Here is a 120,917-nt window from a genome sequence, read left to right on the forward strand (position 1 = left end):
TAGACCTAGCCTGACTGACACACAGGGCTGTCTGTGCTGTACCGGGTGCCCCCTCACTGCCAGTAACTGGAGGCACTTAACACAGTTGTAAAAGCTGGAGTAAGCGCATCCCCACCTTTGTTCTTCTTTCTCAGAGGCTGATCCTGAGGGGAAAAAACAAACATTTGTAGCCTTGATCAAACATGGGGGAGGGTCCGGTCTGCACCAGCCTTTCCACCAGCATTGAATTACTTTGTGCACCAGCAGGAGAGTGAATTTGTGTGGGGGGGTGGAGGGTGAGAAAACCTGGATTTGTGCTGGAAATGGCCCACCTGTTGATCACTTTAGATAAGCTATTACCAGCAGGACAGTGGGGTGGGAGGAGGTATTGTTTCATATTCTCTGTGTGTATATAAAGTCTGCTGCAGTTTCCACGGTATACATCTGATGAAGTGAGCTGTAGCTCACGAAAGCTCATGCTCAAATAAATTGGTTAGTCTCTAAGGTGCCACAAGTACTCCTTTTCTTTTTGCGAATACAGACTAACACGGCTGTTCCTCTGAAACCTGTCTTTGTGTTAATTGGGTCTCTCTTAACTCAAGGTACGAAGGAAGTATAGTGACGATAAGTCCATGCCCAATTGTTTCCCCGCACACAGCACGACGAGGAAGGTAGTGCTGCCTAGGGGATAGAGCACCCAAGTATGACAAAAAGTGCTGGGGATTATTATTACTACATCGTTATTACATGCAATAAAGGCCTTGTCTACGCTTAAAAGTTTTGCCGCATCAGCTGTGCTGGTAGAATTAAAGCAGCAGCCCTGCCTTGTGTAGACTCTAGGACATCTGTCTAAGTGCCTATGCTGCTGGAGTGTGATCCGATTTGGGGACGGGAGGTAAGCCAGGCTGCTCTCAAGTGCCCTATAATGGTATTACTGTGTCCACACTGAGGCTTTTATCAGTATAGCTACAGTGGTACAATAGCAGAGCCCATCCCAATGTAACGTAGAACAGGCTTAAGCCTTTTGTATAAGCCTGCGTCCACACTAGGAAAAAGGATACTCCCTTTCCCACGTGTTAACACGCTAAACCCTAGCGAAGACAAGGCTGCTTGTAGTTTTCACCTGTGTTAGCAGATCCTGGTAAACAACCGGGGAGCGTAGGGTTTATTCTCGACCGGTTAATGCGTGGCAGAATGCCAGCCACCCGGGCGTTGCTAGGATTTTGGGGAGAATGAGGAAATATCTGTATTATTTGCTATGAACACGGTGTACAGCTCTGTGTGTGGTAGGGTGGGGTAGGACAGATTACTTGCTATGGCCTTAGATCAAAAGCAGCTGTTAGGGGAGCCAAGCAGGAAAGATTAAACAATAGCCCCAAGACGGGACCATCCCTATGGACGCTGGAACACAATAGCCAGGATTAGAGCCATGAAGAGGTGACTCCAGCTGATGTGGCTGCACCTCCAGAAGTCCCAGCGACACACCCAGGGGAGCGTGGCACCATTGAGAACGCAGTAACCTAGGCAGGGCTTTGCCGTGTGGCTGTTCCCGCCCAGGCTAGGCCAAGCCAGGTACCAATCGCTGGCGATAACCCCGCAGTGAAGACGTACCGTTGTCGATGTCAGCAGCATTCTTGGTGCTGTGCAATACACCCAACTAAAGACACTTCCGTCACCAGAGCCAGAGAACGGAGGGTGCAATGGGGAAGCAGGAGGGAGGAAAACAGGACGCTGGGAGGATTTTATTTTAATATATTAAGCCGCAACAGCGTGTTTTTTAGGCCAGAGCTGAAGCGGGAGATGGTGGTGGCTGGTAAACAGGGGTCGGATGGCGCTCAGCATGGAAAAGATGTTCTCTCCTTGTCAGGCGCTTTCTGGTACTGCTCCATGGTCTCCCAGGGGAGCAGTGGACTTGTTTTGACCAAACTGGGGAAAGGAAGTTGGAAAGCAGGGATTGGGTTTGCCTTTAAACCTCTGGGGCTTGAGGCAAGGGGCTGCTGGGAACAGCGGATCCCTTTCTGGAGCAGGCCAGCAGATGGGAAGCTGGATGGGTGTGACGATGATTGCGTCGGAAGCTGGAGGTTGGGAGTTAGAGGCTATTGGCTGTAGGTGGCGGGTTCAAAGCCGGTTCGGGTGCATATGGACTCTCATTAAACTCCCTTCTACCATGCTGCCTATTTAAAAAAACCCTCACCAGTGGCTAGGCAGCTGCCGTGCTGTGAGTGCGGCTTTCTATGCAGGCTAATATTGTCTCATTGTCTAATTTCCAAGAGGAGTGGGGCACCTCTGAACATGGGTCAGGCTTCCCCATCTGCTGGACTTTATTCACCTGCTGTCCTACACATCGAGTGTAAGCCTTTTGGTGCAGGGGCTGGCTCTGTTCTGGGCTTGTGCGGCACCTAGCAACGGGCCACTCTGGTCTACCACTGAGGGGAACCGCACATTTAGAGAGCAGTGCCTGGTGGGTTTTCAAAGGGTGCCTAACTCCCATGGAAAACAGCCCAAAGGCTTTGTACACAGATGACCTGTTTCACCGGGGCATCTTTCCTGTGTACCTGGCAGCAGCTTAAATGCTTGGGCCAATGTTCAGGGCATGTGAAGCCAAAGCTGAGGAGGTTCGTGCTTATCCTGGGAGTGTTTTGGATGAGGACAGAGGTTCGGTGCTTTGGGAAATCCCATTAGGTGCCTCTCTGCATCTTTAGGCACATAAATACCTTTGTAACCTGGCCTTGGGGCGCAGCTGTGATACAAATAATAGCAACTGAAGATTAGAAGCATAGCAATATCCGGCTGGAAGGGACCTCGGGAGGCCAGCTAGTCAAACTCCCTGCACTGAGCCAGGGCCAAGTAAACCTAGAGCATCCCTGATGGGCGTTTCTCCAACCTGTTCTTAAAAACCTCCAGTGACAGGGATCCACAACTTCCCTTGGATGCCTGTTCCAGAGCTGAACTACCCTGAGAGTTAGAAACGTTTTCATAATCTCAGTCTAACCTAAATTTCCCTGGCTGCAAAGTAAGCCCGTTGCTTCTTGTCCTACCTCCAGTGGACCTGGAGAACAACGGATGGTTCTCCTCTTCACATATTTGAAGACTGTTATCAGGTCCCCCCCATCTGTCTTCTTTTCTCGACACTAAACCTGCCCGTTTTTTTTTTTTATAACCTTCCCTCACAAGTCAGGGTTTCTAAACCTTTGATCATTTTTGTTTCTCTCTTCTGGACTCTCTCCAGTTTGCCCACATCCTTCCGAAAGGGTGGCACCCAGACCTGGACACAGGTCTCCTGTTGAGACCTCACCAGTGCTGAGTAGACTGGGGAAATGACCTCCCATGTCTTACGTGCGACACTCCTGTTGATACACCCCAGGATGATATTAGTCTTTTTTACACCTGCATCACACTGTTGACTCGTTGTCTACCCCGACTGCGGGCAGCTGTTCAGAGGTGAAATGAGCCTGTTCTCTTAAGCTGGAGCTCATCAGATGGGCGTCACCCTCCCAAAACTTCCCCCAGTGACCGATCCCTTTGTTGGTTGCTGCAGCAGAGATGCCTTGGACTGAATGAGTTAACCCCCCCGCCCACTCAGTGTGCCGCAGCAGGGGCTCGATTTGCGGAGCACGGGGTCAGCTTGCCCTGCTCCCGCTTGCAGATGAACAGGGTGAGCTCGAATGCTCTCACTCCAGCACTTCACTATGGGAAATCGGTGTTGCTCCGTTGAGATCAGCGGCGCTGTGCCGTCTACTTCCCTGGTGCATTTGCCATGGAGTTACCCGGCTAGTGCACAGTCTTAACGAGGCAAGCCCTCCTTGCTGAGAGGCCTGTGCTGAATGATCGCTGGAGCGTTCGGCCCACCAGGTGCTGCGGAGATTCCTTGAAGACATTCGTTTGGGTCTCAGTTCTCAAACTGAGCTCAGCGCCCTCCCCTCCCCCCGTCTTCCTTGTTGCGTGTGCTGTTTGGCTTGTGCGCCTTTCCTGTTACACGTAGAGCAAACACGTCCCTCGGAGAAGGGATTAAGGGCTGCGTTAACAACAAAACCAGCTGCTGCTGCTCAGAACAGTGCAGCTTAGAGAAGAACTTCTGGGGCTGGGAGTTTCCAAGGGATATTAGCACTCCAATTCCCGCTGATCTGGGCCCTTGTTTGCCCCGTGCACTGTCTGCGCAATAGAAGGGGAGTTCAGTGGGGCAGCATTTCCAGGGTTTATTTAACCAGACCTCCTCCGTTCCCTGCTGCCAGCCTGTTCCCAACACACACAGCGTCAGCGACGTTGGGAAGAATTTGACCTATATCAGTGAGGTGGTGACTTAAAAATGGCCCGAAGCCACAGTCTAGGCCAGGGGTCTCAAACTCAATTTCCCTTAGGGCCAGGGCCAGTCCTCAAATCCTCCCAGCGGGCCAGTAAGGTCACTGAAGATGGTGTTCAGACAAGAAAATGATTATATTGTATTTTTTTATTTTGAATTTCTTAGAACTAATAAAACTGTCATACAACTGGATACAATTCTTCCCCTGCCAGAGATGTTTTTAGTGTTTGCCAGACACCCGGCAACGCTTCCGTTCTGTCAGTTTGTTGATGTTTGGCCTCAGAGACGGAGCAGTTGAAACCTGCAAGATTGCAGCAAGGTGGGCATCAGATAGTTGTGTTCGGGATTTTGATGCTGCTGCCATGGCTGACTCTGCCTGGCGACTAGTGATGGTATCGCTGTCCCTCTCCCCCAGCCAATGGGAGCTGGGGGGGGGGGCGGTGCCTGCAGCAGACAGAGCCCCCAGGTGTCTGCCTACGTCTCTCCTCCACGGGCTGCAGTGGGGAGGTTCTCGGGCCGCAGATGGCCTGCGGGCTGGGACTTTGACACCCTGATTTAGGCGTTCCTCCTCCTAAAGGTCATGATTTTCTGAGCCCCTGCCCGCCACATGGTGCTGCAATCCTTGCTTCAGGACTGAAAGGGGACACAGGGATGGCTCATTTAGCCTCGTTCATTGACAAGGTTGAAGTCTCGGACGAAAGGCCGCTTGTCTGTCCTCATCTTAACCTCCCTCCTGTTTCAAAAGCATCTTTCCGCCCAGCTGGGGCCGGGGTCCTGCCTCCTGAATGGGAGGCATGAAACTGAGTCACCGCACAGCGGCACAGGAGGGTAGAGCCTAGCAGTAACTTTGCTCAGAAACTCATGCGGTCAAAGGAGTAAGTGTGTGCCGATCTGGCTCAGGCTAGGCCAGATGGGAGCCTACGCTGGTATGTCCAGCTACTGTGCCTGTGGTACCCGGCTGATCTTGGCCAGGGAGTTTAGGGGTCTCCTAATATATCAGGCTCTTCAGGCAATCTCCTCTCCCTGCCATAGGCCGAGATCCAGACTACCTGCCTGGGTGGGTGTTGAAAGGGCCACTGTTAGGGCAGTGAAGCCAGGTCAAAGCACATCGTTCCTATGAAGTTCAGCGGCTGCAAAGAGATGCCTATGACGTTCCCTGCTGCCATTAAAGACTCAGAGGATGTCACCTCCAGGTGAGCCCGTGAGCTGGTTGGCAGCCAGAAAGCAGATGCCAATCGCTTGGCAAAGAGAGCAGAGAAGCCAAGCCCAATCTTTCCTTCCCGCAATGGCATCACACCGGCGACTGACCTGGTTGTGTCCCCCGAGTGCTTGGTGTGTTGGGTTTCACCTGCTGTGTTCATCGGCAGGAACACATTAGCGTGTCCCAGTTGGCATTGTGTCCGAATATCGTCCCGAACAGACCCCCATTGTACGGAGCCGGTACGATGCTGCTTGACGCTGCTGCCTTCTCTCACAGTGGACAGAAGCGCCCACGCAATATCTGCGCTGAGCAGCTCCTCAGCTTGACTTCGGTGCCCACCAAGCCCCAGGGCCTGTGTGTATCTATGGAAATGACACAGACATCAGCCTACAGAGCACCTTAAAGCACAGAACGTGCCTCTTCCATCCCAGCTCTGCCAAGGACCTTGGCTGCTACCAGGAAAACTCCAGGGCCTGCTGGAAGAAGACTTTTTCCTCTGGTCTGCATTGGTAGGACGTAGCCTAAGAATGGCCCCACTGGATCAGACCAATGGTCCATCTAGCCCAGTACCCTGTCTTCCGACAGTGGCCAATGCCAGGTGCCCCAGAGGGAATGAACAGAACAGGAAATCATCAAGTGATCCATCCCCTGTCGCCCATTCCCAGCTTCTGGCAAACAGAGGCAAGGGACACCATCCCTACCCATCCTGGCTAATATCCATTGAAGGACCTCTCCTCCATGAATTTATCTAGTTCTTTTTTGAACCCTGTTATAGTCTTGGCCTTCACAACATCCTCTGGCAAGGAGTTCCACAGATTGACTGTATGTTGTGTGAAGAAATACTTCCTTTTGTTCATTTTAAACCTGCTGCCTATTAATTTCATTTGGTGACTCCCTTGTTCTTGTGTTCTGAGAAGGAGTAAATAACACTTCCTTATTTACTTTCTCCACACCAGTCATGATTTTATAGACCTCTATCATATCCCCCAGCTTTTCCAAGCTGAAAAGTCCCAGTCTTATTAATCTCTCCTCATATGAAAGCTGTTCCACACCCCTAATAATTTTTGTTGGCCTTTTCTGAACCTTTCTAGATCTTTTTTGTGATGGGATGACCACATCTGCACGCTGTATTCAAGATGTGGGCATACCATGGATTTATAGAGAGGCAATATGATATTTTCTGTCTTCTTATCTCTCCCTTTCTGAATTATGCCCAACATTCACCGTCTCAGTGATGTCTGATTTAGTTGGGGATTGGTCCTGCTTTGAGCAGGGAGTTGGACTATATGACCTCCTGAAGTCCCTTCCAAACTTGATATTCCATTCTATGATTCTGCAAAACATTGGGGGCTCGGAGGGGAGGGAAATGAGAGATGAACTATTTTGTTTCTATTTCTGTGGATGTTCTTATACCGCACTCATCACCGCAGTATCTGAGCGAGCAGCATGACTAATATCTGTCTCGTGTGGCTTGGTTGCTCATCCTGTCCCCCAGGGAAGATGTGTGTGCAGTGGAGTGTCTGGTTTTGGTAGCACACAGGTGGCTCTGTGGTAAAGAAGGCAGGTCAGAGAAATGTCCCTTGCCCTTGATGGGCCTTAGTTCCTGAGGGAGTCGTTCCACAATCTGGGATTGGCCCCCGGAGAAAGTTCTGCTCCTGCTCAGACGAGTACACCATCTGTACGGCACCCCGTGTGTCAGGGGAGCGAAGTTATCGCCCACAGTCTTCATCCTGCGGAGTCAGGCTCTTTCAGCCTCCCCGGGCCCAGGTCATGGAGCGCCTTGAAGAGGAGGAGCGAGACCTTGACTGGGATTTGCTAGTCAGTGGGGAGCCGGCGCCGCGAGCGGAGGATGGGTGTGATGAGCTTGCGACAGCCTGTGTTGCTGAGGAGATGCTCAATGCTCCGGGGTGCTGAAGTCTTCGTGCCTAGGTCTGCCCGATGCTGCAGCAGAGCTGAGGGGTGACCAAAGCAGGACTAAGTGAGGCCAGGTCATCATCCATCAGGGTGGGATGGTGTCTCCTAGTGGAGCAGAAATGGCAGAAAGTGTCACTTGCATGATCCAGCCTCATCCCCCTCCCATAATCACTCCCTTCCACCCCAGGCCAAAATTTTGACAAGGAGGCTTTCGGGGAGGCCTCCATTTCCGGGTCCAGATTCTCAGCGAGCATCTGCAAAGCAAGTTAGAGTCAGAGTCTAAAATCAGCAGGGACCCCCCACAACACTGCATCTGACCTGGGCATCACAGGCCACCAAACCCCACCCACGTCACCCTCGTATGGAGCCCAGCCACCTGGATTAGATGCAAGTCTCACAGCCCTTCAGAGACTAAGCTCATGTGGGCCACAGGAGGCAGAGCCTGAGGTCCCTGCCATGGCAGGGGGTGATGAGGTGAGATATGCCCTGTGACCCGTACCACATGCTGGCAGGGAAGGCGAACTTCCTCCCCCTGCACCCAGTCCTTGCCAGTCAGACCCCGGGGAAGATTCTGAAAGTGACAATCCATATGAGACGCTTAACGTGTTCATCTAAGGCCAGCCCGGATCATCATGATCAGCTGCTCTCACCTCCTGCCTGGCCTAGGCTCAAGATTCCTGCTCCAAATCTGGGACTTCTGGTTGAGCCAGAAGCTGATCTTTCAGAAGCCATCCCGTCTTGCTCTACTGGCTCCCAAAGATGGTGAATCCTCCCTGTCTATCAGTTAGTGCCCCTCCCTCTGTCAATGCTGGACTGCCTGAAAATCTCCTTTCTTTGTCACCCATTTGCAACACTGAGCCAACTTCAGGCACACTCTAAGCAGGTCTGTCTATGGTTTTTATACAGCCCCGATCACCCTCCTCTTGAAGCACCTCCCGGTCTTTAATGTAGTTATTTTCATAGCCTCCGCTGTAAAGCAGGGCAGTGCTCTTAGCCTCATGGGACACATGGGGAAACTGAGGCACGGTGCAACTCTGGGATTTGCCTTGTGTCATGCTGGGAGTCTGTGGCAGAGCGGGGAATTGAGCCCAGGTTTCCCACAAGGCAGATGAGCACCCTAAGCCCTGTTAGCCTTCCCATACCCAGCTAGCTCAGCCAAGAATCTCAGGGAAGGTGCTGCTGTGATCTACCAAGAGGCACAAAGGTTCTGTGCATGTCCCAAACGCAGCAGTGAAATCCAGCCACAAAAGCCTCTTTGTCCTGTGTTATTGGATGTGACCCAGTGCAACCTTGGGCAGCGCGAGGGGAACAAAGCCCTAAGAAGAAGTGGCATCAAATTAGTCAAAGTCTGTCAAGCGTTCGATAAGGGGAGGGAGGAAAGATGCAAACATAGGGTATCCGGGCGCTGCAGGGGCTAGTGAGATGGGCCTGGACCAGGAAAGGGCTAGCATGGGCACTGGAAGGGCAAACTGTCCCCACGCTGATCAGCGGGGACAGCTCTTAGGAGAGGTCAGTCTTCACGGCCCATTCGGCTGCCAACGGACAAAATTGCAACAGAGGTTTTCCAACGTGGCCGCCTGCCCATGGCGTGGGGGCTGAGACCCGGCAACTTCTTTCCCTGAGCAGCCACCGGCCAGCAGGGCCTTCCCATCGCTGCCAGCCGGGGCCGGATTCAAATCCAGCCGCCAACGGCTCGGCGCGGTGTCTCGTTACGAAGCCAACAAATTCTGCCAAGGAACCACACTGCCCTGCAGCGCCCTACTGTTTGGCCAGCACCGCCCTCAGCGAGGCAGGATGCAGCTCCCTTTGGTGTGAAACCGGAAGGAGCGGGGCCAGGGGATCAGCCTCAGGTAAACAGGGAACCTGCTCTTTGCTCCTTCCCCAGAGGATTATCCTATTAGTGCAACTAACCACTGCCAGCCGGGATTCAACCCTGAGCCTCCTCAGCCAAAATAAATTATGTAGAGATTACAGGGATTTAGGCCATTATGTTTGGGGGAAAGGGGGAGATATTCACCACTAACTTCAAAAGCTGGGACAAGTGATGTTAGCATGCGGCTAATGTCAGCATGCGGCTATAGTAGGCTCTTATCCTCTATGAGAGTGTGACGTAACTGAGCCGGTAGTGATCAATGGCTCCATGTCTAGTTGGCAGCCGGTATCAAGTGGAGTGCCCCAAGGGTCGGTCCTGGGGCCGGTTTTGTTCAATATCTTCATAAATGATCTGGAGGATGGTGTGGATTGCACTCTCAGCAAATTTGCGGATGATACTAAACTGGGAGGAGTGGTAGATACGCTGGAGGGGAGGGATAGGATACAGAAGGACCTAGACAAATTGGAGGATTGGGCCAAAAGAAATCTGATGAGGTTCAATAAGGATAAGTGCAGGGTCCTGCACTTAGGACGGAAGAACCCAATGCACAGCTACAGACTAGGGACCGAATGGCTAGGCAGCAGTTCTGCGGAAAAGGACCTAGGGGTGACAGTGGACGAGAAGCTGGATATGAGTCAGCAGTGTGCCCTTGTTGCCAAGAAGGCCAATGGCATTTTGGGATGTATAAGTAGGGGCATAGCGAGCAGATCGAGGGACGTGATCGTTCCCCTCTATTCGACATTGGTGAGGCCTCATCTGGAGTACTGTGTCCAGTTTTGGGCCCCACACTTCAAGAAGGATGTGGATAAATTGGAGAGAGTCCAGCGAAGGGCAACAAAAATGATTAGGGGTCTGGAACACATGAGTTATGAGGAGAGGCTGAGGGAGCTGGGATTGTTTAGCCTGCAGAAGAGAAGAATGAGGGGGGATTTGATAGCTGCTTTCAACTACCTGAAAGGGGGTTCCAAAGAGGATGGCTCTAGACTGTTCTCAATGGTAGCAGATGACAGAACGAGGAGTAATGGTCTCAAGCTGCAGTGGGGGAGGTTTAGATTGGATATTAGGAAAAACTTTTTCACTAAGAGGGTGGTGAAACACTGAAATGCGTTACCTAGGGAGGTGGTAGAATCTCCTTCCTTAGAGGTTTTTAAGGTCAGGCTTGACAAAGCCCTGGCTGGGATGATTTAACTGGGAATTGGTCCTGCTTCGAGCAGGGGGTTGGACTAGATGACCTTCTGGGGTCCCTTCCAACCCTTATATTCTATGATTCTATGAGCCGTGCGCTCCATTCATAAGGGCCGTGGAGCCCTGCGGGGAGGGTCAGGAACGCCGCCTTGTCCGATGGCCTCCACCTTGCAGGAGAAGCGGCATTTCAGGGCATCGGGATTGGAGTGGGGAGATTTGAACCCAGCGCCCTGGCAAGCGCAGCAAGCGACTCCAGCAGGGGGAAGAAAACACCCTTTGTACTGCTCCTCCCAGCCGTATTGCCTGAGGCACCCTTCCCTGGTAACACAGGAGAAACAAACTTGATAAAGTGCTCAGCCATGAACTGGAAACAAAGGCATCTTGCCTGCCGCAAGTGGTATCCGTGCTGAGCCAGGCTGCGGCCAAGGGGCTGCTTCCTTCCTTCCTCAATACATGCGTCATCATAAATATCCAGCGCTTACTCTTTATAAAGGAGCCCCCTGCTGGGGAGTGAATCTGCAAGCACTGGGCTCCTTGTCTTCCTTCCCAGCAGCTGGCTAACTAAGAGAGTGACGCTGGGAGCCAAGCACTATAAACCCAGTGGCAAAGGCTGGTGGTTCCCAGCTGCTCTGGCGAGCGTGAAGCTGAGCTCCCTGCTGAGGAGAGCAGGTAAGGACGGGGGATGTAGTTCTGGGCCAAGCTTTGATCCCACTTTGAAGAGGGAGCTGTTTACACCAGAGAACTTTTCCAGCTTGGCTTGTACAGGGGTGGGAGAGAAAACCGGCCAGGATGCAGTGAGGGGCTTTGATGGCAGGTAATTCAGGCCTGGGGTGGCAGGAGAGATGGGGATGGTGGGTGCAGTTTCTAAGCATTTTTTTTTTATATTAGTGACATGACTGATTGCCCTTTGGCGAGGGAGCGCTGGCCGCTCCCCCGGCCAAGGTGTCTGGGGGAGACACACGGCCTTTCAGAGCAGTGCCGCCCCAGGGCTCAGCAGTGCAGAGGACGGAGGGCTCTCCCTGTGGGTTTGGGTTGGGAAACGGAAATCGGGGCCTGCTGGCTTTGCAGATGTGTGTTTGGGGGGGGGGGGAGCAGGATGTGTGGTTTAAGAGCTTTTAAAAATCTCTCATTGCTATTGACAAAAACAGCTCTCTAGGGTGAGGAGAGGACAGGGGCCTCCAGGGCTGGCGATCCAGCCCCTTGCCACCCTCCAAGGCTTTAACGTGCTACTTCTGGTTCTCCCTAGGAAGCTTTTGACTCCAGGCCTGGGATCAGGTTTCCTCTGGAGGGGGCAGCTGCCCAGCGACCTGCACCCCGGTGGCTGACTCTCTGCCCCCGCTCCCTCAGCCCCTGACTCCACCGAATGTTTCTCTCCAGACAGAGGGCCACGAGCAAGAAGCCGGGTCCGCTGCCCACCTGTCCCAACGTCCTCACCCCCGACCGGATCCCCAAGTTTTTCATCCCCCCCAAACTCTCCACCTTGTATGGCAGAGCCCTGGGCGGGAGTCCCGGTTCCCAGCAGAGCCCCCAAGGGACCGGGAGCCCAGAGACACACATCGCTCTGATCAGAGCCGCCGATCAGCCCATCATCCACACACAGGGCCGGCACCAGGACTCTGTGGCCAGGGCAGAGGGTGAGGCTGGCCAGCAGCTCCCCCCTGCCTGCTCCACGCCCCACCTCCTCAGCCCGGGGGGCTTCCCCCTCCTGCCCGAGAGCCCCCACACGCGCCGAAGGGAGTCCATCTTTCACACCGTGTGTCCACCCCACCGCATCTCCCTCGACCTCTCCCCAGAGCCCGACGCCAGGCTCTCGCCCCCGGTGCTGCGGCCCTGGTGGCCCGTCTCCCAGCCTGGCGCCTTGGACAGCGACACGACCTCCTCTGCAGGTGCCTCACCCTTCGGCTCCCCGGTGCTGGGGCACTCGCTCGCCTGCCAGGCCCACTGGGGCCGGCCCCTCTGCAGCCGCACCCCGGATGCCCAGGCGATGAGCCGGGCCAGCTCGCTGTCTGCCGAGGAAGCCAGCTCTACGGACGACAGCCCCAGCTTCCCACGCCGACAGGCCGAGCCCAGCTGGGGGGCAGCGGCCAGGTTAGCCCCGCCACCCTTCTTCCCCTTGTACTTCATCTGCCGCCCCACACCAGTGGCCCAGGAGAACACGGTGGCGCTGAGCCGAGGTGGGCGCCTGCATCTCTCCTCCGAGTACGTCCCGGCCAGCAGGCGCCTGCGCGTCCGGCTGGTCAGCGCCGAAGGCCTCTACCCGCGGCCCTGCGACCCCCGGCACGTCGGCTGCTGCGTGATCCTGCGGCTGCGACCGGGCAAGGCGCAGAAGCAGCGCAGCGCCGTGGTCAAGAGGAGCCGAAGCCCCATCTTCAACGAGGACTTCTTCTTCGAGGGCCTGGCGCCCCATGAGCTGCCCAGCCGCCGCCTCAGGCTCAAGGCGCTCAACGTGGGCTGCGGCGTGAGGCGGGACGCCGTCCTGGGCGAGACCGAGGTCCCGCTGCCTGCCCTGCTGCCCCCCTAGGGCCCGGCGGGGCCACGCGGCCGCAGCCCAAGGCCTGGCACACTGGCCCTGGCTCCCAGCGGGGGCCTGGGAGGAGGGAGAATGAGAAAGCCAAGGTTCAGGGGGCTGGAGGAGCTATGGCTACGGCCCAGCTGCCCACCCGTCCCTCCCCTCTGCCCCAGCCCCGGCCCTGGATGGACAAGGGCTCGGTGCCCCTGTGCCCCTGGCCCACCAGGTGTGGGGGCGCTCGGCAGGGCTGCACGCTGGCCCGCAGGCTCCCTGTGCAGGGCGCACAGCGAACTGATTGTTTAGTTTTTGATAATGAAAAGGAGCCTGCACTGCATGGAATCCCAGCCGTGGCTGCATGTGGGGCGGGGAGGGGGGGCAGGCTGCAGCGGAGCGAGGGCCAGGGCTTCATGGAGAGAGTGTGTTGCAAGCCACCCCTTGCCCAGCCCCCCAGCCCCTCCCCTCCCCTCCTCTCCCTTTCAATTGCCTGCCTCCTTCCCATTCCCCTCCCATTGCCCACCCCCCGCCCCATCCCCTCCCCTGCTCTGACTCCAGCAGTTTCTCTCCACCTGGCAATGGGGGGAGGTGTCTCGCTCTGCCCGCAACATGCCCCACCTCTGGATCCGCTTCCTGCTGCAGGGAGGGGGTGGGGGGGGGATGGGGAGAAGAGACATGACAGCCGAGTTTGGAAATAGAAGAGAAAGCTGACAGCCAGCAGCCCCCTCCTGCCCCGGGGCTCTGAGCTGGGGGAGAGCACAGCCCCTCCTGGCCGGGGTCTGAACCTGGAGCCTCCAGTACTGCACGCAGGAGGCCCGACTGCCCGCACTGCAGGTGATTCTCTAGCAACAGCTCCCCATAGTAGGTTCTTACCCTCCTCTGTGGATCGGCCACTAGAGGGCGACCTGACTCACGCTGCAGGTGCCACAAGGGTAGAAAGCAACAGCCTCTTCCCCCTCCCCCCGCCCCCCTGGGGTGGCTGAGCGGGACAAGGGAAGAAAAGGGCCCTCAGGCTGCAGGGGGAGAGGCAGGCGCAGGACGATGTGACGTCCGTGACCCCCCCCCCCCACGGGATGTCAGTGTGCCCCACTCCCGCTCGTTGGGCCCAAAGGGAACGCTGTGCCTGCGGGGCACATGTGCACCCCAATGGGCCTGGCTGGCATGAAAGGGCCAGCCCCCGTCGCCCCCCCATGGGGCCTAAGCGAGGTAAATGGAAGGGCTCCAGCAGGCTTTGGCTCAGGCACCAAGGGGCCTGGGGCAGGCCAGGGACCCCCCGCCTCTCACTGGCTCAGGGCTCCCTGGGGTGCTGGCATGGGCACCACGCAGCATCATGAGTTGCCCCGCGTCCCCTGCGCTGAGCAGCCTTTTGCCAGCCCTTGGGGGCACGGACGGGAAACCCACGGGTGGCCATTCTGGGGGCGCCCCACAACAGTCCCTGCCCCGTGGCCAATTCCTCACAGGGGAGGGGGGATGGCCGCATGGGGTGGGCTCTGGGCCCTGAAGTCGGGGGGCAGACCCGCAGAGGGAGACAGAAGGGCTTACGGCTGCCCTGTTGCAATGCCCCCCAGAGGCGGGGCGGATGGTAACGGGACATTCCACGCCTCTGCCACCCCGGGGTGGGCACCGCGAGGGGCTTTGGGGCGTTGTTCTCAGGAGAGCGTGCGGCACCCGGCACTGCAGCAACCAGAACGCGCCTGGCACTGCATGAGCAGCTCTGCTGGCCAGCCTGCGCCTCTGCTCCTCGGGACGGGGGGGAAGAGCGAAAATTTCTGGAGAAGTCTCCCCCGGTGGTTGGAACAAGACCTTGGGGGAGCTCGCACAGAGCCCCAACTTGGGCCTGAGCATCTCATAACACCTTGATCCTGACAGCCCCCACCCCTACCCTGCAGTGCACTGGGGTGCGGAAGGGGGGATTGGCACAGGTCTGGGGGGCTGCCGTGCCAGCAGAGAGCAGGGGGCAGGCCCTGGCACATCCAGGCTGTGGAGGGTGGGGAGGATTTAGTTCATGGCAGGCACTGGGGCCTCATGGAGGGAGGGAGCCCAGCTAGCAGACCCCTCCGTGTCTCACCCCCACCGGCCTCGCTGCAGTGCCCCATGGCTCTTCCCCACTCTGGCCCAGCACCCCCGCCCCCAGTCCCTTGTGCTCCCCAGCCCCAATGGATTCCCCTCCCAGCCATTCAGCTCTGTTGATCTTTGCAACAGGCAGGGGAAGGTTTGTTTGCCAAGGCCCCGCTCTGCAAACAGCAGGATGGCACCGCTGCCTCCTCCCCCCACCCGCCACTGAGAGCCACTCCCTCCTTTATTCCCATCAGTGGGTCTGTGGGGGAGGGCGTGTGGGGCTCAGATTGGAGCTGGGCTGGAGGGGATGAGAACCAGGGCGTGGGGAGGCGTGGCCGGTTTTGTCCCATCCTTTCCGGCGCGAGATCCTTGTGCTGCCCCCAAGCAGGGTGCGACTGCGACATACGGGTAGATCTATGCGGCAAGCGAGGCCCCTAAATCCACCCCTGGAGGGGCAGGGCGTTGAATGGGCAAGATGCCAACTGGCTGGGAAGGATGGAGTGATTCAAAACCCCAGACTACAAGCAGCTGGCCCACGGGCCGGGCCTGGTGTGGCCTGGCCGCAGGATAGCTGCTGGCCTAGGGGGGGTCTGGTGTGCCAAGCCCCAGTGGAAAAACGGCAAAAACGGCCTTCAGTGGGATGCCCAGCAGAGGGCACTGCTGGGCAAAGGATCGGCCTGGCTGCAGCTCCGTTCGCCACAGTCTGCCTCGGCCCAGCGAAGGGGAATCAGGTGTGGGGGCTCTTCCTTAATCTGCGGGGGGCAGAGTGGGGCACTGGGAGTCAGGACTCCTGGGTTCCATTCCCAGCTCTGCCACCGGTTTTCTGTGTAGTACTGGGGAGGGCGGGAGAAAGACTCTCTGTGTCTCAGTTTCCCCTCGTAGGCGTTTAGGAGCCAGGACAGGTTTCTATTCCTTGTTCTGAGAGGGGAGAGGGGTCTAGTGGTTGGTGGAAGTGACATGGAATCAGGACTCCCATTCCCACTTAATCACTGTGACCTTGGACAAATTGCTTCCCTTCTCTGTGCCTCGGTTTCCCCATCTGTAGAAAGGCATCCTCGTATTGGGGTGATGAGGCTGAATTAATGAATGAAACCCTCCAGTGGAAGATACTAGCAAAGTCAAAGAACACTTGATTGTTTGATTCTCTTTTGAAACCTGTTGAACTGGAAGGAACTGGGCCCCATGAATTCTTGGAATAAACACAGGTAAAGCTGGGGGAATGTTCTCTAACAATGGAGCTAGATCTATTGTGCAATTAGAGAAGAAGAAATCAAGGGAAATAATTTTTAATACCCACTTGTTGCATCTTGTCTTAGCTTGTCTGTGGCTTCTTTGGGGCAGGGACTCTCTCTCAGTCTGTCTGGGCAGCACCCAGCATGACAGGGCCCCAATCTTGGTTACTCTGCATCTGGGCAGCGCCTGGTGCGATGGGGTCCTGATCTTGGTTACTCTGTGTCTGGGCAGCGCCTGGCACAATGGGGACCCACTCTCAGTTACTCTCTGTCTGGGCAGCGCCTGACACAACGGGGCCCCGATCTCGGTTACTGTGTGTCTGGGCAACACCTGACACAACGGGGCCCCGATCTTGGTTACTGTGTGTCTGGGCAGCACCCGGTGCGATGGGGCCCTGATCTTGGTTACTGTGTGTCTGGGCAGTGCCCAGCACAACGGGGCCCCGATCTCAGTTACTGTGTGACTGGGCAACGCCTGGCATGACGGGACCCCGATCTCGGTTACTCTGTGACTGTGCAGTGCCCGTCAGAAGGGGGTCCCTGATCTCAGTTGGGGCATCTCAGCGCTACTGTAATACAAAGGAATAACAATGGAGAGTTGGCTGGAAAGCGCTTGCTTGCTTTCAGCGGTGCCCAGGAGACATACACTCTGCCCCTAACACTGGCTCAGAGGGGTGGGAAGGGGATATGGATCCACCCAGCCCCACAGCATGAGCAGCGCCCGGCTCTGCCACCTGTTCTGGGTGAGGCTCCAGGCTCTTGGGAGTTCCCACGAGACATGGATCGGGAAGACACCCAAGGGGGTGATGGGAAGGAAACAGGGCTGCCCTGACAGGCCAAATCAAGGCAGGGATTGGGAAGGCTCCTCCCTGCCGGATGGCCCCAGGGAGCCCTGCTATCTCCCCATCGCTATGGCAGAGCCTGGAGGACACAAGCACCAAAGGTTGCACCAAGTCAGGAGACGGATTCCAAGAGACGCCGACCTCCAGTGCGACGCATTAACGCCGAGCCTGCACTCTGGGACAGGAAGGCTGAACCCAGAAGAAGACCAGAGAGATTGCTATTATGTGTAGCGGGCAGTACCTGGCTGAGATCAGGGCTCCCTATGGTGCCCAGTGCTGCCCTGACCCCAGGGCCACTCATGCAATTCCATGCTGGCTTGTAAATCTGGCCCACCCATTTCACCTTCTCTTGTTTAGTTGCCCCATGGATGGTTGTTGTCCGACTACAACTGGCCTTTTAACATCTGGTACTAGGCTGGCAGCTGTAGGGGCTATGGGGCCAGGTAAGCTGCCCAGGCAGGGGGAGGGATCCCAGAACTCATGCCAGCACCTGGTTAGCCACTGGCCCCTAAGATCTTCTGTCAGTGAGGAGGGCCAGTGCAGGGCACGGAGGGGAGTGGGAATTCTGGCAGGGCTGGAAGCCAGGTTGCTGGATTTAATTGCCTTTAAACACAAATGGGAGCTGGTTTCTAAAGGAGGGTCTGCCCAGCTCACTGCTACCCGGCACTGACCCTCCCAGAGGTAACAGAAGAGATCTGCTGAGCAAGTACAGCTGTGCACATCTGGCTCACACATGCCTCTCTACTTCTAGAATGCTGGCCCCAGCTGGTACGCACATGGCTACACACTGCTGGCCTCTGGGCACAGCTGGGATGCCTGTGCCACATCTGGCACAGGGTTGGAGCCTGTAGCCTGGCCAGGGCTCACCTGGGTGGGTGAGCAGGGAATCCTGTTGCCACAGAGAAGGAGAGAGGCCTTGAGACTGGCTGCAGGAGCTGCCCCGGGCCAGGCAGGAGCTGGGACATTCAGTGACGCCCCCAGGATCACACCAAGAGCCTATGGCCACACTGGTCACAGAAGTGAGAGCTCCTGGAGCCCAGTCCAGGGCCTGACTCACAAACCCACCCTTCCTCCCGGGGGGGTGGGGGAAGTTCAGCTCCCACTCCCCCCAGAGCCACTGCATTTAGCTGGGGCGAGGGAGAGGGAGCAGGGGACCCAGCCCCACAGGGAGTTGGGAAAGGGGCGTTTAGCAGTGTCTGACTTCAAGTGGTGGCTGTGGTTTCCCACAAGCAGGGCACATGAGCCAGACAGGAGCTTTGCCGAGTGGCCGGCCCGAGATGCCAGGGGCAGATAAAGGTCCAGGGCTGTTCCTGTAACCCTGTGCGTGCCTAACACCATGTGGGCAGCACTTACCGTCAACCCTTATCGCAGCCCTCCTGTGACGTGCCCGAGTCTGGTGCAAAGCATGCACGTGAGATTGCTGCATGGCTCCACTCTGGACCCTGGGGTGTGAAGATGCCCCTCAATCCCCACCCCCCCTGCTATTCCAGCCCTGAAGGTGGGGAGCTGTGGGTCAGGATCAAGGGGTGTCAGGAGATCTGTGAGAGTGTGGGGAGAGGGGAGGGGCTGGGATAGCTGGGGGCTGTGGGTCGGGATTGAGGGACACACCCCTCTGTATATGTCCCCCAGAGCAAAGCTGGTTTGCGTGTTACTGAAGCGTAGCCAGGGAGGAGGAGGGGGTTAGCACATCCCTGCCCCCACAGGCTGGAATCTCTGATTCACGTCCGACCACAGGTTCTCAGCCCCTCTCGGGAGCGTAACCGTCAACACGCAACTTCCTCCACAGCCCCCGCCCCCCACCCTACCGATCAGCCCCAGGCCGTCTTGTTTGCAAGCTGCCCTCAGCCTGCCCCCAAACTCAGCCCCATGCCCGAGCCAGCCTGGCAGCTGCAATGCCCCTGGGGCTGGCAAGGGAGTAAATAGTAAATCAAGGACCGACAACCCTACTGACACATCTCATTCCCTGCCCCTTCTAGGCCAGGCTCTGGGGGTCATGCTGCCCTTAGCCTCTCTGCGGGCAGCACCAGCCAGGGACAATCACTGCCAGTGTTAGCAGCCCCATAACGCTGCACAGGGACAGCTGCCCCAGTGCTGAATTGCAGCCACTTCTTGGGGGGAGCCTGGCAGCTGGTTCAAACCCACACTGCACTGCAGCACGGGAGAGTAAGAGAGCGGCAGGGGCTGGGCTCAGATGCCAGCTGTCCAGGGCCAGGGACTTGCAAGCTGCTAGGATCCCCCGCCACAGGCCCATCACTGCACTCAGCCAGGTAACTCCCCTGTGATACAGCGGCCAGAGCTGGAAGGAGGCAGGGGCAGGGCAGGAGCTGAGCCCTCAAGTTCAGGGCAGTGGGGTATATCAGAGAAAATTCATCAACCTCTGCAGGGCCTTGGGGCCTCTGCTCAGCTCCAGCGCCCCATCCTCCATTACCCAGAATCCCCCGGGATCCCACAACCAGCAACCCGCTCCTTGTTACTGGGGTGCTCTTGCAGGGCCCCTGTCTCCACCCCTTGCCAGTGGCCCTGCCCTCAGCAGAGCCAGCCCTGTCTGCCACCCCCCCGTGGCACGCCCAGTGCCCGACCTCCTGGGCCTGTTCCGTGCCAGGAGCCAAAGCAGTTTGGCCAGAGCTCTGATGGCACATTACCAGAGACGTGAACCTCCACGCGGAACCCCACAGGGATATACCACAAACCCACCCCCACCAGTCACAGCTCTCACAACTCCCCCCCCCGGCCACACCCACCAATCACAAACCCACCCCCGCCCACACCCACCATCACAGCCCTCACAAACCCACCCCCCCAGCCACACCCACTAATCACAGCCCTCACAAACCCACACCCAGCCACACCCACCAATCACAGCCCTCACAAACCCACACTCAGCCACACCCACCAATCACAGCCCTCACAAACCCACACTCAGCCACACCCAACAATCACAGCCCTCACAAACCCACACCCAGCCACACCCACCAATCACAGCCCTCACAAACCCACCCCTGCCCACATCCACTAGTCATAGCCCTCACAACTCCCCCCCCGGCCACACCCACCAATCACAAACCCACCCCCACCCACACCCACCAATCACAGCCCTCACAAACCCACCCCCCCAGCCACACCCACCAATCACAGCACCCACAAACCCACCCCCGCCAACACCCACCAATCACAGCCCTCACAAACTCACCCCCTCAGCCACACCCACCAATCACACCCCCACAAACCTACCCCCAGCCACACCCACCAATCACAGCCCTCACAAACCCACCCCCTCAGCCACACCCACCAATCACAGCCCTCACAAACCCACCCCCCCAGCCACACCCACCAATCACAGCACCCACAAACCCACCCCCGCCCACATCCACCAATCACAGCCCTCAGAAACCCACCCCCCCAGCCACACCCACCAATCACAGCCCTCAGAAACCCACCCCCAGCCACACCCACCAATCACAGCACCCACAAACCCACCCCCGCCCACACCCACCAATCATAGCCCTCACAAACCCACACCCAGCCACACCCAACAATCACAGCCCTCACAAACCCACACCCAGCCACACCCACCAATCACAGCCCTCACAAACCCACCCCCGCCCACATCCACTAGTCATAGCCCTCACAACTCCCCCCGCCACACCCACCAATCACAAACCCACCCCCTCAGCCACACCCACCAATCACAGCCCTCACAAACCCACCCCCCCAGCCACACCCACCAATCACAGCACCCACAAACCCACCCCCGCCCACACCCGCCAATCACAGCCCTCACAAACCCACCCCCCCAGCCACACCCACCAATCACAGCCCTCAGAAACCCACCCCCCAGCCACACCCACCAATCACAGCCCTCACAACCCCCCCCAGCCACACCCACCAATCACAGCACCCACAAACCCGCCCACACCCACCAATCACAGCCCTCACAAACCCACCCCTGCCCACACCCACCAATCACAGCCCCACAAACCAATCCTGGCCACACTTGCTAAGCACACTCCCACAAACCCACCCCCAACCACACCCACCAATCACAGCCCTCACAAACCCACACCTGGTCACACTCACCAATCACACCCACCAGTCACAGCCCTCACAAACCCGCCCCCAGCCACGCCTACCAATCACACCCCCATAAACCACTGCTGGCCACACTTGCTAATCACACCCCCACAAACCCACCCCAGCCACACCCACCAATCACACCCCTCCACAAACACATACCCCGACCACACCTACCAATCACATCCCTCAAAAACTCACCCCAATCACACCTGCCTATTCCACCCCACAAACCCATCACTACACACCCATCAATCACCCCTCCACAAACCCACCGCAGCCACACCCACCAATCACATCCCTCAGAAACCCACCCTCGGCCACACCTGCCAATGACACCCGCACCCCATGCCACACCCTGCCCCACAGCAATACCCACCAATAACATCCTGCACAAACCCACCCAGCCACACCCATCCACATGGTGATGCCTGGGGAATAGCTTGTAGCTGGGGCTGGTACAGCTTGAGACGAAGAGCCAAGGCCCAGAAAGGGACCCGTCACGCACACTCCCCAGTGGGTGTAGGTGACACCCCCAAACCACACACCCCAGTGCGACACAGCTCACCACAAGGGGACACACAAACACACCTGAGGCCCAGACACAGCCCCTCCGACACACCTCCATACCCCCTAGTCCTCCCAACACCGCCAACCCACGTCTTGCAACCTGGCGCTTGTGGCCACCCCACAGACACCCCCTAGGTCCCACTGAGAGACCCCCCCCACAGCCCAGGCCCTTTCCCTCCTGCTCTGTGCAGCCCTCCCCTCTCTCCCTGGCTGGGTGGTTCAGGGCCAGGAGCCCGCAGCACCGCCCGGCTGGGTGCCAGCTGCGACTCTCGGTGGGCGTAGCTCCGGCAAGCAACTCACCTGACGAGAACCGGGAGACTTGCCCCGACGCCACCTGGCTGGCCCGGCCTGTCCCTGGCTGACTTGGCCCGGGGGAGGGATGCATGGAGAGGTCCAAGGCAGATTCTGCTTAGCCAAACCGTGGGGGCATGCAGGGGCGTGGGACTGGGCAAAGGGCATCGTCCTAAGGGATGTTCCTGGGAGACCCCCCTTTCCCACTCCCGAAGGAAACAGCAGTGCTTTGTGCGAGCCTGGACTCAGAATCCGTCCGCAGCAGGGAGCCAGAGAGAACCACAGGGTCTGTCTGCGTCCAGCAGCCTCAGTCCAGAATCCCCCTTCGGACCCAGCCCAGCCCTGGCTGTTCAATAACATGAGGGACACTGAGGGAGGCAAGTCGGGATTGAGGAGCATCACAGAGCAGAAGCGAAGCCAAGCACAGGAACAGTGGGGGAGCGAGAGCTGCAGGTTGGGACCGGGGGACGCTGGCAGAGCTGTGGGCTGGGGCTGGGTGGGGGAGAGACCACGGCTGGGGGAGCAGGAGGCTGCAGGTGGCTAGGATAACAGGATAGGGGGTGGCGGATTGAGTCTCCTGAACAGACAGGTGATCCTGATTATTATTCCAAGCAGCCTGGTGGAGTAGGGCCTGCCCCCCACCCTACCCCAGTCCACACTTGCTGCCCCATGTTACACTGGTTGCTCTTTGGGGCTGAGACAGGGCAAAGGACCATGTCAGCTTTACTGGGACACCTAATTCCCTGGGACTGGGTGCCACGCTGTCTGTGAAGGGGTGGGGCAGTGCAGGACTATTCCCAGCCCTGCACAACCTGGGGCAAATGTCTAAAGTTACATGTCTGTCTGGGAGGGTGGATCCAAGGGCCTTTCCCCAGCCATTTCAGTGCAAATTTTACCCCAAGGAAAAGACAATTAAAACCAAAACAGTAGCGCTAACGTGGGGTAACTTCTGTGGCCTTTTGTGTCACTTCCTAGGGTCCAAATCCTGTTCTCAGTTACCCTAGTGTAAACAAGGTGTAACTTGCTGGAAGGGACGGGAGGGATGTGGTGTAAATCAGGAGTAGCTCCCTGAAAATGAATGGGTAGCTTCATGGAAGTCAATGGAGGGACGTGGTGTAAATCCCGAGTAGCCCATGGCAGGCAATGGGGGACGTGGTGTAAATCCGGAGTAGCCTATGGCAGGCAATGGGGATGTGGTGTAAATCCGGAGTTGTCCATGGCAGGCAATGGGGGACGTGGTGTAAATCCGGAGTAGCCTATGGCAGGCAATGGGGGACGTGGTGTAAATTCGGAGTTGTCCATGGCAGGCAATGGGGGACGTGGTGTAAATCCGGAGTAGCCCATGGCAGGCAATGGGGGACGTGGTGTAAATCCGCAGTTGCCCATGGCAGGCAATGGGGGAGGCGGTGTAAATCCGGAGTAGCCCTTGCCCACGCTGCCCGCACGTGCCGCCCGGGGGCGGGTCCCGGCTGGGCAGGGCCCGACACGCGGCGGCGGCGTGGCGCGCGGGGGGAGGAGCGGGCGGCTCGCGGGCCGGTCCAGCCTCCTGCACCGGCGTTGGTTGTGTAACAGGGCCGCCCAGGCCCGGCTAATCGAGCCCTGCTCCCGGGAGCCACGCGTGGAAAACAGTCAAGGGGCCTGGTCCCTGGGGAGGATCCCGGGTGCGGGGGCAGGGGAGGCTGTGGGTGCTCAGCCCCTCTGGAAATCAAGGGTGCTGCCGGCGCCTCGGGTCATGGGGGCTGGAAAGGAGAGGGGGCGACCAGAGACATTAACGCCCCCCCAGGCCCTCCTCTAGCCAAGGATCTCAAAGCACTTTTAAAACACCCACGAGCTTCCCCTCCCCCATGCAGGGTGTTACTGTCCCCCCACCTTCACATCTGGGAAACCGAGGCACAGTCAAGGCAAAGTGACTTGCCCCAGGCCATGAGGCTGGGAAGGGAACCCAAATGTCCTGCCATGCAGCCCTTCCAGTGCCCCTCTCGCCCAGCGGCCTGGGGAGTTTGCAGTGGACAGGCCATGAGTGGGAGCCCAGCGAGGCCATGGGGCAGGGAGGGGGATTCCCTTGAGGATGTAGGCCCCTATGCCTCTTCCCTTAGAATCATAGAATCATAGAATATCAGGGTTGGAAGGGACCCCAGAAGGTCATCTAGTCCAACCCCCTGCTCGAAGCAGGACCAATTCCCAGTTAAATCATCCCAGCCAGGGCTTTGTCAAGCCTGACCTTAAAAACCTCTAAGGAAGGAGATTCTACCACCTCCCTAGGTAACGCATTCCAGTGTTTCACCACCCTCTTAGTGAAAAAGTTTTTCCTAATAGCCAATCTAAACCTCCCCCACTGCAACTTGAGACCATTACTCCTCGTTCTGTCATCTGCTACCATTGAGAACAGTCTAGAGCCATCCTCTTTGGAACCCCCTTTCAGGTAGTTGAAAGCAGCTATCAAATCCCCCCTCATTCTTCTCTTCTGCAGGCTAAACAATCCCAGCTCCCTCAGCCTCTCCTCATAACTCATGTGTTCCAGACCCCTAATCATTTTTGTTGCCCTTCGCTGGACTCTCTCCCATTTATCCACATCCTTCTTGAAGTGTGGGGCCCAAAACTGGACACAGTACTCCAGATGAGGCCTCACCAATGTCGAATAGAGGGGAACGATCACGTCCCTCGATCTGCTGGCAATGCCCCTACTTATACATCCCAAAATGCCATTGGCCTTCTTGGCAACAAGGGCACACTGCTGACTCATATCCAGCTTCTCGTCCACTGTCACCCCTAGGTCCTTTCCTTTAACTCTGCCCCCTACTAGGTTGCAGTGCCCTGCACTGCCACTGGGGGGGAGTTTCTGTGACCCCTCGCCGCACCTCTGTGCGACGGTGTCAGTCAAGGCCCTGGTGAACTGCCACCCCTTTCCCCCTAGTTAGGGGGGCTTTTGCTGTTTTGTCCAAGGAGCATCCCCTTCTGGAGGGGGCCTGGACTCCCTCCCCGCCACGTTCAGAGCTGCGTGCTGCCCTGCACAGGATGGGGGTGACCTCTGAACCCCACCCTCCAGCACTGTGGGGAGAGGGTGGGAGGATGTCCCTAGGGGAGAGCTATGGCGGGAAAGCGGCAGGGGGGCAAGGGGGAAATGGAGTCGGGGTGAAGCCCTGCCACTTGCGGCATTTACACGTGGGTCCTTCAATGCCCTGGAGAGGTGATTGCAGAGGGCAGGGGCAGCAATGTGGGAACCAATGAGTCGTAGCCCCCATTGCTGCCAGGTAATCACAAGACTCCGGCAGTTTCGCTCCTGTCCCTTCTGCAGGGAGGGGCAGGTTGGGCTGGGGCGTGGAGGCTCCTCATGAGTTTTGTCCCACCTCTCAGGGCCATGAGTCAGGGCTCTGTGCAGCATGAGTGCCCAGGCCTGGAAGCTGGGGGTGACTGGCACTAGGGAAGACAGCAAAGTCTGTCAGTGCTTTGCCATTCCCCAGCCCCTCCGCAAGAGGCTGTAAGCAGCAATGTCTCCATGGGGGGGAGGAAGGGGAAACTGAGGCACAGAGCTAGGCTTTCCCCCAAGGTCACATGGAGAGCAAGAAATAGAACCCAGGAGTCCTGACTACCAGCCCCCCCCCCCACACTTTAACTATTAGACTTTTTTCTCTTTCCAGAGATTGTACTAAAACCCAGAAGTCCTGACCCCCCCCCCCACTCCCTTCGGTGACCACGAAACCGCAGCTTCCCTAGGAAGCTCACGCAAACCACGTTCCCAGCATGGGCAGCGCCTGCAGCTTTATATCCAGGGAACAGAGAATTGCCGGGGGGGCGGGGGGTGGACTTCCCCTACAAAAAATCTGAGCTGGGGAGGCAGGCAGGAGCCTTTCTCTGAGGGGTTCTTGGGCCACACTCCTGCTCAGCCCCAGGTTCTGCAGGGGATGCGATGGGAGGGTGCAGGGCTGGGCTAAAAGGAAGGCGGCTGTGGGGTGCAGGGGGCAAGAGGAGGGATAGGAGGTTGCGAGGGTCATGCAGGGCTGGGGAGATGCTGGGGTGGGAGGAGGCTGGGATGCAGTGGGGAGACGCTGGGTTGGGGGTGCAGGGGGATGCTGGGGTGGTGGGTGCAGGGTGGGGATGCTGGGAGGGGGGGAAGGGATGCAGCGAAGAGATGCTGGGGTGGAGGATGCGGAGGTGGGGGGAATGCTGGGAGGGACAGGGATGGGAGGATGCAGGGGAATGCTGGGGGTGCAGGATGCAGTGGGGGAGATGCTGGGGTGGGAGTGGTGTAGGGCAAGGCTGAGCTGCGGGGCTGGGCTGAGGAGATGCTGGGCTTGGGGGTGCGGAACTGGGCTGGGGCGCGGGCCTGGGGCAGACGCTGGGCTGGGGGGGGGGCTGGGGAGTATGGGGCGGGGGCAAGGATCCAGCGGGGAGATGTTGGGGTCGGGGGGCAGGGCTGGGGGGACAGGGCAGGGCTGGGGACGCGGATGGGGGGGGGTGCAGGATGCAGCTGGAGACGCTGGGGCGGCAGGGACCTGGGCAGCGCAGGGATGCAGTGGGGCGATGCTGGGGGTGCAGGGGGGCGGGGCTGGGGAGCCGGGGTGCCGGGGGCGGGGCGGGGCGGGGCTATTGCAGCCGCCGCTCCTCGGGGAGCGACTCCTCTCCCCTGCCCGGCGCGTCCCTCCCTCCCCAGCGGCTGCTGCACCCGCCTGCCCGGGCAGAGGCGCCGAGGGTCCGGCCCCAGCGCGCAGCGGAGCCCATGGAGCCCGGCGGCGGCAAGCGGCCGCGGGACGGAGCAGGCAGAGGTGGGGCTCGGGGGAGCTCGGCACGGCGGGCCGGGAGCGCCCGGGGGGGGGCATCGGGGCAGCTGGCGAGAGCGGAGCCGGGGGCGGGGGGGTATCGGGGCAGCTGTCAGGAGGGAACCCCCGGGGGGGGCATCGGGGCAGCTGGCGAGAGCGGAGCCGGGGGCGGGGGGGTATCGGGGCAGCTGTCAGGAGGGAACCCCCGGGGGGGGGCATCGGGGCAGCTGGCGAGAGCGGAGCCGGGGGCGGGGGGGTATCGGGGCAGCTGTCAGGAGGGAACCCCCGGGGGGGGGCATCGGGGCAGCTGGCGAGAGCGGAGCCGGGGGCGGGGGGGTATCGGGGCAGCTGTCAGGAGGGAACCCCCGGGGGGGGGCATCGGGGCAGCTGGCGAGAGCGGAGCCGGGGGCGGGGGGGTATCGGGGCAGCTGTCAGGAGGGAACCCCCGGGGGGGGGCATCGGGGCAGCTGGCGAGAGCGGAGCCGGGGGCGGGGGGGTATCGGGGCAGCTGTCAGGAGGGATCCCCCGGGGGGTATTGGGGCAGTTGTCAGCAGGAGCCGGGGGGGGGGGTATCGGGGCAGCTGTCGTGGGGGAGCGGGGGTATTGGGGCAGTTGGTGAAGGGGAACGGGGGGGTAATGGGGGCAGCTGTCAGGAGGGAACCCCCGGGGGGGGGTATCGGGGCAGTTGTCAGAGGAAGCGGGGGGGGGGGGGAGTATCGGGGCAGCTGGTGAGGGTGGAGCAGGGGGGTATCGGGGCAGCTGTCACGGGGGGACAGGGGGTAGGAAGGGGCAATGGCTGGTGAGGGCAGTGGGGAGTGAGGGGCAGTTAGGAAGGGGAGCGGGAGATGTCGGGGCAGTTGGTGAAGTGGAATGGGGGGGTATCGGGGCCACCTGTTAGGAGAGAGCAGGGGGGGTATTGGGGCAGCTGTCGGGAGGGAGCGGGGGGTATTGGGGGCAGCAGTCAGCAGGGAATGTGGGGTTGGTAAGGTGGTATGACTGGTGAGGGGCAGTTAGGAAGGAGGAGCGGGGGGTGTCAGGAGGGAGCAGGGGGTATTGGGGCAGCTGTCAGGAGGGAGCGGGAGGTATCGGGGGCAGCTGTCAGGAGGGAGCAGGAGGTATCGGGGGCAGCTGTCAGGAGGGAGCAGGAGGTATCGGGGGCAGCTGTCAGGAGGGAGTGGGAGGGAGCGGGGGCAGCTGTCAGGAGGGAACGGTGTGTATCGGGGGCAGCTGTCAGGGAGGACGGGGGGTGGTAAGGGGGTATGACTGGTGAGGGCAGTGAGTGGTGAGGGGCAGTTAGCAAGGGGGAGCAGCGGGGGCCAGTGGACGTCATGGTGGCTGGCAGAGCAGCAGGGGAAGCTGGAGAGCAGTGCCAGCAGGGGGCGTCCCTGGAAGGGGCAGGCAGAGGCCCATGGGCGTCATGGCACCCAGCGGGTGTCAGCAGGGCACTGTGGGCATCGGTGGCAGCTGCCAGGGGAGGTGGGCCGAGCAGCGCTGCAGGCATCACGCTGGTAGGTGCATGGGAGTGGGGGGGGGGGGCGCTGCAAGGAAACTGGAACCACATCTGGCTGCCATGGATGGCTTGAAGGGATCACCCTGCATGCACTTCCCAGCCTGGCCAAGGACCCGGGGACAGGCTGATCCCTCTGTCAGGGGTACCTAGATGGGTGGGGGAAGTTTTTTCCCTCTTGCTCCACTTTGTCCTGTCCCATTTTGCTGACTTGGCAACCTGGTCTCTGGCCTAGTGTTGTTTATTCTGTGTGCTGTGACTTGGTTTTGCTTTATTCCCGTGCCCCTCTGCTTGCCTGGTGCATCAGCTGTAGAGCTGTGCTAGCCAGGACCCTTCCCTGGGTGCTGCAGTGTACGTGTACTAATGCAACATTGCCCTTTGCCAACAGGGATCAGAAATGTGCAGTTGTGTGTCATGTGCCCTATACTGCTCAGCCAGAAGGGAGCGTGTCCTCTAGTCAGGTGGTAGCGGGGCTCTGTGTCTTACTCTCTTGCTTAGGGAGGGAGGATGACCTGGTGGATAAGACACTCTCCTACAGCAGGAGAGATTAGTTCCATTCCTTCCCCTCTCTGGGCCTCAGTTTCCCCATCTGCACAGTGGGGACAATGACTCTTCCTTTGTCTGGCCTGTTTACGTGTGATCTCTGTAGGATAGGGATGGTTTCTCAAAGGGGACCTCATCTCAGCTGGGACCCTCCTAGGTGCTGCCGTAATCCATCTCATAAGGTTTCCTTTTGCCGGGAGGTTCCGAGAGGTGTAAAGTCCCTGCGGATATTTTTTTAACAGTTCTGGTCTCTCCAGGTTGTGCTGTTCCCTCCCTCTTCTTTTCTCCCCGAGTTGTAAACAACATCAGCTGCTTCTGTCCAGAGCCTTCAGCAAGTGATTTGCACGGTAGCTGCGGCATGGTGCTAGACCAGGGAGCGTCTGACCATAAGCTCATTTCTGCGCCGTGAATATAGATCTTGTGGCGGCCTGTCCAGTTTCCGAGTTACTGTTCTTGGCTCCTCTGCCTTTTGGAGGGAGGCTTCTTAATCGCCTTCCGCATGACTAGCCCCACCACCTGCTGTCCTCGGGGGGCACAGAGCCCAGCACGCTGGGGGGCCAGGGATGCCGGACGGGGGGAACGGCTTACAGAATTTTGCCTGATGCTTGCAAACTCCCTGCTGCAGGCACCTGTGACAACAGATGCTTCCCCTGTGCAGAGGACAGAGCGAGGGGCTGGGATAGGCAAGGGCCCTCTGCGGGGCATTTTCCTTGGTGGCCTATTGCTTGACTCCGAGCTGTGAGGAGGGACCATAGGTCCCAGGCAGGTTTACAGGCAACGCCACCCCGATCCCAGAAAACTGGGGTGGAGGGATATTGCTAGGCCTGGGGTGGGGGGGACCAAACCCTGGCTGGGCTCTGAGTGAAATCCTGGAGAGGCAGGATGGCTTAGTGGTTACGGCCCTGGCCATTTGGGAGACCTGGGTTCACTTCCCTGCTGTGCAACCGGGCAAGTCACTTAGCCTCTGTGCCTCAGTTTCCCCACTGAGTCAGTGCTACCAGGGCTAAAATCAGTGCTTCTTCACCCTCCTGCATCCCGTTATAGACCTGCTTTAAGTGCAGGCAGCAGTGTTGTCTAGTGGCTAGATCTAGGGACACGGCACCATAGCTGTGTGACCCCTTCCGGGAGCTGAGAAGGGGGAGTGTGGTCAAAGGGCTGAGCGTTGGGACCTCTGGGCGCTGGGAAGAGAGCAGGGTCTAGCAGTTGGAGCGGTGGACTGGGTTGTAGGAATCTTTGGTTCTGTTCTGAGCACTGGCCTGGGGAGTGTGTTCTGGTGATTGTGTGTTAGGGCTGCTAGGTTCTGTGCTGGTTGTGGGAGGGAGGGAGGAAGCTCCAGTGGACAGAATTGGGCAGAGACTGGACGGCAGGACTCCTGGGTTCTATCCCTGGCCCTGGGAGAAAGGGTGACCTTATGATAGAGCAAAGGGGGAACTGGGGGGTCAGGACTCCTGGGTTCTTTTCCCCAACTCTTCCACTCTCTGTGGGGCTTGAGCAAGTGATTTCTCTGTGCCTCAGTTTACTACTTCCCTTTGTCGCTGTCCGGGAGGGTAGAGGCTGTGTCGTAAGGCTGGTGAAGTGCCCGGGGATCTCGGAAGGCAACGCTAGCAGACGTCCAAGTGTTCTGGTACATGTGCTAGCCCCCAGGGCTCCGGCTAATGCCGCCATGCAGGAGCAGCAGGTGGACAGTGGTGGATGCACTGGGAGGTGCCGGGGTTACTGGCAGAGGCTGCTGTTGCCTAACGCCAGGTGAGTTGCTGTCATGCAGACGAGGCTCTTGGTTTCCCTTTGGGTGTGTGTGTCTCCTTGGAAAGGGCCGGCGCTGGCAGGGTAGGTGCCCGCACGCTGGTGGGGGCTGTGGTGGAGGGATATTGCCATAGCTGTTCAGTGCCCAGCCAGGGGACCAAGCCCCAACTGGGATGTGAACATGTTACTGGAGGGGCAGGATGATCCAGTGGTTAGCACGCTAGCCTAGGACTTGGTTTGATTCCACAGACTCCCTGTGTGACCCGGGACTCGTCACTTAGTCGCTCTGTGCCTCAGTTTCCCCAGTGAGGTTGATACTCTGGCCTCACATGGGGGCACTGAGGATAAATATGTTGACAGTGTGTGGTGCTCAAATACTATGTCATGGGGGCCAGGCAAGTGACCACAGATAGCTCCCGGCCAATGGGAGATTCAAGTAACCATGAAACCCTGAGCCTAACACCTCCCTTGTCCTCTCCCTCTGCAGGGCCCAGACCTCTCCTGGGGGAAGTGGAAAAGCCTGCCTCGCGCCCCCCTCTGGTGGCTGGTCTGCTAATGCATAATAGCCTACTGCTGCCGGGGGATGGAGTTCCTCCTGCAGTCCCAGTGACAGAGGGGCCTGGGTGGCTGTGTTGGAGACTCTGGGTTCAAGCCAGGGTGGGGTGGGGTGTCGGGGCGATTGTTATAAAAGCATCAGAGGGATGAAGCCCCTTTCCCATTGGGAGAACAGAGCATCCAGGGTGCACAGATCTCCTCAGGGCAGAGGCTTTGGTGTATGAACGTCCTGAGCCCTTGGGGAGCCCAGCAGACACCTGTGGACTAAGGTTAGCTGCTCTTGGATCCTAGGCTGGTTGCATTTACACAGAAGGAGGTAAAGCGGTTAGAGCAGGGAGGATTGGGAGTCAGGTCATATTCTCCGCTCGGGGAGCGGAGTGTGGTCTAGTGGTTAGAGCAGGGCGGGGTTTGGGAGTCCAGAGTTCTAATCCCAGCTCTACTGTTGGCTTGCCAAGAGACGCTGGGACTGTGTCTCAGTTTCCCCATCTGTAGGAAGGGCATAACAATACCGGCCAAGCAAATTTTACAAGCAGCATAATGCAGCCTGGATGAAAGGCACTGCAGCATCGTATTAATAACGCCGTGTTATATAAGAGCTAATTGATGTTGTGAGTAGCAGCGAGGACCGGTCAGCTGGCCGAGAGCATGTGTCAGGTGCGATTACTAGCGAGGGCGTCTGTAGCCACCTCTGGGATACACAGTGGCACATACCACTAGGAAATTTGCTAGGGAGGTGCCTCTGTTTCTCATCCCATGCAATACTCAGGGTGGGGTCAGCCCAGCACAGAAGCCTGGGCATCGCCCTCCCATGGGATCACCATTTTCCCATGGCTTTGTTTCAGCAGGGATCCCCGGCATAAACCTCGGTGACTGATCCGTGCCCCCATCCCTCATCTCTGTAGCTCGGCTTCCAGTGTCGCCCTGGGAGGGACAGAGGACCCGGCTTTGGGCCATGCCGCAAAATTTGCAGCCAGGAAAGAGCCAACGTGGTTGATGCCAGCATGACTGAGTGGCTCAGACACTGACGTGTGGGACCTGGGTTCTGTTCCCTGCACAGGCAAATTACTTCCCTCTGTGCCTCAGTTTACCCTCCCACCCTCTGTCCATTTAGACTGTCAGCTCTTCGGGACTGTCTCTTGCTCTGTGTCTGTACAGGGCCTGGCGCAGTGGGCCGCACTGGTGCTACTGTAATGCACCTAGTAATGCCTGGGACTGCCTCTTGCTCTGTGTCTGTACAGCGCCTGGCACGGTAGGCCGCGCTGGTGCTACTGTAATGCACCTAATAATGCCCCGGTGGAAACGGAGGGGTACCCCCAGACCCCTTGAGGCTGATTTTGATGGCTTGCTTCACAGACTGGGCCGGTGAGAGTGGCACCGTCCCTTGCAAACTGCACGTACTCATGAACCCCTCACCCGCTTTTATTTTTAACTGGAGGGATGTAAGCTAATTATGTTAATACGCTAGCTGTGGCGTGGGGCAAAGCCGGCTCATGGCGCTCGACGCTGCCTGCTGCATAATCCCTTGGTAATCCCCACCCAGGGGTCACCCCCGTTTCCGCAGCTGGGGCCTAGCTGAGGTGGGAGAAGACGCAGGCAACCCCAGGGACCTGATCCTGCCAAGTGCGGCGCTCCCCCAATCCATGGAGGGCATTTGGCAGGATTGGGCCCATCTGCACGCTCCCTCTTTGCCGGGGAGAGCCGCCCATTGGGCGAGATGGGCCCCTGCTCTGCTCCAGCCTTGCCAGCCCTACTTCAGCCTGCAGCTGCCGAGTGTCTGCACCCCTCTCTCCGTCCCTGCTAGTCAATCCAGATTTGGCCAGCGCCGCTAGCGATGACCAGCCCCACCGGGGCTACGCTGGCCCAGCTCAGCCAGGTGCCTTGTCCGAGGCACCCCGGGCTAGCGAACGTGGGGGGAGCTGCGCCCCCCGGCTGCTACTGCAGAGCGGCCCTTGCCGTCTTCTGTGTGCCTCTTCCAGCGTTCTAGGCTTCGCGCCGCCTTTAATTGGTGTGAATCTGGGCCGGAGCAGCCCACGCCCACCGGGCGGCCTGTTGCAGACAACATGTGGGCGCCTCTGGCAGACGGAGCTCTTTGTTTTCCTTCGTACGAGGGGGACATCCTCCCCCGGCCTTTCCAGCCCCCCAGCTGCAGGGGCAAGGGGCTTCTGCATTTTAGCATTAGGTTGGGCCCCGGCATCAGACTCAGGACATCTGGAAAGGGCAGAGACCAGCTCCTTCCATCTTTCAGGCCCAAGAACCCCCTTGTGCCTTTGTCCCACAGAGAGGGGATCCGCAAGTACCCTGGCACCCCTGGGGGCTGAGATGGAGAGATGGCATCTCCTGGCATGAGTGGGTGCAGTTCACAGTGGAGAACTCCAGGGGGTGTTTAGGAGTGGTGGCAGTAGTGGGATAGTGGCTCATAAACTATCAGAGCAAGTTAAAATAAAGAATGTGGTGTAATCAAAGAGGTTCTTCACATGGGGAGGGGGTTGCTAAAGGTGGCAAGGGACCACCTGGCCTGGGGTCCCAGTATGGCAATGGGGACCCCAGTGTGGAAGGAGGTCAAGCACCTGTTGGCGTCATGCCTAGAGATCTCACCGTGCCGGTACGACAGGCTGCAATCTGACCCTCTATGCAGATGCTGCTTTGGCTGCTCCTAGTATGGGATGCCGATGCTTTGCTTCTCGCTCCCTTTAGCCTTGTCTCGCTCAGTTATCTGTGACTCAGCTCGTGCTAGGGGCTGTACAAGCCCGGGACAAAAGGCTGGTCCCTGCCCCAAGGAATGGAGGGTCCCTCCATCAGATCTAAGCCCCCATGCGAGCCAGTGGGAGCCCTCCCATCCGTTCCCATGGGAGTCGCGCTTGCTGCGGCTGGCTTAGATGGATTTGTGCCCCCTCCAGTGCTGGCTAGTCTCTGTCCTGCTGGTACAGTCTCCTCCCCACACCTGCCCCCCGGCCCCTTGCCCGTAGGGCTAGTGAATAGCAGCCAAGGGGGAGAATTCACAAGTCACAGGCCAATGAGGGCAGGGGTGCCTTCAGCCGATTCTCAGAGCGACGTGGGGTTTTGGAGAGGGGAGTTGGATGCGGAGGAGAAGGCTCTTACGCCCCACAGCGACGGGCTGGCAAAAAGTGGCCGGTGTCGGGGTGGGAGGTGTGGAGGAGAGACTGGCAGGGTGCTTGGATCCCACAATGCTGGGGTGGGGCAGTGGGTGGTTGGGTGCTGTGCTTGGCACAGGAGCGTGAAGTGGTTGGCGGGTGCTGTCCTTTTTGAGGGCTTCTGGGTACATGCTGGGCATGACCTGGGATCTGCATAAGGGCACGGTGAATGCCACGTGGGGCACAGGCCAGCAGGTAGGTGCTGAGTGGCGCTGGGCATGGGCAGACGCCGTGCGGGCACAGGTGCCGGCAGGAATGTGAACTGGCAGGTGGGGCTACCGGTGGGTGCTGTGCATGGCATGGGTGCGGCATGGGGGCAGAGTGTGTTGTTGCTGCGTGGGGCGTGGGTCGGCAGGTGGGTGCAGGCATTGTGGGTGGGTGCTGTGTGGCTTGCTGCTGCGTGGGGTGCAGGCTGGCAGGCGAGTGCTGTGTGGGGGCCTGGCGGACAGTTGCTGTACGGGGTGCGGGCTGGTGAACGTAAGAACGGCCACACTGGGTCAGAGCAATGGTCCATCTAGCCCATGTCCTGTCTCCTGCCCGTGGCCAATGCGTGACCAGAACTGCCCGCAGTATTGCAGGTGTGGGCGGACAATGCCTTTGAATAGTGGCATTCTGGTATTTCTGTCTTGGTGCCATGCTGTGGCAGGGATGGGCTGGCAGGCGGGCGTTGCGTGGGTTCGCTTGCTGCGCGGGTGCAGGCGGGCGCTGCGTGGAAGGCAAACGCTGCACGGGGCGCGGTGCAGGCCGATGGGCAGGGACTGGTGACGGGCGTGGGCCTGGCAAGCAGAGGGGCTCGTGCGGCGCCAGGGAACCCGCAGAGATCCGCTGGGGTCAGGGTCTTCCTGCTGCCGGCTGGGATCACGTCTCCATTGCCACTGGCCCACCGGAGGAGCCCGGTGCCCAAGCTGGCCCGGCCAGGTTATGTCACCAGGAGGCTGCTGGGGAGCGGGGCAGAATGCACCTGCCAGCTGGGGTTTAGCACTCCAGAAGCCCCCACCCCGCCACTCAGCTTTGCCCCGCTTCCCCCATCCCACCCTCGCCTCCTCCCACAATGCCCTTTGCCACCCGTGAGCCACCTTCCATGGGTCCCCCCCTCAGATCCAGCTGTGCTGGGCCAAACGCCTCCCTGGGGATTTCAGTTGCCTTGCCTCAGAGTTGGGTTTGGCATGGCGTCCAAGCAGGGGAGTGGGGTCTAGTGGTTGGAGGGGGGTGGGGGTCCTGGGAGTCAGGACTCCTGGGTTCTGTTCTCAGCACTCGGAGGGGATTAATGAGTTAAAGGAAGGAGGGCTGGAGGGTTAGAACTCCTGGGTCCCTTTCTCACCTCTCAGAGAATATATGGTCTGGGGCAGGGGTGGCGTGGCCAACCTGTGGCTCCGGAGCCCTATTCGGCTCTTCAGAAGTTAACATTCAGCTCCTTGTCTCGGCACCGACTCCGGGGCTGGAGCTACAAGCTCCAACTTTCCAATGTGGAGGGGGTGCTCACTGCTCAACTCCTGGCTCTGCCACGGGCCCTGCCCCCACTCCACTCCTTCCTGCCCCCTCCCCTGAGCCAGCCGTGCCCTCACTCCTCCCCCCCAGAGCCTCCTGCATGCCAGGAAACAGCTGATCAGGAGGGAGGGAGAGGCACTGATAGGCTGCAGGTGGGCAGGAGGTGCTTGGAGCCAGGGGATCTGATGGGGGGGCTGCTGACATATTACTGTGGCTCTTTGGAAATGAACATTGGTAAATTCTGGCTCCTTCTCAGGCTCAGGCTGGCCACCCCGGTCTAGGGCTTGGAGCAGAGGGAATGGGAGCCAGGACTCCTGGGTCCTATTCCCAGCTCTGCCACTGATTTGAAGTGTAATACAAGGGAAGTCATGTCTCTCCGTGCCTCAGTTTCCCCTTCTGTAGAACAGAGCAGCGCTTAGCTTAGATTCATAAATTCCAAGGCCAGCAGGGACCTGGAGCAGTGACCATGTCGTCTGACCTCCTGAATGATAACCAGCCCGAGAACTGCCCTGAATTAATTCCTCTTTGAACTAGAACAGAGCTTTTAGAAAAGCAGCCAGTTTTGATTTAAGCGGGTTAATTTCTCTTTGTAAAGGACTTGTTAAACCCTTGGCTGCGTAGCTATTGGGCATTTCCCCCAGAGGAGCAGATCAATGTGTGTGTGAGCATGCGGGGAGAGGGGCCTCTGCTTGCCAAGTCGTAACCCTCCGTGCGGGGCCGTTCCAGCCCTGTTTGCTTTGCACTGAGAGGCTCTTTGTGCCAGGGGGCTGTCGCTTCGTCCAGCTGAAATAACAGCCAGCTCTGGGGTGGGACCCGGTCGCTCTTTACCAGCCCACAGCAACAGGCCCGGGAAGCAAAGATCCAGTCAGACCAGCAGGGGCGGCTTGGGGAATGAGGGTGTGCTGGCTTTGGAGAGTCGCCCAGTGTGGTGTCCCGGCAGGGTGCCGGCCGTTTGGGGAACAGGGAGGCTGTGATGTTCCAAACCAGGAGCAGCTGAGTCAGCGCCATGGAATGCAGGGAAAGCTGCCATGGAAATGTTGGCTGTAAAAGCCCTGGTGGGCCACGGCAGCACCTCTGGAATAGCGCCTCCAGGAGCTACTGGCAAGTGCTGTACGGGTGGCAAGCAAAGCAGGGGAGGTTTGGGGAAAGGGCAGCCCCCCTTGACTGTCCCACTCCACCCTCCCCGGGCACCTGCCCCCTTAGGAATTTACAGCACTGGATAACGTTAGAGATTGCGGCCTCACGGCCCCCGAGAAGGGAGGTCCATTCTTTAATGCCCATTTCACAGAAAAGAAAACTGAGGGGTGGGGCTGAGAATAGAACCAAGGAGTCCTGGCTCCCAGTCCCCTGCTGTAACCACTAGGCATCACTCTGCACCCAGATCTGAGAAGAGAAGTCTGCAGTCCAGGGATGGAGCATGCCTAGGTCACGGGCACAGGGGCCAGGAGTCAAGGCGCATGTGCTCTAGTTCTGCCTCTGCCACTCAAGTCACTCTATTGTCCTGTGCCTCAGTTTCCCCATCTGTGACCATATTCCTGGGGGGGATTGTGAGATTCGCAGAGTTCCTGTCTGCCAAATTCTGGTTCATCCTCCATCCAATGGTGGGGTAGGAGGGCAGAATGCTGTAGTCAGACGTGTCCCATCGCGGGTGAGTTGGTGGGATGGGTTCCAAGAGGGGACATTGTGGGTGCAAGATTTCACCCCAGGAAGGGATCAGTGCTGAGTACAATCCCGTGCATGGGTTCAAGGCGTCACGTGTTGCTTGAGCATTTCACAGTGGGGGCTCACCTGCGTGGGGGATCGGAACAGAGGGTCCCCTCTGCAAAGCTGCTCTCTGCATTATTATTCCTGTCGGTTTCCCTGCGTAGACCAGTGGGGAGTGTCTCCTGCCCTGGCGGGGTGTTCTGGGAACCTGTGCTTCCTTTGCATTGTAAATCAAACCAGACCTTTCTCCCTGCCCCTTTTACAGCCAGGCCTCCAGGCTCTGTTGCCTTTAGCTCCTTCCCTCTCCCGGCCCTGAGCCGCCCGGCTTGGGGAGAAAGGGGAGCTATTTGTAAAGGGATTTTTGCCGCGAGCTGCTTTGTGACGCCTGGCGAAAACCTTTCTACTTTCGGCCCTCTCGCTTGGCAGCAGGGAATTAGCTCAGAGAAAGGAAAGGAGTTTACTGGGCAGATAAGTGTTCTCCACTCCCTCCCACATCTGCTTCTGCAGGTGGGAGATTATTGCATTGACGTAAGGGAGGCAGGAGGTTAGTGATGGCTAAGCAGTATCCTTTCCCAGGTCGCCTGTCACTCTCCGGAGCCCTGATCGAAGAGCATTGGAGCCATGCTCACTTCCTCGGAGGCAGCAGAACTGGCTGCCGAAGGATGAGGCTTTAGGCTAATGCCGAGAGCGTCCGGTGGCCGGTGGTGTCATGTCCCCGGGAGAGCGCCGTCGCTTGAGACACTGCCCTTGCGGAGGGGCCCCACGCTGCTCCTCGGGGTGGAGGGGATGGGGTCGTGCCTAGATGGACGGCCCTGCCTCGCAGAGCTCACCATCCAAGCAGAAGGGTCACGATCCCCGTGTTACAGGCGGGGAAACTGAGGCTTGGGGGTGGGGTGGGGGGACATGAAGCGATTGGCCAAAGAGAGTGCGCAGCAGAGCCAGGAATCGAAGCCGAATCACCCCAGAGCTGTAACCCCAAGACCCCGCTTCCCTTTCTGCCGGCAATATGCCTAGGCCTCCGTCCCAGCATTCCCTCCTCAAACCAGAGGGGCCTGGGGCGGGTCATATGTCCCTGGCTTTTAATTTCACCATCTGCAGCCGAGTCCTGCTCCTAATAGCCCTGAGCTCCAGGGCGCAGAGCTGGTGATCGGGACCTTGTATTGACCAGCAGTGTCGCTTGGCCTTCCCAGGAGCCCTCAGCAAGGCAACTGCTGCACAGCTGGGCTGTGTCATTGCAAACATCTGGGCCGTGGGACCGCCCCACCCCTCCCTGGGTGGCCCAGACGCAGCAGCCAGCCCTAGGATGCCAGAATCCAGCCTGTGGCAGTGGGGTGGAGAGGGTATGTGTGGGGGCAGAGTGTTGTCATGCTGACTGGCACGTGGTGTTAGCAGCTCCCCAGTAATTTCTCTACAGGGTTTTTAGTTAGTTTTTTGTCCTCCTTGATGTTGGCAGGAATTCGCAGCAGAGCCCGGGGAAGGGTTGGGCTGGAGGAGGCTGCATCTGGCCTGGCGGTGCCATGCAGTGGGCTCAGTCGGGGGTCAGGTTTACACCCCACTGCACATGGTGAACGGCAGGCTTCAGCCTGAAGACCCTTGGCCCGCTATCCCAGCCCAAGGTTCCCCCCACAGCTCTGCCGGTGTCCCTCAATCCTGCTCCCCACCCCCCTGCTCTGCCAGTGCCCCCCAATCATGACCCACAGCCCCCTGTTTTCCAGACCTGCCCGTGCACCCCAATCTGACCCACATTCTCCTCTGCTGTTCCTGCCCTAATCTCAATTCAGCTCCTGCTGTGTTATACTTGGAGGGAAGCAGCCGCTAGTGGGTAGAGCAGAGAGGGGTTGGAGGCAGGACTCCTGGGTTCCCACTCCGCCACTGACTCCATACAAATATAAGATGCTGGGCAAGTCACTCCCTCTCTCTGCCCAGCTGTGATGTGGGGTGCAGTTCACATTTGAAAAGCTCCCCGTTATTCTTCCAGGCTGGTTTCTCAGCTCACTGGCGGTTGCCCTGGCGCAAATGACGACTGTTCGCTGGATGGTGTCAGGGATGTGGACATGCACTTCTTGGCAGCGTGAAATCCCCACCATCCATCCCAGTTTGCCCTCCTGCATTGCAGCTAATGCTACGTCTGGGTTTAGGTCTCCAAGGTTGAAATCTGCGATCTTTCCGTTGTCTGTCTTGTCTGTCTAGGCTGTGAGGCAGAGACTGTCTCTCGCTGTGCGTCTGTGCAGCTCCTGGCACAACAGGACCCTGATCTCAGCTGGGGCAGGGACTGTCTCTGGCTGTGTGTCTGTACAGCACCCGGCGCGGCGGGGCCCCGATCTCATCTGGGGCAGGGACTGTCTCTCGCTGTGTCTGTACAGCACCCGGCGCGGCGGGGCCCCGATCTCAGCTGGGGCAGGGACTGTCTCTCACTGTGTCTGTACAGCACCCGGCGCGGCGGGGCCCCGATCTCAGCTGGGGCAGGGACTGTCTCTTGCTGTGTCTGTACAGCGCCCGGCGCGGCGGGGCCCCGATCTCATCTGGGGCAGGGACTGTCTCTCGCTGTGTGTCTCTGCAGCACCCGGCACAGCGGGCCCCCGATCTCAGCTGGGGCAGGGACTGTCTCTCGCTGTGTCTGTACAGCACCCGGCACGGCGGGGCCCCGATCTCAGCTGGGGCAGGGACTGTCTCTCGCTGTGTCTGTGCAGCACCCGGTGCGGCGGGGCCCCGATCTCATCTGGGGCAGGGACTGTCTCTCGCTGTGTCTGTACAGCGCCCGGCGTGGCGGGGCCCCGATCTCAGCGGGGGCAGGGACTGTCTCTCGCTGTGTGTCTCTGCAGCACCCGGCGCGGCGGGGCCCCGATCTCAGCTGGGGCAGGGACTGTCTCTGGCTGTGTCTGTACAGCACCCGGCGCGGCGGGGCCCTGATCTCAGCGGGGGCAGGGACTGTCTCTCGCTGTGTGTCTGTACAGCACCCGGCGCGGCGGGGCCCCGATCTCAGCGGGGGCAGGGACTGTCTCTCGCTGTGTGTCTCTGCAGTGCCCGACACCATGGTGCGCTGATGGGAGCTGTTTGGGAATTTTTTTGACAAAATGTTTTTTGGCCGAAAAACGCTAATTTTTTTGAAAGTGAAGTTGGCTGAAACGTACCGGGTTTGATGAAACTTTTGCTAGGCAGGTTTCTCAAGTTCGGGGTGGAATTTCTGGAGGGGGAGACCCCAGCAGAGCCAATGGCCTAGTGGTTAGAGCACTCCCCTGGGGCGTACAAGACACAGATTCAAATCCCTTCTGTGCCTGATTCAGAGCAGGGACTGGGCCTTCTGCCCCCCATAACCACTAGGGCATGGGATATTCTGAGGTCTCCCCCTGGGGTTCTGTAGAAGATTCCCAGAGCTCTCTGCCCCCCCCCCTCCCCCGTGTGGAATCAAACTGAATGCTACTCATTTTGAGGTTTTGACGAAATTGAATTCTCGTTTTCCGGCCCCGCCCCGGCCCTGATCTTGGCAGGGGCGTTTCTGTGCCTCCATCGAACAACCAGGCAGTACCAGGAATAATCCAGATGCTGAAACAGCCCATCTGGATCTGAACCGAGGAGTGTCTTGGTTGCTGTCCAGCGAGCTGCTCTTGGCTGAGGGACCAGCAAAGCAGCTCTGGGGTCTGCGTCCCACCCCCCCTTCCGGCCATCTGCTGCTGCAGCACCTTGCAGAGCAACAGTTGGCACATCCCCGACTTCCCCGCTCCTACCCAGGGAGAGCTCTGATCCCTGTGCCAGCGAAGCACCGAGAGCCAGCAGGGTGTGTGTGTCGGTCGTTATGTAATAGCTGCCTACTGAGGGCGTGTTGTTTGCCTAGGTGTGAGATTATACAAGACTGTGGGTTCTGGATACTCCCTGTGCAGATCACAGGAGCCAGAGTCCTGAGTGCCGACCATTACGCCATGGGAGCAGCTCTCCTGGGCGGGGAGAGGGTAGCCGGCCCCTGGCCTGGGGTTCTGGAGAGATGGGTTTGAATCCTGGCTCTGCAGCTGACTTCTTGTACGAGCCCTGGCAGGTCCTTTCCTCTCACAGGCATAGTTTCTCCATCTGTAAAATGGGGAGAAATCAGCCTGCCTTTGCGTAGTAGATTGTGAGCTCTGTGGGGCCGGGACTGTCTCTCGCTGGGTGTCTGCAGCGCCTGGCACAATGGGGCCCTGATCTCAGGTGGAACAGGGACTGTCTCTCGCCGTGTGTCTATGCAGCGCCTGGCGCGGCAGGGCCCTGATCTCAGGTGGAACAGGGACTGTCTCTCGCCGTGTGTCTATGCAGCGCCTGGCGCGGCAGGGCCCTGATCTCAGGTGGAACAGGGACTGTCTCTCGCCGTGTGTCTATGCAGCGCCTGGCGCGGCAGGGCCCTGATCTCAGGTGGAACAGGGACTGTCTCTCGCCGTGTGTCTATGCAGCGCCTGGCGCGGCAGGGCCCTGATCTCAGGTGGAACAGGGACTGTCTCTCGCCATGTGTCTATGCAGCGCCTGGCGCGGCAGGGCCCTGATCTCAGGTGGAACAGGGACTGTCTCTCGCCGTGTGTCTATGCAGCGCCTGGCACGGCAGGGCCCTGATCTCAGGTGGAACAGGGACTGTCTCTCGCCGTGTGTCTATGCAGCGCCTGGCGCGGCAGGGCCCTGATCTCAGGTGGAACAGGGACTGTCTCTCGCCGTGTATCTATGCAGCGCCTGGCGCGGCAGGGCCCTGATCTCAGGTGGAACAGGGACTGTGTCTTGATGTGTGTTTTTGCAGTGCCTGATACAACTCTTCTAAGCGCTGCTGTAGTATAAATTATAGTGACCTGGGATGTGGTTCTCTGTGGGCTTTTGCAGGGACCTCGGATCATGGATTTCTGCTGTTTTTCCCCCTCCGCCATGTGGGCAGGGCTTTGGGCTCCCAGCAGTTACTGGCAGTATCCCAGCTGAGCCTGGCTGGGTATGAACCTGGAACCTTCTGTGCTACAAACACCATCTTCTACCCCTGGAGCTAAAGGAGCAACACCATTAGCTGGTAGCTATAGTAGACTCTTATCCTCTTAGACAGACCAGCTACTAGAGGGGGGACAGAACCCTACACTCCCCTAGCAAGGCGTTATTATTACTGTCTGCGCTGAGCCCCAGGCATGGACCCAGGGTGCTAGGCGCTGTACAAACCCAGACCAGAGATGGTCCCTGCCCCAAAGAGCTGACAGTCTGAGTAGGGGCATCTGTCCTGTGTTGGTTCTTGGGACTGAGGGAGAGGGGAGATGCCAGATCCTTTAATCCCTAGATTGCGAGTTCACCCCCGGCCCACCTTGTAGGCACGAGGTGACTCAAGGACTGGAGCGGCCGTCGGGAGTGAGCACCCCAGGTGGGGGGGGTCCCTCCAGGTTGGCAGGGGAGCGGTACGAAGTTTGCCTGTTGTCTGCAGAACTGCCAGTCCAGCATGTAAAAAGCCAGGCCAGGTAAGGGGCTGCAGAGGGCTGTGGAGCAGGAATTGCACCCAGGCCAGTTCCCCTCAGCAGCCCAGGCGTGGTTCCAGCGACCACAGGCAGCTCCGGCCCAGGCCCACGAGCTCCCGGCAGCGCTGCTGGCCGACGTGAGGCCGCTTGTGTCAGGAACAAACCCTCTGGTGCTCCCCTGGAAGAGCTGGTGCCGCCAGTCAGCTCCCAGAGGGTGGCTGCATGGCAGGGCCACTCGGCAAGCAAACGGGGCACCAGCCCACGCATCACCAGCCCGGTGGGGGGCAGGCTGAGAGCTGGCGAGCCAAGGGGCACCGCGGGGGATGTCTGGGCCTGGCAGCCTCCTTAGAGCGTCGCCCTCTGGGCTCCTGCAGTGCAGGTTGGGTTGGCATCCCCATCACTCAGCCGGAGGGTGGGCCCAGTGCTGCCCCTTCCCCCCTGAGCTTCATGTAGCGTTGCTGTGAGACTGTTGTAAAGCCCCTTTTCCTCACCCCAGAGGTGGCTGCATCTCAGTGCTGGGCAGGGGATCCCTGTATGAACAGCCCCAGTGCCCCACCCCAGAGGTGGCCGCATCTCAGCATGTGCTCCAGACTGGGATAAAAAGCTATCGGGAGGCAGCGTGGCTGCTGGGTATGCAGGCGATGGCTGCTAGGGGTCCCAGGCCTCATGTCTGCTCAGGTGCCTCCCTGCGCTGTGACTCAGACACGTGTGGCTGGCAAGCGGCCAAGGCCCAGGAGCTGGGTTATGTAAGCAGGGAGTTCAGGCAAGGCCAGCGTGGGGGTTGGGCCACGCTCCCCCGCCCTGCCCTGCTTCCCCTTATTCAAACCCCACCCAGCAGAGGGCAGCAGGCAGCTGAGTGGGCACGGGGTGGCGTAGAGGGCCAGACCCTGGGTGGGGCTGACAGTACAGGGGTGCCTAGGGGCCCCGACCAGGATCGGTGTGCTGAGTTCTGCGCCCTGACCTAGAGTGGGGTCCCAGTTGTGTCAGGTGCTGCATAGATCCCACCCGCCACACCTGCTCACCCCAAGATCGGGGTCCCCCTTTGTGCCAGGCGCTGCCCAAACCCAGACCAAGATCAGGCTCGCCACAGGAACCCAGGGATTGTACAGGCTCCAGTTCTGAGATCAGGGGCCCCACAGGGATGGGACCCAGGACTGGGCCTTACAGGCCCCAGGACTGAGATCAGGCCCCTCACGCTCCAGAGTGAGACAGTCACTGTCCCACAGAGCCCACAGCCCAGGGGGGTACAAGGCCGGGGAGAATCTCGTCTCTTTCGGCCTGAGATTTTTCTCCAATTCTTCCCTATCTTGTGCCACTAACTCTCGGCCCCGCATGCGGCCGGTGCTTGAGCCCTTCTGATTGGAGGCTGGCTGGGCTGCCAGATGGGACGAGAGCACCATGGTTCCCGCCACAAATTCAAAACCTGCCCCCCCTCCCCACCCGCCACACCCACACTGCGAAAGGCCAATGGGTGCTGGCTTAAACTGGGCCAGCTCTGCTTGGGCCTGTGGGGGTGGGAGGCTTGGAAAAGGGAAATAAACTAAAAGCTGCAGGAGTAGACTCTGGGATTCTCTGCCCATCAGGTGCCCGGTGCCATGGCTGACCCGCCCTGAGGGGGATCGGTCCCCCTGTTACTCCCCTGAGGGGGATCAGACCCCTTGATAGTTCCCAGGAACAAGGGTCTGTGCTGGGCCCCGTCTCAGAGCCCCCTGCTCCCCCAGGCCCATGGGCCACAGCACTGGCTGCTGCAAAGTGTCTCTGCCCTTGAGTGGGGAGCATGGCCCAGGTGGGGAGAGGGCCGTGAATCGGGGGGCGGGAGGGAGGTCCCCACTTCAAGCTTCAGCACAGCGAGCCGGGACAGTCTCAGCTTCTAGTAGGGCAGGGCCCCCTCCAGCCCCCAAAACCACCAGCTGTTTGGGGGAGAAAGGGCCAGGCCCAAGGCCAGACCCACTTCCCCTGAAGACAGGGCTGGACTCTCCCGGCTGCAGCAGGGGACACACGGGACCCTGAGTGCACCTTGCAGCCCCGACTGCCCGCCCCGGGTGAGTCCCTCCTGGGGGAGCTCTCTCCACTCAGCCAGCCCCATCCTGGGGTACCGTCTCCAGCCCTGCGCAGAGGTGGCCCCGGAGCCACGGGGGTTAAGGCAAGGAACGAAAATAGCAAAGCTGCTTAGGAGGGTGGCATGGCGAACGTGCGGCTTTCTCCAGGCTCAGTACTCAGGGACGCTCAGCAAGCTAATCAGATTGATTTTCCCTTTCGGGGGGGTGGGGGGTGAGGGTGCAATTAACCCTTTGTTGTAGCCTGCGGGTCAGGATTGAGGGGCACTGACTGAGCTGGAAGGGGCAGGGCTGGGCTAGCAGGGGGCTGCGGGTTGGGAGTGAGGAGCAGCGGCAGAGCGGGGGGGCAGGGCTGGGCTAGCAGGGGCTGTGGGTCGGGATTGAGGGGCAGCGGCAGAGCGGGGGCAGGGCTGGGCTAGCAGGGGCTGTGGGTCGGGATAGAGGGGCAGCAGCAGAGCTGGGGAGCAGGGCTGGGCTAGCAGGGGGCTGCGGGTTGGGAGTGAGGAGCAGCGGCAGAGCGGGGGGGCAGGGCTGGGCTAGCAGGGGCTGTGGGTCGGGATTGAGGGGCAGCGGCAGAGCGGGGGCAGGGCTGGGCTAGCAGGGGCTGTGGGTCGGGATAGAGGGGCAGCAGCAGAGCTGGGGAGCAGGGCTGGGCTAGCAGGGGCTGCGGGTTGGGATTGAGATGTTTCTCCCAGTATCCCAGCTGTGGGCTCCCTAGATCTGCCGATGCCCCCTCAATCCCAGTCCCCACCCTCTATCGCAGTCACCACCTCCCCCACCGCCACACACCCAGCTCTGGGATGTACCTTGGTTCCTGGAGTGGGAGGGGAAGTGGAAACTCTCTAAGGAACTTACAAAGCGCAGAGGAGGGGCGGGGGGGGGGTGTGCTGGGGGAGGCTGAGGGGGAGGATGCTGTGTCTCCCTGGCTCAGTCCCAGGGGGCACGAGGTTTCGTGCTGCCTGGGTCCAGGTGCTGTGGGGTGCAGGCAGGCTGGGCAGGGTTGTGCTCTGCCCCACGTGATTCCAAGTAGAACTGACCCCGCAAGGTCCTAGAGCGTAGCCCCTGCCAGGAGCCCCGGGGAGTGCCCACTGCAAGTCCCGCAAAGGGAGAGAGTGGGGTCCAGTGGTTAGAGCAATGGGCCTGGGCGTCAGGACTCCTGGGTTCCATTCCCAACTTTGCCACAGATTCGTTGTGCCCTTGGGCATGTCGGGGGGCTGATCCTGCCCCATGTTCTGTAGCGCGCCCGGAGCCCCTCCAGCGAGATATGTGAGACCTGGGGGTGCCACATCTCACAGGCGCCCCCAGAATCCATCCGGTCCCACATGGGCAGGCAGGCAGCAGGATTTCTGCCCCGCTCGTTACGTCCTCCTCTGCCCTGCCCTGAGAGAAAACGAGCCCAAAGGGCTGAGCCAACGCTGACCCTTTCAATAAAAAAGGGCCTTAAAGGGAATTTTGCAGAAGCCTCTCAACGGGACCTGGTGCTGATTGTCCATCAGCTCAGAGAATGGCTGTGTTACTGCCCGTTCCCACCATGGGGCAGCGGTCTCTGCCCTGGGGCACAGAGAGCGTCTATCTGCCCAACCGCATACAGCCCCACCTGTCTGTCCATCCATCCCCACACACCCCATCTGTCTACCCATCTATACCTATAACCCCATCTATCTGTCCATCCATCTTCATACACCGCCATCTGTCTGTCCATCCACTCCTGTGCACCCCCATCTGTCTAAGGTACTTACCTGCCCCCCCCATCTTAGCAACCAAGTGCTTCCCAATCTATAATGGCTTCATCCTCGCAGCCCCCCGGGGAGGCAAGTACAGTGTGGTTAGTCTCACTGTACAGGGGGAAACTGAGGCACAGAGAAGCTAAGTGAGTTGCCCAAGGCCACTCAGGAAGTCTGTGGAAGAGCAGGGACTTGAACCCGGGTCTCCCGATTCCCAAGCTTGCCCCCTCACGACTGTGTGAATGCAGGGGGTTCCTGAGATCCGCTGGAACAGTGCGGCATCGTTTATTACTGAGTCACTTATTAATCCGTCTGATAACCCTACCCAGTCACTGAGTTATTAATCAGGGTATTGGGCATGTGCTTATGGGGAGAGATCAATCAATAAGCGATGGCTCCCACTGAATAATGAAAAGCTCCGGTCTTTCCTCTCGGCTCGCCTCGGCATCTTGCAGCACCCCCCTGCCGCCCCTCTGCTCTGGCCTTGGCGCGTGCAGGCTGCTGCAAGCCAGTCCTCCGAGCCTGGGGCTTTGCCATCTCACCCCCCCTTGGCATCCTGTCCCCTCCCTCCCTGCCGTCCCGCATTCGCTCCTCCTCCACTCAGCCCATGGTCCCAGCCTCCAGCGCCCACCTGGTCCGTTCTCTCACCAGCCCCTTGGCGCTCTCTCCTGTTCTCGGGAGGAGCTCACTGCGAATGTCCGCCCAATGAGCTCATCTCCTCCCGCACGGCCCTCCTTACACCTTCAGAACTCCTCCGCTGGGGCTGGTCTGCCACCATGCTGCGAGCCCGGCTCCCTCAGCTGCCTGGGTCCGGCTGGTCTTGCGTTTAGATTGTCAGCATGTTGGGGCTGGGGCCATCTTTGTTCTGGGTTTGTACAGCGCCTGGCACCAGGGGGACCTGGTTTGTGACTGGGGCGCCTAGGTGCTACCGTAATACACCTAATCAATAATGTACAGCGCCTAGCACCGTGGGGACCTGGCTCACGCATGAGGTGCCTCGGTGCTACCCCAGTGCAAACAGCGATAATAATATTGTTTTGACATACCAAGCGCTGTGTGTGCGTCATTCCCAGATGCTCTGATTGGTCTCTGCTGTAAGGTCTGCAATGGGGCATGGCCCAGGGGCATTTGCCCAGGGGTCACTTGCACTGAAAGGGGGAGGTGCTGGATAAATTGGGGTCGGGAATGGGTTGTAGAGCGTTTCTCCTGGAGGGTCTAGTGATTAGAGCAGGGAGGCTGAGAGCCAGGACTCCTGGGTTCTGTTCCCAGCTATGGGAGGGGAGTGGGGGCTAGTGGGCTAGTTGAGGGGAATTTGGGGCCGGGAGGACTGGTAATCAGTCCCCTGGGTTCTATTCTGAGGGGCTGGGAGCCCCGCTTGGTGCCTCAGTTTCCCCATGACGCTCCAGTAGCCATTTGGGAGGGGTGGCAGGCTCTTGGGGGGGATGCCTGCAGGGGTCCTGGTGCAGCTGCCGTCTCACCCCGTCTCTCTTTTGGTTGCAGGCCCGATCGCCATGAAGAAGACGCACACCTGTAAGTACAGTTCCTGCCAACGGGCCTCTCCCCCTTTGCACTGCGCCAGACATCCTGCCCCAGTGCGGATCGCGGGCCCTGCCCCTAATTGTCCATGGGGCACAAGGGAGATCTGCAAAGCCCAGCTTAGACCCTCTCGGCTCACGTGGGGATGTGCTGTAGCAGAGGCAGCATGGTCTAGTGGGCTGAGCAAGGGGACTAGGAAGCCTGATACTGCTGAAATCAAGCCAGGCACCTGCACTGTGCCTCAGTTTCCCTCCTGTACATTGCGAACAGGGATACCTGGCCGACTCTCAGGAGTCGGGCAGTTCTTTGCGCCTGACTATGGTTCTGTTTATAAAGGGCTAATAAGCAAGGGAGAGGTTGGTTAACTAATTATAGAGTCTTGTAATACCCAGGAGCTCAATAGCAGGTTGATATTAGTCTGGGGCCCCTTCTCACAATGTAGATGCAGCCAGCTCACACCTGGAACAGGCTCATGGCGTCTGTTCACCCTTTGTTGCAGCAGGATAGAGTTACCATTGAAACTCGCTTACCACTTAGCAGCTGGCTTTGTCTCAGGGCTCTAAAACCCACCGGCTGGCTTGGATTGCTGTCGGGCCTCGCCAGGGTAGGGGGGCAGGACTGCTGGTCCAAAGTGGGCGTTATTTGATCCAGGGGTTCCCGAGATACAGCCCCCCTGAAAAGTCACGTGACAGCCAAATGTTAGGGGTTTTAAGGGGAAGGGGGTGATGGGGGATAAAGAGCCCTTGGCATGGGGGGAAGAGGGCACCCAGAGCTCCTGGCATGAGGGAGGAGGGGAAGATGGGGTGCAGGAGAAGGGGAGGGTTGACACGGGGGGGAGGGAGGGGAGGGGAGGGTGGCGCCCTGGGAACAGGTGGTGAGAATGGAGAGGTGCAATGAGCTTGGCCGACGCAAGCGACTCAAAGCCGGCGTGGGACAGTGCTCCAGAGCACCCCGGGTTCCTCCGCACGCAGGGGGGTGCCAGCGCTGAGCGTGCGTCTTTAGGGACTGTCCCGTCCTGCCCCGGGAGGGGTGAGATCTTCAGCAGGTGGTGGAACAGCCTTGTCCCAGCTTTGACCCCCCGGTATGTTGGGGCACGGGCAGGCGCTGCTGGGAGAAGCAGGATGGAGGCCAAGAACCCTGACACCCCTGCCCCGGCTTGCTCTCAGGAGAGGAGCAGACAGATCTTGCATATATTACACCCAGCTCCTCCTGTATTTGCTGTTCCAGTGCGGCTCCCTGTCTCTTCAGCTGGGCCGACGGAAACGGGGACGCTGGGGATATTTCCAAACATGGCTCGGTAAACACCATCCTTGCAATATCAGCTTTGCAAGCCTCTTGCATGCCAGATTTCTCTGGCATCTGTGCCTGCCAACCCCCTCAGCAGCAGCCAGCGCTTGTTGCCGCACAGAAAGGCCCCGGGTCCAGCCCTGGGTTGCCGCCCTGTGATTCCTTCCTGACCCTGAAGGCCTGAAGCATGGGAGTTGCCATCGTTAAAGTATCGTCTGGTGTGCTCTGTCTCCTTCTGGTGGCTGGATTATGCAAAGAGGGCGAGTCGGCTGATGCTTTTGGGCTAACAGACGAGCTGCAGCTGAGGCTCGTGAATTCGGAACGAGGGGGCTGTGGGTTTGGTGGGTAGCCCACCCTGCCTTGGCAAGCCCCAGGTCTGGGTGCCTGCCTGTCTGCAGCAGGGCGTCCTGGAGATGCACAGCCCCTGCCTTTCCTTTTCTCGGCGGGCTGCCCTGTTTAACCCCCTGCTGCTGCGGCTGGCTGGGCCTAGCTACGCCTGCCAGCGGGAGGGGAGGGGGGCCTGTTTCTCCCTGGCTCTGCCTGGGGGCTCCCTCTCAGCCAGAGCCCATGCCGTGCACGGTGGGGAGGGGGGGGGGCGAGGTAGAGGCAGGCGCTGCGGTGAGCGGCAGGTTTGGTTTTCACAGTGCTGTGGTTAACTTGTCCCGAGGTGTGAACGCTCCTGGGGGGGGGGGGAGCAGAAGGAAGCCCGGAGGGGGGTTGTTCTCTCCCCAGCCCACCTGCTGCAGAGGCTGGTCTCCCTCCCCCCACCTCACCACAGGGAGAGAACCAAAGCACAGCTGCCCCGGGGCTGAGCTGGTGGCGGGGGGCCTCACAGGCCACTTCCTCAGGAGGGTCCCAGGGAGGGGTGGGGGATCTGGCTGGGGGCATGGGGACCATGCCAAGGCAGTGGGGGTTGTATCAGCTGAGCCCTTCCCAGTGGGCCGCGCGGCTCCGTTGGTGTCTGCGTCGTGCCTGGGAGGGGGTGGGTGTGGGCGGGCGTTAGCAGGGCCCTGGCTGGCGCAGGGGGTTGTCGTGAGGCTGGAGATCCTGCCGCCTCTCTGGTTCGAGCCCGCTTTCATGAACTGAGGAGAGGCCAATTCCCACCTGGCTCCTAGGGGACCCCTCCCTGCACCTCCTCCAGGACAAGGACACTGAGCTGAGAGACCAAAGGACTCGATGAGCCATGGGCACCCGTCTCACCTCTTGCAGGGCCTAGGTATTTCAGGAGGTTTGTATTGCCATGGGGTGCCCCTCGGCCGGGGCCTGCTTTGCTGCTCTTCAGAGACAGCAGGCGTCTGTGCCCCCCGGAGCTGCACACCCTGCCGATGCATCGGGCCCCTGGCGCCGGGGTTGTGAACCGTCCGGAAATCTTTCTGTGCAGGTGCAGGGCAAACCGCAAGGGTTTCCACGGCAGGTGCACCAGCGCCCTCCCTCTGCCCAGCCCTTCCTCTGCAGCCAGCGCAGAGTGGGTGTGCACTGAGCTTCGCCACGCTTTCGAATGCACACCATCAGGGAGGCAGCGTTGCCTAGCGGTCAGCTGAAGAGGGCTGGGCGGCAGGACTGCTGGGTTCTAGTCCTGGTTGTAGGAAAGGAGTGCAGTCTAGTGGTTAGAGCAGAGGGTACTATGAGTCAGGACTCCTGGTTTCTATTCCCAGCCCTGTCTGGGACTTGCTGATGGCGGATCTGGTGCCTTGCGGAGTCCACCGGCAAGCTCAGGGCGAGTGGAAAGCACTGTGCCTGCTTCTGTTGATGGGAGTGCTTGGCGTTTCCCGTGTCGCCGGCGCTCCAGGGTTAGACGTGCTGAGTTGATACCTGCACCGTGCCACGGCCCGGCCAGGATCCGTGCACTGTGTATGCCAGGCGGCGATGCTGGGGAAGCTTGAGAAGCACAGAGAGGATTGGTATATAAAGAGCCTGTGGCCCAGGAGCTCAGTGTGATTCACTAGGAGAGAATTGGAGGGATTTTAAAGGACTAGAATTGTATTTAGTATTTTTTCAGTTGCCCCATTTGGACCAATAGCGGTGTAGATTTGCCTGGCACCCAGTAAAATCCACATTAACCTCCTCGTCTATAAAACCCCGGTTCATTCCATTCGGCCCTGCTAATATTCCCTTGCATACAAAATTCTTCTCGTTTCCCTTGTCCCCCCCTGTTGTGTTGAACGGCTCCCACGTTCCACACCAGAGGTGGCCGCATTCCAGCGCCGTGACACGCCCCACATTCCTGAAGTGTGCTGGGCTGCAGGGTGCTGTGGACAGGGCGGATGCAGTGCTGCCATTCATGTCGGGGTGGCTTTCCCTTTGTCACTGAGGCTTGCACAGCTCCGGGATGCAGAGCTGAGGTGCTCGTGTGTCTTGCACCTGGGGCTTGAGCCACACGTGGGTTACCTTTTCCTCTACTGGTGGAGGAAAGACGCCACACAAACCGCACGGCTGCTCACCGTGGCCCCGCCGGCCTCCACGTCCTCCTACCCTGCCGCACTGCCCATCAGTGTAGCGGCTTCAAGCCTGATGCAGCTAACGACTCACCACATGGCCAAGCCGGGGCCCTAGGAGCAAAGTTGATGATTCTGCCGTCTGGGCTGTGGCTGGAGGGAAAGCAGGTCACTAAATGACACCAGAAGTTGGGGTGGGGGGGGGGGAAATGCGTGTATCTATATACACACATGATTTAGTTGGTGTTGGTCCTGCTTTGAGCAGGGGGTTGGACTAGATGACCTCCTGAGGTCTCTTCCAACCCTAATATTCTATGATTCGATGATATAAAAAAGACTTGGTTAAATTCACTGAGGGACTGAGGCACCTGGGTTCTGCTTCTGACTCTGGGAGGGTAGTGCGGCCTAGTGGTTAGAACACGCTGCCAGGAGCCAGAACTCTTGGGTTCTCTCCTCAGCCCTGGAAGGGAAGTGGTTCAAATAGGGTGGCTGGGAACCAGAACTCCTGGATTTGTCTCTTGCCAGCTCTGGGAGGAGAGTCGGGGGCTAGTGGGTAGTGCCAGGGGCGTGGAGTCAGGGTTCCGGCACCCTCTCCCCCGCTCTGTCCAAGGGATGGAGTCTAGAGAGGCTTGAGTGGAGAAGGCTGGAAGAAGACAGGAACACCTGGCCCCACGTGGTGAAGGGCAAGTCACCCTCCCTGTGCCCCCCTGCGCCCCCCCCCACACACACACTTTGTGCAGCGCCTCAGGTTCCCTGGTTGTGAAATTGGGAGCCTGGTGCCCAGTGCTTAATTTGTGCCGGGTTTGCCAGGGCTGAGCCCCGGCTCCTCTGGGCCGGGCAGGTGGGAGCCCCGGCTCCTCTGTCGTTACGAATCAAACTTTGCTGGTGCTGACCCACTGCCCGGGGGGCTGGGAGTGTGTCGGCAAAGAGCCCTGTGCCGGAGAGGCGGGCGCAGGTTTTAATGCAGGAGAGAGTCACGGGCTGTCACCGGAGAAGCACAGGCTGGCCGGGCCCAGGGCTTGAACCCCCGGCCGTGCCGCACCCCTCTCCCCCAGCCCATCTCATTCAGCAATGGAAACTCGGCCTCTTGTGGCTTGTGGCTTTGGAACTTTCCAGTCAGCTGCCATTGGTTAGCCCCAGTGCATGGCGGGAGCACTGATTGGCCGGGGGGGACGCCTGTCAACCGGTCTTGCAAAGCCACCTGTGCTGGCGAGGCTGCTTTCAAATGCAAGCAGCCCTGGGCAAAGCATGGCACCCCGGGCCCCGCGCTGAGCTCCCCAGCTGGCAGCCAGAGGCAGGTGCTGCCGGTGCCCTCCCCAGCCGAAGCCGCCCCACAAAGCCGCTCACGCCGCCGGCACCATGAGAGGTGGGTGGTTTTGGGGGGAGATGGGAGATAAAGGGCCACCTGGAGCAGCGAGTTGGAGGGCTCCGAGCTGAATGGCCCTGGTGCGTGGCACAGACGCAGCCCTGTCTGCCTGCCTGTGGCAGCGAGGTGGGGTTACGGCTCAGGGCTGGCAGGCGGGACGTCTGGGTTCTCGCGCTCTGGTCTAGCGGGGAGCAGGGTCTAGTGCTTAGAGCAGGGGAGATCGGAGATCAGGACGCCTGGCTTCTCATGCCCTGCTCTAGTGGGGAGCGGGGTCTAGTGGTTAGAGCAGGGGAGATCGGAGATCAGGATGCCTGGCTTCTCGTGCCCTGCTCTAGTGGGGAGCGGGGTCTAGTGGTTAGAGCAGGGGAGATCGGAGATCAGGACGTCTGGCTTCTCGTGCCCTGCTCTAGTGGGGAGCGGGGTCTAGTGGTTAGAGCAGGGGAGATCGGAGATCAGGACGCCTGGCTTCTCGTGCCCTGCTCTAGTGGGGAGCGGGGTCTAGTGGTTAGAGAAGGGGAGATTGGAGATCAGGACTCCTGGGTTCTCATGCCCTGCTCTAGCAGGGCATGGGGTTTAGTGGTTAGAGCAGGGGAGATTGGCAGTCAGGGAGCAGGGTCTAGTACTTAGATCTGGGATGTGGCAGTCATGACTCTGGGTTTCTCTTGCCCCTCTCTAGGAAGGTGTGGGATCTGGTATGTAGCAGACAGGTGGCAGTCAAGTCTCCGGGGCCAAGATTGTCAAATGGGGCTAGTGATTTTGGGAGCCTGACTTGAGACACTGTGACGGGGCCAGACTCATACTGTTCAGGACAGCTGCCCCATGTAGATCAGGCTCCTTTAAGGGGCTCCTTGAATAAGTAATTGCTTTGGGATGTCTTGGCCCCTTGTTCCTTGTTCTGGGAGGGAAGTAGGGTCTAGCATTAGTGAATTAGACAATGGAGGCTGGGAGTCAGGACACCTGGGTTCTGTCCCTGGCTCTGGGAGGAGAGTGGGGTTTAGTGGTTGGAGCAGAGTGAGGCCAGGGAGTCAGGACACCTGCGTTCTGTCCCTGGTTCTGCTGCTCGCTCACTGTGGGACCTTGAACAAAGCACCCCCCCATCCGTGCCTCAGTTTCCCCATCTGTAAAACGGTGATAAAAGTCTGACCAGCTCACTGGGGGGTTGTTGCGAGGCTAAGTCGATTTACATTGGCAGGCCGTTTCCTGCCCCTCGGACAGAAGGCGCTAAGTACATCCAAAATCTTCCTTCAGGTGGGGAAGGCCTGGCTCGGGGGTGAAGTGGGGGCTGAAGTCCAGCTTCTACCAGCCACGACCCATCCAAATGCAGCTTTTCAGAGCAGCTCACGGTGTTGGGTGCGTGTGGGTGATGGGTCTGTGTGCTGATGTGCATGCTAGGGAATGGTGCCGCTGACTGGGTGGCAGGGCTCTGGCCAGATGTTGAGGGGCCTCCGGGTCACTAGCATCCCAGAGGGGGTCAAGATCCAAATGGACCACGGAGATTGGGCTCCCCGCTCTCTCTAGGGCTGAGGCATGTTGGAGGAGATTTTCTCAGCTCCTGCTTGTTACGTGCACGGACACCAATCTTGGAGGCTACCGATTCTATGCCTTTCCGCACTGCCCCTCTGGCTGTTTGACAAGCCCCCTCTCATTGCAACCACGTCCCTCACGGCCTGATTTCCACGCCACCCCCTGCAAACCTCACGGTCACCCCCGCGGTGTAAATGTTCTGGCCATCAGTGGGGTCACTCCGCATGGTTGCAGAGAACAGGATCTGGCCCGTCAGGTTCTGAAGCTGAGGTTTGGAAGGCGGAATGTAAACGGGTTCCCAAACTGGGACGTCCTCGCCTCTCAGTTCCGAAAGAGCCACGCCAGCATCACAGCCCGCGCGGGTTCCGGAGGAAATCCCATGGCAAGGAGTTATGGAGCCTTCCTGGGGTTTGCAGCGGGGTTGGAACAGCTGGTCTGCGAGGTTGGAGCTGCACGTTGGCAAGGGGAGCCTGCTTTTTGGTGTGTGTGTGTGAGATAATGTGTCTTGTGTGTGTCTTTCTTTGTCTTTTTTATATGAGTGTGTGTTTGTGTTTTGATGTGTGTGTCTTTGTGTGTGTGTCTAGATTAACAATGTGTGTATTTTGTGTGTGTGTCTCTGGATTAGTCGTGTGTGTGTGTGTCTTTGCTTTTCTGTGTACGTCTCTGTGTTTTGATATATAACATGCCTGTGTGGGTCTGTCTGCCTGTCTGTGTCTTTTTTAAATATGTGCGGGGACCTTGTCTGTGTGTGTGTGTGTGTGTCCGGATACAGAACGTGTGTGTCTTTGTGAGTGTGTTTATTTAGACATCTTTGCTATTGTGTATATGTGTGTGTCTAGGTTTCACTAGATAATGTCTTTGGGGGTGTGTGTGTATTAATCCTGTGTGTATTTGTGTGTGTGTGTGTGTGTGTGAGGGCACATCGCAGCAGCTGAAGCCATCTAAAGCTGCCCCATACTACGGAGTTCCTATTGCGTCGATACAGCCCTCCTTTCCCTTTTTCTTTTCAACACGGACTGGCTTCCAGTCCCGTTCCCCCTCCCTCCCCCCCCGAAAGGGATACGTGTCAATTACATGCATGTCACCCCCGGCTGTGGAACAGGGACGTGCCAGGGTGTAGATCAGCCTGCAGAAGTATCGAGGGTGAGGTGGGGAGCCCGGTGCTAAGCAGGCTTCTGCAGGCCTCGCAGCTTTTGCCCGGCTCCGAGTCGTGACGGACGAATCCCCGGACACCCACAGCCCTGTGCGCTCTGGCAGAGCTCCTTGTTAGCGAACGAAGAGGCCGAAAGGCCTGGAGAAAGTGGACAAGGACAGTAATAGCGTGATTGCCACCCTGGCAGGAGCGCGGCACCATACACTGGGTCCGCTGCACTTGTGTCCCTGGCCGATGCCCGGGGCTCAGCAGAGCTGAGCCGGCAACCCACGGCTGGGAGCAGGGCTAGATTTTAGAGAGACTGGGGTGGGTGAAGGGGCACAAGGAGCTGGTGTGGCTGGGGTGAGCCATGCAGGGAGCTGTGGGGGGGGGGCAGGGATGAGGACCCAGTGTCCAACGGGTGGGGGGCACATGGGAAGCCACGGGGTGGTGCAGGCACAGGGACCTGGTGTCAGAGGGAGGATCTGAAGGGGGAGTGAGGAGATGGGGGGGCTTGTGGGAAGCAGATGGCTTACAGGCATGAGGGCATGAGGACCTGGCAAGGGGGGTGGGTAGCCTGGGGCAGGGGCACAAAGGTGTGAGGACCCAGTGTTAGGGGGATCAGAGACTGGGGAGGTGAGGAGCCAGGTCTGGAGGAAGGCTGTGGGAAGCTGGAGGGGGTGGCCACAGGCACCTGGGGAGGTGGGAAACCTGAGGGAGGGGTGTGAGGAGCCAGCGTCGGAGGGGGAGCACCTGGCATTGGGGAGGTGGAAAGCCTGTGGGGGGGGCAGGTGCAAGGAACCAGTGTCTCAGTAAGGCATGTGAGAAGTTGGGGGGGACACAGACACGGGGACCCCGTGTGTGTGGGGGAACGTGTAGGAAGCTGGGGGGGCACAAATGCGAGGACCTGGCATGGAGGAGGCAGTGTAGGAAGCTTGCAGGGGGGGGCGCGTAGACACGAGGACCCGGCGTGGGGGAAGCTGTATGGGAAGCTGGGGGTGTGTGCAGATGCGAGGACCTGGTGTGGGAAGCTGAGGGGGACACAGACGTGGGGACCTGGTGTGGGGGGATGTGTGGGAAGCTGAGGGGGACACAGACGTGGGGACCTGGTGTGGGGGGATGTGTGGGAAGCTGAGGGGGACACAGACGTGGGGACCTGGTGTGGGGGGAAGCTGAGGAGGGCGCAGATACAAGGACTTGGTGTGGTGGGGATGTGTGGGAAGCTGTGGGGGGTGCAGATGTAAGGATCTGGCCGGGGAGGAGGCACAGACGCGAGGACATGGTGTGGGGGGGACGTGTGGGAAGCTGGGGGGATGTGCAGATGTCAGGACCTGGCTGGGGAGGAGGGTGTGTGGGAAGTGGGGTGGGATACAGATACAAGGACCTGGTGCGGGGAAGTGTGGGAAGCTGGGGGGGGCGCAGATGCGAGGACCTGGCAAGGGGGGGCACACAGACGCAAGGACATGGTGTGGTGGGGACATGTGGGAAGCTGGGGTGAGCACAGACGTAAGGACCTGGTGTGGGGGGGGGGGCCATGTGGAAAGCTGCAGGGGGCGCAGATGCGAGGACCTGGTGTGTGTGTGTGTGGGAAGCTGGGGGGAGGCACAGACGCAAGGACATGGTGTGGTGGGGACGTGTGGGAAGCGGAGGGGATGCAGACGTGAGGACCTGGCTCGGGGGACCGGGGGGGCGCGCACAGACACAAGGACATGGTGTGGGGGAGGTGGAAAGCCTGGGGGGCGGGGGCGAGACTGAGGTCAACGTTTTCAGCATGCGGGTGCCTGACTTTGCAGGCCTCAAAGGGCGCTGATTTCCAGGGGGGGCGGGGGCTCATCACTTTCTGAAAATCAGCCCCCTTTACGGTGCCCCAACTGGGGCCCAGAAAACCAGGAGCCGCCTTTGTAAACCTTGTCCACATGGTTGCCCAGGGAGACTCTGGGAGAGCCAGGAATTGAGCCCAGCTCCCCCAAGTTCCAGAGCCGCACCCTAACCACTGGGCTATCCTGCCTCTCCGTTGAATTCCCCGAGGATTTAGGCAGCTGATTTTGGCAGCTCCTTTTGCAAATCCCTAGCTTAGGATCCTCGAGCCAGATAATTCCCACTCATCCTGGTGCAAACCCAGCGTAACTCCAGTGACTTCACCCCGGAAGGAAGTAACCCATAGATAACAGAGACATGGCGAGCGCCTGTCAGGGTACTGAATCCATTTCCCTGCTGTGCATGCTGGCGCCCAGCTACAGGGGATCCTGCTTCTCTTCCCTTTGTTCTGTGGTTCGGCACGCCACCCTGTTTGAACTGGGACCCCCCCCCCATGTTTCAGATGGGCACTCCCTGCTTCATGCCTTGATGCTGAGTCTAGGCCCAGTATTGGAGATCCCCCTTCCCCCCGCCCTGAAGGATTAGGCATTTGGCCCCAGGGGAACAAATATCTCCTCACCTGTAGAACCTTTGAATTCCCACCCAGGCTCCCAGCCTGGTCTTACGTCACTAACTCTTCAGGGATGTTTTTTAGACGCACTAGGCCAGGTGCTCGGCTGATGTGAATCAGTGTCGTTCCGTCTAAGTCAGCAGCGCGAGGTTGATCCACAGTTGGCTGGGATCTGCCCCGTTGGTGTCAATGGGGCGATGTGGATTGACACCAGTTAGGGGGCTGGCCCATTGACGTCAATGGAGCTGTGCTATTTTACTCACGCTGAGGATCTGTTCCATTGACGTCAGTGGAATCAGCTGGGGATGTGGCCCATTGACATCAAAGGAACTACGTCCATTTACGCCAGTTGGGGTTCTGGCCCAGCACGTTGTTCCATTTTCTCCCCTGTGCGAGTGGAACAAATGGTCTAATTTAAAACCCCAGTGAAATTGTGTTGAATGTCCGATGTCACACCCCTCTCACAGGCTTTTAGCAGACCCTAAAATCGACAAGGCAAAATAAAAATATACAAAAAAGAAATTAATGAACCTAAAATAGATAAAGGAATGGCCCATGTAGATATAGTGTAGACACCACTGAGAATGCAATCATATTCCTTCAGCCATAGTCTGAGCTCGAAAACACCCCTACACTGCAACCCCCCTGGCAGCGACCTTGAGCAGGAGTCCAGCCCACAGGTACTTAAAGTCCCAATCCAGTACAATCTGTGCTGGGGGACCCCTACACCCATGCGGGTCTGGCCAATGTTTGTGATCTCGCTAGCCTGGCAATTTGTCACATCCATTCCCTGGCCCTGAAAACTGTTTCTTGCCCATGACGGAGGGAAATCTGATGGTTTGTGTTTCTAACGTTTTTTTTAAAAAACAAACAAACAAACAGCGGATGAATTTAGGGGTTTGGAACAATTGAACTCCTTTGGGGAGGGTGGATATCTTTGTTCCTTTTTGCCCCACGTACACAACGCTGACCTCTCTTCAGGCTGCAAATACTCTGTAGAGCGCTCATTGATCGTGGGAAACCTGTAACCTTGTCCCACTTCACCACCTATGATGATTATTTATTTATATTTCAATAGCATCTCACGGCCCCAGCTGAGATCTCCGCCCCATTGTGGTAGATGCTCCATGAACACTGAGAGAGAGACAGACCCTGCCCCAAGAGCTCACAGTCTTTAAATAGACAAAACAGGCAAAGTGTGGAAGGGGAAACTGAGGCACTGATCGGGGAAGTGACTCCCCAAGATTGCATAGCAAGTCGAGGGCAAAGCAGGGAATAGAACCCAGGAGTCCTGGCTTCCAGTCTTGCTCTAAGAACAAAGGCCAGGCTGCCTCTCAGAGCCTGGAATAAACCCCACAAATCCTGGCTCCCTTTGTCCCCTTCTAACTTCTAGGCCACACTGTTGCTCAGAGGCAGGAATGGACCCCAGGAATCCTGGCTCCCAGTGTTGTGCCCAGATCATGAAACCTTACCCACCCCCACCCCCCCACTCCCCCCGCCCCCGGCTGCCTCCTTGGGTCAGCGCTCACTCCCGGCACGGAAATTCAGCTGGGTTTGGAGCTTGTGTTAGCTCGTGCCTTCAGCTCAGACTAGCTCAAGGGGAATTTTGTTTAAACAACTTTCTGAACAGTTCCTTTCAAAAGAGCCCACCCCAGCCAGCCACAAACAGCCTCCCGGCCCCTTGTAGAAGTCTAGGTGGGGCTGGGCTTTCTCTCAGCTCCAGGTTCAACCAGCCACCACAGCTCTGACTCGGCTCAGCCCACCTGAGCTGGAGACCCTTTGCCCCTCACCCCCTTGCAGCCACTGCCTGCGGAGAGCCCTGGCAGCAGGCGAAACGGAACCTCGGGGCGGGAAGGGAGGGTTGTGGGTTTTCTGCATTCGATGCCACGCGTACAGGTTAGTGCTGAAGAGGTGGAGGGAAAGTTGCTGATTAAGGTTTTTTTGATCTGCTGAGGGACTCTGTGGTCTGGCTCTCTGTTCACCATCCTTTCGCTCAATTCATGCGCTACTCCCAGGCTGGGGCGGTCAGAAGTGTCAGTGCCTTTAACTACTCTGGCCAGGAAAGGCAAAGCAAGAGCTGCAGAAATCTCTGATCATCAGCCCAATGGGCTCTTTCCTTCCTTGGTTTGTGGCTAGTGATGCTCAGCAGTCAGTAGCCAGATTCCCCTTTGCAGGGAGGTGCAGTTTCTTCTAAGGCAGTGGAGCCTGGTGGATTTGAACCTCCTCCCCCTGAAAACAGTCACAAAACTACCGCCAGATCCCCAATCTCCATAGCTGGGTTAATTTAGTTTTAACTGCCCCAGTTTACGCTGGCTGAGGATCTGGCCTGGGCTGGTTTAGCTAGTGCAGGATCGGAGCCCTATTCACCAACGCAGTCTTCCTCCCTGCCTGTCTGCCTGCCCGGCTGTTGTGGGACTCTCCTGCGTCCCTCTGCCACTTGCGGTCAAAACCGGTTCCAGGCCCACCCTCGCCCGTTGCTGTTCCTTTGATGACATAACTTGCCCCATTCCACCGCGTGTGTCTGTGGGTGGCAGGAGATGGTTTCCTGTAGCCATCTGAGGGCGTGGGAGCAGCAACCCCAAGCAGAGAGGGCCCTAATAACAACTGTGGGCTGCTTTTCAGACCTTGCTCCCAATGAGCAATGAGCAGCCCGAAGCTAGAGATTCCTAGAGGCCAAAGGCAGGGAGACCCCACCGAGCCTCCTAGGGTCCACTCTCTCCAGGACTTTGGCCAGTCCTTCCATCAGGCTCCCAGGCTGTCAGACCTTCCCAGCGACTTCCAAGCACTCAGCCCCCAGCAGTGTCCCTGGAGAATAACAGAAGCCGCGCTGCGCTGCGGAGAGGGGGCGCCTCAGAAAATCTGTTTTAGTGGTTTGTTGTTGTTTTCTTCCCTCTAATCTTCTGGTGTGTGTTGTATATACCTGGGCAGAGCGAATACACTACTGTCGGAACCACAGACGTAAAATCAACCCACCAAGCAAAGGGATTCAAATGTTTATTCTGTGTCTATACCGCGCCCTGCACGGCAGGGTTGCAGTCTGTGGCTGGGGCTTCTAGTGCTACCGTAGTACACCTAATAAATAATAATGTGCAGCGCCCAGCACAACTGGGTCCTGCTCTATAACTGGGGCTCCTGAGTACAGATAGTATATGGGAAAAATCAGCTTATCAGTTTCTGCTTCTTTACATTTACTATCCCCTATTACTTATCCGATACCTCTGCTGGGCTCCCAGCCCACTTCATTCTTCTCTTAAAAAATGTTCCAATTAATAATTGGCTGTTCCAGTAATTTGTGTGTTTTCAGAATTGGTGAATTTAAAAATGATAAACCTCAAACCCCACGCCCCGAGATACAGGCCTGACTCGGCTTTCCCTAGATGCAGTGACTTACAGGATCTCTGTAAATTTGCGATAGGAAATTTCAGATCCTTTTTTCTTTCCAAGAGCCTTCTGAGAAACAATGGGCCAAATCCTTAGCAGGTGTAGATCAGTGTCATTCCATTGAAATCAAGGTAACAACCTGCTTTATACACTCTGAGGATCTGCCCCAAATCTTTTGCTTCAAGATGTGTTGAGGGTTTTTTTCAATTAATATTTTGTGTTACCAGAAAAAAAAAAAAAGATTGCAACTCATAATACTGTTTCTAAGTGTGTTCCGGGTATTTGTGTAGTTTCAGTAGAATTGCTTTGAGGTTTTATTTGTTGCGTGTGTAGAAAATGGGGAGACATCAGGTGGATTGATTTAAATAGAAGCGATTAAAATCACCACTTTTAATCATGGTTTAAATCAGCAAATAGGAAACCTTAATTTAAATAATCAAGTTTAATTGTGCTTTGTGTTTGTCCCTTTCAGTTATCTTCCTAAAGAAAAATTGATTCTCATTGGTTAGTAACCATTAAAACATTTTGCTTTGCAACTAAATATAGCCTTCACAAAAAAGTTGGTGCTGTTTGAGCCAGGAGGCTACACTATATCTACATGCATTTATTTAAGCAATTTATTTATAGCACTTAACTTACTTTTATTCAGATTTTACATTTTTTATGATGTTAGAAAATGGTGAGTGATGCATTTCTCATTTACTGTATGTGATTAATTTTTTATTCATGATTTGTGTCAAGTTATATATGGATGGAAATTGCAATTCAAACAAAAATGCATAAAAGCAGGGTTTTCCATTTTTTTACAGTTAGTTGAATAAAAATACCTTTAAATGTGCTGTATTCATAAGAAACAAAAATATGTGAATCAAAACATGTTTTGTATTTCAAACTAACTGATTTTCCTGGAAGATTTTAGAACTAATAGAGTTTGTCCTCTCACACCTTAGCTTTTATTCATAGATTGGAAAAGGGAAAACAAGCTTTCCTGCTTTGTCAGCTCCCAGTTGGTTTCTTAACTTTGAGTGAACTAGCCATTGAATAAACAGAAATGACGAAAGTGTTCTTTCTGCCTGTGCTCAAGAGGTTGCTGCTGTCAAAAGCTGATTTAGAACGACTTCAAACTCTGGTTGCAGGCGCTTAGCCGGTGACTTACACGAGTTCAGTGGTTTGACTTTCTTTAAAATTTGGCAGCTGCGTACTGCTTAATATTATTTTCTGCATTTCATTGAAATGATTTTAATAGATTATAATGAGTGTAGGTCTTAACATAGGTGCAAATTTATTTTTAAATAGTTCACTTTAAGAAAAAATGTACCTGTCTTTAATTTAAATTTAAAAATACAATTTTTTTAAGGTATTTTTTAAGTCATTGATTTTTATCCAGCCTGGGAGGCATGTAGAACTGGAAATCTGATGATAGGGCCTGATTCTGCATAGCGCTGAGTGCCTTTAACTTCCATTGAAGACGTTTTGTAGTCTTTAAAATTATGTGTATTGTGGTTGCACCCAGGAGCCCCAGTCACCGTGGTACTAGGTGTGGTACCGAGGCAGAACACAAAGATTATATGAGTTTTGCTACACGTTTTCTGCCTGGGGATTGTAGCGTTTGTGGTGTGGTTTAGCGTGTGTGTAACCCAAGAAGTAGATACAGCTGAATTCTGTCTTAGCTCTGGTAGAATTTCCACTGATCTAAGAATTCAAAGCTCTTAGGATAACCGGTTCCCAGACTGCATCTTCTTTGTTGTGTGGTTTTCTCTCAGTGTTGTGAATCCCAATAACCATTGCAGTTTCCTAAAGGCAATATATAGAAGTGACTAAACTAGCTAGCCGTGCCCCGAATCAGGGTATTTGAAATGTTGTTCTATAGTGAAAGCAATTGTAATAACGTAGTTTGAACTGATTTGCGAAAGTGATTTCATCTCCTGTGATCAGTTAACGCAAATATATTTAACTCTTGGACAAAGTATAGTTTCCTTGTCAGTGATATTCAAGCCTCTTATCTGAAGCACTGAGAATATAATGAAAGTGTATTCATTGGGAGAGTTTTGCTTTGAAGGGAAGCGATAAACAGATACATACAGAGAGAAGAATAAAGGGTGGTAGCAAGAGCTGAGGTTTCAGAGACTATATTGATGCGTTGGGTTCTTAAACCCGAAACTGCTTTTAAAATACATCTCCCTTCCTTTCCCACATTTCAATTAGTGATGCCATAGTCAGAGAAATACTCAGTGTTTTTTTCCAAAGCCCGTCAGTTGTCAGGGTGGGACAGAGAGGAGTGGGGTTCGTAGCAGTAAGTGAAATGCCACTGTTGTCTCTTAATCTGAGCGCATATTTTGTCAAATTTCATCTCCAACTACGTGTATATTTCCAGTAAGATCCAGGGCTACAGCTCTTACAGTAGAAGCCATGTTCAAATCAGATGCAATATGAATTGGATGAATACGGGCTATAAAAGATTTGCAAAAGATTTACAAGGAATACTTCCACTAGCAGTTTGTTCGTTCTTTCTTAGAAATGGTAGCGATTTGGGGCCAGATTCTGCCTCCTGGCTAGACCGGACTAGACCTCCAGCCCCACCAGAATCCAAATGTGCTTGCAGACAAATTTATTTTTGATGCACGATTTTATCTCTGCAAAGAGGAAATAATTATATTCTCCCCTCCGATATAAAATGCTTTGAGGTCTATGGATGAAAAGTGCTAGGTAAGATCTAGGAGTATTATTATTTCTTCATATTACACACAGAGGATGTGATGATGTGACTTCTAGAATCAGAGTCCCCTGGGATCTGGTGAAATGATTTAAGGTCTGGTGACCAAATGATTTAGAGGATTGATTAGATCTGGTGATTGAGAAGGGGGATAGTTATAGTGTAAGAGTATACGCAGGGTTATAGTGTAAGAGTAAGGAGTAGAATTACAAGAATGGGTTGAACTCTGGAAAACTTGCCTGAGAGAGAGAGAAACTGAAGAAGCTCAATCTATTCATTTATCCACAAGAAGATTAAGAGGTATCTTGATTACGACCAACTGGGGAAGAGATTTTTGATTGTAGGTAGTTGGTTAATCTAGCAGAAAAAAAGCAGAATTAAATCCAGTGTCTGCAATCTGAAGCTAGACAAATTCAGACTAGAAATAAGTGCTCATTTTTAGCAGGGAGGGTACTAACCATTGGATCAGTTTGCCCAGGGCTGTGGTGGCTTCTCCATCTTGTGGAAGTTCTCAAATCAAGACTGGATGCCTTTCTAAACGATAAGGTTGAGTCTTTAAAGTGCCACCAGACTCCTCATTGATTCTAAAAGATAAGGTCCTGCTCAATCAGAAGTGATGCAAAAGGTCAGACCAGAATAGAGGATCATAATGGTCCTTTCTGACATGAACTTTCTGACATGAACTCTTTGTCTACCACAGCCCAATCTTGTGACTGGGGGAGTCAGCCTGGCCAGGATCTGTGGAACAATTATAGTTTTCTGTGAGTGTGGAGGCTGTGGGGGGCAGAGGGGAAATGCGTTTGCAGTATGGGGTTTGAGCATAGATTGATTGTTGATGCTTCGGCATGGTTCTGAATTCTTTTCAGCAAATAAGGGACCTGATCCTGTGAAGGGCTGAGCTTCCTGATCTCAGAATGATAGGGGCTCAGATACTCTAGTGATTGATCACTCCAAGTCACTAGCGAGAAAGAGCGAAGCAAATCAGTCAGTAATAAAAGAGACAAATTAACTTTCTCAGAGAAGTGTCCTAGAGATTGCTGCATTCTCAATCTGAATTCTCTCTGTAGAGGACCTAGTGTGTGTGTGTCTTGCTGGGTCTATTTTGAAATTGACTAAGGTCAGAATTTTCCAAAAGACCCCAGCATCAATTTAATTATTATTATTTATTTCAGTTTAAACCACAATTTTAAAAAATGCCCGTGCAAAATGGCTCTAAAATTAATTAGAGTTACAGCCACAAATGATTACTACCCAGAAGCAAAATAAAACAAACTTTGGGCACCAAAAATATTTAGACAGCAAACTAAATGGCTAGATCTTCAGACAAGGTCACAGCGTCGGGTGCTGAGCCCATGAAAATCTGGTTTTGTGTGTCATAACTTTTTGGGTTTCTTTTTTTAGTGTCTGATTCAATCTGTTACTGAAATAAACCTCTGATCTCGGTCAATTCATCTCTTGCCTTAACTGACTGAAGGTGTTTATATGTGTTCAAAATCCCCAAATTAATAAGATGGAACAAATAAGACTTAAAATCTTTTCACTTCTTTCCAAGAAGTATTTCAAATCTGCATCGATCGGAAAAGTTGGGACAACACAATTAGGTTTTGGACAGTACAAAAATATCCTGAATGTATATCTCAGCCTGTTGCTGTTTAATAACACAGCAGAATGCAAAAAGTTGACTTTGTTAATAAAAGCCACCTGCTATGTTGTGAATAAATTTCATTTTCACAGAATATTTGAGGATCTGTTAGTGGGGAGTGAGATCCTAGTGGTCCTTTTAATTCAATTATAAAGACTAATTAAGTCCTACTCAAATCCAGCTGGTATCAATGCTAAACATTTTTCTAATTAGTGTAGTACTTAATGTAAATTTTTAAAAAATGTTTGAGATGCAAAATAAAAATAAATACTCAGAGGGAAAATGAGACTCCTAAACATGCAGTCAATTTAACAGTAGTGAAGCAGTGTTGTATTCATTAGAATATGCTGATTATTAAAACTTTATTTAAGAATTAAGCAGATCCATATCTTGCGCACAGTTATGCAATTGCTTTCATTTTCACATAAATGAGTTTGACTTTATAGAATAATTATTGTGTGTTAATTAAACACCACATTATGGTGGTTTAGCAAGATACACATCTTTGTCAGCTCTTCACTCCTCCATTGTGTTCAAACATCGGTTTGCTTAACATCAGTTGCTTTTTGATGATACGAGATTATGAACTGTTTGACAATGAAGTTTCATAGTCAAACCAAAACGACTCTTAGCCCCTCTGAGCAACGGCTATGGAAAAACAACACGATCTATCAATTATTATGAGCTATGTACATCTTTCTTGTGTATAGTGGGTGTTTAAAAATTCTTCGGACCAAATCCTCAGCTGATGTGATGTCCGCCTCGCTTTATTGGCTCTGGGATCTGGCTCTTAATTTCTAATTTGTGTGGAATTTAGAGCCAGATTTTCAATACAGTTGAGCTCCTGTAGGTGCTGAATTCTGGAAAATCGGGTCTTTATTTTGGTGCCTAAATAAAAGCTGAGGTCTTTTGGGGAAATCTCTCCCCTATTGCGGGTGCAGACCACTTGAGAATCTGCCCCAAACTAAATGCATGATCCTGCAGCGTTGAAACTTGAATTTAGTAAGAGAAACAGCATCATTCTACAATGTTTTTATTTTATATCAGTAAAACATCTTCAGATGCAAAGGCACAACCGAGACTTTTGTCAAAGGGTAATAACTGTGCTGTTCCCTTTGCATGTAAAAGGAACAGAAAGGAATGGTTAAACTTTAGAGCAAGATGCTGGATTGATCAGACTCACGTCCTAAATAAATAAATAAAAACCCCTCTGTGTCAAAACTTTTGGAAAATACACAATGGAAAGTAGACACTGCTGAGTGCAGCATCTTGCTGCCTATGTTAATTGCACGTTTCTTAAGCTTCTGCTATCTAATTAGCATGCTGCTTCCCTCTTAGCCCAAGTCTACACTTCAAAATTGTCCCAGTATAATTTATGTTGGTTTGGAGTGTGATTGACTGATTTGCTTGCTTGCAGATGTAGTTATATCAATATAACCCGTAGTGTGGGTGCAGTTATGCTGGTACAGTATAAAGGTACCTTAACACTGGGATAGCTTCTTCCCCAAATTGGTACAACTTTTTAGTGCTGACAAACCTGTAAAGTGTCGTCATTTTTTATGTGCAAAATTCACTTGGAAGAATCTTTCAGCTGTTTTCTGTTGTGAATTTAAAAAAGCTTTCGATTGGTTTGTTAATTTTATAGCTAATATATAGAGAAATCTTGCATTGCCTAAGCAGGGACAAAACTGAGACAGACAACAAAAGACCTGTAGACAGTATTTAGTCGATGAATGAGGATTATTTTTGCTAACAGATGACCAGATTTTTTTCAGCACTAGCCCAGTTTGTAGAGGTAGGCAATTGACACACCATTAATATTCACTGGGGAGTCATTATGTGCTGCCCAATCTCCCCATTATTCATAATTTATCTGGATTCAGCATACCTTCAATTTTTATTTTAAACTCTGTCTGTCTAATCTAGTTTATCTACTTCATCTATCTGTCTATCTGCCTGTCTGCTGGTCTAACCTGTTTTATCTTCGTAACCCCCATTGCCATGATAGCCGGGTGCCTTTCACATAACGTCAATAGCAGATAGCTGGGTCTCAGTGGACTTTCTCCATTTTTCGTCGTCAACATCCTGCTTGTGGCTGGGTTTTGGGGGCTGTTTTTTTGTTTTTTATTTCAACTTTTAGCTTTGCTGCAATTTTATTTCAAACCTGTCAGTAACAAAGACTTTCAAGAAATAATAGTGGGGATGAGTGACCCACCTGGGGGCCAGATATTTAAAACCAGCTCAGTGCCCACTTAGAGACCAAAATAAATGGCTGGATTTTCAGGAGTGCTCAGTGTATTGGGTTTGGAAAACCAGCTGCTTGCAAAACCTGGCTGTAAGCGGGTCAGTGGGAGCTGGGGACTTCAGAGCTGTGCTTTTTGGAGGACCTGGCCCCTGGATATGACAGCGAAAGAGGCTGCCTACCGCCAGGGCTATCAATAAACACTGGCCCTAAACTTGTGATTTTTTTGCACAGCCGACCCGTGGGAGGTTCCTTACCCTCAAAAGTGGGGCGGGGGGATGACGCTATTTGCCTTTTTTCTGCAGCCCATCTTGTCTGCCCTGACCAGTTTGGCACCCCCAGAACAACATCTGTCTGAGGCGCTGTCTCAGTCTCCAAACCTAAACTAAAAAAAACCCCAATCTTTTTAAGCTGGGGGGGGCTAGGGGGGGAAACCCAGCCCGAGACACCGCCTCCACGTCTAGACCCTGTGGGCCTGTTTTTGAAGCTGTGGGACTCACAGGGCCCCCAGATCTCAGGATCTGCTTTGTTCTGCAGACACCCAGAAAGCTGAGTAACTAGTTGGGGGCGTGGAATGTGCCTTGACATCGCTGAGAGTTCATAATCGGCTGTTTTCAGTTTGATTAATGTGGGGAAAGTGTTAACAAGTCACCCCGCCCTTGTGGACACTCAAACCCATTCCAATAAGTCACTTTTACTCAAACAGCCCAGCCTGGGCCACGCACTGAGTTAGTTTGCCGAGCAAGAGAAGTAAAAAAACACACCTCTTGATGCTTCCTCACGGGCATCCCCATCGAGGTGTGCGAGGAAGAGCAGTTTTGCCTTTCTCTCCAGCCTGGTGACACTGAGAGCCCATGGGTGTCATGGCAGGGCGGCTACGGCACTGGAGAGATGTGCCGGAGGGTATTGCAGGCTGCTTTCTAAAGCCAGTCCAGGTGGCAGAGTCGCAAACAGTGCCTTGTTAGGTCACGGCCTGTCATCTTTGCTGATTTCAAGGAGAAAACAGTAATGATCCCTCCCCATGCACTTAACTAGATAAGAGAGCTCCTGGGGAGAGCTTTTCACCAGTACATCTCAAAGCCCTTTCCAAAGGAGGTCAGGATCATTAACCCCATTTTACATATGGGGAAACTGAGGCACGGGGCAGGGAAATAGCTCGCCTGAGGTCACCCAGCAGTAGAGCTGTGAATAGACCCCAGATCTCTTGAGTCTGAGAATCTGCCTACGCTGCAGTCAGAGGCGTGACTGCATCACATGTAGGCATACCCCTACTGGCTTTGATCTAGCCGGCTCCAGTGCCAACGGCAGGGACGCTGCCCATGGGGGGGGGGTTGTTCAAGGACGCTGGGGAGCCTGGGGACATCCTCGAGCGGCATCCAGGGCTTCCTGCTGCCACTGGTGTTTGTGCTGGCGAGATCAAAGCTAACCCAGGGGTTCTCTCCGCATGCTGCGGTCACAGCTGTGTGTGCAATGTAGGTGGATCCTCGCTCCAGGACTCTGTCCCTTAGGCCATGCTGCCTTCCTGCTTCAGCTTCTGCGCCCACCCTACATAATGGACTCAAGCTACCCCCCTTTAGCTTCGTTAGCATTCTCTGCCCCTGGCCTCTGAGAGTTAAATTCCCCCGAGGGGTCTGTCGGGAGGCCAGGAAGGCTGCGCGTGTCAGGCTGCAAGTTCCCCGTGGCAGGAGGGAGTCCCAGGCCTGACCCGCCCGGTGTCACCTGGCTCCAGGCATGCCGTCTCCTCCTGCCTCGCGGCCGGCACCAGCACTGCGGCTAAGCTCCAGCCGCGGCCTCTCTTTGCAGGGCTCCAACTTGGGCCCCTCCATGGCGAGCAGATGGGGTGGCGGAAGGTGCATGTGGGCAGGGCTCAGCCCTACGGCAGCCGCTGGCTTTGTCCTGTCTTCTTGCGAGGCAGCAGGGAGACGGGGCTACCGGACTGCCCTGGCTCCATGCCACGCGGGCAGCAAGCAGGGAGCTGGCCGGCACAGCAGACGGGCACCTGCCCTCTCTGAACTGGGCCGCGCCCTGCATTCGAGTAGGCAGCCAGCCCTGTCGGAGTCACTCAGCCCTCAGATTGGCAGCTCTTTAGCCCTGGCTGGGGAGCGGGGGACAGAGACTGGACAGGCCTGTTGCGGGGGGTTGCTGGGAAAGAAGAGAGTGTAGTGAGTAGAGCAAGGGATGGGGGAAGGGGAGGGGGAGAGGTAAGAGTCCTGGGTTCTGTTCCAGGCTCTGGAAGGAAGTTTGGTCCAGTCTGGTGGTGAGAGCAGAGGGTCAGGACTCCTGGGTTCTATTTGTGACTCCGCCAAGGGCTGCTTTCTATCAACAAACCAGCAGTGATCGCCCTGCCTGTGAAGAGCCTGCAGCTCAGCTTGGTTTCCTCCGCCAGGCAGGGAAGCCAGCCCCTGTTCGTGCCAAGTGAGGGGAGGGGCATCTGCTTGCACAGGGGATAACCCTCCTCCACCCCGCCCTGCCCTGCCCCTGGTTTTCCTCCAGGACGGAGGAGTTGCTCAGTTTTGGTTTACAAGTCTGCCTTGGCCCCGGTTCTGTAACGTTTTGTTAGGACAGATCAGTCACCTGGTATTAACTGAGCCTCGTGTAATACCACCACCCCACGCCCACGTTCCCCTGGCAGCCAGGCATCCTCCCTGCAAACATGGCTAAGGCTGTGCCGCTGAAGGTTACCGTCACCCGTTTCAGATGAGGAAACCGAGGCACAGGCCGCCGCAGTGACTCGTGTGAAGTTACACGGCAAAGTCAGCAGCAGCGCTAGGGAGGGGATCCTGGAGTCCTGACTCCTGGACCCATGAGACTTCTCTCCCAGCGCTGACAGTATAACCCAGGAATCCTGACTCCCAGTCCCCTGCTCTAATCAGTAGATTTCGCTCCCAGACCTGTGGAAGGAACCCAGGATTCCTGGCCCTGCCCCTTCCGACAGATTCTGCTCGGATGTCGAGGGCGACGTTTCCACCCCTCACATTGGGCGTCCGCATTTCATCCGGAGCCACCGCTGTGCAAGGGGACTGGTTTGCAAAGGTGCTGAGCTGTTGTGGTTTGCGGCTGTTCATCACCTTCAGCAAAGCAGGTCACGTTGGGCACCAAAATCTGAGATCAAGGAGTTTAATTCTGGCCTTCGGGTGTGAAGGTAAATCTTAGTTTTCAGCAATTAAAGTTATTGACACCATCAGTATTTATCTGACATTAAATACACAGAGGGGTCTAATAGAGCAGCCGGCTGGAAGACAGGACTCCTGGGTTCTCTTCCCAGCTCTGCGAAGGGAGCGGTGCCTAGTGGTTAGAGCAGGAGGGAGGCAGGGCAACAGGACTCATGGATTCTATGTCCAGTTTTGTCAATATGTGTGATCTTGGGCAAGTCTCATGCATGCTCTGTGCCTCAGTTTCCCCACCTGAAGCATTCCCTCCTCATGCAAAGTGCAGTGAGATCCAAGGGCCAAAAAGGGCGTGTGCAGGGCTAGGATTATTTTGCTGGCCATGGCTTTCCTGGTAGGTCCCGAAAGCCCCATAGGTTCTGCCCAAGACCTGAAGCGCGGCCCGGAGGAGTGGGGAAGGGAAGCACATCTAGCTCCAAATCAACCTGTGATCTAACCAGCCCCTCCTCCTGGTGGCTGCTGCATGGACGGTTTTCTGTTTTCTATTAATATGTAAATAGGCTGATCTTTCTTGGAACTCAGCGCGGGGATCACCCCTAAACAGCCCTGTGCGCCCCACAGCTCGAAATGCGACCCCCCACGGCCACCTGATTTTGAAAAGTGGGGCAGGGGGAGTGCGTGCTGGGGGTGGGCGGGTTAAACCACCAGTTAAAGTATGGATCCGCCAGGTCTAAAAGCCTCAGCTGCTGACTGGGGGCAAGTAAGCCAGTGGCTGCTCAGCATTATACAGGCCAGGAGTGACCTTCAGCTGGGGATCTCAAAGCACTTTGTAACCCTTACGTGAGTCTCACGAGCCCCATTTTACAGGTGGGTAAGCTGCAGCACAGGGAAGTGGGGAGCAGCTTGCTCAGTAATTTATCGGCCAATGCAACCCAGGTGTCCTGACTCCCACCCTACTCTAGCTACTCAACCCTGCTGCCTCCCAGAGCTGAGAAAAGAACCCCGGAGTCCTGATTACCAGTCTCCTGATCTAACCACTAGACCCCACTGCCCCCCAGAGCAGGGACAAGAACCCTGGAGACCCCTGCTCTAACCACTAGTTTCCCCTGCTCCCCAATTAGTGTGAACACCTGAGTAGGCTCTGAGAGTTTTGCAAGGGATCCTCAGAGTTTAGTCTACATATTGTGATAGCACCCAGGGGCTCCAGTGTGAGATTGGGGCCCCTTGGGGGCCGGCCGTGTCCTCACGTGTCGCGTCGCTCTCCAGGCCGTGGAGCAGAGGCGACTGAGAGGGCCGTGACCAACCAATTAGCTTATAAGTGGGGACAAAGAATACAGAGAAATCCCTCCACCTGGGCCCATCCCCATAGCATCTGGGCTTGGGCTCCCTCCCCTCCCGAGTTTAAACACGGCACGTTGCACAGCACCACTGGGCAGCAGGCTATTGGCTCGCACCGACAGGGAGCTGACCCGCAGAGGTCACCCAGGGAGCGTGTGGTCAAGCTAGGCCCACACCTGGCCTAGTTCCCTAACCACTGGGCCATCCTTCTTCTCCTGTGGGCTGGGGCAGGAGGACTTGGGCCATTTCTGGCCCCTCTACCTCCGTGCCTCTCTAGTGTGCCTGCTCTGCAGGGCATACGCCCCTCAGCTCCGTAGCAGCGCTGAGCATGCCCGAGCTTTCCCTTCTCCCGGCCCTGTCTCAGCGAAGGCCCCTCAGACAGACGAAGCCAGCATAAGGAGCAGCAAGCACGGGGTGGCTCAGCCTGGCTTCAAGTAGGCTGTGCCGTCCCCAATGGGCCACCCGAGCCTGGGGGGGCAGGAGCGGGTTAAATGGCATCATGGCAGATGCGGGGTTGTGGGCCCAGATTCTCAACGGTCTGTGGGCTCCTCATTTCCACTGGCAGGAGCCTGCGTCCCTTTGAGGACGTGGGCCTTGGAGACTCGGCTAGCCAGCCAAGCTAAAGCTGGGAGCCCCAGTTGGGACTGAGCCTTGTCTACATGGGAGCCGCTGGTCCATGCATGTTACATGGCCACCTTGGGATGTGTCTCATAGCAGCCCTGGCTCTTTAGCTGGAGCTGCAGTGACTCTTGCCTTTGGTTTTGGAGGCCCCTGGAGCTGACGGGGTGGCAGCCGCCACCTGTCACCCGCACACGTGCTGGGTTAATTAACGCTCTGACTTCGGCCGATGGGTGCCTTGAGCCTGCTCCTAATCGTTGCAACTTAGGCTGGTTTAAACGGGACCGAGAGCAGCCTCCCCCCGGCCTGTTGCACTAGTTTAGCGGAGTGGGTTGAACGTCACACTCCGCGTTAAACCGCTGTCGCCCGTGTGTCTGGACAAGGCTGTGGAGGGGAGAATTGGCCTCCCGGAGCCCTGCTTTCGTGTCCCACGCTGCATCCGCTTCCCGGCTCCGTTACCCGCATCTCATGACTTAGCGTGTTTTCCCTGCCCCGTTCCCATGTGACCCCCATAAGTTCCACGTGCCCTACCTCACCCCCAGCGCGGGCGCGTGGAACTTCCGTGACGCCACGGGAAGCGTGACACAGACCCGCCTGGTGACGCCCCTCAGTGGTTAAAATCAGGAACATTGGTCGAGGCCGGTTCCCAGCCAGGTTACGGTGCACTTTTTTGGTAGCAAAGGATTTTTTTGGGGGGGGGTTGTTGCTTCCTCCCCTCCGAAGTCTTGGCTTCATCCTCTTACTCAGCCACCCGCGGGCATCACACGTCAATCATGGGGCTGCTGTGGGGGAATTCGCCTGAGACCTCGCTGACCTTTCTCAGGTCGAATTTACTGGCATCAGCCATCACCTGAAAATGAGAGTTACTGGCAGCTTGCTCTCTGGCTTTTGAATTTTTTGACTAATTCAGGCACTGGGTTCCTGTTTCTGAGTCAAACCCTGAGCCCATTCCCACCGATTTGATTTGCTATAGATAGAAAAGACCAAAAACAAAAAAAAAAAAATTACAATCATTCTGTTGTGAGGTTAGGGGGGAATCAATTGAAGCTTGTGGTTTTTTCTTCTCGTTGGGTCTGAGCAGTGGGTGGTTGCAGAGAGGAAATGGAATGCGTAGGATAGAGGATGATTGTTATCAGACAAACTTACTAGCCCCCGTGTTGTTTAAGGAAATACAGGAATGTATCAGCACGCAAAAGCGAGCCCTGGCTGCGTTAGGGCAACCTGAAAGAATTCCCTTCCTGACCCCAGGCTTATATGATGCCCAGACGCAGGAGAGTCGACATCCCTTCCAGCGCTTACTATTGTAACTCTGGCTATTTTCTTGAGCCCCATAAGAGTCCAGCCCCTTCTGCTATGCTGCGGAGCTCTTGGCTTCAGGGAGATCTTGTCTTGGCGAGTTCCACAAGCTAATTCTGTGCTGGGGGGAGAAGTGGGTCAAGGGGGGTTGAGAGTGTGCAGGTGTGCACGCACCGATGTAAGCACAAAGCAGCAGTCCTGGGACCAAAGGAACCCCTGGTGTAACTGTGCAGAAGTCCCTGGGTTTGGGCTAGTTCTCTGCTCCTTTTCAATGATCTGCAGAGCCCTGTTGTATTCTCTGGGGTGCCGTGGATCATCTGAGTGTACTTGGTCCTGGTGAATGCAGCTTGCCCACAGATCCCACAGCTTGCCCACAGATCCCACAGGCAGCAGCAGGGTGAGGGTCAGACGCACGGTACCCCCTGCCCACCTGGAGAGGGGAAGTCAGTCTCCATTATGACTCCACCCATGGGAGTTAGGCACCTAAATCCCTTCAAGGATCAGGGCCTTAGTGTCTCAGGTCAGGGCCAACTGCAAATGTTCTCAAACGTGCTCCTTTTTGCATCGGTCTCCTTGCAGCCACGGTCTGGGTCGCTCCTTGCTAATTTAGTTAATAAATCCATCCCGAAAGGGGTAACCTATGAATACCGTTGTCTCTCTAACGAGCTGCGGCCCAGCAGGGGGTATGGTTTATAGAGCGGCTACAAGGGGGCTGCAGGGTGCAAAAGGTGCCTCCGAGTCACAAGTGGCTGAGCCTGGTCATAAAGGTCTGTACAGCTGTGGTCGCAGCAGGCTAGGAGCTCTGGCCCTTTATCGGTGTTGCTGCTTGTGCCGGGCCGAGGGGAAAGGCCTGGGTCAAGCAAGGTTCAGCCCATCTCGCCGCAGCCACACCAGGGCATCTCAGCACTCCGTCCCGCCTGCTCTCCCAGCTCCCCACCGCACCAGATCAGACCATGGGCCCACCTTGCCCTGACCCCCTCCCCCTGACTGAATAACACCTCAAAAGGCCAAGGGGAGCGGACTAGACAGGGCAGATCAAACATTGTGACCCATCTAAGCCGGGATCCGTTTGCAGCCCCGCCAATTCCATCTAGTCCCATATCCTGCTTTTGGCAGGAGGCTAGGAGAGAAGCAACTCTTGAATTCCACAGGTTGGGCCTCCTCCCTTCCTGACCCCTGCCTGTGCAATAGCCCTGGAGCCTGCGATTTGCTAGCCTCACAGGGCCTTTAAAGCCCTGTATCAGCGTGTTTGTGCCGATGGAAAGTTTTGGTGCTTCCCCCGCCCCGTGGCCCCATTAGCTCACTCCTGCCAGGGGGTGATGGGGAGTTGTTTACTGGTACCTGCCTGCAAGCAGCAGGTAGGGGTTTTCACCTGTTGGTGTGTGGTGAGCAGTGGAGGGGAGGCTGTGAGATTTCTCTGCCCTGGAGAAGTTTCTGCCTTCCTGCGCGGTGGGAGGTGCGTCCCAGTTGTGGGTTAGCGTCAGGCGATCTGCTGCCTGCTGAGGTTTCGAAGACGATGGGGGGACGAGTTCTCGGTCCTTATTTAGGGCGCTGATCGCCTGGGTTCATTACGCAGCAGGGTGGGGGAGGAGGAAGGGGACATCGATAAGGGAAGCTCTAGAGAGGAAGAGCAAACCAAATGGGCGCCTGGCGTATCACAGAGCAAACCAGCGCAGGAGCTGGGCCGGTGCCAGGGGGCTGCCTGCGGGGAGGAGATGCTTGGGAAAGCAGCTGTTGGGCCTGGAAGGTGCAGGATGTGGTTACGCGCGGCCCTTCGTGAGGGGCTTTCAACTGAGGGACTTGGAGCTCTTTGATGCTCATGGCTCCCCGTGGCCAGAGGCCCAGGGGGTTCAGGAAGACACAGAAGCTGCTGTCCTGCTTCTCATCCCTGTTGGATCTGCCCCTCCCAGAGCTCAGCATGGATCCCAGGAGTCCTGATGCCCCGTCGCCCCGTCCTAACCACTAGGCCCCACTTCCCCTCCCAGAGTTGGAGATCCAGGAGTCCTGGTTCCCAGCCCTCCTGCTCTAACCACTAGATCCCACTCCCTGCCCAGAGCTGAGGATGGAATCCAGGAACTAGATTCCCAGTCTTCTGCCTCACATACCCTCTCTCTCCCACTTTCCAGCTTAATTTTGGCATCACATTCCCACTACAAAGCAGCAGAGAACTCAGTGTGTCAGTCCCCATAAACTCCTTGCTGTCAGCAGAGCCCCCAACCCCCTGCTTGGCCCATGGGCCTCGACCTTCGGAGACATGTGGACTTGGTGCCAAATTCTAAGCCCCAGTGACACTGGTTGGATTCCAGGTGTTTACGCATGAGCAGGGCACAATTCCCTGGTTTGCTGTTTATTCACAATCCTGACCCTCCTTTAAAATTGTATGCCAGCCCCTAGCAGTGACAGGCTTGGGGTTTTTGCAGGAGTTATTTCAGTGGTAGATTTTGTTGCCCTTCTTGGAAAAGTTTGCTCTGCACCAGATTCCATGAACTGCAGTCTGGGGCCTGACACATGCACGGCAATACCCCCGTCCCAAACCACAGCCCCGCCCCTCCTTGGGCCAGCAGTAAGTTGGAGTCCCCAGGAACGAGGCTGTTCACACCTCTCAGAGCTGTTGGTGTAGGCTGTCTGCAGATTCAGGCAGGCATTGGTTACGCTCGGGGCCTGTTTTCAAGCTTTTCTGTGCATCCTTGAGGAGTAACTTTTCTTTTTTAAATGAAAGCTGAATTTCTGCTGGGGCATTAGCAGCTGGGGCATTAGGACAGACTATCGTACTTGTGCCTTAATCCAGACTTGATCCCCACAGGACACCCCTGCTTATTACTGCACGATCCTAGGTGTCTCAATGTCTTCTGAGACGGCTTGTCTCTGTCCCAGGTATTTCTCAGCAGTGGTTACAGCAGGGTGTGCCGGGGAGGCTGGGAGCCAGGATTCCTGGGTTCTGTTCCCAGCACTGGGAGGGGAGTGTGGCTGAGTGGTTAGAGCAGGGCGGGTGGGCGCCAGGACTCCTGGGTTCTGTTCCCAGCACTCAGAGGGGAGTGCCCATGCAGATGCAAGCCCAGGGCTGCCAATCCAGTTCCCTAACGAAACCCCCCTGGCGAGCAGAGTGCCCAGGCAGGAGCTGCCTGCGAAGGGGTTAAGGGGGCCCCGGCCGATGATGAGATGATCTCCAGGTTATGTAACCAGCCATCATGTGACAATAATCTCTGAGGGGTGGGTAGGGTGCTTATCAGTGCGGAAGAGCTTTACTCTGGCTGGATAATTAACCCCCGGAAAGAAGAGCTGCTGGGCTGTGCAGTGGGGCACAGGGGTGTGGCTTAGGCCCAGGGGGCAGGCTGGCACAGGGGAGCATGGCCACAGGGTGACCCCATCTGTGACATCAACCCCATTCCTTCTCCCTCCCGAGGCCACTGGGAGCCTGGCTGGGTCCTGCCCCTCTCTCCCTGCTGAGCCTGGCAGCTGAGTGGAAGGCAGAGGCGGGACTAGCAGAGGTGCGCTGCCTGAGCGACAGCCCCAGCAGCCAGTTGCTGGCCGGGTTACCGCAGCCTGAGATCCCTGCACACTGCTATCCAGCGGGGCGAGCGCCCTGGCCAGTCTCTGGCATCCGGGCATGGGAGGAAATGTGAGACGAGGGTGCCCCTGTGTGGGCAAACTCTGCGTAACACTCAGCACTTTCCTGGGGAGTTGGCAAAATAAATCCTTCCTCGCTGTTGGCGCCAAGCTAGTTTACTCACATAAAGGCTCCACCCGCAATCCTGGTGGCTGATTTAGCCACTTAAGGACCCCAACTCTGTCCTCTCTTAAATGGGGTCACCCCACAGGGTTCATTGAGATGGTCTGTGTAATAGAACCCAGGAGTCCTGGCTCCCAGCCTCCCTCCCGCGTTCTAACCCACTAGGCCCCACTCCCCTCCCAAAGCTGGGAATGGAACCCAGGAGTCCTGACTCTCAGCACCTGCTCGCTCTAAGAAGCATTAGACGACAGTGCCAAAGAGCCAAGCGAACACATGCAGGGCATGCCCAGCGCACTCCGGCCCGAGCTCATGATCTCCCTCTCTCTCGCTTTCAATCCTAGCACAAATAGAAGTGATCCCGTGTAAGATCTGTGGGGACAAATCGTCAGGGATTCACTACGGGGTCATCACCTGTGAAGGCTGCAAGGTGAGCAACACCCCAAATCCCCACTCCACTCCCCTGCCCCCTCTTGCCTGATCTCTGCGACCAGGAGCGCCCCGGGTGTGGGATTCCTTTCCAATTCCCTTGGCGCTCCCAAATACACAGAACCCTGGGACAGCGCCCTTCAGAGGGGGCCGTGGGCCAGTGCTGGAGCAGATGCTGCCCAGGGTCTGCCAGCAGGGCTGTGGGACCATTGGCGTTCCGGCCCTGCTTAGCACCCGCCCAGCAGCTAATCAGCATGCCCTGGCCCCTTGGCCCTTTACCGCCACACCAGAGTGGAGATCGGCCCATCGTGGCTTGTTCAGCTCTGGGACCAGTCAGCACCAGCCACTGTGTTGATTTTATGCCGCAGATGCTCCTCCCCCAGGCGTTGGCACCCCCAGTTCGCTTCACACACAAGCCGCGGAGCTGCCGTGGTCAATTTGTGTGCCTCTCTCTCCCCAACCCGTTGTTTCAGGGGTTTTTCCGCAGAAGCCAGCAAGGCAACGTGACGTACTCCTGCACCCGCCAGCAGAACTGCCAGATTGACCGGACCAGCCGCAACCGCTGCCAGCACTGCAGGCTGCAGAAATGCCTCAGCCTGGGAATGTCCAGAGATGGTAAGATGTTTGAAACAGCTGCCACGCTCCAACCCAGAGGTGGCTGTATTTCAGTGCTGGGTGAGAGATCCCCGTTTAAACAGCTGCCATACCCCATCCCAAAGGTAACTGTATAATAGTACTGGGTGAAGGATCCCTGTTTAAACGGCTGCCAGGCCCAACCCCAGAAGTGGCTGAATTCCAGTGCTGGGTGAATGATCTCTGTTAAAACAGCTGCTGCCTCCCACCCCAGAGGTCCCTGCATTTGACCCATTTCTTATGCCCTGAAGTTAAAAATACCTGGACATTTCTTTTGCTTCTGCCCTTTACTCCATCTAACCCGGTCTCTCATCTCTGACAGTGGCTGGTACCAGCTGCTTTTTGGGGTATTCAACAAAAAAACTAAAAACAGTTTTTGTGTGGGGGGGGGGGGGTTAAATGTGCTTTTCAGTTAAAAAAAATTGTTTTTGTTAAAAGTAAAAAAAGTAAAACATTTTAACCGAAAAAAAAAAGTTCAGGTTTTGGTTTAAAAAAAAACCTGGAAAATGTCATTGGGAAAGATTTTTTTTCTGTAGAAACTTTTCTATTTGACCACAAGCCATTTATCACCAAAAATCAGTGATGATGGACAAACAGCAGCCGGCCCCTGTCGCCATCCCACTGGTTCCCAAGTCCTCCAGTTTAAGAGGCTCAGTGGGAGAGAGTCTAAGCTGCACCCCCTGCAGGTGTCGATGAGAACCAGCAGCCCAGGTGTGCACCCTCTTCCTTCTATGCTGCTCTAAGGGTTGAAAGCACCTCCAGTGTAACTTGGAGCAGTCTAGCGTGCTCTATGTCTGGACTAGTATCCCTATTGTGCAGATGGGGAAACTGAGGCACAGCTTGCTCACAGTCTGTAGCAAAGCAGGGAATTGAACCAGTGGGCCAAACTATCTCTGCAGAGCTACCTGTGGCTTGTGGCACAGGGCAACTTAGCCAGAGCTGCATGTGCTCTGGCCCCGCCCCCAGCATGCCCCCTACGCCAAGGCTTGAAGTGGGGGTGGGATCTGTGGAAGGCAGCCAGTGGCAGCCCAGCGCAGCGCCGGAGCCTGCAGAATTCCCCCTCAGCTCCTTGCTGCAGGCTGCAAAGGCCTCTGAACGCCAGCAGAGCGGCGTACAGGAGCTGGGGCGTGAGCAGGGGAACCACCCTCCTTTCCAGCCCAGAGAGGGGTTGAACCTTCATTCTCTTCCGCCCCCCTGGGCATAAAAAGGTTCGGTTCTCGAGACGGCACCAGACTCCTCGGCTAAGGAGGAGTCCTCAGGCTGGGGATTATTAAAGGCGCTAAAAAAGCTACAAGTGGAGGCCAGAGGAAGTGAAAGGGAAGTGCAAATAGTGAGGTTTAGGGCTGGTTAGGTAGCACCGTCAGCGCACAGCCCTGAGCCAGGCCGGGGGGAGGGGGGTTAAAGCAACCAGGAGGAGAGTGAAAGTCACAAAATACTACACAAACAAACACACACACACACACCCCACCAACCCAATCCAAAGAGGATGGAAAAAGTAGCTCAAGCCTTTAGCTGGGTGTCTCTCAGTGGTGAGTATGTAGGTCGCTCGAGAGAGCCAAAGAGCCCGACCACGTGGCACATGCGATCAGCCTCCCGTTGCGACCGCGGTTCCTCTCTGCAGCTGGGTAGATGAGGCTCCTGCTCAGACACACGACCACATACAGACCCACACGACCACACGCAGAGCACGCACCGTTGTCCCCGCTCCCAAGTGAGTGCGCCGAGATGCTGAGATAGCCGTCCCCACCCCTAGGGCCACATTCAGATCCTGGGCGCTTCCCTAGCGCGAGGGATCTCAGGCTGGGGGTCACGCCCCCTGCCTTTCCCAGATTGCTGGGGGGGAGGGAGCAGCTGGCAAGATGGGAGCTTCTGGGGGAAGAAAGTCTGCGAATCGCCGCCCTGGGGCTTTTCATCCCCAAGGATCCCAAAGCATTTTATACCCCCCGTGATCGGCTACCTCTGAAATGCAGCCACCTCTGAGGTGGGCTGTGGGAGCTGTACAAGCAGCCGCAGAGCAGTGTTGTCCTAGGGCGAGAAGTGAAAAGGATTGGAACTGCGGGGCAGAGTGTAAATGACCCGAATTGGGATACGGCCAGCAGCCCTGCTCCAGGGAAAATGCCCAGGGCTCGCTAGTGATCCAGGTTGCGTCCCGTCCGCTTGGCGTGCTTTGCTGCTGGAGGGGAGTGATGGGGGTTTGTTATTGACTTGTTGGGGGGAAAGCACCTCTGTTAGGTAGTCACCTCCCTGCTGAACCACGGTTGGTGTCTCCCCGTCCCATCCAAGTGCTGCCCGGGCCCCACGCTTAACCACCAAGACAAACCTGGTGGGTCTTGATAGGCACAAGGAGCCAGATCCACCGCTGTCGAGGGGGGCAGCTCCATCAGTCACTTGGCAGCTCCTTCTGCCCTTTCCATCCCTGGCAGCTCGCGGCAGGCTCCTTATGGGACCTGCTGCCCCATTATGTCACCTGGATTTCCCAGGGGATGGAGGCCGCTGCTCCAGATCTCCAGGGAAGTGGCTGGGGCCAGCAGAGGGAGCCCAGGGCCCCTCACAACGGCTCCGGCCGCGAACCCAGGGCCAGCCTCAGCCCCAGCTCGACGCGTCCCTGCCCCTTTGTTCTCCAGCCGTCAAGTTTGGCCGCATGTCCAAGAAGCAGCGCGACAGCCTCCACGCCGAGGTGCAGAAGCAGCTGCAGCAGCAGCAGCAGCAAGGCGGCGAGGTGGTGGCCCCAGCCTACTCCCTGGGCCTGGCTAACGGGCAACTCAAGCTGGCCTCCCCCGCAGACCTGTTGGAGTCTTCAGCCTGCTCCACGGCCCCCCTGAACGGACAGGCGCGGCTGAGCCAGTCTCCGGACGAGACGGTGGCTCTGGCCTACCCCAACGGACTGGCCAAGGGGCACAGCCGGCTGAGCGACAACCTGCGCGGCCCCTTCGCCAGGGACTACAGCCCCGAGCGGATCAAGATGGAGAGCAGGGCCAGCGTCTTCTACGCCCTGGAGATGCAGGCGTCACCAGACCTCTCCCGGCTGGACATCGGCGGGGGCAAGCGGGGCCAGGCTGGGAGCGACATCGGGGAGACTGTCGACTTCTACACGAGTCCCAACTTCACCAGCATCCTGGAGTCGCCCAATTCCTCGGTGACTGAGATCGGTGAGTCTCTTGGGGCAGGAATGCCCGGCTGGGCAGCCTCGCCCTTCTAGGACCCCCACTCAGGCTGTATTACTGGGGGCTGCAGGCGGGGTTCACCATCCACAGAGGGATTACAGGTCTCATCCAGCTGTCAGCCGCGAGCTTAGTCTCTTAGCTTGAGCTGCTCTTTGTTCTGTTGGTCTTGGATTCGATCCCCGGTGACAGCTCAGATGATGCTTCTTACACTCAGCTCCCATCATTCCATGGGAACATCCTGCTCCATATCAGAGGATAACAGCCTACTGCAGCTACCAGCTAGTGGAGTTACTCCCCCACTGATACAGGAGAGGCCTATGCTTTTAACACTGCAGGTTCAAACCCTGCTAAGTGCCGGGCTGGGGGGGAGGGGGCAGATCGTTACACACAGAGGGGCCTGCGTGCCAAAGCTGGCAGTGCAGAGCGATAGACTCAGGAAACCACAGAAAAAAATGAAGGGAGAATCAGGGCTGCGGCCCAGGGACAGGCCCAACCGTTCCCCACGCTCCCCCTCTGAGCCTCGCCGCCTGCCGTCCACAGAGCACCTGACCCAGAATGTCCTCAAGTCCTACCGGGAGACCTGCCAGCTGCGCCTGGAAGACCTGCAGCTCCTGAGGCTGGAGACGTTCTCGTGGGAGGAGGTCAGGAGCTACCAGAAGAAGGTAAGAAGCGGGATGGGGGACATGGCTGGGAGCTGGTGGAGCCTTCTGCCAAGGGTGGTGCAGTGACTTCTATACTTGACTGATGCCCGGCACGGGATAATCTGGTAGCCAGATAACGTGGGAAGCCAGCCCACCGGGGTATGAGGCTAGGATAAACACCTCCCTTCCGGCTAGCTAAGGGATCAGTGGGGAATGTGGGCAGAGCAGCGGGAAGGCTTCCAAAGCCCAAGTTCTGTTACATGGCCCAGTTAAGACTGGACCGGCAACTGGGCAGGAGGTCGCGTCTCTAGTGGTTTGGCCGAGAGAAACGACCAATGTTCTGCTCCTGGTTCTGATTTACTCTCTGGCCTTTGGGCAAATCCCTTAGGGCCCAACTTGTTCCAGACTGAATCAGTTTTCCCAGGAGCAGAATCAGACTGTCCACCTGGAAATAGCCCGGGGGGATTTAAACAGAGAAGAGAGGGATGGTTTTTCTGCAGACATTCTAGACCAGCCTCCAGGATTTTCTAGCAAGGATATAAATTCTATAAGGTTGGCTTAAAAATTCTCTCCAGAGGATGATCTCTGTTCAGGTCTATGGGACCTTATTAAATTTTGGAGGACTTTTCCACAGTGGCTGTCTGTAAATTGTCTTCCTAAATGACACCAGTTCCAATTCTGGTGTTTCCTCTTGCACCACGGTGGAAGAGAATATAGCAAAGAGTTCTTAGCTGGCACGAAGCCCTAGCAAGCTTGTGGTCAGGGTCCGCTCAGCACTGGCTGCAAGAGGGGACTCGACTGAGTGACCCAGCGCGCGGTGTCTCTGACCTTTTGTGGCACTTTGGGGTTTAACATCGGCTGCATAGAACAGATGCTGCCCCTTTATTGTTTATCGTGACTTCATTCAGCGCACAGGGTTTTGTGTGAGTCACTGCTCGCTCAGTTGGGTTCAGATGAGGACTTCGCAATAAAATCAAGGGATGGGACAGAGGGAAGAAAATGAGTTTGTTTGATTCAGCAGCTAATTAAGATCCATTAACTAAATGGGAACCTCTGTCTGGTTTGCTAAATGCTTCATCAGCTTTCCAGATGAGGCCAAGTTGTTTCGGAGCAATTCATAATGGCCCTGGCATAGGAACATTCGGATCAATACAGACTCCAGCTTTGGGCCCGGTGGAGAGAGCAAAGGAAAATGGCTAATGTATGAGCAACCGCTGGGCTTCTGTCCTCTGGGGAGGAGACTAAGGGTTAACTGCCGCGGCAGGACTCCTGGGGTACAGGTGCAAAGTGCAGTAAAAGGGGCAATGAAAACCCAGAAAGAACTGGGGAAGGCTGCTCGAAATATTCTGTGGTAAATAGTTTGGAGCAGAAACTTGGGGTTTCAGCTCAGTGAAATTTTGCCCAGAAAATGCCCCCTTCTAACGGGAAATTTCAGTTTTTCAATCAAAAACCGAATGCCCCCAAAATGGAAAATTTCGGTTGAGAAATGCCCCTGTGGTGACTCATGCCTCTGTTCTCCTCTCTGGTCTGGGATCTCTGGCCGGACTTCATCCCCCACATTCCACCAGGGCCAGGGACACCCATGATGCACTGCATCCCCTCGCCAAGAGGGGAGACCATGGTGCATCATGGGAGATGTAGTCTAACCAGGGAGCCTGGCCTCTTCAGCAGAACGGGAGTGTGAGGCACTGTGGCAAAGTTCCTCCTCTGCCTTGGTGGGTCCTGTGCTTATTGGCCGATTTGCTCACCTCAGAGGTTCAGGGCAGCCCTCAGTGCTCAAATCTGCCGTTCACTCAGTTAGCCTCATCACTGGCCAGCATGGGGAAAAGGAAGAAGAACAATCCCCGCAGTCTCTGCTGATCCACCTAGTGGATCGGGGAACAGGCGAGAGACCTTCCCCTCTGGTGGAACCCACAGTCCAGGTCAACTCCTCTGGTATCAAGTAAGGAGTTGGGGGGATGGAGGGATGGGGGAATCCGGGCCCACCCTCTAGTCCGGGTTCCAGCCCAGGACCCTGTGGATTGCAGCTGTCTACAGTGGCTCCTGTGACAGCTGCGTGACAGCTACAACTCCCTGGGCTACTTCCCCATGGCCTCCTCCCAACACCTTCTTTATTCTCACCACAGGACCTTCCTCCTGGTGTCTGATAATACTTGTACTTCTCAGTCTTCCAGCAGTACGCCTTCTCACTCTCAGCTTCTTGCGCCTCTTGCTCTCAGCTCCTCGCACACACACCACAGACTAAAGTGAGCTTCTTTTTTAAACCCAGGTGCCCTGATTAGCCTGCCTGTCTTAATTGATTCTGGCAGCTTCTTGATTGGCTGCAGGTGTTCTCATCAGCCTGTCTGCCTGAATTGTTTCCAGAAAGTTCCTGATTGTTCTGGAACCTTCCCTGTTACCTTACCTTAAGGGACCTACTTAACCTGGGGCTAATATATCTGCCTTCTATCACTCTCCTGTAGCCATCTGGCTTGACCCTGTCACAGCACCCAGACTACAACTCCTATGAGGCACAGCGGTGGTATTTCCAAATGGAAATATTTCACTTTTTTGATTATTCGCCAACTAGTGGGCTTATGGGGCGGTTGCTCCACATGAGGTAGGGCACACAGGGTGGCTGCACCAGGCATGGCACACAGTTATGGGGCAGCCACGCCATGTGGCATGGGGCACATGGGGTTTTGGGGCAGCCATACCGGGTATGGTGGGTGGGGTAAGGAGCAGCTGTGCTCTATGGGGTGTGGAGGAACCAAGCGTCATGGGACACGGCCCATGGGCCGAGGGGCAGCCAGCCGTACAGTGTGGTGCAACCGCGGGCTTCTCTCTTGCAGTCCATGGAGGAGATGTGGGAACGCTGCGCCTGCCGCATCACGGAAGCCATCCAGTACGTGGTGGAGTTTGCCAAGCGGATGGGCGGCTTCATGGAGCTGTGCCAAAACGACCAGATCGTGCTTCTGAAAGCAGGTACACGGCTGGAACTGCTGCAGCCAGGCCCCGGCAGGGATGCCACCTCCCACAGCTGGGTCAATAACGAGGCCATCCCTTGAGCTCTCATTTGAACAGCCTCCCTGGGAAGCAGACCCCATAGGCTCTGTATTCAGAGGCACAGCCCCCAGCCTGCAGGGGCTGTTTGCACCTGGATCTGTGCTTTGACATTCAGCCCGTCTCCTGCTGCAAGACCCCGTCGTGCAACTGGGGCTGCCATGCCTGTCTCCAAACCGCGAGCATCCTTGGGTGGGAGCGTGGGCTCGGCCCACGTCCAGCACGCCCTCCGTCTCTGATCGCACTTCTCGGGGTGGACCGTACCCTGCGAATTTCCCAGCCGCTCTGGACGGGACAGCATGACTCAGGCCACGTCTGTGCTGCAGTCGGAGGGGTACGGTGGGGTGACTGCATCCCTGCGCCAGCTTTAATCTAGCTAGCAGGGCTAAATAGCAGCGAAGCCGCGGCAGCGTGGGGGGGTCCGTGGGTATGTGTTTGCATTGCCAGCCCACACCCATGCCACCATATCGTGTCACTGCTATTTTTAGCCATGCTAGCGTGGGTAAAGCTCAGCCATGCCCACCCAGGCAGCGGGCACCCATTTGATGGCAGTTTAGACGTAACCTCAAAGGCTGTGACACTTGTCCCCTACCCCCCAAATGGGCAGGAGATACCGTGCCGGGGACTAGTTTACTTCCCTGGACCTCCCTGCTCTCGTGCATGAAGGCAGAGATGTTGGGACCTCCAGTGAGTCCGTTTACTGCTTATATTTGCAACTTCTTCACTCCCCCACTCTGTTTTTGCAGGAGCCATGGAAGTGGTTCTGGTGCGAATGTGCCGTGCCTTTAATTCAGAGAACAGGACAGTCTTCTTCGAGGGCAAATATGCAGGCCCAGAGCTCTTCAAATCGCTCGGTATGATATTGTCGGTATTACGGTAAAGCACAGAGGCCCCACTTTGCGCAGGCACAGGGCGAAAGACGGTCTCTGCCCCAGAGAGCTCCCAGGCTAATGAGCCACATGGTCGTCCTCCTTTTACAGATGGGGTCACTGAGGCCCAGAGAGACAGACCAAGATTTTCAGCACTTAGCTCCCATTTAGGTAGTGGAATGAAGCAGCCAGGATCTCAGCAGTGCCCGGCTCCTCCCTTTATTCCCATGCCGGGTTGCTGAGCGTATTTGTAAACACCTTGCCCGGGGTGTCAGCAGCTGAGCCAGGACTCGAACCCGCATTCCCTGAGTCCCCATCCAGTGCCTGAGACACAAGGCCGCCCTCGATCTCTTGCTCATGGGCCGGCCTCCCCCCCGGCTTTATTACCCCAGCTGTTGGGAAACCTCCTCCCCATTGTAAAGGGATCATCTCAGGAGGGAAGGGTGATGGGTCCTTCCCAGCCAGAGCAGCCAGTGCTGCCTGCTGAGGCCCTGAAGAAGACGCCTGCATTGGCTCGCGTCCAGCGTGATGCTCTGCTGTGTTCAGTCTGGAGCGGTGGCTTTGATTTTTGCCTGGCCGATATCCGAGGGGCTGGTTGGCAACAAGCTGTGGTGCCGTTTCCTTTCTAGGCCCCTGTTCAAATCTAGCTCATGGCGCTAAGGCCCAGCCAGTGGCCACTTAGGTTCCTTGGGCCAGCGGGCATCAGTTACTGTGTGTCTGGGGAGCGCCTAGTGCCACGGGGTCTGACTGGGCTGAAGCCTCTGGGAATATTAAATAATATCTTCGGTGGCCTCTGACCAGTTCCCGGTGGCCAGGCGTTCACATCGCAGCAAATCCCCGTTGTTGCCAATCTCAGAAGAGACGCAGAGGGTTATATGAGCCCTGGAGATTGGACTTCCCTCCCAGCCCCAGCGGGTGGAGGAGGTTTGTCCTGTGAGGTTCCCCAAAAGGTTTGGATCCCAGTGGGGACAACGCATAGTCAGCGATGCCTGTAGACCCTGCCAGAGGCTGGTTAGAAAGGAAGGCTAATCCCGCGTCTGGGTGGCGCTGGAGAGGGGGTGGGGCCGCCCAGGAAGAAGCCGCAGGTGACTGACGGCTCTGCTCCGTTTCCCAGGCTGCAACGAGCTGATCAACTCCATCTTCGACTTCGCTCACAGCCTGTGCTTGCTGCGTTTCTCGGAGAACGAGATAGCCCTCTTCACCGCCCTGGTGCTCATCAACTCAAGTGAGCGTCTGCCGCTGCTGCTGCCCCTCCGTCCTAGGGCTGCAGCCCCCATCGTGGGGGGCGGGGGGATACCGGATGTTAATTGCCAAACAGCCACATAAGTAGAGCTGGCCAGAAAATAGGGGCGGGTTCCCTAGGAAATGTTGACTTTTTGATGACCCCCCTCCCCGGAAATATTTCACTTCATAATGGCACCAAATAGGGTTGTAAAGATCAGTTTAAAAAGTTAACCGGTTAAACGATTAAAATTATATTGTTTAACCAGTTAACTGTTAACTGAGGTAGCCTTGGTGGGCCTGGCACTATGGGGGCCGGGGCTGGGGCTCACTCCGGCCCTGGAGTCCTACCGGCCCAGACGGCGTGGTATGGCCAGGGCTGGGGTTCCACCAGCGTGGCCAGGGCTGGTGTCCCGCCAGTCTAGCACGGCCGCGGCTGGGGTCTCTCATGCTGGCGCGGGGCTGCTGGAGTTGATGCTTAAGGTTGGTTAACCGGTAAGCCTAATGCTTACCCGTTAACCTTTTACATCCCTAGCACTAAGGTGCCTCCTGGAATTTGTAGTTCAAGTGCCTCATGGTCCCATTCTCCTCTATAGGCCATGGTCTCTGGCTGGACTACAACTCCCATGAGGCACCACACTCTCCTCACTTGGTGAAGGGAGGCATTGTGGGAAATGTAGTCCAGCTGGAGAACACAGTCCATAGAGGAAATGAGGCAGCAGAGGCACCGAAACTGCTGCTCCAATGAGGAATTGCGGCACCCTCGTACATTGAGTTATTTCCATTTTTGGCCAAAAAATGTTTGGTTTTCGAGCGGTCAGTTTGATCGATGAAATATCACAATTTTAATGACTAAATTCCTGCAATCAAACCCCCCCCCCCCGTTTTCCATCAAAAACCGATGGAATATTTTCCACCAACCCCTGCCCCCAAACGCTTTCCTTCCTGAATCCAGTGTCCTCTGCTCTCCTGCCAGCACAGGTGGGCAAGCGGCTGGGTTTCACCCCGAGGTGCCCTCCCCCCCCCAAGTCAAGATTGGGAAATGCTCATCAGTGTCTTCTCCTGTCTCGGTGCAGATCGGCCGTGGCTGCAGGAGAAGGGCAAGGTGGAGAGGCTCCAGAATAACCTGGAACTGGCCTTTAAACACATGTTACGGAAAACCCACCGGGAAGGCATCCTGGCCAAGGTAGGTGCATGGTCCCACAGCCTTACCTGCCTCCTCTGTCACAAGCCACATGCCCGACCGGCATAGGCCACCTCTCGAATGCTGCTGGTGTTGTGAAGCCCAGGACTTGAGGGCCTGCTTTTGGGTCCCTTTACTGTGCCCCGTCTCTGGGGCTAGTGGGCCCCCAGCGCTCCCATGCTGGAAGGAGAAGGCTCAGAGCCAGAGCGCGGTGCTTTCACCACACAGCTCTCGTTAATGTTGAGGGAGGGAGGCTTGGGCGGCTGGACCTGTAGCTGGATACACGTGTCCAATGTGGATTGGGGGCTGGGTCACTGAGGGGAGATATCTGCACTGAGCAGACAATACACTCAGGTTGGACATTAGGGACTCTCAGTAGAGGATTCTGGGTAATTATGTAAATGTTCAGTAGACGGGGAGGGTTCTTAAAATGGGATCACGCTCACAGACCAGCAGCAGAGCACGTGCACACACATGGACACACTCTCACACGCTCGCACGCACATGTGCACCATGCACGCATGCCCATGCACACACACTTTCACATGCACACCCCCCACCCCTCCCCAGACGTGTTCAGCAGCATCGCAAGAGCTCACAGAAGCCCCAGGCGCTGCCAGACCAGTTACTGCCCTGATCAAGCTGAGACCTTCTGACCTAGTTTCACCCACCGAGGCCCCTGGCTGGCTGTGGAGTGTTGATGGATGGCCGGGTTGGTCTGCGAGGGCTCAGCAGAGGGGCTGGGGCGGCGGGAGCCGGTCCAGGCCTGGAGATCCGCCTTTATACCACGTGCCTCTCTCCCCTTTAGCTGCCGCCCAAAGGGAAGCTGCGCAGTTTGTGTTACCAGCACATGGAGAAGCTGCGGTCCTTCCGGCAGATGTACCCCATCATCGTCCACGCTGTCTTCCCCCCGCTCTACAAAGAGCTCTTCAGCTCCGAGTGCGAGCTCCAGGGAGCAGCAGCAGAATGATCCCCACGGGAGGCCGGTGCCCAGAGACCGACTCCCATCTCGCACCGGTCTGTGGCCCCCCGCTGCCCCGGGATGGGAGGTTGGTGGGGGGAGGGTTGGACCACATTAGAACCCGCTCCCTCCCATCCCCTCCCAAACAGCACAGCAGAGGGGTGCGGTGCAGGAGGGGGTGCGGCCAAGTGATCCGAGCAGACAGCTGGGAGCCAGGACTCCTGGGTTCCATGCCTGCCTCTGCCACCAACCTGAGCAAGTCACTGCCCCCTTCCGTGGGCCTCGTTCCTCTCTCTACAATGCAGCGGGGAGGGAGACACCCTCCCACACACTCCATGGGGGCAGGAGGTGATGCTTAAATAATCGTGTGACGCTCTTTGAGGTCTCAGCTGGCAGGTGCTACCAAGGCGCAAAGTATTATTGGGGAGACGCCCCGAGCCGAGACCCCAGTGGGACGGAGATCAAGGAGATCACCAGCTTTTGCTGTAACATATTCAGGGCCAAGGAAAACACACTGCCCACCCCATTACTCCAGTGACTAGCATCTAGAGACCGGCCCGGGTAGTTCAAATACCTCATTGAAAACAATTTTTTTTTTTTTTGGGTCTCCTTACAGTTTTGTGGCAGGAGAATTTTTAACCAAGCTGTTTGAAAATAATAATTGTACATAACATAGAGATCTATTTTTAACCGTTTGCCTTTACGTCCACTCTGCAGCACCAGGGGACCAGCCCCCACCCGCCCAAGCTCTTGTATTTCTTATTAATGTCTCGCAATTGACCAGACATTGCAGCCCATAGAAAGTTTGGTGCCTGTGTCTGCCACTCTGCTGCCCCCTGCTGGGCAGAATCCCCGTCCCCATGAAATTCTCAGGGTTTCAAACCCAATAATTTGCTTTTACTCACCATAAAATATATAGAGATACTGTATAAAGTTAATATAATAAAAGGCTGTTTTTTAATGTTAAGGCTATTTTTGAAAAGCAACAAATTCTAATTTTCTTAAGTATGGGGCTGTCACGGAGCGGGAGCTGATGGTTGTTTACAAGGGGAATGATTTTCGAAATTGCCTTTTTCTAAAAGAGCTTTTGTAACCCAGTGTGTGTAAAACGATTCGAATTGAAAATAGCTGGGGGTTTGTACAGCTGGGATTCGGAAGGACAGCCACCGTTACAGGAGTCCGTCCGTGGACCTCAGCCGACTTTGGATCAAGCCAGTAGATCACAAAGGCACAATCTTAACTTCAAGGCCACCGTCGGTCCTGCTGATTTCACGGGCCACTGCCCCATAGACGCTGCGTGACATCGCTGTGAGGGGACTGCTTGGTAAAATGAAGCACTGCGGAGGGTTTGCAGAATCAAACCCCACGTTCCTTGTCTAGGCTCTTCCCTTGCGCACGAGCGCCGTGGAGCAAAGCGCAAGGAATGACCTTGGTGTTTGGCCCCTCCCAGCCAAGTCCTGCCCGCTAATGCTCACCACGCTTGCACACGCGTCTGACGATGGGACACGACCTCTGGGAGCTGCAAGGGAGAGCCCAGCAGCCGAGGTATTTCACTGAGAGGGCTACGGTGACGTCAGGGCCGGTCTACGCTGCAAGGATAGGGGGTGATTGCAGCTTGTGTGGACATACCTGAGGTAGCTTGGGCACCCACAGCAGCCAAGGCAAAGCAGTGCTGTGTTGCTGTGGTACCCCAGTGAGCTCGATCAAAGGTGTGTCTGCACACGCTGCCATCACATATCATACATACAATCATACAATCTCAGGTGGGATCACTTTAGATAAGCTATTACCAGCAGGACAGTGGGGTGGGAGGAGGTATTGTTTCATGATCTCTGTGTGTATATAAAGTCTGCTGCAGTTTCCACAGTATGCATCTGATGAAGTGAGCTGTAGCTCACGAAAGCTCATGCTCAAATAAATTGGTTAGTCTCTAAGGTGCTACAAGTACTCCTTTTCTTTTAAAATTATTCAGCAAGAGCTTTACAGAAAGGAAGGTTGCACATAGTTTGTCACCAGACAGGGTGCGAGTTTAACAGAGGCCTAATTAATGATGGGAAACGTGCATGGACTCCAGGCTTTTTGTCTTGCCGGGTGGATGCTGGGCTTGGACGGGTCAGAAGTACAGAATTCATGGAGGAGACGGCACAGCTAGCGATGCGGTAATAGCCAAATTAGAGCCGCCTGCGAAGTGCAAGTTATTTATCGTAGGAAATCTGTGGCTGTGGCGGGGAATCATTTCCCACCCCCCCTCTCCTGAAGTTTCTGATCAAAATATCTCCAGTTTTTTGTAGAAAAACCAGCCCCCGGCCCCAACTTAAAAACAAACCCACACAGATGTTCTGGTTCAAAATGATCAACAACAGGGAAAGGGGAAATTTTGATTTTTTAGACAAAAACACTAGAATTTTTTGACCAAAATCTTGGTCAAAAGCCATTTTTTTTATTAAAACCATTGGCCTGGTTCTAAGCGAAGCCAGCTCCGGGTGCAGACTCAGCCCACTGCAGTGCTACCGTCTAACACGGGTTTGGTTTTGAGTCGACCCCTGGATTCATTTGATAATTTCAGCATTCGCCGCACGCTGCTAACGCAGCGAATACAACCTAGAAGACACAGCCCCGTCCGCTGCCAGGGGAAGGCTTCTGCAGTGGCTAGAACACACAACTGAGGAGCCCTGGGTTCGAATCCTGCCTCTACCACACTCACAGTCATTGCACACCTGCTGGGGTGGAGCCTGCCCGTCTGCTATGGCTGGGCGGCCTCTCGGCAGCAAAGCAGGGGTGGGTTGGCCGGTTCCTTGTTGCGGCGGGCAGGTTCTTTGTTGCTGGATTGGACCCGAGGTGTAGCCATGCTGTAGAAGCCCTGATTTCCGGAAGTCACTGGAAGTCAGTGGGAGCAGAAAGGGCTCCACCTTCCCTGAAAATCTGTTGGGACAACGGTATACACACATGGGGACACTCAGGGAATATTTTGTCTTTCACAAGTGCCCAAGGGCTTGATTTTTAAAGGTGTGTAGGCACCTAACTCCCTTTGAAACCAACAGGAGTTAGGTGCCTAAATACCTTTAAAAACCAGGGCCTCAGGGACGTAGGAGCCTAAGTCCCATTTTCAAAAGGGACTTGGGCACTTAGGCCCAGCACCTCAAAGAGAGCTCGGCACCTAAATACCATTGGGGAACTGGATAAACATCCTTCTGTCCCACTGGTGTGAATCAGGAGTCAATTCTGTTGAAGGCCATGGAGAAACCCCTATGCAAAACTGGTGTAAGCGAGATCAGAACCTGGGTCTTTAAGGGCAGTTCACCCCAGATTTGTAACCAACACCCAACTTCCTAAGCACGTTTGAAGCTTGCACTGTCTGGATTCCAGAGGAATTAAATTCATTGACCCTCGAAACCATCTGCCTCTTTAAGAGCGTCACTCGGACAGTCCTGTTTTCAGCACGATAAAAGACAATCAGACCCTCTCTGGCCTTAGGTCCTTTCTGAACATCTGCTAGCTTGATCCAGAGCCGACTCTTAACCCTGCAACCCAGGGGATCTGCTTCACCGATCCGTTAACCTCTTTCCATTCATGTCTAGTTTACTGTTGCTTTTTGGTTGCATTCTTTTAGTGTAAAATAATAATAATAATTCAATACATCTAACCTGCAATAGTGTCATTTTGTAAAATTGTTTAAAATATTTAAATATTTTGTCATGACAGGTTTGTAAATATGTGAAAGTTGTAATTTTTTTTAATAGAGCAATCATTCTTTAAACAAAAAAAAAGGGTTTTAGTTTTCATTTAAATTAATTAAACTTATGGTGCATTTTTGTTTGTTTGTTCGTTCGTTTGTCGCCCAGGGTTATATGTTTACTTGCAAGGGTTTAAAAAATATATTATTCAGAATGCACATTGTAATGAAAAATTTATTGAAAAGTGTCCAGTTTTCTCTGCTATTTTCAATAAACTAGGTTGCCAAGAAATGGAGCCCGACTGCTTATTTGTGGCTCTGCGGTTATTCATAGGGTTGCAAACTCTTGTGGTTTTATCACGAGTCTAGGGCTGTTTTTGTTATTTACTAAATTTCACCGTCCTCTGGGGCACGGAGCTCGGTTTGCCTGCTGGATATATCTCACCAAGCCAGTTCCCTGCCACTGCAAGCGCATTGGGCATGGATGACACTTCGGTCCCTTCCTGGTCTCTGTCTGTGCTGCACAATGGTTCAGTCTCCTGAGGACCAAAATGCTTTAGTCTAACTAGAATTTTGGGGCTTATATAGGGCTGTTTGAAGGAACATTTATTGGCCTGTGGTACACAAGAAGCCAAGCTAATGGTCCTGGCTGGCCTTAAACTCTTATGAAATCTGCTTGTACTATGGTAGGACCTAGGAGTCACGGCCGCAGATCAGAGCCCCACTGTGCTAGGCGCAGTACAGACATGGCCAGTCCCTTGCCCCAAAGAGCTGATCATCAAAGTGTTTTATTAAAGCCCCAGCTTCTAGAGTCATGGGATGACCGGAGATTTCATTTTTTAACAAAGCTGCTCGCCCTTGTGTGTGCAGAGGAAGGTTTGGAAGGCTCAGGAACAGCCTCCCCCCAATGATTACTTTTAAAATTCTCAGGATTATTAAGCCACGCCCCTGATTTTCCAAACGCTTGGGGCTGGCGACGGTGGGGGCTCCCCAGGCGGGCTCGGCGCCTGTTTGCACTAGGTGCCATATACAGTAATAAAAAGGGGACAGTCCCTGCCCCAGAAAGCTCCCAGTCAGGGTTAATGACAAGGGGGGACAGCTGGACAGAAATAGAGTGGTGGGGTGGAGGGTAACGCAGTGGTTTGCCCCTTAGGCTGGGGTGGCTGGAGCTAAGCCACCCTCATCACAGAACGAGCCGCATCTGAGTGAAATCAGGGAATTGCCCATAAAGAGCCAGGCTAAAGCCCTGATGCAGGGCAGCTGGGGACAGAGCTGGATGGTGAGCTGGGGTAGGAAAGGAAGCTGAGAGCAGGGACAAGGGGGCCTGCGACAGGACAGACCCTGACTAAATGGGAGAGACTGGGAGACCCAGAGGGGCAACAAGAAACCACAAGGTGGGAAATAGCCCAGGTAAAACCGCAGCCCTGGTAAAGGGGCGGAGTGGAGCTAGCTGTTCAGGGCAGGGCCACAGAGCCCTGCTGTGAGGGGGGAGCTGGGTTTCCCTACCAGCCCCAGCAAAGGGAGCTGCAGGCTGACCCTCGAAGACAACAGCCCCAGAGAGGGCAGAAGGGTCTCATTTGTGTTCAGACATTTCTGGGGACTTTTTAGTTGGTGACTCCCAAAGAAATGGCCTGAGGACTGTGCCCCCGGTTGGAAAACCAGCATAGAGCCTCAGCAGCCCTCTGCAGGGGCTGTCCCGTGGCGAGGGGACTCAGTGACCGGGGCAAAAGGGCACGGGCTTTTGTGTGACATTTGTGGTGCTGTAGCACGTGGTGGCCCGGATTGGGGCCCCGCTGCGCCAAGCACAGCACGCACAGACGAAGAGCTAACAAACACCGAGGAGCTAACAAAAAATAGAGAGGCGAGTTACAATCTGCTCACGCCTCGGAAGGGCTGGGGCTGCGGAGCACTGGGCCATCAGACCCATCTGCCAGGCTGGTCCCAGTGTCCTGGCTGCACTCTAGGGAACTGTCTAGTCACGTTGCAAAAACCATAGTCTCTGCTACAGGAGGGTCCCCCCTTGTGTCAGGCTGTTCCATCATGGGGATGGCTACAGGCTTCCCCCTGACCCGACCTGCAATCCCATAAATTCCTCGCTACAGATCCTCCTGGTTTGCCACCATAGGGGGGTCAAACAGGCCCAGGGAAGGGAACCCCACCAGGGCGAGAGGCAGCCAGTGATCTGTGGGCAGCCCCTGGGTGGGGAGGCAGATGGCATAGGCGGGAGAGTCCCTCACTGGAGTCCAGTGGAGGAGCTAAGAGCTAATGCAGTGTCACCGAGCAATGGTGGGTCTGTCTTTGTCCTGCCAGGCTTGGGGCTCTGCCCCTGCAGTGTGTGGGTTCCTCACAGCACTGCCTAGGGGTGTGATATTGCCAGATCCCACCAGCCAAGCAAGGTTTGGCCAGTTCAAATTGTTGGCATCTTACTGAGGAAGGGGGCATCTTTCCTCCCAAATCTGCCTTAAATCAAGCCACAGTGTGCTGGGGTGGCAGGAGGCCTTGCTTTTCTGATGAGGAAGGATAGTCCAGTGGTTAGAGCATTCGCCTCATGCTTGGGAAAGCTGGGATCACATGCTAGATGTGGGGAAAATATTTACTGGGGAGTCTGGCCTGCTTCCTGCCCCACGTGGTGCCCCCAGAGAAGGGCATGCTGCACCTCCGAGGAGTTCTCAGTGCAGCATGAGAATGTTCAGTTATTTTGCCAGGCTGCCTGAGGGCATTCACCCTGCTGAGTAGCAAAGGTGTATTGCAAACAATGGAGGTGTACAAGCCCCTCAAAGAAAACATAGCAAGAAGTCATTATAATGGAAAACGTTCGACAACGTAAATATAGGGTGCGCTACCAACTCCCCCCGTGTGTATGTATGCAACATAGGTGAATGCAATGGAGTAGTAACAAAAGCTAACTTAATGCACCATCCTGGTTGAGAATTTAAACACCTGCCCTTTGGAAAATTCAAATCCCAAGACTAAAACCTTGCTTGCGCGCCAAGAACAATGAACTTGGAAGACCATGCATCCCAGCGCCACCTGGTGGCGCCTGCCACAGCAGCGTCATTGTGGCAGCCTTAGACCCCACGTCCAGCACTCCAGCTACACGCTCAGCTCTGCACTTTAGTACACTGCTGACTTCGCGGTAGGAAACATTGTAGCCCAGGGGGTTCAAACCAGTTTTGTGAGCTCTGCACGGAGCATCTTCAGCTCTGCCCAAGGCCCTTGTGCTCGTTAAGGACTAAAGGGCTGGGATATATTCTACAAGGAAAATACATCCCAGAGATATCAAAGATTAAGGAGGGAAATCAACAGTTCCGAAGTGTCTTATGGGGAGAAAAGCACCATTTTAGTCCTATATTTTTATTACTATTCTCCTCGGATTCTTATACTGTGCCTAGCACAAGGTATCGAAGTAGCTTATGGCATCACTTAGCCTCCACCGAGATCAGGGTGCTGTTGCGCTAGGTGCGGTACATACACATGCCATAGGAGACTGTTTCCAAAGCTTGCGATCAGCGGTGGAAGAAACATACATTATCCCCATTTTACAGATGGGGAATTGCGGCACGCCGAGATGCAGCGACTTCCCCAGCATCATCCGGTGAGTCGATGGCAGAGCAAAGGGCTGAAGCCAGGTTTTCTGCGCCCTACTCCCCTGGTTTAACCATCTTTTCCCTCTCTGCGCCCAAGAAGTCAAATAGAAATCATTATTTGCCACACAACCCCACTTTGGAGCGAGAACAGCCTAGAGGGTGTTTTTGATTATAATGTTTTAAAGGTTTACAGTTGGGATCCCTTCTCATTCAGAGCATGAAGCTGCTATACACACCAAGGCACTTGTCTTGCTCTGTCCTGAACTTTGGCACAGCGTTGCTGTGTGCTGTTAGCGGCTGCGTTCCACCCCCGAGGTGGCTGCATTCCCGTGGAAGTGATTCTTGGGCAGAAAGCCCTCTAGGCTGAAAGGCCCTACAGAATCATGATTGCGTTAGTCACGTATTTTTAACGTCACCCTTTCTATGGGGCACCGACACCCAATCTGGTAGATGTTGACCCTTCCAATCCCTCTCTTCGTACCCTGGCAACTGCAACATGAGTCAGTGCAGTGTTCATAGGCTTTAGCTGCGCTGAGATTCAGTGCTTAATTTGCTATGAAAGAGGTGCCGGGCCCCACGCAATTTTTTTTACATTCAGAACGGATGCAGCAAACCCAGAGGTGCCGGGGCTACGAACTGCCAAGCCCAGAGGTGTCGGGGCTCAGCCCTGGCACTGCTGATATTTCATGCCAGGCCAGCAACAACAGAGCTGCAGTGGGAACAAGGAAAAGGTGACAGTCACGTTCTCTTTTGCTACAAGGGAATCCCCCTGGCTGACAAGCGGTCGTCTTAGGGTTTAAAAAAGAATTGCTGGCTCACTGAGGCCCGATCCTGCGAGATGCTGAGTACCACAGATCTCCGGGAAGACTTGGTAAAGGGACTACTAAGTAGGGTTGCTAGGTGTCCGTTTTTCGACCGGAATGCCCAGTCGAAAAGGGACGCTGGTACCTCCGGTCAGTACCGCTGACTGGACTGTTAAAAGTCCGGTTGGCGCGAAGATGGCAGGCTCCCTATCTGGCACCACACGGCTCCCAGAAGCAACCGGCATGTCTCTCCGGCTCCTAGGTGGAGACACAGCCAGGGGGCTCCACGCATGCTGCCCCCACCCTGAGCGCTGGCTCTGCATCTCCGATTGGCCAATGGGAGCTGTAGGGGTGGTGCCTGTGGACGGGGGCAGTGTGCGCAGAGCTGCCTGGTCATGCTTCCGTGAGTCGAAGGGACACATCGCTGCTTCTGGGAGCTGCCTGAGATCTGCACCCCCTCCCACACCCCAACCCCCTGCCCCAGCCATGAGCTCCCTCCCATATCCAAACTCCCTCCCAGAGCCCGCACCCTGTACCCCAACCTCCTGCTCCAGCCCTAAGTCCCCTCCTGGACCCTACACTCCTTCCTGCACCCCTGCCCCAGCTCAGAATCCCCTCCCACACTCCAAACCCCTTGGCCCCAGCCCGGAGCCCCCTCCTGCAGCCCAAACCCCTCCTCCCCAGCCCCACTCCATAGCCAGCACCCCCAGCCGGAGCCCTCACCTCCTCCCCTGCACTCTGCCCCAGCCCCCTGAAAATGAGTGAGTAAATGAGGGTGGGGGAGAGTGAACAACCAAGGGAGGGGGGAATGGAGTGAGCAGGGGTGGGGGCTCAGGGAAGAGGCAGGACAGGGGGCTGGGCAAGGGTGTTCGGTTTTGTGCGATTAGAAAGTTGGCAACCCAACCAATAAGGGCAAAATAAAGGGGACGGGGGGAAAGTCTACTCCCAGGACTGCAGGCTGGGAACTTGCTGCTTTATTTAACTGCATCACAACAGAGAGTTGCGGGGGGGAACAGGGGGAATCCTTATGCAACTAACCAAACAGGAACTAAGCGTGTGTGTGTGGAGCATGCCTCCCACCCATAATACTCTGCGTAACCCAGTGAACCCTTGATGACCTTACCTACAGAAGTCAATGAGGGTGGCGGGTTCTCTGCCCTGTGCATGCTGCAGGCAAGCCCCAGAGCAGCAGGCCCGTTGCAGCCTCCCTCCCTGTCCCTCCTTCCGTTTTTTGGCACCCTTTCCATTGATATAGGGGAAGGGGCGGGGGCTGATCTCTGTCTGAGTGAGCTTCTGTATGAAGAAATCTTCCCTGCAGGCAGCAGCCATGAGACAAGCGAGCTCGCCTGGCGTGGCACATTGCCTGGGAAAAGTGAGAGCCACGTGGTTGAAAGGCAGCAGCAGAGCAAAGCAGGGATAAGACACACGCTGACGACTGTCATCATGCAACCCAGAAGCATCCTCGCTCCTGCAGGCACCAGATGCTTCAGGTAAGAGGCTGCCGGGTGCCCTCTGCTACCGGTTTGTGATGGACAGAGGCTTGAAGGCGCTGCGTTCTGAGCTGCCCCGAGCTGACCCTGCTAGCAATGGGAGGAAGGCAACTGATTTGCAAAACGGTTCTTTCGCCTCCTGGTCGGGTTTTGCCTTGGGAATGGGGGCAGCAGCATGTCGCTGCGAAGCCTGTGGTGGCAGGGCGTGGGGGTGGGTTCGGGGGTGTCCTTCTCTCTGGAAAAGCCCAGATTTTGGGGAGATTGGTCCTTGGAGCTGATGGCCCGATCCTGCGAGATGCTGAGTACCACAGATCTCAGGGAAGACTTGGTAAAGGGACTACTAAGTAGGGTTGCTAGGTGTCCGTTTTTTGACCGGAATGCCCAGTCGAAAAGGGACGCTGGCAGCTCCGGTCAGTAGCGCTGACCGGACTGTTAAAAGTCCGGTTGGCGTGGAGATGGCAGGCTCCCTACCCGGCACCACACGGCTCCCAGAAGCAACCGGCATGTCTCTCTGGCTCCTAGGTGGAGGCACGGAGGGGTCGGGGGAAGGAGGGATGGTTGCATTGCAAGATCCCTTGCAGAGCCAAAAAGACTGGTATCAGTCACAGCATCACTGAAAATTATGGAGAGGGTTAGAAAACACAGAACCCAGCTTGTTCCATGACCTGGGACCCACCTGTCACCGGCATGTCAGACTCGGGGATCACAGCCGTCCCTTCTGAAAAAGATCAGTGAGTGGAACTCCATTGGCTTAGGAGAGAGATGCCGGCCGAGTCAATATTTTGTAGAAATTGAGATCCTGAAATGGGGCAGCTTGCCATGAGGAAAAGCGATGCAATCTTGTTCCTTCAATGCAGCTGGTTCATTTCACTCGTGCAGCCCGATTTTTCAATTCTGCCCTTTCCGGTCCAGCTTTTCCAACACAAAAGGGCTTACCTTAAAACAGAGAGCAGACGCTGGTTCCAGTTGCCTGGTTCCATGCTGGCTAAATTCTCCCGGGAGGCTTGGTCGATGTTTTTGTCTGGCGCTTTGCAGACTGATCACTTTTTCAATACGTTTTTAATATCCAGGGCAAGGATGTTATCAAGTTCGACCTGAGTTAAAATGCTTAGCAGCAACTCTGCAAATAATGGGTCGTTTTGCCTGCTACAATATAGCACAGAGACTTCACAAACACTTCCATGTACTACTGCTTTTAGTCAAATGCCGTTCCGGATGAGAAGCCGGGTGATTTTTCTTTAGCCTCTTGTTAATCAATCTTTTTCTTTTTTGTAAGGGCACACAGCTAAGACCGTGTGTGAATATCCTAATTTCTAATGCACATTTCTGAGCTAAATGTCATTGCCGGCTGGAAGAATATATAAGTCTTTAGTGTTAATCCAGAGGACGATAAACCTACCACATTGGGATAGACCCTCAATCTTTGCAAACCAGCACGGCTCCACTCACCTAGTAGTCTGACTTGCCAGTGTACCTCAGCTGAGGGGCTGGCTCGGCGGGTTTTAAAAATAACTGGCATTTACATGTTGATCAGCCACAAATTCAGCTGTGCAGAAGGAAAGGAGGGTGCATTGAGTTAAGATATTTGGTTCTGATGTGTTAAATAAACCCAATTATCTCCTAAAGCCTCATCCAATTGATTTGAACCAGACTATTCATGGAGTAAGGTGTGAGTAAGGATGGGTAGGGCCATCGAGTTCAGTGCCCTGTCTCTGACACTGGCCAGCACCAGCTGCTATCAGCCGTGCCTTAGAGATTGGCTTAAGCTCTGAAGCACAAGGGGTAATATCTCTGCCAAAGGGATTGTTAGCAATAACTACACTAACCCTGGATCTTCTAGTTATCCATATAAATGTCCAGTCCCTCTGTGTATCTTGCTAAGTTCTTGGCTTCAGCCACTTCCTGTGGCAGTGAGTTCCACAGGCTTGTCGCACATTGGGTGAAAAGATCTTTCCTTCTTTTCATTTCATTAGGCATCCCCTTGTCCCAGCATTGGGACACAGAGAGACCAAAATCTGGGCAGCTGGAGGGTAACTAGTGTCCGGAAATCTTCAACGGGGCGGAGATCTGTGGGAACGCTACAAGTCTTTGGCCACGGGGCCCTTTAAAGGAGTTCAGCCAGTTTCTCCGGGCGCTGCCGCAGCTTGTTGAGGGCTGAGTGCAAATAACAAGGTGTTAGCTGGTTTCAAGGCAAAGCCAGGAACTGTCATATGGAGAGCGGCATCATAAAAAGCAGCAAACTTGCTTCGCTTGGGCTATAATTAGCACCGATCAAACTTCATGATGTAAATGCAGCGTCGTGCCAAGGTTGGCTATTTAAAGCAGTCGCTAATGTGCAATCCTGTCTCGGTCAATAATCCTTGGTGGCTCTGTGCTGTCCCTGGATTTCTGGGAGAAATGCGTCCCTCTTGTGCACTGTCATAAACTGCAGGTCGCCAGTTCCAGGGGGTCATTTCCCAGCTGGCTCCTTCTGCTGGGATCTGGGACCCCCCCCCCGGAGATGAAAAGGATGCATTAGTGGTTAGGGCGCTAGCTAAGGTCTTCGGAGAACCAGGTACAATTCCTGGCTCTGCTACAGGCTTCCGGGGTGACCTTGAGCAAGTCACTTCGGGCCAGATTCACACAGGGGACTTCCGTCTCCGTGCATTGCATGGGGAGAGTTAGGCGCCGAGGAAAGGCATCTCCAGGCACTGGGGAACTGCATAAGCTAGGAAGCAGTGCAAAGCAGAGGTATGGGGGGCAGAGGAGCTGTGAGAATACGCAACAGCCCCGTGGTTAGGGGTACACCTTTAGCATGTAGGAGACGCTGGGTCCAAGCCCCTGCTCCAAATCAGACGGAGCAGAGATTTGAAGCTGAGTTCTTCCACCAACTCGGGGGGAGAGACACGTGTCATTGTCTGATCGCCCCCCCACCCGGTGGTTTGTGTTCGGCCGAGGGGTGCCCAGTGCTCGCCGACTGGATCGCGCCCCGCAGGGCAGACAGGTGGGGAATCGCCTCGTTTGAAAATCACCCCGGGGGCTGAGCAGTTCGTTAGTTGAGGGGCGGGGTCAGGACTCGGCTTGGCCCAGGCCTGACTGAAGAAATCTTGGGGAGAGGGGACCCTCGCTCTAGCAATGAACGGGTTAATGGGGGCCTGAGAGGCCGGTTCTGCTCCCTGGTTGCACCTGGAGGCTGGGGAAGGGGCTGAGCGAGGGAGAAGCAGCAGGGACCAGGAGGTGCTGCAGGGAAGGAATTCCACAATCCCTCTCTCGGCCTTGGAGGGTGCAGAGGCTGGCCAGGGAGCTGGCCGGGCCCTCCAGGATCTGGGCTTCCAGTGGGCTTGATTGAGGGTCAGGTGGAAGGTCAAGCCCCAGGAGGGCAGTAGCTGGGTTAAGTTTGTACTTCGGGGGTTCCCGGAGGGAGCCCTGTGGGTTCTGGCCCGGAGAGAAGGGTGAACCTAGAGAGGCTGTGGGAGAGGCCAGTTGACAGGCTACGGCAGGGAGGCAGGAGCAGGGGGTCTGACGGGGCAGACATCAGCTGCCGGTTATAGGGTCCCTGGTCTGGAACCCAGTATAGAGCCTGGGCTGGGCTTCCCCTACCAGCCGCTGGGGAAGGTGGCGTGAGGCCTGTGAGCAGGGGATAAGGACGGCGGAAAACCCAGAGGGAAGGGCTGTGAGGCCCATGGGACTGAGGAGCAGACCTCAGGTTGTTGCATCTTTCTCTTGGGCTTCCTGGTCCCCCAAAAGGGGTGTCACCAAACCGTGACCTGGCCGGCGGGCCGAGTCACCAGATGGGACCTCTGCAGAGCTGGAGCAGCCATTGCCAGGGGGTGCTCGAGAGGACAGCGCTGCTATGCTAAGCCCAGCCACGAGGGGGCGCACCAGTCAGATAGTCTACAGGCACGTATGGCGTTAAGCCACAGTGAGGAGCATGTCGGTGATGCCTAAATCCCTTTGTGTATCTGGCCCGTCTGTGCTCTGTGCCTCAGTTTCCCCATCTGTACAATGGGGATAACAGCACCGCCCGACCTCACAGGGGTGCATGAGGATAAATACAGCAAAGGCGGCGAGGCATTTGGATACTCCAGTGAGCCTCATTCACATCGCACCGGCCACCCCTGGGTGGCCGATTGGCCAGATTCGAAAGGCCAGCCGGCAGGGGGCGGCTTTCCAACCCCACGGCCGGACCGACCATTCAGACAACAGTTGTGTTATGGCAGGAGGATCGTACAGCCCAGGGGAGCTGCTGGCATGGACGCAGTGCGTCAGATCCTCTTGTGTGAGGCGGAGGCGGGTATTTGAGGGGTGGCCGAAGTTCTGGGAAATGAAAGAACATTAATAACCTTCCAGAACTTGTGAAGTCACTATTGGCAACTTAGTGACTGTCCGAGAGGTGCTAATTATAAGTGATATAGAAACAGGCGAGCTGTTGAGCGGTCTTCCAATGACATAATGTATCTTATGGTATTTTAATGAGGGAGGCAAGGTTGTAGGGTCAGGATTCCTGGGTTCTTTTCCCCAGCTTTGCTCTTCAAACAATGGTGAGTCGTTCTTAATGGGTTGAAATGTGCCCTGTCTGCAAAACGGGGTGAATGAGACCCACTGTGCAGGGGGATCTGTGAGGGTCTGAGGATCCCCAGCTGTAAGATCAGACCCTTGGATGTTAACGAGGTGATTGAGTGAGGAGTGGGAGAGTCTGGGATACAGAGTTCAGATCCTGACTCTAGCCTCGTTCCGTTATTAATTCTAATTAATTTGAGCGTATCTAATTAATTGACTAATTCCATCATTAAACAGTCACTCCTGTTTCTGAGTGAATGTGTTGCGTGGGACTGTCGGTGGAGAGGGAGTAAAGCTGTAGGAACGCCACTGACTTGATGGGAATCACCCTGAATTGATACCTGAGCAGGACTGACCCTTCCCCAGCTTCTTGCTTATTTTCCCATTCAAATACCCCTAGTGACAAAAAACTAGTTAACTGGGGTAGGCCGTACCTTCTGGCTCCTCCGGAAAACACCCCCATGTGAAGGGGGGAGGGATAGCTCACTGGTTTGAGCATTGGCCTGCTAAACCCAGGGTTGTGAGTTCATAGAATATCAGGGTTGGAAGGGACCTCTAGAGGTCATCTAGTCCAAGCCCTTGCTCAAAGCAGGACCAATCCCCGTTTTTGCCCCAGATCCCTAAATGGCCCCCTCAAGGATTGATCTCACAACCCTGGGTTTAGTAGGCCAAAGCTCAAACCACTGAGCTATCCCTCCCCCCAGAGTTCAAGTTCAATCCCTGAGGGGGCCATTTAGGGATCTGGGGCAAAAATTGGGGATTGGTCCTGCTTTGAGCAGGGGGTTGGAGTAGATGACCTCCTGAGGTCCCTTCCAACCCTGATATTCTATGATTCTATGATCTGCCCTTTTAAGATACAGGCTGTGGCTTGGAGCCAAAACAGGCTGGACTGGGCTATATGAACAAGCAGCTGAACAAGAGAGAGGACTGTGGAACCCGCGCTGACTTCAGTGGCTGGGCTCTGGCTCAGACCAGACACAGAGACTTTGTGGACTTTAAGCTTGGGAGCTCTGCACCAGAATCCTGAGCTAAGGCCCTGCCCCGAGATCCTAAAGGGGACGTACTTATTTTGTTAGGTTTCAGAGTAGCAGCCGTGTTAGTCTGTATCCGCAAAAAGAAAAGGAGGACTTGTGGCACCTTAGAGACTAACCAATTTATCTGAGCACAAGCTTTCGTGAGCGACAGCTCACTTCATCGGATGCATTCAGTGGAAAACGTATCTGATGAAGTGAGCTGTCGCTCACGAAAGCTCATGCTCAAATAAATTGGTTAGTCTCTAAGGTGCCACAAGTCCTCCTGCTCTTATTTTGTTAGTTTGTTTTGGCTTCCCCTTGCCTGGATCCTTTACGTATTGATGACCCAGATGGCAGGAATAACGTGCAGTACCTCATCTGGCCACAAGGGGAGTGTACGTGGCACATGCCATGAGTTGCACAATGTTCTGAGGTTTGATAGCCCCAGCTCCTGGAGCTGTGCTTTTTGGGAGCTTTTATTTAAACTTTTTTGAAAAGCAAGTTTCCAGCCCCCTGACTAGGGAGAAAAGCTTGAACACCTGCCCCCAAAAGGCCCACGAAGCAGACCGCAAATCAAAAGCATTCAACATTTATTAAAAAAAAGCCAAAAACAACTCGTGCTTTTTAAGCCACTCTTTCCACAGTATGCATCCGATGAAGTGAGCTGTAGATCACGAAAGCTTATGCTCAAATAAATTGGTTAGTCTCTAAGATGCCACAAGTCCTCCTTTTCTTTTGATTTTGTTTAAGGGCCTGATTCATGCTTTCTGAACACTGCGGGTGGCAATAGTGGGGTTTTCAGTGGGACCCCATGTGACGAAGCGGGACTGTTCTTAATGTTTCCTCTGAATAGTGTGGGGGTGCCTCAGTTTCCCCTATGCAGTTCTTAAGTATTTAGGTGGTGGGATAAGGGTTTATGATCCTTGCAGAGCCCTAGAGGGCAGGTATGTGCAGGGGTCTGGACACAGAGAATGCCCAATACCCTGTTTCCTGGCAACTGATGGCCTGGGCCCTTCCCCCTGCCAGGTGAGAGCTAAAGGGTTAGAGAACAAAGGAATCAGGTGACCTCCTGGCCCAGGAAAGGGACAAAGCCCAGAGGAGGAGGGGCTGGAGGGAGTTTCAGTTTGGGGCTGGCTGGGACATGGAGTGAAGGGCAGATGTGGTTGTCTGGCTCACTGCCCCCCAGAATGGACCCGGCTGAGGGGTCCTGTTCTCTGCACCTACAAGCTCTGTTTTAGACCATGTTCCTGTCGTCTAATAAACCTTCTGTTTTACTGGCTGGCTGAGAGTCACGTCTGACTGCGGAGCTGGGGGGCAGGACCCGCTGGCTTCCACAGGAGCCCGCCTGGGCGGACTCGCTGTGGGAAGCGCACGGAGGGGCAGAGGATGCTGAATGCTCCGAGGTCAGACCCAGGAAGGTGGAAGTTGTGTGAGCTGTGTGTCCTGAAGACAGTCTGCTCACAGAAAGGAGACTTCCCCATAGTCCTGACTGGTTTCATAGGGAGCAGTTCCAGAGCATAACCCGGGGACTCCGTGACACCCCAACATGTCCATCTATCAGCTTCTCTGGTATTGTAGTATAGTGCTCATCAAGGGGTTAACGGGGTTATTCAGAGAATTATGGGTTGGGGCCATATTCATAAATCCCCAGAACTTCTAAGGAATGGCTGCCCCCAGGCAAAGCTCAGCGTACGTGGGATCAGACTCGTGGGATCAGACTCGGGTCGTCAGATAGCAAGTCGGAAAGATCAGGACCGGGGGGAGGGAATAAAGTGGGGGAGGGGGTAATAAGGTCCTATATAAGGCAAAGCCCCTAATAATCGGGACAGTTTTGATAACATCGGGACATCTGCTCAGCCTAGATCAGACAGGGAGTAGTTATTTGATAGGGAGGGGGTATCTTTCTACTAGGCAACAATCAGGAGTTGTATTAGATGACTGGAGCTGCTATGTAAAATCAGGTGGGTGGGGGTGGTACTCTTTCCAGGCTCCACCCACTAAATAAGCTCCACCCACACAAGTCACCAAAATGAGACCCCACTCATAACAGAATCTATGCAGATATTCAAAATATGCTTGTGTTGCCACCGACCAGGCTGGGCTTGGCTCATGCTTGGTGGGGCTTGACAGTGTCTCCTTGGGCTCAGCTCCTCCCATGTTGGGGGGGGGAAATAAGTGGTGGCCCCTCCTGCACCTTACCCACTTGGGGCACAAAACGAGATGCCGCGCACACTAGATGGTCCCGATCTATGTCCCTCGCCCTGCTCTCACGCCAGGAATGGAAGGGCTGACTGGGCTGATGCTTAAATTCTCATCACTGGGCATCACAGTTTGCTCCTCCCCAAGGTGACCGGGGCAATTCAGACCTCGCCGAGAGATTGTCCCAAGTTCCCCGCAGACCATTGGTGAACCTCCAAAAAAGCGAACAAAGCGTTTCTTCCCAGTCGTGCCTGAACTCTTAAAAAATGAAAGTGGAGACTCTGGAGAACAAGGCTGTGGGCTCAGAGCGGTGGTGGGAGGGTGAATGGGTGCGTGCCAGCCGTTCCTGAGCGCTGGATAAGATCCGTGAAAGCTAAAGGTTGCCTGGATTGATTCAGAGCGCAGGAGGTCTTTGCAGAGCTCTCGTTACTCAAGATGAAATCCAAGGTGGAGCACCACTCCGGACATGCCGAAACCCGCAAATAGGACCACAGCATTGCAGGGCCTTCGTCACAGAGATGAATTCCACCCTCCCCTTGAAGAAAGCTCCTTGCCTGGGTAAGGCAAACAGAGGTTCACCATAGATCCCTGCAGTGTTACCCTGGGTCTGAGCACCTGGGTTAGCCCAGCCCAGGCGTGAGCAGCCGCATGGCAAAGCCCTGCCCAGGTTACTGTGTCCTCACCGGTGCTGCGTTCCCCTGGGGACTTCTGGGGGCGCGTCCCATGGTGCTTTGTGCTGCTCTGAGTGGAGCTGCCCTGTGATTCTTCCCTGGCCAATTGGGGGAGAACTTGTCTGTGCGTCTAGGCACACGGAGGGCAATTGTGGGGAGGCACAGGAAGGCTGTCAGCCCTCGAGGGGTTTAACCCGCATCCTCGCTGCCAAGGGAGCAGGGTCCCCTCACCAGCCAGGCTCTCGCCCGCTGAGTCAATGGAGAGCGAGCAGCTCTCTGTCCTTCATTTATGGTTTTAAACACCAGCAGCGACTGGGCTCCGCCTGGCAGGTGAACGTCAGCCCGGCGTCGATACTGGCAGTGCGGCTTAAACCCACTGCTGGGCAAATTCTCTCTGTTCCCAACCCAAGAGGCAGCTCAGCGACATGGGTGCAAAGCCTCATGGAGGGCAGAGTCGGGCCCGTCGCGGAATCCCCGGGCAGAGTCGGGCCGCTGGGTCTAAGCCAGTACCAAGTTCTCATTTCTTCCTTTGCATTGCAGTCTCTGCCCCCGTCCGCCCCTCACCCCCTTTTCTCTTTGGCCAACACACCTGCATTAGCCTGATGAAAGCTCCCTCTGCTCAGATCTCTGAATCTAATCACCATCCATCTGCCTCCTGGGGCTACTTAGGAGTTGGCAGCTCTGAGCTTGGACGCTCGGGCTGCGTTTTTACTGAAAAAGGCCTTTTAAAAAAATACTAATTAAACCTGTGTTGCCAGCACAAAATGATCCCGGGGCCAGATCGTGTTTGCAGCGGTTGTTCTCAACCCGTCAGCACTGGCCTTCCGTGTGGCAAAACAAGTAGGCGAGAAATTGACGGCTTCTCTTGGGGGGGGTTTCGACTGGAAAATCCCGTCCGTTCTGGTCTACACTTAGACTTACAGCAGCATAGGTGTGTCGGGCAGGGATGTGAAATAGTCACCTGCTTTGGTGACACGCTGTGCCGGTGTAGACACAACTACACCCACAGAAAACGGCTTCGGGCGGCCTAGTTAATGTCGTTCGGGGAGGTAGTGTTCCTACGTCGGCAGAAAAGCTCCCTCTGTCCGTGCACGCTGCATTTATACACTGGGAAGCTATGTGGGCATGCGCTGTGTAGGCCAGGTGTAGCTTAAGCGTCATTCCCCCAGGGTTGGGTGGGTTTGTCGTACCTTGGGAGTTAATTGCTAAGAAAAGATGCAGGATCTCTCTCACTTAGCCTTCACCCCCTCCTGTTGCTCCATCACCCGTTTCCTCTGCGCCACTGCAGTTAGCTGCCGTAAGGGATAATAATTCCCCAGGGTTTCTTTCGCCCTGAAGGATCCAAAAGAGCTTTGCAAACGATGACCAAATCCTGCAGTCCTTACTTAGGCAATTCTACCATTCAAGTAGGGGCATAGCGAGCAGATCGAGGGACGTGATCGTTCTCCTCTATTCGACATTGGTGAGGCCTCATCTGGAGTACTGTGTCCAGTTTTGGGCCCCACACTTCAAGAAGGATGTGGATAAATTGGAGAGAGTCCAGCGAAGGGCAACAAAAATGATTAGGGGTCTGGAACACATGACTTATGAGGAGAGGCTGAGGGAGCTGGGATTGTTTAGCCTGCAGAAGAGAAGAATGAGGGGGGATTTGATAGCTGCTTTCAACTACCTGAAAGGGGGTTCCAAAGAGGATGGCTCTAGACTGTTCTCAATGGTAGCAGATGACAGAACGAGGAGTAATGGTCTCAAGCTGCAGTGGGGGAGGTTTAGATTGGCTATTAGGAAAAACTTTTTCACTAAGAGGGTGGTGAAACACTGGAATGTGTTACCTAGGGAGGTGGTAGAATCTCCTTCCTTAGAGGTTTTTAAGGTCAGGCTTGACAAAGCCCTGGCTGGGATGATTTAACTGGGAATTGGTCCTGCTTCGAGCAGGGGGTTGGACTAGATGACCTTCTGGGGTCCCTTCCAACCCTTATATTCTATGATTCTAAGTCTCCGGAAGTTTTGTCCAAGAATAAAAATGCCCTTTGCCTGGCACCAAAATGCAGTCTGTTCTGGGGTGGAACACGGCAGCACACAACAATGCAACATATTTTATTTGTCATATATATTTCTTTATCCTAAAAGCAAGGAGAGACACTGTCCCGTTCCTACCGTCTGTACAATCTAAACTCAACTTGACACCACAACAAGTGAGGATTGGAAAGAGACTGAGACTAGATCGGAGTAAAGCCCCCGCCAGCGTTCTCAGCAGACAGAATGGGCGAGCATTTGGCCACGACATCAGGAGAGATGCCCTTTCTCTTCCAGCAGCTGCAGTTCGAGGGCATTGTCATTGCTCCATGGCTGGAAGACTTCACCAGCATTGAGTGGAACTCAGCTCCCATTGCAAAGGGGATTCTGTACATGGAAATTGTATTGGTAGAAGATTATTGAGCCCTGGGAATCTAAGAGAACTGAACATAGTGTTTTTTAAAAGGAGGCCACCTCTGCTCTCTGAGAACATCTTGTGGAGAGATGCTAAACTCCAGCCGAGCTGTACAGGGGATTTGCAGTCCTTGTTCCTCTCTGAAAACAGGGGACAAAACTGACACCTTTCAATTATACCTACAGCCCAGTCCTGCTCCTCTGGTGTGCCAGGATCTACCCGGAGTAGCCCTGCTGGAGTGACGCTGAGTTTACACCAGCGTCACGGAGGTCAGGATCTGTCTCTGTCCTCTAGCCGGTAAAGAAAGACAACATTAGGAAGCGCCATGCGTGCCAGACCTCATTTCACCAATGACATCCTAGTCGAGTAGGGAAAGGCAACAGCTCCCATTCCAATGAATTCTTGTCCTCCCACCCCTTCCAAGCCTCCCCCCCACCTCTATGATGAATGTTCTCCCCCTTTTCAATCATCCCTTGCTTTGATGGCTGCGTTTTAATGCATGTGCTGGCAAGATGCCACAGGGACACTCAAAGGAGATTGCTTTCCTTGGCCTGACTTGAGAGCCACAGCGTCCCGGCCTTTGCAAACAGAGAATTGCCAGCCGGCAGGCTAGGAGGAAGCCAGCCAGGCCTCTGGGTTGGAGATGCGACTATCTCTCAGGGCTTGTACAAGCGTGGGCACGTAACAACCGTCTCCGCATTGCCCTGGCCACTGTTAGACAAGGAGCGCTAAAATCTAGCTTCCAGCCTGAATAATAGTGCCCTGCCTAGAAAGCAGAGGTTCCCAAATGTGGGGCGCGCTCCCCTAGGGGGGCACGGAGCGGAGGAATGTTCGTGGGGGGGCATGGCAGGATCCAGGCCAGCCCCAGCCCCATGGGAGGTGGGGAGGGAGCACCACCCAGCCCTGCTCTGCTCCCAGCTCTTCTCCGGCCCTGCTCACAAGCCGCGGCTCCCAGCCCATGCCCATATCCACCCCCGACTGCGGCCCAGCTGCTGCTCCGTTCTCGGCCCTGGCCCTGCTCCCGCTCCCAGTCTCACCCCCAGTTGAGGCCTCAGCCTCGGCCCCCTTCCCCCTGTCTGCATTCCCCTCCCCCCAGAGCTGGGGCCCTGCTCCCAGCCCTGGCTTCAGGGGGTGAGGGGAGGCTGGATAGAGGTAAGGGGCGGGGCGTGACCCTGAAAAGTTTGGGGACCACTGCTATAGACGGTCTCCTTCTCCTGCCTGTCAGGCTGTTGCTGCATGCTGTTATAGGCTGCCATACCTCACCCCAGAAGAGGCTGCTTGTCAGCAGGTCTAGGTACACTTCTAACGTGCTTTGTGGAAGGTGCTAGCAGAGGGCAAAGTGGCTGGGAAGTATCGGCAGAGGGGGAGGCAGTTGCTTGGGATGGCCCAGGGGGAGGAAGAGTAACGGGATGAAGTTAGGGAGAGGTAAATTTAAGCTGAATAGCCAGGAAGATGAAGATATGGGTTAGGGAGGCAATCATCCCCTGGGGGCCAGTGGTAGATACAGCTGGCGAATATACCATGGGGCAGAGAATGGGCACTAGGCACCATGACCTGGCATTAGAGCGAAATCAGCGTCTTGTGTCTAACCCACCGAGCGACCAGCCAAGAGATTTGAGTTGCCTTCCCAGCTCCGCTACAGATCCCAGGTGTGACCTTGGACATGTCATTTAGTCTCTCTGGACCTCAACTTTTTGTTTTCTTACAGTCCCCCCATTTCCTTCACTCTTGGCCTGTCTTGTCTGTTCGGACAGCAAGTGCCAGGGGCAGGGACTGTCCCTCCCTGTGGCAATGCAGCGCCTGGCACAATGGGGTCTAGATTTCAGTTGGGTTCTCTGATCACAGGGGAAGACAGGGTGTTTCAGGGGATAGAGCACTGGACTGGGACTCAGGAGACCTGCTCTGCCAGAGTCTCAGCTCTGCCACTGGGGGACCGTGGGCAAGTCCCTTAACCTCTCTGTGCCTCGGTTTCCCCATCGGTACAATGGGGATAATGATACTGACCTCCTTTGTAACACACTTGGCGATCTAGGGGAGAAGAGCTAGGTCGTACTGTTATCCCCATGTACAGAGGGGGGCACGGAGGCTAAGTGACTTGTGCAAGGTCACACAGGCAGTCGGTGGCAGAGCAGGGAGATGAACCCACGTCTCCACAGGCCTAGGCTTGGGCTTTAACCACTGGACCATGCTGCCTCTGTAGTAGCTGTGTTTCTTCAATGCACCCTCCTGCTTGCGGCTATGGTAGAAGCCCTTAAAGCCTGGGGTTTTTAAGGCTGCAGCATCAGATCCCTGCCCGCTTTGTTTCCAGGGGCTCAGCCTCCCAGGGCAAACACTCACAGTGGCCTGAGTGTATCTTTGCCCCCGTCCTACAGAACCAGCCAGTTCCCTTGCAGATAGTTCTTACTGACGGGCGTCTCCATCAGTGGGGTGACGAGTCACCGACCATTTTGATTCTCTCTCCCCAGTGGGCCATGACCTGCAAGAAGGACAGCGTGGCCAGCGGGAGCCCTGGGGAAACGGGGGAGTCAAACCGGAATCTCTTTGCTGCGATCTGAACTGGCCGTGCGCACAGACACCCCGCCAGGGTCATGATTAAAGGTAAGTGTGTCTTCCCGGAGCACACCGGATGGTGGCTGGAAAGGCGGGCTGGAATTAAATGACAAAAGCTGCCCATCTCTGGGAAATCGCATGCAACGTGGCAGGGGCGTGTGTCTGACGCACTGGGCTGGCATGGGAGAGACCTGGGTTCAAGTCTGCACTCTTGCACAGCTGCCAGGTGGCACCTAACCTTGCTGTGAAGGGCTGGGAGAAAGCCAGCTACCCGCTGGAGGAAACCCTTTGCCGCGCCCAGCAGCCAAACCCCCTGCCATGGGAATGGGGTGTGTGCGCTGAGACAGAGCATCCCTCTCAATGCTGTGAATAGAAACCCCTTGTTCAGGGCTTAAGGCCAACCCTTTGTTGGGGAAGGGGCAGGGGCAGTTATCCCGGCACTACAGGGTTTGTTGCACTGCCCTGTGGCAGACACTAGATGGGGCACTGGTCCGAGGGAGGCTATTTCTGCATTCCTCCAGGAGCTGCAGTGCCCCTGGTCGAGGGCCACGTCCGAGCGAGGGGCAGGGATTTCCCTGCCCGTCTGGGAAAAGCAAGTGCCCGGTTTTTCATTCCCGCCAGATCCAGGCACAGGCTCGCAACGGCTCTAGTCCCTGGGGACGTCTCCACGGCAGCAGCAGGGGTAACTTCCAGCTTGGGCAGACGTTCCAGCCCAGTTCCCTGGCCCTCCCAGCTGGGATTCAGTCTCAGGTCACTCACTTGCCTGACAAGATCCCATGTAGCCTTGGCCAAAAATGAAAGAAGCTGGATCACCTGTCCCTGGGGACAGCTCCCTCCCTGGGATCAGACTGATACGGCTGAAAGGCATCTGCTGTGGCTCGGAGCTCCGATGGGCCCCCGCCACCTGGGGCAGTGGGGTACCCCGCAACTCCCTGCCACCACGGGCAGCGGGGACCCTGCAGCTCCTGACTGCCACCGGATGAAGTCACGGAGGTCTCTGGAAGTCATGGATTCTATGACTTCTGCGACCTCCGGGACTAAATCGTAGCCTCCCCCATCAGTGCTGCAGCAATTTATGCTCTGAAGCCTTCCAAACTTGTCAAACGGCAGCTGTGGAGAACATGGTTTTCTACCCCTTGGGCATTCATTAGAGGGGAACTTGTATTTTAATAAATCATTCGAGGCTGGAAAAGTTCCCGGCATCGTCCTCTGCTTTAAAAATAATACATCATATCCCAGGGCCACTGAATTTCAGTGCTGAGCGAGATCCATTGTCCTTCACCTGCAATGCTAACCGGGACTGCCAACATGGCGGGGGGGGGGATAAAATACAGCCTTGGGTGTGCATGTCAGCATGGAGAGGCATTTAAATCACATTGATAGTGCCATCTCTGCTGTGGGTTAGCTGACATTTTCCAGAAGGCAAAGGTTTTATCAGCCGTGGTGCGATCCAGCGGGTAGAAGGCCGGACAGAGACTCAGGAACCTGGGTTCTAGTCCCGGCTCTGCCACTGATGTGCTGCGTGACCTTCGACAAGTCCCTTTCTCCTCCTGGGCCCACGGGGGACTCTCCTCCTTCAAGTGTTTCTGAGGTCAACGGATTGCAAGCGTATCAGGTGCTGTGGAGGAATTGTGAGTTTAGGAGTATCCTTGCAGGGAGAGAGAGTCAAACGCCGACCCTCTCCTGCTACCACGTCAGGAGGCAAATTGGGGCCCAGATTTGGTCCTTGGGAGATAGCCCTGGCCAGACGCCATGGTGATGGCGAAAAAACAAAGAGCCAGCCCTGCACCAGTGTTAGGTTCAAGATGCTGTGCTGTCTGGCTCTTAGATAGATGGGCCTGCTGCATGGCTCTCCCAAGGCACCCGTGGCCAGCTGCTGTCTAGGTGTAGATCTGCTTTGGTTCTCTAACTATGGGATGTTCTTGTTTTGCAGAAAGCAGGTAAGATGGTGGCTGGGCCTTTCCTAGACTCTCCCTTCTCTTGGGCTTGTTGGCATCCCCTGTTCTTCCTTGCCCTGGAGGCCCTCCTGACGGGATCCAGCTGGAGCTGCCCTTCCAGGTGCCACTGCTCCTCCCAGGACAGGTCTGTCTTCTGCAATCGCCGGCGCCTGACCACTGTGCCGGGCGGGATCCCCCCGGAGTCTGAGCTCCTGGACCTGAGCAAGAACCGGATCAGGACCTTGCACCAGGGCATGTTCTCCCGCCTGCAGCCCTTGAAGGAGCTGGACCTGAGCGAGAACATCATCTCCAACATCGAGCCTGGAGCCTTTAACAGCCTGCAGAAGCTGATGACCCTGCGGCTGAAGAGTAACCAGCTGAAAATCGTCCCGCCTGGAATCTTCACCGGCCTCCCTAACCTCACCATCCTTGACATCAGCGAGAATAAGATCGTCATCTTCCTGGACCACTCCTTCAAAGACCTATTCAACCTTAGGAAGCTGGAGGCCGGGGACAACCACCTGGTCTTCATCTCACCGGAAGCCTTCAGCGGGCTCCTCCGTCTGCAGCAGCTCACCCTGGAGAAGTGCAACTTGACGGGCGTGCCCCAGCTCGCCCTCTCCCAGCTTCCCCACCTGGTGGAGCTCCGGTTCAAGGTGCTCAACATCAGTGTCCTCCACAACTACTCCTTCCGGAGGCTGCACCGTTTGAACGTGCTGGAGATCGACCGCTGGCCTTTCCTGGCGACGCTGGAGCCCCGCAGCCTCTCGGGACTGAACTTGACCTCCTTGTCCATCACCAAGTGTAACCTCAGCTCCATTCCTTACGAGGCGTTCAGGCATTTGGTTTATCTCCGGTACCTGGATCTTTCCCACAACCCCATCTCGGTGATCCATGGGAAGAGGCTGAGTGACCTTTCGCGCCTTCAGGAATTCCACCTCTCCGGAGGCAAGCTGGCCACCATCGCCACCAGTGCCTTCCAAGGACTCAACTACTTCCGGCTGCTCAATGTCTCTGGTAACGCCCTGAGGACCTTGGAAGAAGGGGTCTTCCACTCGGTGGGGAACCTGGAAATCCTGCGGTTAGACAGGAACCCCCTGGCCTGTGACTGCCGGCTCCTATGGATTATCCGAAGGCGACGCAGGCTTAACTTCGGAGGGCAGCAGCCCGCCTGCGCGAGCCCCACAACGGTCAAAGGGAAAGTCTTCAAGGACTTCTCCGACGTCCTCCTGCCCAGTCACTTCACCTGCAGGAAGTCTAAGATCCCAGACAAGACCCCTCAGCAGGTGAGTGTGGAAGAGGGGGGAAAAGCAACCTTGAGCTGCAAGGGTGAAGGGGATCCACATCCAACCGTCTACTGGGTGTCGCCTCATAACATCCGCCTGGACTCCAACCACAAGGGGCGGATGAGGGTCTTTGCAGATGGCACCTTGGAGGTTGACTATGCCCTAGCCCAGGACAGCGGCACCTACCACTGCGTTGCCAGCAACGTAGCAGGGAACGACACTTTGCTGGCGCACCTTCTCGTGAGCAAGCCCTCCTCCCAGTTGGGCAACGACTCCTTCCTGTTCTCCAACCGCTCGGAGGCCTTCCAGACATCCCTCATCGACGTGGGCACGCTGGTGGGAGTCTTGGCCATGGGCATCCTGCCATTCCTCAGCTCGGTCACCGTCTGCTTCGTCTTCATCTTCTTCTGGAGCAAGAGCAAAGGGAAGGTCAAGCATCACGCCACCTTCGAGTTCGTCCCTCATTATCCCCATGCGGCCTGGAACAAGCCGCGCAGCAGTGGCGGAGGCAAGTTTGCCATGAAACTCATGTGATGGGGGGGCCATTTTCTCACCTCAGGCCCCCATAGCTTTGTAAACCTGGGAACGAAAAATGCAGAGAACTTACAAAAGTGGTTCATCTTTGTGAGCTGCCGATGCCAGCACCCCGCTCCACCTGTGCAGCAGCGCGGGGGGCCGGGGAGTCTTGTGGTCAGCATGAAGCAGAGATCGTTTATAGTTGACCTTTTTGGCCGACTCTCAGGGACCTGGCAATGATACTGGTGCAGGTTTGGTGTAAAGATAACATGTTAAGGCAGAAGCTAGAGACTATGGACTTGGTGGCGTGGGGAGTTGGGCCTGGACTATGAAGCCTTTCATCTCTAGGTCACTGGTTCTAACCCCGCCTAGGTTGGCAGGGGCTGGAGAGGTGGGGACCTCTGGGGAATGAGGTTAGTGGGGCGTGGTGAAGTTCCCAGGGGGCAGCTGTCACATCTCAATAACTGGATGAGCCATGGTCCTTACTCCAGGAAGTGGTCAGGTTTGAGGTGTGTTGGCTGGGAAGCATGGGGGGAAAACATAAATGTCCCAGAGCTGTGGAGAGAGGATGTGTCCTAAAGCAGTGAGATAAAGGAGGAAGGATCTTGTGGGACATTGTAAAATCATGGCTCCTTCCCCTGGAGTGGAACAGCTCTCACAACATGGCAGAAAATAATATAACTGTCCGAGTGGGGCAATTTATCAGGGGTTTTGGCAGTTCTGCTATAAAATGATGGGGGTAAACTGGGGAGGGTTAATAATTGGAAGTGTCTTTGCCAGGCCTGGAGTCATCTTTGTCCCTGAAATCACCCAGATCCTTAATGGGCTCCCAGAAGGGAGACAAAATGTTCATCTTTCCCCTCTTCCCGCGACCCTTTTACAACCTCTCAATCTGCAGTGAATTATTCATGTCAGGCAAAAACCAAGCGTGCTGCTAAATGCAATCTATTAAAACCACTGTGGTTGAAAGTCTTGTCTAATGCTTAACCAGATCGTCGAGAGCAATACATAACACTCCGCACTTCTATAGCAACCATGAGCCAAAGAGCTCAAAGCCCATCACAGTCATTACGGGGTTACACCTCATGACAACCCGTTGATAAAGGTAAATAGCACAATCCCCATGCTACAGATGGGGAAACTGAGGCACAGAGCAGGGCGGCGTTGTGTCCTTTGCTCTTTATACTACAACACTATGAACAAGCTACCCAGGCAGAGCTGGGGCCTAAATAACCACACTCAGTCACTATACAGGAATGTGCCAGGCCTAGTTACACAGAGCAGGTGGCTCTGGCTGGTTTCTGAAAGCTTCTCAGAACGTAGTACACTGTGAGTGCCACTAGAGGGCTCACAAGCTATAGTATTAACACCTATTTGGGGAAACTGAGGCACTGAGCGGGGACATGATTTGCCTTGAGATCACACAGTGGAGCTGGGAATAGACTAGACCTCCAGGAATTCTGACGTGCATCTCTGCTCTAAACACTAGAGTCTGTTTCTCAAATGTGGCCACCATGGCTGCATGCGGCCACCAGGGTCTTGTCTTGCGGCCACGGCCTCCTGGGCTGTGACTTGGGGGAGGAATCTAGCAGCCCCTCCGACTCCCTGTTGCTCCCGGATGCACTGCCTTGGTGTTGATTGCTGGGGCCGCCAGCAGGGGTTGGACCCTGCCCTCCTCTGGAGACACCTGGGGTACAATGCTGGAGGAGAAGGCAGCCAGTGAATTTCCCACCTTCCCAGGGGCACTGGGGCTTAAACTTTGGGCTACAGCAATGGGGTGGCGGGGCAGCAGACTCTGCCCGGGGGCCCCGGCTCTGGCTGTGCAGTGGCAGGGTCCAGGCTCCAGCTGCCGGGCTTCGGGCTCCTGCCTTCCCTGACCCCCCCTCCAGGGCTGAGTAAGTCTGCTATGAAAAGTGATACTTGTATGTTAGTTAATATCACTTTTCACATCAGACTTACTAGCTAGCACCAAATAAATTACGACAAGTTGGCCATGTATATGTGCGTATTTATTTGTTCTTGCTAAAGCTTATTTTAGGGGAAAGTGTGGGGGCGGCCACCAGCAAGAGTTGGTGGCCACACTCTGAGGCCACCAAAAAAATTGTCCTGAGAACCCCTGCACTGGACAACCCTCCCCAAGACACATGGGCCAGGGAATAATTTATATTCCCCACCAACTTTGCCGGGTGGCCTCCCTGTAACTCCAGACCTGGCCTCACAGCCTAGGGAACCAGAGATGACACGAAGATGCAGGAATTGAACTTTCATTCCTTTGCCCTGGGTTTTGTTGGAATCATTTCCAAAGATATTGGCTCGTAGCAGCTAAAGCACCGGCGTCTCTGCTACACGATGGCCGCTTTGCCCTAGAGCCCCACATATGACCGCGTTCTCTGCGGGGCTGCGCCGCCGGGTCAAGAGCATCCCTCCTTGGGCAAACAGCACCTGCGTTGCAATGGCAGATCTCCAGGCCCCCTGGCACAATCCGAGCCGGGGATGTTTATGGTCCGTCTCTCCCTTCCAAATCGCTTTCCCTCCTTGGTGCAGTAAACCGAAACCGCTCCGGGAATCCAGGGGGCAAAGAAATTTCGGGCATGGACGATATTTTTGTGACAAGTTACCGGGCATGACGCTGGGAGCCACGCTCGCTCAGGGGTGGCGTTCAGGGTCCCTCGAGGGGCGGCATTGGTCACACAGCGAGGTTGATGAGTCAGTTCCTGGACTTGCGCTAAAGGGGTCAATTTTAGCAGACAGCCCAGGTTTCATCCCTCCTGCCTACGATTAGCCCAGTGCTTTGCATTAGCAATGTGGGTCCTGAAGGAGCCCCGTAGTTCCCCCGGCCCCGGCAATAGGTGCTGTATGCACACGGTCCCTTTCTCCTCCTGGTAGCCCAGCTACAAGCCACGGGCTTGGTCCATCACGCTGCTCCTGGCCGTCGGCCCAGCTTGTGAAACGCGTGCATCTCCCGAGTCATTTTTCCTCAACTGCAGTTTTCCGCTACCTCCTTGGAGAAGTTGGAGCCTGGCCGGGGCCCCCTGGGGGATTTTGTCCCCTGCATTTTATACCAGCTTGGCTGAGGTTTGAATTTAGCCCTAACTGCATCCTAAAAGAATTCTGTCACTTGTGTGCTTGGGTGGGAGGCTAATTGTCTAAGGGGGAAATTGACTCCCGGGCCTGGGTGCCAGCACACAGCAGAAGCCCTCAGACCATGATTCTCAGTTGCTCCGTTCCCACACCAGGGACAGGGATGAAAGGCCGGGAGTGGGGAGAGGAGGCACGACGGTAGCTGTGAACTTTAAGCCGTCTTTCTGCTCCCTGTATCCTGGAGCTGTGCTCTGCCCGATCCCTGCGGGGGCATACAACACAGAGAATAGCCGCAGCCCAGAGCACTCCAGCTCCCTCTCTGACATGATCCCTGCAACAGGGATGGAGGCCAGCTTGGCTCACTGGACATGTCTGCGAACAGCCCTCATCCTCCAGCTTGAAACTCCCCAGCTGGATTCTCTCTCTTCAGCAGGCCCAAATCCACAAGCCCTTGGACTGGGGGCAGGGTGTTCAGAGATGGAGTGTGACGACTGTTCTTGGCGGTCTCTCAGGAGCTCAAGGCTCGTCAGAGGTGATAA

General features: G+C 55.9%; 4 protein-coding genes across 9 annotated transcripts in view; all 4 read left to right on the forward strand.

Moving 5' to 3' along the window:
* LOC125625840 (acyl-coenzyme A thioesterase THEM4) overlaps positions 1–364 on the forward strand; it is an 11,933-nt gene extending 11,569 nt beyond the window's left edge. Inside the window, exon 7 of the transcript XR_007353649.2 lies at positions 1–364. This exon is cut by the window's left edge and continues 263 nt beyond it. The gene's annotated coding sequence lies outside the window, so the exon portion shown is untranslated.
* A 9,842-nt stretch (positions 365–10,206) lies between these two features.
* Positions 10,207–16,323, forward strand: C2CD4D (C2 calcium dependent domain containing 4D). The gene is made up of 2 exons (XM_048828343.2): positions 10,207–11,121; positions 11,699–16,323. Exon 2 carries the CDS (start codon positions 11,816–11,818, stop codon positions 12,971–12,973), a length of 1,158 nt encoding a protein of 385 aa, XP_048684300.2. The 5' UTR covers positions 10,207–11,121; positions 11,699–11,815; the 3' UTR covers positions 12,974–16,323.
* A 10,339-nt stretch (positions 16,324–26,662) lies between these two features.
* On the forward strand, positions 26,663–94,570 carry RORC (RAR related orphan receptor C). 6 transcript variants are annotated; one of them, XM_075122881.1, is made up of 12 exons: positions 26,714–26,782; positions 42,302–42,479; positions 48,191–48,220; positions 78,807–78,892; positions 79,365–79,506; positions 82,149–82,673; positions 83,229–83,350; positions 86,161–86,293; positions 87,118–87,225; positions 88,355–88,465; positions 89,538–89,647; positions 90,453–94,570. In XM_075122881.1, the coding sequence occupies exons 2-12, from the start codon at positions 42,407–42,409 to the stop codon at positions 90,612–90,614; spliced, it is 1,602 nt and encodes a 533-aa protein (XP_074978982.1). In that variant the 5' UTR covers positions 26,714–26,782; positions 42,302–42,406; the 3' UTR covers positions 90,615–94,570. The 6 variants fall into 6 exon arrangements, with proteins under 6 accessions (XP_048684580.1, XP_074978982.1, XP_074978985.1 ...); XM_048828623.2 differs by lacking the exon at positions 42,302–42,479 and having other exon boundaries at positions 26,663–26,782; XM_075122884.1 differs by lacking the exons at positions 26,714–26,782; positions 42,302–42,479 and adding an exon at positions 28,269–28,284.
* A 5,359-nt stretch (positions 94,571–99,929) lies between these two features.
* Positions 99,930–118,265, forward strand: LINGO4 (leucine rich repeat and Ig domain containing 4). Its single transcript, XM_048828307.2, has 3 exons — positions 99,930–100,158; positions 113,474–113,606; positions 115,492–118,265. Exon 3 carries the CDS (start codon positions 115,504–115,506, stop codon positions 117,313–117,315), a length of 1,812 nt encoding a protein of 603 aa, XP_048684264.1. The 5' UTR covers positions 99,930–100,158; positions 113,474–113,606; positions 115,492–115,503; the 3' UTR covers positions 117,316–118,265.
* Positions 118,266–120,917: the final 2,652 nt, after the last annotated feature.

This window comes from Caretta caretta, chromosome 24 (genome assembly GCF_965140235.1).
Source record: "Caretta caretta isolate rCarCar2 chromosome 24, rCarCar1.hap1, whole genome shotgun sequence".
Lineage (NCBI taxonomy): Eukaryota > Metazoa > Chordata > Testudines > Cheloniidae > Caretta > Caretta caretta.

What these genes read in the sequence shown, in the direction of transcription:
- C2CD4D (XM_048828343.2), top strand. Translation starts at nt 11,816, where the DNA reads ATGTTTCTCTCCAGACAGAGGGCCACGAGCAAGAAGCCGGGTCCGCTG.
- RORC (XM_075122881.1), top strand. Translation starts at nt 42,407, where the DNA reads ATGAACCTGGAACCTTCTGTGCTACAAACACCATCTTCTACCCCTGGA. An exon ending in TCAGGAGCTACCAGAAGAAG is followed by an intron (nt 83,351 to 86,160) that starts GTAAGAAGCGGG and finishes TCTCTCTTGCAG; the next exon opens with TCCATGGAGGAGATGTGGGA. An exon ending in CCTGGTGCTCATCAACTCAA is followed by an intron (nt 88,466 to 89,537) that starts GTGAGCGTCTGC and finishes GTCTCGGTGCAG; the next exon opens with ATCGGCCGTGGCTGCAGGAG.
- LINGO4 (XM_048828307.2), top strand. Translation starts at nt 115,504, where the DNA reads ATGGTGGCTGGGCCTTTCCTAGACTCTCCCTTCTCTTGGGCTTGTTGG.